The sequence below is a fragment of the Ambystoma mexicanum genome, chromosome 11 (genome assembly GCF_040938575.1).
Source record: "Ambystoma mexicanum isolate Mex_15411 chromosome 11, UKY_AmexF1_1, whole genome shotgun sequence".
NCBI classification, from domain to species: domain Eukaryota; kingdom Metazoa; phylum Chordata; class Amphibia; order Caudata; family Ambystomatidae; genus Ambystoma; species Ambystoma mexicanum.
The window spans coordinates 446652750-446796928 of record NC_090934.1 but is presented as its reverse complement, the minus strand read 5'-3'; the positions used below and the strand labels follow the sequence as shown (position 1 = coordinate 446796928).

The window sequence follows — 144179 nt, the reverse complement described above, 5'->3', positions numbered from 1 at the left end:
CGTAAAGTGCGCCACATTAGGACCCATCGCGCACGAGCATTACGCCATGGCGGTAATGTAAACAGCGCCATGGCGGTAATGCCCCCAAAACGGCACCTACCGGCATCGTATGCGGCGCAAGGTGCACCACCGCCACCGCCGTACATAGCGGTGACCGTAGTTAGCGGTCACCGCAATTAGCGGTGACCGTAGATAAGCGGAACCGGAAGTAGCGTCACCGCGGCGGAACGGGAAAGAGCACGGCGGCCATCTTTAAAAACACAATCCATTGCCATCCTCCGAAACCACTGGACATCCGAGCCTGAGACCCCGCCAATACCGTCTTCAACCTTCTACCTGCAGGAAGATGCCTAAAGTTCTGAAAAAAGCCTGTGACCGCCAGCGGCAAGACCGCTTCTCCAGAGAGGAGCTTACCATTCTAGCGGAGACCCTCCAGGAGAACGCTGCCGTGGTATTCTCCAACCAACTGACAAGACCGGCCATATCCAAGAAGAAGGCCATATGGGCACTGGTAGCTCAGCGGGTCAGTGCCGTGGGAACAACACCCCGCAATGTCAAACAGTGCCGCAAGCGGTGGGACGATCTCCGGCTCAGAGTCAGGAGCATACTATCAGCCAACATGAACCTGGCAATGGCAACTGGGGGAGGATCGGAGTCCCCTATAAAATTGCAGCCATGGGAGGAAATCTGTGCCTCCACAATCGGAATGCAGAGCATTGAAGGAGTAGGAGGAATGGAGAGAGGAGCCCCGACATCGGGCGATGCAGGTAGGTGGCTCAAATCAAGGCATGCAAATCTCACCTAAGTCCATTCATGTGAAGTACAATGTTGGCCCATAGTGTGAATGCAACACATCAGCAGGAGACTGCCCACAGATACATCCGATCTGCACCCTGTACACATGCAGCACGCACACCCTAACTGCAGGCACCCACATACCTCCATGCTACTTCCACACAAAAGGGAGACAACTTTTTTCCCCTGCATGAAATGTGCCACATGTACTAACTGATGAGATGCCAGTCGCCACAATGCCCGGCCAATGTCCGCAGACCCATCAATAACACTCTCCCTCCTCTGTCCCACCACAGGCTCAAATTCCGACCTTGAGGAAGAGGACACCACAGCCTCCACACCCACCAAGAGGGCCAGGCCAACTGTGCCAACGCCACAACCCTCCACCTCTGTCGTCCCGAGGAAAACACCACAGCAGGCAAAATCCCTGCAAGGGAAACAGGACAGGGCACAGACAGCCACCCCAGCAGGCAGTACAGCAGCAGCAGCAGCAGCAGACATCACACCAATCATGCCCACAGAAGCCACAGCCTCTGCTGCAAGCAGCACAATTGGGGAGAATGCTGCCATTGCTGCCTCCTCCGATAGCGAAGCAGGGATCTTTGAGGAGAGTGATGTCAGAAGCCCCACAGGCCACCCTCATTCCCCCTACCTGTCCCTAAGCAGCCCGCATGCGGATGCCACTCAGGGTCAGCCAGAGGATGACGATTGGCCAGCCACTCCATCCCCGCTGCAGGGGCAGATCAGCCCAATGGGAATACCACTGCCATTAGCCATGGGCCAGAATTCCAACCATTCTCTGGAGGCGATTGCCACCCGGCAGCAGCAACTTTCCTCGCTGCTCGAAGAACATGTTGCTGAATGTGGGGGGTCAAGTGCAGCAATGGATAAATGTGCTGAGACTGTGAAGGCAGCTATAGAGTCGTCCACAAAGGACATCTGCGCGGAACTAGCTGCTGTGCGGCACGCCATCACTGACCTTGTGCAGACAATACGGGCCATGCGTCCAAATGAGCAGGCAGGATCCTCCTCGGTTGCCAGCTCGACACCGAGCAGCCCCATCCGCCGATCGGGGAGGAACCTCCGCAGCACAGGCAGGGGTGCCCCGGGGGCCAGTGGAGGGGGCTGCCAATAGTGGCCGGACAGTGTAGGAATCCTACTACTGACACTGCTGCACAGACCAACTCACACCTTTGTTGGGATTCCAGGGGGGGGGGAGGTGGGAGGTGGGAGGGGGTGTGTTGGGGTGTGCAGGGGGGTGGCGGGGTGGTGTGTTGGGGAGTTAAGGGGGGAGTTTGGGGGGGGGTGTGTGCAGGGGGGAGGTGGGAGGTGGGAGGGGGTGTGTTGGGGTGTGCAGGGGGGAGGTGGGAGGTGGGAGGGGGTGTGACACGACAGTTCATAGTTCAAATACACTTTTTCGTTTCAAAAAAGGAAATGTGTGGACATTTTCATTGCGTATGTGTGCTTTATTGGTGTCCAGTCCTCAGTGTGCATGCCCCAGAGTCACACAGTGCCCCAAGTGCAGTCTCCATGCGATGAACACCAGCCGTGTGTGCTAGAAGCAGTGGTTGATGATACTTTGGCGCATGGCACGCCCCTCCTGTGCATCGCCTCCTCCATGTGGTGGCGCCCCTTCTGCACCCTCCTCATCCTCATCCTCATCGTCAGGTGGTTGCAGTTCTGCGTCAGGGGGCAGGGGCACATTCCGTCTGACGCACATATTGTGCAGCATGACACATGCCATGACGATCTTTGCCACCTTCTCATGGCCATACAGGAGTGCCCCACCAGACCTGCTGAGGCTTCGGAATCGTGCCTTCAGGAGGCCGAATGTCTGCTCTATGACCACACGAGTACGTGTATGTGCACGGTTGTAGTCCTCCTCGTGCTGGTTCTGCGGGTTCCGGACTGGCGTGAGGAGCCACCTCTTCAGGGGGTAGGCTGCATCACCTGTATGTAGGCGAGAATGTATGTGTCAGTCATGTTGTCTGATCAGGAACATGATGTCCCACCATGGCTGGCATGGAACTGTTACCTTGGCTCACTTCTACATGCACTAATTGATTCACACTATGCAACCAGTATATGCTCATTGCTGCCATGGCCTGTTTTGCATGCCATCACCCTATGTATGCAGAGGGGTTTTGTGCATTGTGAGTGGCCTTCCTCTGTATCCGTTCTCTGTGTTACTCACAGCCAGGTGGAGTATGCATCATCCCCCCCCCCCTTTCAGCCAGGTGGAGTATGCATCATCCCCCCCCCCCTTTCAGCCAGGTGGAGTATGCATCATCCCCCCCCCTTTCAGCCAGGTGGAGTATGCACTGGTACGTCATTCCCATGCCCACTTCCATGACATCGCACTCACCGAGTAGCCAGGATCTTGGGCCTGCATGTCGCTCCATGTAGCGTGGTATTGTGGAGTTCCTCAGGACCATGGAATCATGGGTTGATCCGGGGAATCGGGCACAACAATGTGTGATGATCTTGTTGGAGTCACAGACCATTTGCACGTTGACAGAGTGGAACTGTTTCCGGTTGCGGTACGGTACCTCCATGGCACGTGGAACCACCAATTCCACATGGGTGCAGTCGATGGCACCAATGCAACCGGGTATGCTGGCTAGTGCATGGAAACCCACTTTGGTGTTTGCAATCTCCTGGGCAGTCCGTGGTAATGAGATGTGGTCGTCTGTGTGCTTGAGGAGGGCATCGAGCACTTGGATGAGTGTTCGTGAGAATAATGGTTGTGAAATGCCATGCAGGTGCCCCACTGTGTGCTGGTAGGTGCCTGTGGCCAGGAAGTGGAGTACAGCCACTACCTTCAGTAGGGGGGGGATGGCGGTTGGACTTTCTATCATGCTGACGATGTCGTTGTGTGTCATGTCTACGATGGCGGTGATGGTGTCCCTGTCCAAACGGTACAGGGTGTGGATCTGCTCAGCAGTGAGGTTGTTTGGATTGGCTCTGATGCGTGGGATTGGGGGCTGCCTGCGTGGTGGCACTGGCTGTGCTGGTGGGGCTTGCTGGGCCTGCCTTGCCCTCCTTCTCCTCCTGCGTCTCCTCTGTGCTGCCTGTTGTTGTTGTTGTTGCTGTTGCTGTTGTAGTAGCACATGCATTGCTATCAGGTCCTCCAGCCCCAACATTGCTAGTCGTATTGGCATCATTGTGGAGTGTGACTGGGTGTGGGTAGGGGTGGGGTGTGCTCTTTTTATACTCCCCTGAGTCTGTATTGCCTTCACCTGTGCTGTTTCTGTGCACCTGTGGCAGCTGCATTCACTTGAATTGGCCCTTTACGGTTGGTTCGCGATGGCGTTATTTGCACCATGGCGGTAAGGTACTTAGCGGCCTCATTGATGGCGTTAGGTGCATGTCCGCTTGGGTCGGCATTTGCGTGCCTTTCCGCCATGGCGCTAAGTACGGTGTGGGCGGTCGCGTGCGCGCACCCTTAGCGCTGTTTGCGGCAGCGTTAACTACGATGCCGCTATTGGCATCGTAGTTAACGGTCACGGGTCATGATCGTACCTGGCGGAAAACGATGGCGGTAAGCATTTACCGCCATCGTTTTTCGCTTAGCGCCAGGGTCGTAATGAGGCCCATTAACTTTCTAGAAATCGATATAACATCTTTACATTTTGGTTTTGCATTTTCCTCGTTATTAGCTTGTCTTTATCTTACATTCTCATCTCTTCCAGAGTATTTAAAAAATGTAAGGCTCGCAGTTTCAACCGAATAGATAATCCACCAACAATCATTTTCCATAAGTTGTCATGTGTCAGATTTACATAGTCCTTTACCGCCGGTTTTAAGAATTGTATGCGTTCATTGCAGAGTTCAATACAGTCTACCAATAGATGGCGTAAAGTTTCTGTTTGTGTTATAGTTTTAGAAAACCGGCAACAATTTTCAGCAGGTAAAATCGTTTTCCTTTTCAGTAATACTTCTTGTGTCGGCCATAAATTGAATCTTAGTCTCATAAAATCTTTTCTATGTTGTGGAGATGGACTCTTTATCAAATATGGTTCAGCAACACTATATTTTTTATGGATAAACACTGTTCCATCAAAGTCTTTATATCGTAGACACATGGCTCTATTTCTGCACCAGTCCCACTGAAATAGTTTGGTTTTAACTGCATTTGGGTTTTAAATTAATAATTTCAGTGTGATATCGGCATAGGCCAGTGCATTTATGACCTCCTTTCGCCACCTTAGCGTAAAAGTGTCATTTAAACAAAGTATATGCTGCGCTAATACCCCTATGAGCATGTTTGATTTAGTTGCTAGAATGCATTTTCTACTTAGGGATATTAAATACCACAAGTATCGAGCAAACATTGTTGTCAGACCCTTTTCATTTCTAATTAGTGCTACTGGAACACAGTTTGGTAAATTCAAGATGCTTTTCCAAACTTTAAATTCGAATCTAGACCATAGGGTTTCATGCAAAATTGGTAAGGTTTCAGCACGATACAATAAAATAGGTGTTACTTTTTGTCCAAAGTAAGTCAAGGCTGGCAAAATGGAAAACTTCCTGTATCTTGCATGGATTATTTTGGCCTGAGAAGTCAACATACAAAGTTTGTTGAGCCATTTAAACATTTGTGCTTCATGGGTAGCTCCTGCAATTATCATCCCCAAGTAAGTATATTGTTGGACTCTTTCCAATTTTTGTTTTTGTATAGTCCATGTACAATTACTATTTTTTTGTGTATTGTTGTATACCATAACCTTTGTTTTTCCAAATTAACCAATAGTAGGTTTTTTGTTACGTAGGCAGATAAGGCATCCAACAGCTTTTGTAGTCCCACTGGTGTTTTTGACAAGAGTATCAAGGCATCGGCATATAACAGGGCTGGGATTTTCTTATTTACTAGTTTTGGGGCATCTGCTGTTATGGTGTCAAAAATCCTACGTAGGTCTGCTATAAAAAAAAAACTGAATAGGGCAGAGGCAAGGATGCATCCCTGCCCTAGTCCTCTGTATGTTTGAATAGAGTTTGTCAAGAGACCCTCTTGGCTTAGTCTTATTTGAATACTCGTCTCGGAATATAGAGCTTTTATTATAGCAATTTTATACAGCGGGCAATTTTCCTGAATTAGTTTTTGTAGCAACAGTTCCCGTGAAACTGAATTGTAAGCAGCACGGAAGTCTACAAATACAATATAGAATGGTTGTCTTATTTGTTTGTGATGGTGTATTATCGATGTTCATTTTATTAAGTTAATTGAAGTTCCAAGGGCCGCTACAAATACTGTCTGGCATGGATCTCTTTTGTCGTTGTCTATCACCCATTTATTAAAGTCTCTTAAGACAAACCTTGCAAAAATGTTTCCCGGAACATCCAAAAGGACAATTGGTCTATAGTTGGAGGGACACAACCGATTGCCCTTTTTAAAAATGGGTACTATGACAGACTTCCGCCATGTTTCCGGTATTCTACCTGTGCTTACAGCCAATGAAATGATATTAAAGAGGATTTTTGCCCATTGTTCAGCGTATTCTTTGATCATATAATTGCTTAGCACGTCTGGTCCCGGTGCTCGTGATCTACTGGATTTATTTATAAAGCTTAAGATGTCTTCTTCCGAGACGAGTAATTTTTCAAAGTTGTCTGGGTATTTTGTACTTTCTAGGTTTCCCAGACCTTTACTAGCATAAAGGTCTTGGTAGTGCTCTGATTCTAGTACACCATTGATTTGTATCGATAGTTGGGTAGATTGGCTTGCAGTATTTAGCAATGTCCAGATTTCAGAGATTTTTTTAGAGTCAATAGCAGTTAGCATCTCTTCTCCCTGATTTTGGTAGAGCCACTCTTTGTGTGTTCTAATCCAATTCTAGTACTTATTTTTTAAGGATTTAATAGCTCCAGCTCTCACTTCAGCTGGTAAAACCATTGCCATTTTTTCCTTCCACAGCTTGTTTTTACATTGTTGAATTTTATCATCAAACTTATATTTGGGAGCATAGCAATTTTGAGTGCTACTGCTTCGTGTTATTTTATCTATTTATAAACAAGAGGTATCGGATTCCTTTACAACCCCATTTTTCTTTGAGCCTAATAGGATGTCGTGATTGAATTTTTCTAGGTTGCGGGGATTCCAGCTGAAGCGAATTTTGGAATTATTGATCACCATCACTGGTGTATAGCTTTTGTCTCTATTCTTTTCTCTCAAGTATGTATTCTTCCAAGTGGCAGTGAGCATTTCGTGATCACTGTGCTTCTGATGCAAAACTTCAAAGTTAGTTATTTGACAACAAGTATTGGTGTCAACATATATATAGTTAATTGTTGACTTGCACGTTCCTCTACACCAAGGAGTCGATTCATGGAGCAAACGTGCGCCGAAAATCCCAGCGCAAGCAGGCGCAAGGTGGCGCAAGCGTGAGAAACCCAGCGCACGCGCACGCATGCGATTCAAGGAAGACGCTGCGTGTGTTTCCCGCTGTCCGTGTGCCAAATCCTGCCATGGCGCACGCGGGCACACACGGCATGTGCTACGCGAACAGCAAAAGTGCACATAGCGTGGCGCACACAACCAAAGTGGGCGGGACTGTGGGCGTAACATGCGGAATGGGGAATAACGCGTGAAAAAGAAGGCGTAACTGGGGAAGTACTGCAGGGAACTACACGGAACGCCCACACACACGCAAACAACCCGTATTCATGGATTTGAATACGGGAAACCCGCGCACGGCAAAAGATGCACACAGGCGTCAACGTGTCGGCCACACGAAGGCAGGCGGAAGCGTCCCCGCGCACAGTATAAAAGTGCGCGCAAACAACAAACACGTATATACAGCTACGATGAATGCCCCATTTGTCGCAGCACTGATCGTGGGACACCACAGGAGGAGGAGAATAGCCAGGGCATGCATTTTCGCACCACGGACAAGCCTTTTTGGGACGCCTGACAACCAGGTCTACGGCAGGTATAGGTTTCCACCCCATATCATCCTAGACCTGGACAGGGAGTGGGAAGATGACCTTACATCCCCCACCCTTTGCTCCCAAGCATTAAGCCCCTTGGAGAAGGTGCTCAATGTCCTGCATTTCTTGGCCACTGGGTCATTTCAGCGGACTACTGCCATAGTGGGGGGGGGTCTCACAGGCCACGCAGTCACGCTGCCTACACCAGGTACTGGCAATCATGACAGCGCGCCCCTCAGTCCGCAGGCACATATACATGCCCAGAACACCCGCAGAAAGGCAGGCCGTTGTCCTGGATTTTTACAGGGTGGCACACTTCCCCAAAGTGCTCGGTGCCATAGATTGCACCCATGTGGCCCTACGTCCACCTAGGGCCACTGAGCACATCTACCGAAACTGCAAGCACTGGCATTCCATCAATGTACAGGTGGTATGCGATGCAAAGGGAATCATCACCTCTGTCTATGCAAACTACCCTGGCTCCACCCATGACAGTTTCATATACAGAATGTCCGCCCTGAGCCGGGCCCTGGAAGCTGGGCAGCATGGCGACACCTGGCTCCTAGGTGAGTACAAATGCCCTTGCACATGCATGCATGTCACACACACACACACACACAAATACACAAACCCCAATAATCACAACCATTTACACCTCCCCAGGGGACAGTGCCTACCCTCTGAGCAACCACATGATGACGCCAATCCGGAACCCCACCACACCACCCCAGGTAAGATACAACGCCGCCCATATTGCAACCAGGGCCATAGTGGAGCGCACATTCGGAATGCTCAAGTCGCGTTTCCGCTCCCTTGACCGCTCTGGCGGGCAGCTACTCTATGCAACCCCAGTAGGGTGCAGGATCATTGTGGCAGCATGTGTCCTGCACAATGTTGCAACACGGCAGGGCGTACTGGTGGACATGGTGGTGCCCCCACATCCCCAACCACAGGCACAGGCGCTGCCCATGGGAGGGGACAGGGCACGTGGCGAGGAAGCCCGGACCCAGCTTGTGGCCACATTTTTCACCTAAACTCCCACCCCTGCGGAGTGCACACAGGCCTGGCACATACCAGGTGACAATCGATGATGACAAAGAGACAGTCAACTGTCACAACCCTACCACCCTGAGATAGCTGCCATGGAAGTGCCACATTGTCTGCATCCCTAGCTACTTAAACACAAGCTATCCTGTGTGACCAAAAGGCACACATATGACATATGACATGATATGGCATTTGTAACGTGCCTATACACAAGTGTTTCAAGGTGCGATGAGGCAGGGAGGGGGGAACAAGGGAAGACAGACAACAATTCTACTAGGCCAGGTGTCATTGAGATTGCGCAAGTGCAGGGGTAGGGGGAAGGGAAAAGTGGAAGGGGAAGGGGAGGGGGGAGTGCAGTACAGGGTTAGTAGACTAAAAAACAAATAAATAGGCCAGCTGGTGGCAACTGCAAAGGTAAGTGCAGACAAGTGTTGGGAAGGGGGGGCTGTAGGGATAGAGAGACAGTCCCGCAGTGCAGGGGTTGCCAGGGAGGCAGTGCAAGTGGAGAGTGGCTGGGCCAGGGACCGAGGTCGGTGAGAGTGGCCCAGTTGCAGATCCAGTGCAGTTCCAGTGAAGAATTTAGCAAGGGAGAGGGAGAGAGAAAGCAGAAGCAAAGAGGAAGGTCTTGAGGTGCTTCTGGAACCGGAGATGGTTCTCCTCAAGTTCCAGTGAGGCAGGAAGGCTGTTCCAGAGGGAGGCCCCTGCCGCGGAGAGAGATCTACCCCCAGCTAGTTGCTTTGAGAAGCGGATGACCCTGACATGCAAGGTGTGAATCACACGCACCTGCAAAACAGGCCATGACCATCACTGTTATGTCACTCAAACCCTCCCAAACCACAAAATGACATGGCAAGCAAACGCCATACGCCAACACAGTACCAATAAGGTACACATTGCCATGTCAAAAATGTACAGTGGCATCAGAAAATGATGCCTGACATGGAATCAGATGAAATGACTGACCAACAACCTCCCACCCAAAATAAGTAATTCCCAAATGCATTACAAAAGTTGTAGACGTAACATAACAATGAATGCCTGTCTACATGCACATTGTGCATTGCAAAATCAACACTGCAGCTTCTGTCCTGCAACACACTGCTCAGCGCACAGCACAGTGAACAGCTATTGTGTGTGATGCACACCCTGAGCATCACATCTAAGCGACAAACCACATCAAAAAGCAAATTAGGCATGTAGAGGATCCATAATTGGTCACAGAACATGTGCTGCAGGGACACAGTGGGCACCAGAAGGCAAACAGAGTGTACACGTGGATATCCAAGGGTACTTGTACATGTAGTGCATCATAGTGCAAGTGTGTGGGTCAGTAAGGACATGCACTCAACATATGCATGTGCAATCAAGTGACCATCAGTGTCCTCTACACATCACATGTGAACATTCACCATGTGTACACCCCAGCATGTCAAACCACAACTATCCCCCTGAAAGGTAAACACACACATGAACAGGCATTGATCAGCAGAACACAACATGTACATAGGATACCACAATTACAATGTCAGGGTTCCCATCACACTGCAGGGCAAGGCAACTATCAACAACAAAACACTCTCCCCCTCCCTCACAAATGACCATGACCCACTGAACAACTGCACCTGGGTCATGGAGCCTTCAACCCTCATTTTCACCTGGCCACAGGATCACCCTTCCCCTTCGTCACCATCTCCCACCGTGTGTGTAAAAAGGTGCCTGCACCCTCAGAGTCCACCCTCATTTGCAAAATCACAAAATCCAAGCCAGAAAAACGAACCGGAACACCCTCCAGTAGATGACTTGACGTAGCAGTACCTCACAAAGACCAAGTACTACCACAATGATGTAACAACCAAGGTAGCACAGTAAAACAATGTCACAACAGGATGTGAACCATGTGTGGTACATAACATAGAATGATGCACCATGAATGGATGTGTACTGTCACAGGTCCCGTGTACAGGCGCAGGAGTGGCACGAAACAACCACCCCCACCGTGGCCCGGGTGCCTGCAAGGTCAAACTCACACAGGCCTCTGAGACCCTGGTGGGGAAGGAGGGTCAGGGATATGCAGTCGGGACAGGTGTTGGCACACTGGATAACTGGAATGAGTGGCAGGAGAGGGGAAGAGGAATGACACATGAAAGTAGGGAATGCACGAAAATGTACTACCTGCATGAACACATACACAATCCGAACAAACTTGGACATCATTGTCATGGCCTTCTGTAGTCCAGGCTTAGGAGTGGCACAAACCAACCACCCCCTCTAGGGTTTTGGCACCTGCAAGTTTGGGGCTTACACAGGCATCCGCAACCCCAGCGGGGAAATACCAAATTGAATTACACATTCATCCATGCATTAGTGCACCCCCCAGCAAGACTATGCAGAGCAGTTTGAAAGAAAAACAAAAAGACACTTAGCTCTGGTTTTGAGTGCTGGCCTCCTGCCTGCGCACTCTCAGGTCCGGTTACAGGAGCACTTCAATGCTGCAAAGAGAGCCACAGTTAATAATCTGTCCGTGCCCATAACACAAAAACACACCACCAAACATGCCCCATAGCAACAAACTACTCTACAAACAGACAATCTGGTGTAGATGCTTCGTACCCATACGTAACATTACCCCTGTGATGGGTCATACACAGTCAATGCAGTAAGTCAGCTGCCGGTTGCTGCGTGGCAAATGGAACACCAATGTGTCACAATTCACACAACATGCAATGTTCCCTGGGTAAGCAGACAGACCCATATAGCAAGGCATGACTTCAGAACAAGTCGTGTTCCACCATGACCGAAACAAAGTAGGCTGTGCATGTTTCAAAATGTACATGGAAATGAAATGCACTGCACCCGAGTATGTCCCTTGCTGTATGTCCCTGTGAGATGCCCCTTTCCATGTCTCGGAAGGCTACATGGTTGATACAAGTGCCTCGATGGACCTTGGTGTACCGGAGGGTATGTGCCACTGCCCCTGCAGGTGCCCCAGACAACCTTATAATCAACAGCCATCAGTCCAACAACACATCGGAGCTGCATTGTGTGCTTCAACACCAATATTCGTCCAAGCTCACCCTCAGTGCTGTTACTAAGCCTGCATGTGCAACTCGCCTGGTGCAAGCTTTGCTGTGTTGTGGCCCCCCTGTGCTGCTCAACTTGCCTGGAGTTCCTTGGAACACGTCAGCAGTTCTAGGATGTAGGTCTGCAATCCCTGTGCCTCTGCTTGTGCACACATGTGCATGTGGGCACCAACAAACGTGTCCAGAATTCAGACGTCCAATGGGCCATGTCTGCTGGCAAAGGTGGTCTGGAGGCTCATCCCCCTGCATAAAGGGCATGAAACACATGATTAATGCTTTAAAGTCATCTGTGTGTGTCTCTTCAGGCATCTCATTACTGGACCATGTCAGAGACTTACATCAGAAATCACACCATCAGTCCGTCTTTCACATCCAAAGTGTGGAACACACTATCTACGGCATGAATTGCAACAAACATATGTACAGTAAAGATAAGAAACATACTACACAATGCATAGCAATGAATGTACACATTAATCATGAAACACCCCATCTAGCAAAAGCTGAACAGTGGACAATAACACCGCAATCATCCCCACTAGGGGTGTCAACACAAGTTACATAGCACCAGACATGCCACAGATATGACAGTCCAAAGCCCTTGTGTAATAGGCTGTCACACCGAACCTTCCTTGCGAGCCCATGGATAAGGGAGGCAGGAGTGGCATATGTGAGTCAAGGACCCCAAGCAGCAAACACATACACAAGACAAGCCTGAAGGGCCCAGCTGGAACAGACAGTGGATGCCTTCAAAAACCACAAAGCACCGCACTGTCACATGAAAGCACAATAGACAAGCAATTTTAAACTATGTTAACTAATTACACTAACTATGAAAAACCTACATTACCTAATTAAGCTAACTATCAAACAGAAACTTAACTAACTAAACTAAAAGAAAAATCAAAAATGGCCACATACGACGTGGGGGGGAAGCGGAGGCACCCAGGCGGGGGGAGGTACAGGATGCTGGTCAACACCCACATGCAATGATGCTGAGCCAAAAAAAAACCTCCATGGGCTGCTCAAAGCCTGCACAGCCCGACCTATGTGGGAGATAGATGGTCGTCCGAGTCTGGCTCATCCTGGAAAGGAGGACGTGGCACAGTAGCCTGGTGTCAGAGCCTTCGGTCTTCTTCTTCTGGCGCAGAGGCAGCACAAACACCTCCCTTCCCGTTACGTCTTGGGGCCTGGAGACTACACCATCGCAGGCTTCCGCGACCCTTCGGGGAAAGAGGGTTAGGGTCCGTGGATTGGATAGGCTGAGGGTTTTAGGATCACCGGAAAGAGGTAGAGGAAGGAGTTGTGGATAGGGAAGGGGGAATTAGGGTAACATGCTCCTTGGCTCCTGCTTCCTTTCAGTGGAGTTGTGACTTGTCACTCCATGCTCTTTTACCTCATCTGGTAAACTCGGGAGCCTTTGTGCTGGAGCTCCAACCAGTTTGGCCAACTGCTTCTGAAGAGCCTGTGTGATTGCCTATGTTATTCACCAACACCTACTAAACATATCCCAGGTTACTGCATGCACAATCCCCACATTACTTCATGTAGAAATAAGCATTCCCCACATTACTTCATGTGAGGGGCAATTCTGTGCTAAGCCCACTCCGTCATTAAAACTACAAGAAACTTAAACTTGGACTTAGCTTCGTTTCCTGATGATCTGCGGCGACTGCCGTCTTTCCTGTCTCAGCACCGTTCTGCGGAATCGTCTTTCTCTAAAAGCAAACAAGGACAGTCAGAACGGATGTGCGTGCTTGTTCTACCCTTAATGGGTTAATTGTTCAGAGATCGAGCGGCCCGTGTCTTTTCGTTTTCCCCTTACGGGTCTTAATAGTCTGGACCATGCAATGCCTCCCACGGTGCATGCGGTAGTTATGCAAGCACTACCCATGCAGGGTTAATAGTTTGTGCCCCAAGAGTTAGTTTCGTTTTGCACGCGACTTGGTTTTGTGGTTTTCTTGTTAGTTATTTAAGAAATCTCTTCCATGCAATTAGTCGCAGCGCGTAGAACCTTGCGCTACTTATCTTAAGTGTGACGCAGGGCCTGGGGTATGCTTTCAGGCGGGCTGGTGCTCCGCAGATGCTTGCCGACCGGAGCTCGTCGGATGCACGTCAACTCAGGTTGCCGGTCAGTATTGCGAGCAGCGCTCGTGGGGCACAGCTCGCGCATGCGCCCTCGCGTGGGCGCGGTTCTCATGTGTCCTGCCGCCGGGGCCGCTGGGAAACGTAGTCTCTTGGCTGTTCTCCACCCCTGGCCACACGACCTGCTAAAGGAGTGGAGAACACCTCTTGAGAAGCCCGTTGGGCGCTGCAAAGGCCCCCTCCTCCCTCCATAACCCAACCTAGGGGTTCTTTTCCCTGCCACCACCCCAACACTTGCCAGGGTTCTGACAGTACCTCCCCTCCCTCCGGTGGGCCCAGGTTTAGAAGGATTTCTTCGATGGAATTGGCGGAGGAGCCGAGGAGCATGAATATTAGACGCTGGTTCCCAGGACCTATCCTCAGGGCCATACCCCACCCAATCCACCAGATACCACAGTGTACCTTGCCTTACACATGAATCCAGGATAGCCTGAACCTCGAATTCGGGGTACCCTTCGATCAGGACAGGTGGGGGTTTCTTGGGCGGAATGAAAGACGGGGCTGGCTTGAGCAGAGCAACGTGAAATACTGGGTGCACTTTCATATTTGCCGGTAGATCCAGTTTTGCTGCTGCTGGTTCAATCAGGGCGGTGATTTTAAATGGGCCAATGAATCGAGGTTTGAACTTAGGCGACCCCTGTAATCGAAGGTTCCGTGTTGACAGCCAAACCCTGTCCCCAATCTGGTATGGTGGGCTGGGACGCCTTTTCTTGTCTGCGTGTAGTTGGTATGCCTGTTTGGCTTTATCCAAGTTGTCTCGTACCAGTTGCCAGATGACCTCTAGCTGTTCCTTCTTTGTCTCTGCTGCTGGTACCTCTGGGTACTCGTATTGAGGCACTGGCTGGAAGCGAGGATGATGCCCATACATACTATAGAAGGGCGAGGTTTTCGTTGATGTATGAAATGCGTTATTATACGCCAGTTCAGCCAGCCATATCACTTTTGCCCAATTGCTCTCTAATCCTTGTGTCAAACAACAAAGGTATTGCTCTAACGACTGGTTCAAGCGTTCAGTTTGGCCGTCTGTCTACGGGTGATAGCTGGTTGAAAGCCTTATTTCCATTCCCACTGATTTGCAAAAGGCCTGCCAGAACCTTGACGTGAACTGTGGTCCTCGATCCGAGATCACACTATAGGGTACACCATGTAGTCGAATTATGTGTTGTAAAAACAAGTCTGCCACTGTACTAGCCGAAGGGGTTCCTTGGCAGGGGATGAAGTGTGCCATTTTGGTGAGATAGTCCACTACAACCAAGATGGCATTGTAGCCTTGACTTTGTGGTAGCTCCACTATCAGATCCATAGACACGGTATGCCATGGAGTGGGTGGTGTTGGGAGCGGTTGTAAAACTCCCGCCGGTTTCTGATGTTCCGACTTATTTCTCAAGCAGGTTTCACATTTGGCGATGTGTTGTTGAACTTCCTGACTTAACCCTGGCCACCAGAAATGCCGGAGGAGTAATTCTATAGTCTTTTTCTTCCCTGGATGTCCAACGAAAGGTGAGTCATGGCACCATCGAATGGCCTGTTGACGAAGAGGCACTGTTGGGAGATACAATGCTGATTTAAAGAAAGGTAGTCCGTCTTTCATGGTTTTGTTTTTTGTCTCCGGCTGTCCAATGCACTAATTCCTGTGCCAACATGGCTTTTCTGATGTCTTCAAAGATAGTATCCACAGCTATGCTACCTATGACTCGACTTGGGTCCAAAATTGTCTGTGGCACAAGTTCTGATTGACTGGAATCCGGACTAGGTTCTGGATACCGTGACAGTATGTCAGCCTTCCGATTTTCTATACCCGGACGGTATGTCACCACAAAATCATATTCTGAAAATTGCATTGCCCACCGTAGCTGTCTTGGACTCAATGCTTTGGCTGATTTCAAAAATTGCAAGTTCCGGTGGTCTGTGTATATCGTGACAGTGTGTCGAGCTCCCATTAAGTAATGGCGCCATTCGTCGAAGGCTGTCTTGATAGCCAGTAGCTCCTTGTCTGCTATTGCATAGTTTTGTTCAGCTGGCAACAACATCCGGGAGTAAAAGGCAACTGGATGCAACTGACCATCTTCATCTCTTTGCGACAATATTGCCCCAACTGCATAACTGGAAGCGTCGGTTTCCACAATGTACGGCTTGGCTGGATCCGGATGTCGCAGAACTGGCGCAGTGGTAAATGCTGCCTTCAAAGCTTGGAAACCTTCCTCTGCCTTCTCGTTCCACTGGAACGGAACTCCTTTCCGTAGTAGTTGTGTCATCGGTTGCACCTTCTTAGCAAAACCATCGATAAAACGGTGATAGAAGTTAGCAAATCCTAAGACTGTTTGAATGTCTTTCACTGAACCAGGAGAGGGCCAATTTAGAATAGACTGCACCTTCTTTTCGTCCATAGTGACCCCTTGAGGAGACAGAATAAACCCCAAGAATTCTACTGTTGTTTGATGGAATTCACATTTTTCTAGTTTGGCGTACAAATGATGTTCCCGTAGTCTTTGCAGAACGGCCTTGACATGGCTCGGGTGTTCTTTTGGGTCTTGTGAGTAGATTAGTATATCGTCGATGTACACTACTGCAAATAAATCGATATAATCATGCAAAACCTCGTCTAGAAAATGTTGAAACGCTGCTGGCGCATTGCAGAGCCCGAAAGGCATTACCTGATATTCATACAGGCCAAACTTCGTGCGGAATGCTGTCTTCCACTCGTCGCCTTGTTTCACCCGTACCAGATGATATGCCCCACGGAGATCTAGCTTGGTGTAAATCGTGGATCCGCGTACCTGATCCAGTAACACTGGTATCAAAGGCAGGGGGTAACGATTTTTTATGGTTATCTTGATAATTGCCCTGTAGTCAATGCATGTTCTTAGATCCCCTGTTTTCTTTGGCACGAAAAACAGGGGTGAGGAAACCGGAGATTTGGAATGTCTAATAAACTCATTGGCCAAGTTACTTTCGATGTATTCTTTCAGATGTTTTTCTTCTGCTTCCGTAAGCGCATATATTCGACTGCAGGGCAATACTGCTCCTTCCACTAGATCGATTCGGCAGTCAAAAGGCCGGTGTGGGGGTAGGGTCTCGGCCGCGGCTTTGCTAAAGACGTCCCGATATGCTTCATACTCCATAGGCAGGTCGGTTTCAGAACTTCCTCCAACACAATGAGTTACCTCCTCTGATGCTCCACAGTTCGCGTGACAGAGAGTGGAATTAAATTCCAGTATCCCGGTACTCCAATCTATGGTTGGGTTGTGCTGCCGCAGCCAAGTCAACCCCAAAATAAACCCGAACTGGGGAGCTGCTATTACGTCAAAGCGGATTGTTTCCTGATGTGTTACTCCACAACTCAAGTGTAAAGGTAGTGTTTGTTGTGTAATTGGTCCTGAGACCAACTGCGAACCATCCACCGATTTGACTTCTTCTGGACGGGATTTATCACACAATGGAATACCCATTTTCAAGGCCACCTGGCGATCCACGAAATTCCCTGTGGCCCCCGAATCCACCATCAATGACACTGGTATCCGCTTTTTTTCCCATCGGAGGTGACCTGCTATCAAAACATGACCTGCCTGGCTATGTTGCACATTCGCTAGAATTTCGGGGGTGTCTTCAACTTTGCTCGTCCTTGCCACCCTCATGGGCGAGCGGTCTCGTTTCACGGAGGACTTCCCTTATCAGGCTTGTTTGTACATTCCCGCACAAAGTGGCCGGCCTTGCCACAATATAGACACAGTTTCTCTCTTCGCCTCTTCTCTTTCTCCTCTTTAGACAGGGGCCCACGCACAGTTCCGATCTGCATTGGTTCTTCTGTTCCTTTTTCCGATGTCTTTGGGGTCTTTTGTTGATCGAGCCTGACTAGGGGCTTGTTCTCCCACCTGCGCCGGTCTTGTCGCCGCTCATTTTGTCTTTGGTCCAATCTAAGAGCTAGATCGATCATTGTAGAACAGGTCTCTGGTTGTGGGTCAACCTGTGCTACTAGGTCTTTTAAATCTTCCCTTAGCCCCTGATAGAACAAAGCCATCCTTTTTTCTTGTGGCCAATCGGTTTCCATAGCCAGTCGATTAAAGGCCGTGACATAAGTAACCAGTTCTCTGTTGCCTTGTTTTAGTGTCAATAGTTCACGATCCTTCACTAGCGTTGCTGCCCTACGATTGAAGATTTTGCCAAATTCCTCGAGGAACAAATCCCAATCGTAGAGCAATCCGTCGTCCTTTCGGACCAAAGGGGTGGCCCATGAGGCCGCATCGCCCGTAAGGTAGGAAATCACAAATGTGGTGCGCGCTTGGGCTGTCCGAAAAACCGCTGATTTGGTTAAGAAATGCAGTTGACATTGCATTATAAACTGGTTAAAGTTTTGAGGATCTCCATGGTACCTTTCTGGGGCCGCTAGCGGTATTGGCGGTTCTGTGGACACCTGCACCTGTACTGGAATCGGGGATGACACTCTAGGTGTTGGAAGTGGCGTTGCTTGGGCTTGGCTTTGAATCGTTAAAGTATGGACCTGACCCGCCAGATTCTGGTAATCCTGCCTGGTTGCGGACAATTCGGCTTTTAATTCTTGAAGGAGTGTAACCACATCCGCCATGGTTGTACTGCCTGGGCGCCCGATTCACACGTGTGCTCGCAATTCTGTCAGAGCCTTCGGTCTTCTTCTTCTGGCGCAGAGGCAGCACAAACAGGGAAAGAGGGTTAGGGTCCGTGGATTGGATAGGCTGAGGGTTTTAGGATCACCGGAAAGAGGTAGAGGAAGGAGTTGTGGATAGGGAAGGGGGAATTAGGGTAACATGCTCCTTGGCTCCTGCTTCCTTTCAGTGGAGTTGTGACTTGTCACTCCATGCTCTTTTACCTCATCTGGTAAACTCGGGAGCCTTTGTGCTGGAGCTCCAACCAGTTTGGCCAACTGCTTCTGCAGAGCCTGTGTGATTGCCTATGTTATTCACCAACACCTACTAAACATATCCCAGGTTACTGCATGCACAATCCCCACATTACTTCATGTAGAAATAAGCATTCCCCACATTACTTCATGTGAGGGGCAATTCTGTGCTAAGCCCACTCCGTCATTAAAACTACAAGAAACTTAAACTTGGACTTAGCTTCGTTTCCTGATGATCTGCGGCGACTGCCGTCTTTCCTGTCTCAGCACCGTTCTGCGGAATCGTCTTTCTCTAAAAGCAAACAAGGACAGTCAGAACGGATGTGCGCGCTTGTTCTACCCTTAATGGGTTAATTGTTCAGAGATTGAGCGGCCCGTGTCTTTTCGTTTTCCCCTTACGGGTCTTAATAGTCTGGACCATGCAATGCCTCCCACGGTGCATGCAGTAGTTATGCAAGCACTACCCATGCAGGGTTAATAGTTTGTGCCCCAAGAGTTAGTTTCGTTTTGCACGCGACTTGGTTTCGTGGTTTTCTTGTTAGTTATTTAAGAAATCTCTTCCATGCAATTATCCGCAGCGCGTAGAACCTTGCGCTACTTATCTTAAGTGTGACGCGGGGCCTGGGGTATGCTTTCAGGCGGGCTGGTGCCCCGCAGATGCTTGCCGACCGGAGCTCGTCGGATGCACGTCAACTCAGGTTGCCGGTCAGTATTGCGAGCAGCGCTCGTGGGGCACAGCTCGCGCATGCGCCCTCGCGTGGGCGCGGTTCTCATGTGTCCTGCCGCCGGGGCCGCTGGGAAACGTAGTCTCTTGGCTGTTCTCCACCCCTGGCCACACAACCTGCTAAAGGAGTGGAGAACACCTCTTGAGAAGCCCGTTGGGCGCTGCAAAGGCCCCCTCCTCCCTCCATAACCCAACCTAGGGGTTCTTTTCTCTGCCACCACCCCAACACTTGCCAGGGTTCTGACACCTGGCCACGCCTAGCCGCAGCTTGCCCCTCGTCGGCAGCAAGTCTGCCGGACGGGTGAGCCTGGTTCTGTGTGGCGATGTGACGTAGGTCTGCTGCAGAACCTCACGTGATACACGTGCTTCCTCTTGCAAGGTAGCACGTGTAACACGGAGTTCCTCCTGCAAGGCCTGGCTGGACAACCGCTGCACCTCCCGGCAAGCCTGTAGCTCAGCCGAGATGGTACGCTCAAGCTGTGCAAACCTCTCCTCTGCCCGCTGCCTCTGGGACATCATAAGGACACCCAGAGTGGATTTGAGGGAAGCATACTCCTCCCTCAGGGCATCCATGTGCGCCTCTGCGTGAGCAGCAATTGCTTGACGCAGAGACGACATTTCAGCCTGGAGTGCCCTGTCTGAGGCTGCCATGCCCAACCTGAGCGAGCGGGCCTTGGACCGTGCCGCCTGCTGCTGGAGAAGCACCTGCCTAGCAGGGGGGAGCACAGATCGGGCCACACGCTCCATGCTCTCAGCGATGTTCTCCATTGCTGCCCCCTGCCGTTCTGAATTGGCAGTCATGTCTTGCTCCCACTCAGTATACTGCGGTTGTGCGCGGCGACCGCGTTGCTGGGCTTGACCCCTGCGAGACCCAAGGACCGGGTGTCCTAGCTGTGTTGGCACCGCCCATGGCTGCACGACTACATGCCCCCGTCGACGTGATGTCCCAGGCACATCAGTGACTGGTGTGGAGGGTGACCCTGCGTCCCGATCCACCACGGGCGGAGGAACCAAGACTGTCTGATCCCTCAGTGCAGGTGTCGCGGACAGAGGAGTGTCCACATCAGAATCACTCACCCCTGACACATGGACTTGATGCTCATCCATCTCAACATGGACGTCAGAGTCGTCATCAAGGCTGGACTCATAGGCAGCCAGAGACAAGATGGACTGTAGCACCCCACGACCCCCACTTGTGCCGGGGTGATGTAGTGATAACAACCCTGTGTCTGGCATGACACCACCATCCTGCGCCTCCATTGCGTCATCACCTGAAAAATATAGAGAAAAAAGTTCACTACACATGTCAGAAGCACACAACACACACACACACCGACAACAAACGCATCAGGCAGACATGTGACACACAACATATAACCTGGCATGCATGCTGGTTCAACTTTGAATTGCTTCTGTGATCAGACCTGTTGAAAGGTGGCAGTTTCCATGGAAGTGGGTCTATGCAGTGCTGAAAATGTGTACGCCACTCACTACCTACATGTACAAGGACTCCATCGTGTGTGTCAGGAAATGTGAAGGCAGTGCAAAGTCAAATTCAGGCATCACGTGCATTGTGCATTCAAGGTGTACCATATCTAGAAGCCAAGCACCCCTCCACCCAAGTACAAAAGCAGGGATGCCTAGCATGGTATCAAAAGGCTGACCATAGACCTGTGTATTGACAGGCAGTGTTGACTGGCATCAACAGCTTAATGTGATGCAAATGACAACACTGCAAATGATGATGGGACAGTAAGCAGGACACATGATGAAAACTCTGGAGGCCGCCCACGTGTGAAGAAGACACTACAACAATTGGACACATTCATTGGCCATTAAACAGGCTGAGGCCTGTGAGCCACACAGATTGTCAGACCCTAAACATGTGTGCAACGCAGTACTGACCCACAGTTGACATGGGAAGGCTGATGAGATGCCATGCAATGTATGTCACCCAGGAATTGTATTACAATGATCATCCAGTCAAGGACACATAGGGACATGCGTGCAATGCACATGGAGCATGAATGGGCACTCATGTCCCTGCGAGACATCTGACCTATGCACAGTACAAGTGAGATACCCTGCATCAAGTACTAAGGCTGTACCACACGGCATATGTCTGGCAGATTGTACGCTGGAAGTTAGCATCTACACAGGACGCATGAACAGGAAAGTACACATTGGCAAGATTGAAGCAGACCAGTGCAAAGGTGGAACTGGGGTGCAGAGTGGCGGAGGAGGGGCAAGGGAGCATGCCTACATGGAGTCCCCGCATGCAGGCAGAGGAGACATGCACGTCAGTCATGCAATGACATTGTGCCTGGGCTGAGAGGAAGGTCACCCCACGCCACATGCAGAAGGGCCAGTGAGCTGGAACATGGACCGGAGGGGCATACTTGTAACCAGCATGTCAGTAGGGTGCAATAGTGGTGATGCGGACAGTCCCCGTATGCTCCACATGTCCACCATTCAGCAGAGCAGACATGCATCACGGAAGCATTGCATTACTTACACATCAGAACCATGTACACGTCACATATAGTGGCAATCATGCACAACACATTCCAAAAGTGAAACACACACGTCCTCAACAAACACGCATCAACACTCACTGGACTGGGCATCAAAGTCCAGCATCTCTCCCACTCCTTCGACCAATTCAGGTGGTATGAACTCCGCAACGAGTGCCTCATGCGGAGTGAGCTCTTCCTCCTCTGGTGCAGGCCCACCGCCAGTCACCAGAGTCAAGTTGTAATTAGAGGCACGCTTAGCCTTAGTGCTGCGTTTGATGTCATTCCAATGCTTTTTGCACTCTTGCGCCGTGCGCACCTCATGGCCGAATGAACTGACATGTTCCGCAACATGATTCCAGTGGGTGTCACGTTGGGCAGCCGTAGTCTGACTATTGGCACCCACTAGCATGTCACGGCTGTGGCCCCACACATAGCCCACGAGGAAGTCCAGTTCCTGCTTGCAGAAAGGCTTCTTCCTCGATGTGCAGGAGGTCGTGGCTGTGTGTGGGGTCCCAGCCTGTGCTGCAGGTGCAACCTTCCTCCTCTTGGACTGTGGGGCAGACCCTGGCTGGCTAATGCCGCCCTGACCAGTATGGCCAGTGGGTTCGGTGGGTTCAGCCAAGGGAGTGGCAGGTGGAGGGACGACCAAAGGCCTGACTTGTGTCAGTGGCACCTGGGTGCCCTCTAATGGACCCTGCGCAGCAACATCAGCTGTGGCAGGGTCATTGACCGCAACAGTCCTTTTTGGCAGACTCACAACCGGGGTGTTGTTGGGTGCATCTGCCCCTGCACTTGCCAACACCCGGCTGTTCGGGGCAGCAGATGACATAACTGCCCCAGGGACACGTGTCTTGGTCTGAGCAGTCCTGCCTGCCCCTATGGTTTCCCTCCTGGCCTGTTGGAAATCTACCAAGGGCTCCTCAAGTGCCAACGCAGCCTGCGCTGGCAGATCCTGAGCCTGGGTGGCGGTGTCCAGAGCTGCACCTGCAGCTACCACTACCTTTGGGCCCGTGGCAGTCGATGGAACAGACTGCCGGTCACACGGGCGTCAGTGCCAGATGCAGAAGCTGCATCCCCCGGAACCACAGGGGGTGGTGGCATGACTGCACCGACACATGGCACAACATTGTGCTCAAGTGGCGCACCCCTGCCTCTTCCCCCTCTGTGGCATTAGTGCGCCCCCCAGCAAGACTATGCAGAGCAGTTTGAAAGAAAAACAAAAAGACACTTAGCTCTGGTTTTGAGTGCTGGCCTCCTGCCTGCGCACTCTCAGGTCCGGTTACAGGAGCACTTCAATGCTGCAAAGAGAGCCACAGTTAATAATCTGTCCGTGCCCATAACACAAAAACACACCACCAAACATGCCCCATAGCAACAAACTACTCTACAAACAGACAATCTGGTGTAGATGCTTCGTACCCATACGTAACATTACCCCTGTGATGGGTCATACACAGTCAATGCAGTAAGTCAGCTGCCGGTTGCTGCGTGGCAAATGGAACACCAAGGTGTCACAATTCACACAACATGCAATGTTCCCTGGGTAAGCAGACAGACCCATATAGCAAGGCATGACTTCAGAACAAGTCGTGTTCCACCATGACCGAAACAAAGTAGGCAGTGCATGTTTCAAAATGTACATGGAAATGAAATGCACTGCACCCGAGTATGTCCCTTGCTGTATGTCCCTGTGAGATGCCCCTTTCCATGTCTCGGAAGGCTACATGGTTGATACAAGTGCCTCGATGGACCTTGGTGTACCGGAGGGTATGTGCCACTGCCCCTGCAGGTGCCCCAGACAACCTTATAATCAACAGCCATCAGTCCACCAACACATCTGAGCTGCATTGTGTGCTTCAACACCAATATTCGTCCAAGCTCACCCTCAGTGCTGTTACTAAGCCTGCATGTGCAACTCGCCTGGTGCAAGCTTTGCTGTGTTGTGGCCCCCCTGTGCTGCTCAACTTGCCTGGAGTTCCTTGGAACACGTCAGCAGTTCAAGGATGTAGGTCTGCAATCCCTGTGCCTCTGCTTGTGCACACATGTGCATGTGGGCACCAACAAACGTGTCCAGAATTCAGACGTCCAATGGGCCATGTCTGCTGGCAAAGGTGGTCTGGAGGCTCATCCCCCTGCATAAAGGGCATGAAACACATGATTAATGCTTTAAAGTCATCTGTGTGTGTCTCTTCAGGCATCTCATTACTGGACCATGTCAGAGACTTACATCAGAAATCACACCATCAGTCCGTCTTTCACATTCAAATTGTGGAACACACTATCTACGGCATGAATTGCAACAAACATATGTACAGTAAAGATAAGAAACATACTACACAATGCATAGCAATGAATGTACACATTAATCATGAAACACCCCATCTAGCAAAAGCTGAACAGTGGACAATAACACCGCAATCATCCCCACTAGGGGTGTCAACACAAGTTACATAGCACCAGACATGCCACAGATATGACAGTCCAAAGCCCTTGTGTAATAGGCTGTCACACCGAACCTTCCTTGCGAGCCCATGGATAAGGGAGGCAGGAGTGGCATATGTGAGTCAAGGACCCCAAGCAGCAAACACATACACAAGACAAGCCTGAAGGGCCCAGCTGGAACAGACAGTGGATGCCTTCAAAAACCACAAAGCACCGCACCGTCACATGAAAGCACAATAGACAAGCAATTTTAAACTATGTTAACTAATTACACTAACTATGAAAAACCTACATTACCTAATTAAGCTAACTATCAAACAGAAACTTAACTAACTAAACTAAAAGAAAAATCAAAAATGGCCACATACGACGTGGGGGGGAAGCGGAGGCACCCAGGCGGGGGGAGGTACAGGATGCTGGTCAACACCCACATGCAATGATGCTGAGCCAAAAAAAAACCTCCATGGGCTGCTCAAAGCCTGCACAGCCCGACCTATGTGGGAGATAGATGGTCGTCCGAGTCTGGCTCATCCTGGAAAGGAGGACGTGGCACAGTAGCCTGGTGTCAGAGCCTTCGGTCTTCTTCTTCTGGCGCAGAGGCAGCACAAACACCTCCCTTCCCGTTACGTCTTGGGGCCTGGAGACTACACCATCGCAGGCTTCCGCGACCCTTCGGGGAAAGAGGGTTAGGGTCCGTGGATTGGATAGGCTGAGGGTTTTAGGATCACCGGAAAGAGGTAGAGGAAGGAGTTGTGGATAGGGAAGGGGGAATTAGGGTAACATGCTCCTTGGCTCCTGCTTCCTTTCAGTGGAGTTGTGACTTGTCACTCCATGCTCTTTTACCTCATCTGGTAAACTCGGGAGCCTTTGTGCTGGAGCTCCAACCAGTTTGGCCAACTGCTTCTGAAGAGCCTGTGTGATTGCCTATGTTATTCACCAACACCTACTAAACATATCCCAGGTTACTGCATGCACAATCCCCACATTACTTCATGTAGAAATAAGCATTCCCCACATTACTTCATGTGAGGGGCAATTCTGTGCTAAGCCCACTCCGTCATTAAAACTACAAGAAACTTAAACTTGGACTTAGCTTCGTTTCCTGATGATCTGCGGCGACTGCCGTCTTTCCTGTCTCAGCACCGTTCTGCGGAATCGTCTTTCTCTAAAAGCAAACAAGGACAGTCAGAACGGATGTGCGTGCTTGTTCTACCCTTAATGGGTTAATTGTTCAGAGATCGAGCGGCCCGTGTCTTTTCGTTTTCCCCTTACGGGTCTTAATAGTCTGGACCATGCAATGCCTCCCACGGTGCATGCGGTAGTTATGCAAGCACTACCCATGCAGGGTTAATAGTTTGTGCCCCAAGAGTTAGTTTCGTTTTGCACGCGACTTGGTTTTGTGGTTTTCTTGTTAGTTATTTAAGAAATCTCTTCCATGCAATTATCCGCAGCGCGTAGAACCTTGCGCTACTTATCTTAAGTGTGACGCGGGGCCTGGGGTATGCTTTCAGGCGGGCTGGTGCCCCGCAGATGCTTGCCGACCGGAGCTCGTCGGATGCACGTCAACTCAGGTTGCCGGTCAGTATTGCGAGCAGCGCTCGTGGGGCACAGCTCGCGCATGCGCCCTCGCGTGGGCGTGGTTCTCATGTGTCCTGCCGCCGGGGCCGCTGGGAAACGTAGTCTCTTGGCTGTTCTCCACCCCTGGCCACACAACCTGCTAAAGGAGTGGAGAACACCTCTTGAGAAGCCCGTTGGGCGCTGCAAAGGCCCCCTCCTCCCTCCATAACCCAACCTAGGGGTTCTTTTCCCTGCCACCACCCCAACACTTGCCAGGGTTCTGACACCTGGCCACGCCTAGCCGCAGCTTGCCCCTCGTCGGCAGCAAGTCTGCCGGACGGGTGAGCCTGGTTCTGTGTGGCGATGTGACGTAGGTCTGCTGCAGAACCTCACGTGATACACGTGCTTCCTCTTGCAAGGTAGCACGTGTAACACGGAGTTCCTCCTGCAAGGCCTGGCTGGACAACCGCTGCACCTCCCGGCAAGCCTGTAGCTCAGCCGAGATGGTACGCTCAAGCTGTGCAAACCTCTCCTCTGCCCGCTGCCTCTGGGACATCATAAGGACACCCAGAGTGGATTTGAGGGAAGCATACTCCTCCCTCAGGGCATCCATGTGCGCCTCTGCGTGAGCAGCAATTGCTTGACGCAGAGACGACATTTCAGCCTGGAGTGCCCAGTCTGAGGCTGCCATGCCCAACCTGAGCGAGCGGGCCTTGGACCGTGCCGCCTGCTGCTGGAGAAGCACCTGCCTAGCAGGGGGGAGCACAGATCGGGCCACACGCTCCATGCTCTCAGTGATGTTCTCCATTGCTGCCCCCTGCCGTTCTGAATTGGCAGTCATGTCTTGCTCCCACTCAGTATACTGCGGTTGTGCGCGGCGACCGCGTTGCTGGGCTTGACCCCTGCGAGACCCAAGGACCGGGTGTCCTAGCTGTGTTGGCACCGCCCACGGCTGCACGACTACATGCCCCCGTCGACGTGATGTCCCAGGCACATCAGTGACTGGTGTGGAGGGTGACCCTGCGTCCCGATCCACCACGGGCGGAGGAACCAAGACTGTCTGATCCCTCAGTGCAGGTGTCGCGGACAGAGGAGTGTCCACATCAGAATCACTCACCCCTGACACATGGGCTTGATGCTCATCCATCTCAACATGGACGTCAGAGTCGTCATCAAGGCTGGACTCATAGGCAGCCAGAGACAAGATGGACTGTAGCACCCCACGACCCCCACTTGTGCCGGGGTGATGTAGTGGTAACAACCCTGTGTCTGGCATGACAACACCATCCTCCGCCTCCATTGCGTCATCACCTGAAAAATATAGAGAAAAAAGTTCACTACACATGTCAGAACCACACAACACACACACACACCGACAACAAACGCATCAGGCAGACATGTGACACACAACATATAACCTGGCATGCATGCTGGTTCAACTTTGAATTGCTTCTGTGATCAGACCTGTTGAAAGGTGGCAGTTTCCATGGAAGTGGGTCTATGCAGTGCTGAAAATGTGTACGCCACTCACTACCTACATGTACAAGGACTCCATCGTGTGTGTCAGGAAATGTGAAGGCAGTGCAAAGTCAAATTCAGGCATCACGTGCATTGTGCATTCAAGGTGTACCATATCTAGAAGCCAAGCACCCCTCCACCCAAGTACAAAAGCAGGGATGCCTAGCATGGTATCAAAAGGCTGACCATAGACCTGTGTATTGACAGGCAGTGTTGACTGGCATCAACAGCTTAATGTGATGCGAATGACAACACTGCAAATGATGATGGGACAGTAAGCAGGACACATGATGAAAACTCTGGAGGCCGCCCACGTGTGAAGAAGACACTACAACAGTTGGACACATTCATTGGCCATTAAACAGGCTGAGGCCTGTGAGCCACACAGATTGTCAGACCCTAAACATGTGTGCAACGCAGTACTGACCCACAGTTGACATGGGAAGGCTGATGAGATGCCATGCAATGTATGTCACCCAGGAATTGTATTACAATGATCATCCAGTCAAGAACACATAGGGACATGCGTGCAATGCACATGGAGCATGAATGGGCACTCATGTCCCTGCGGGACATCTGACCTATGCACAGTACAAGTGAGATACCCTGCATCAAGTACTAAGGCTGTACCACACGGCATATGTCTGGCAGATTGTACGCTGGAAGTTAGCATCTACACAGGACGCATGAACAGGAAAGTACACATTGGCAAGATTGAAGCAGACCAGTGCAAAGGTGGAACTGGGGTGCAGAGTGGCGGAGGAGGGGCAAGGGAGCATGCCTACATGGAGTCCCCGCATGCAGGCAGAGGAGACATGCACGTCAGTCATGCAATGACATTGTGCCTGGGCTGAGAGGAAGGTCACCCCACGCCACATGCAGAAGGGCCAGTGAGCTGGAACATGGACCGGAGGGGCATACTTGTAACCAGCATGTCAGTAGGGTGCAATAGTGGTGATGCGGACAGTCCCCGTATGCTCCACATGTCCACCATTCAGCAGAGCAGACATGCATCACGGAAGCATTGCATTACTTACACATCAGAACCATGTACACGTCACATATAGTGGCAATCATGCACAACACATTCCAAAAGTGAAACACACACGTCCTCAACAAACACGCATCAACACTCACTGGACTGGGCATCAAAGTCCAGCATCTCTCCCACTCCTTCGACCAATTCAGGTGGTATGAACTCCGCAACGAGTGCCTCATGCGGAGTGAGCTCTTCCTCCTCTGGTGCAGGCCCACCGCCAGTCACCAGAGTCAAGTTGTAATTAGAGGCACGCTTAGCCTTAGTGCTGCGTTTGATGTCATTCCAATGCTTTTTGCACTCTTGCGCCGTGCGCACCTCATGGCCGAATGAACTGACATGTTCCGCAACATGATTCCAGTGGGTGTCACGTTGGGCAGCCGTAGTCTGACTATTGGCACCCACTAGCATGTCACGGCTGTGGCCCCACACATAGCCCACGAGGAAGTCCAGTTCCTGCTTGCAGAAAGGCTTCTTCCTCGATGTGCAGGAGGTCGTGGCTGTGTGTGGGGTCCCAGCCTGTGCTGCAGGTGCAACCTTCCTCCTCTTGGACTGTGGGGCAGACCCTGGCTGGCTAATGCCGCCCTGACCAGTATGGCCAGTGCGTTCGGTGGGTTCAGCCAAGGGAGTGGCAGGTGGAGGGACGACCAAAGGCCTGACTTGTGTCAGTGGCACCTGGGTGCCCTCTAATGGACCCTGCGCAGCAACATCAGCTGTGGCAGGGTCATTGACCGCAACAGTCCTTTTTGGCAGACTCACAACCGGGGTGTTGTTGGGTGCATCTGCCCCTGCACTTGCCAACACCCGGCTGTTCGGGGCAGCAGATGACATAACTGCCCCAGGGACACGTGTCTTGGTCTGAGCAGTCCTGCCTGCCCCTATGGTTTCCCTCCTGGCCTGTTGGAAATCTACCAAGGGCTCCTCAAGTGCCAACGCAGCCTGCGCTGGCAGATCCTGAGCCTGGGTGGCGGTGTCCAGAGCTGCACCTGCAGCTACCACTACCTTTGGGCCCGTGGCAGTCGATGGAACAGACTGCCGGTCACACGGGCGTCAGTGCCAGATGCAGAAGCTGCATCCCCCGGAACCACAGGGGGTGGTGGCATGACTGCACCGACACATGGCACAACATTGTGCTCAAGTGGCGCACCCCTGCCTCTTCCCCCTCTGTGGCCGCCCTGGACAACCTGGAGTCCCCCTACTCCCTGATCACCACGGCCACGTCCCCGACCACGTCCGCCACGAGGAGTACGCCCAGCTGAGGCGCCCCTCACCTTTGGTGTCCTCCCAACCATGGCACAGATGCAGTAGTGCCGGCACAGATGGAGTAGTGCCAATGGGAGGTGTACACCACAATTGACCTGGGCAATTGGGGTGAAGGTGGTGGGAAGCAAGATGTTAACAGTCCTCCTGCACCTGCAAGGCTGTACGTGACCCCGGTGATGTAGTGACAGGTCACGCAACGCTCAGGCACCCCAAAACTTCAGTAAAACCGTGCACGCAACCCTGCAGCCTATGTGCGTGGAATCAACCTCCTGCAGTACGCAGTGGCACCCAGTAACACGAATAACGCGTACGCGTGGGACAAGCAGGCTACTCTGACATCGAAAATGGGTGTGATACCCAGGGGCACCCGCAATGGGAAAAATAGCGTGTGCGACTCACCGTCTGACTAGCGCGATGCAGAAAAACACGCGTAGCCAATACCCCCGCCAAAAGAAGAGATACGTCCTTGATAGCTGTGAAGTTGTGATGGCGCGCGAAACAACAGGAAGCAGCAACACACGTCGGTCTCCACGAAAGGCACGTACTGCAAACTGCTGCCCCTGCTCATCTTTAACCCGTGCTGAGGGAAAAGCCCGCACACGTCACGTCACTTACGCGCATGGGCCCTTTCCTCCGATTACACGCATTCCCAGGCGGACGTGCAGTTTTTCACGCGCGCTGAAACACCCATGCACGCCTGCGCGTGTCACGTCACAGAGGCGCTTTCGCTTGAAGGGCCTTCTGTCCAATGAAATTGCGTATGCGTGCAGACGCGCTTACGCGCTAAGGGCCTTTCCTCGAATTACATGCTGACGTGCAGAATTTTCACGTGCCAAATCACTCCGTATCAAGCTGGCCACGCGTAAGCACACGGAAGACCATGCTCCTGCCCAAAAGGCTGAATTACTGCCCCCCAGAGCCCCGAGCAGCATCCCACGGGCCATCTGCTGCTGCCTGCCTGCCTGCCTGCCGGCTGCCACCGTGCCCTGCCATTTGGTGCCTGCACATCAGCCATCTGCAGGGGTCCAGTTGCTGTGTCCACCCTTGCTGGAACAGAAGACTCCCGACTGGGATACCATCGCTTCACAGCCCAGCCGCAGGACCCAGTTGCCCACCCACATCTGCCTCGGGGGTCGCCATGTCAGGGCAAACACCATCCGAGACCACTGGCGACCCCCAGCCAGAGGGGCAGAGGGCCACCAGCTTCAGTCAGAAGGAAGTTGGTGTCCTGGTGGAGTATGTCCTGGGGCATTATGATGCCCTCTTCGGATCATCACGTGCTGACAAGGATGGACGGGACAGGATCTGGACGGACATCGTGACTGCCATCAACGCGGAGGGGGTGGCAGTCCGCGACTTCCAACATGTCAAGAAGCGCTGGGAGGACTTCAGGTCAAGGACCCTCAACAAGGCCCGGCGCCTCTTGAAGGCAGCGGATGCTAAGGGGTGCCGGGGCCACTTGTCGGAAGATCAGATAAGGGTCCTAGAACGCATATCCCCAGCGCTCCACGTCCAGGTCCTTGAGAGGCAGACCCATCTGGAGTCGAGCGGTAAGTGGCCAGGCATTGCTGTGTGAGACAGGGCATGTTGTAGTGTGCTGGTTGTCTGATACTTGCCTGTATGTGTGACATAGGCCATGTACGCGTGTGTGTGTGCAGGGACATCATGGTCATGCATGTGAGACCAGTAATATGTGAAGCACACGGTTGGTGTATGTGTTTAAATGCTACATGGGGAGCCCTATGCGGAATAGACACATGAGAGCATGCCAGTCTCTGTTCCTGGACATGGGTGGAGGTGAGGGATGGGTGATGATGCCATGTACATGTATGGTTTCCATGTCTGTGTGTCTGACCTGCGTGTCTGTGACTTGTGAATGCCATGGATGCATGACACATGTCTGTGTCAATGTTCAGATCCACTGATGCAGCCTAGCGATCCTTGCATCCACTGTGTCTGGGGTGTACGACTCCAGATGGATGAAAGTACGGTGAAGTGTGTGAATGTGATAGGCATGACCCATGATGCATGTGAGTTCAAAAACAACATTGTATGTTTCAAGAGTCCCTTGGACATGTTTGCTTATGTCCATAGCATGCGCCATGCCTGTTACTGCATGTGTTTTGCCTGCACTGACCCATGTGCTGTGGAGGGACATGATGGAAGTGATCTTTGACAGTGCCACTCATCTGCTATTGCTTCCTGTCTAGGGGACCATTGTACAGTACCCTGATGCTTGTGTTCTATGTCTCCCTCTACGCAGCACAAAGTGAAGAAAAGGGCGAAGACGGCGCTGTGGAGCAAAGCGGCGGGGATGCCCTCACGGCTGCAGCGGAAGGGGTGAGTGAGCCCCCACAGGGGCTTGCAATGGCGGAAGACGGTGTGGAGCCATCCAGGTTGGTGGTTTCCACAGAGGAGGAGGAGGCCGCTACTGAGGCGCACATGGGGCCTGGTGGGATCATCCCTGCTGGTGCAAGTGGTGCAGTCCAGGGGCAGGGGCAGGAGGCAGCACAGGTCGCCGTGGAGGTGCCTGTGCATGTCACTGTCCCTGACACTGTGACTGCACCACCATGCACCAGCAGGGATGCCCCATCCCAGGCCCGTCCGCAGGTAGGGGGGATGTCCATGTCATCTGACTCCCCTCCACCTGCGGACGAGGGGACCCCTGGCCGTATGGAGAAGGTCCTGATTGGTGTCGCGTTGCGCACGGGTGTCATTCGTGATGAGGTGCATGCTTCCCGGGGGGAGCACGCACGTCATCACGAAGAGCACCGTGCCAACGTGGCCCAGTTGGGAGCGGTCGTGGTCTCCTCCTCTGTGGAGGCTATGCGCCAGTCGTTCTCCATGCCGTCTTCCGGCCCAGATGCCACCAGGGCGCCCTGTGGACCTACCCCGACCAATGCAGCCAACTCGGTGGGGATCCCATCCCTGCCACAGTCGGGAGTCGGAGGTCCAGCAGAGGTGGACACACCAGCAACTGGACCCCAGCAGATGGAGGATGTGACGGCATCATCGGGCAGGGCACGTGCGTGACGGCGTCGGTGGATTCCATCAGCCTGGATGCCGTTGTGCTGGCACAGGCAGTTGCGTCGGAGGCAGCGGCAGGCTCGACGTGGGAGGCATCATGGCTCGGGGCCTTCAACATCAGGGGTGCAGACATCGGCCGGAGGGCAGGAGAACCCTGGAATGGGAGTAGCTTCCGTGTGGGAGCGGTTGGACCAGCAGATAGGTGCGGAGCAGCAGCGGGCAGAGGAGGAACGGCTCACAATGGTCTGGGCGGAGAACTCCATGCGGAGGGCGCTGAGGCGGGCTGAGTGCCTCAAGGGTCTTAGCAGGGAGTTAGAGCTCGACACTGCTTTATCCCTGCGAGACCTCGGGCCAGGGAACATCCCGCCTCCAAGCCATTGAACAGGAGTTCAATGATGCCCTGGCCCATGACAACATCCAGTGAGCCGTTGGACTAGCCCGCTGCCCTTGTAAATAGTTATGTAGTTAGTGTTAGGTTTCCTTTGCTTTTTTCTTGATTTTGGACCTTTTGGACAATGGCCAACATTTTTGTATATAGTTTTTTTATTACGTAGTATTTTTAGATAGGTTTCATTTCTTCAGTTGGGATCATGGACCCTGGATTGTTTATCTATATATAGTTGACTGTTTTTTTTTTTTGATTTACCCATGGAGCAATGGTTTTTGGTTTTGTTTTTCCCTTGGATGTACTTTTTTGAACTGTGACTTTGGACACCTTTCCTTTGGATTATGATTTGTGGTTTTTCATTATTTTACGGACATGCTGCTTTTTTGATTTTAATTCCCATTGTCGTTTGTTTATTTTTAATCCCATTTATGTTGCTTTTAATACATTTTTTTATCAAACTTCAATGTGTAGTATCATATCATTGGTTTCATGCATGTCATGATATGGGTGTTGACATTCCCTTAAACCCATTGTGTGTATGTGAGGGACATGTGTTCATTTACATACTTGCCATTGGGGTTGTATCATGTAATTGCCAATTCTGAGTGGGTGGATGCAATACTTGGGTAGGTGTTTGGCATTTGGAGGCTGCCCATAAGGGACAGGGATCTAGATTGTGATGATGTGTTGGCTGGGGGACATGTGTCAGGGCCTGCTGGCAGATGCCTCGCAATGCTGGGGGGTGGGGGTGCAGGGGGACATGAGTGGACATGAGTGGGGGCCTGCTGGCAGGTGCCTCGCAATGCTGGGGGGTGGGGGAGCAGGGGGACATTATTGGGACATGAGTGGGGGCCTGCTGGCAGGTGCCTCGCAATGCTGGGGGATGGGGGTGCAGGGGGACATGATTGGGACATGAGTGGGGGCCTGCTGGCAGGTGCCTCGCAATGCTGGGGGGTGGGGGTGCAGGGGAACATGATTGGGACATGAGTGGGGGCCTGCTGGCAGGTGCCTCGCAATGCTGGGGGTGGGGGTGCAGGGGAACATGAGTGGGACATGAGTGGGGGCCAGCTGGCAGGTGCCTCACAATGCTGGGGGGTGGGGGTGCAGGGGGACATGATTGGGACATGAGTGGGGGCCTGCTGGCAGGTGCCTCGCAATGCTGGGGGGTGGGGGTGCAGGGGAACATGATTGGGACATGAGTGGGGGCCTGCTGGCAGGTGCCTCGCAATGCTGGGGGGTGGGGGTGCAGGGGAACATGAGTGGGACATGAGTGGGGGCCTGCTGGCAGGTGCCTCACAATGCTGGGGGGTGGGGGTGCAGGGGGACATGATTGGGACATGAGTGGGGGCCTGCTGGCAGGTGCCTCGCAATGCTGGGGGGTGGAGGTGCAGGGGGACATGATTGGGAGATGAGTGGGGGCCTGCTGACAGGTGCCTCGCAATGCTGGGGGGTGGGGGTGCAGGGGGACATGAGTGGGACATGAGTGGGGGCCTGCTGGCAGGTTCCTAGCAATGCTGGGGGGTGGGGGCGCAGGGGGACATGATTGGGACATGAGTGGGGGCCTGCTGGCAGGTGCCTCGCAATGCTGGGGGGTGGGGGCGCAGAGGGACATGAGTGGGACATGAGTGGGGACCTGCTGGCAGGTGCCTCGCAATGCTGGGGGGTGGGGGCGCAGTGGGACATGAGTGGGACATGAGTGGGGGCCTGCTGGCAAGTGCCTCGCAATGCTGGGGGTGGGGTCGCAGGGGGACATGAGTGGGGACATGATTGGGACATGAGTGGGGGCCTGGTGGAGGGTGCCCCACAGTGCTGGGGGTGGGGGTGCAGGGGGACATGTGTGGGGGCCTGGTGGAGGGGGCCCCTGACTGGTGGGGGGTGGGGGTGCAGGGGGACATGTGTGGGGGCCTGGTGGAGGGTGCCCCTGACTGGTGGGGGGTAGGGGTGCAGGAAGACAAGAGTGGGGGCCTGGTGGAGGGTGCCCTGCACTGCTGGGGGGTGGGGGTGCTGGGAGACATGTGTGGGGGCCTGGTGGAGGGTGCCCCTGACTGGTGGGGGGGTGGGGGTGCAGGGAGACAGGAGTGGGGGCCTGGTGGAGGGTGCCCCTGACTGGTGGGGGGTGGGGGTGCAGGGAGACAGGAGTGGGGGCCTGGTGGAGGGTGCCCTGCACTGCTGGGGGGTGGGGGTGCTGGGAGACATGTGTGGGGGCCTGGTGGAGGGTGCCCTGCACTGCTGGGGGGTGGGGGTGCTGGGAGACATGTGTGGGGGCTTGGTGGAGGGTGCCCCTGACTGGTGGTGGGTGGGGGTGCAGGGAGACAGGAGTGGGGGCCTGGTGGAGGGTGCCCCACAGTGCTGGGGAGTGGGGGTGCTGGGAGACATGTGTGGGGGCCTGGTGGAGGGTGCCCCTGACTGGTGGGGGATGGGGGTGCAGGGAGACAGGAGTGGGGGCCTGGTGGAGGGTGCCCCACAGTGCTGGGGGGTGGGGCTGCTGGGAGACATGTGTGGGGGCCTGGTGGAGGGTGCCCTGCACTGCTGGGGGGTGGGGGTGCTGGGAGACATGTGTGGGACATGAGGGGGGGCCTGCTGGCAGGTGCCCCACAGTGCTGGGGGGTGGGGGTGCAGGTGGACATGTGTGGGGGCATGGTGGAGGGTGCCCCACATTGCTGGGGGTGCAGGGGGACATGTGTGGGGGCCTGGTGGAGGGTGCCCCTGACTGGTGGGGGGTGGGGTTGCAGGGAGACAGGAATGGGGGCCTGGTGGAGGGTGTCCTGCACTGCTGGGGGTGGGGGTGCTGGGAGACATGTGTGGGGGCCTGGTGGAGGGTGCCCCTGACTGGTGGGGGGTGGGGGTGCAGGGAGACAGGAGTGGGGGCCTGGTGGAGGGTGCCCCTGACTGGTGGGGGGTGGGGGTGCAGGGAGACAGGAGTGGGGGCCTGGTGGAGGGTGCCCTGCACTGCTGGGGGTGGGGGTGTTGGGAGACATGTGTGGGGGCCTGGTGGAGTGTGCCCTGCACTGCTGGGGGGTGGGGGTGCTGGGAGACATGTGTGGGGGCCTGGTGGAGGGTGCCCCTGACTGGTGGTGGGTGGGGGTGCAGGGAGACAGGAATGGGGGCCTGGTGGAGGGTGCCCCACAGTGCTGAGGGGTGGGGGTGCTGGGAGACATGTGTGGGGGCCTGGTGGAGGGTGCCCCTGACTGGTGGGGGGTGGGGGTGCTGGGAGACATGTGTGCGGGCCTGGTGGAGGGTGCCCCTGACTGGTGGGGGGTGGGGGTGCTGGGAGACATGTGTGGGGGCCTGGTGGAGGGTGCCCCACAGTGCTGGGGGGGTGGGGGTGCAGGGGGACATGTGTGGGGGCCTGGTGGAGGGTGCCCCTGACTGGTGGGGGCTGGGGGTGCAGGGAGACAGGAGTGGGGGCCTGGTGGAGGGTGCCCTGCACTGCTGGGTGGTGGGGGTGCTGGGAGACATGTGTGGGAGCCTGGTGGAGGGTGCCCCTGACTGGTGGGGGGTGGGGGTGCAGGGAGAAAGGAGTGGGGGCCTGGTGGAGGGTGCCCTGCACTGCTGGGGGGTGGGGGTGCTGGGAGACATGTGTGGGGGCCTGGTGGAGGGTGCCCTGCACTGCTGGGGTGTGGGGGTGCTGGGAGACATGTGTGGGACATGAGGGGGGGCCTGCTGGCAGGTGCCCCACAGTGCTGGGGGGTGGGGGTGCAGGGGGACATGTGTGGGGGCCTGGTGGAGGGTGCCCCACAGTGCTGGGGGGTGGGGGTGCAGGGGGACATGTGTGGGGGCCTGGTGGAGGGTGCCCCTGACTGGTGGGGGCTGGGGGTGCAGGGAGACAGGAGTGGGGGCCTGGTGGAGGGTGCCCTGCACTGCTGGGTGGTGGGGGTGCTGGGAGACATGTGTGGGAGCCTGGTGGAGGGTGCCCCTGACTGGTGGGGGATGGGGGTGCAGGGAGAAAGGAGTGGGGGCCTGGTGGAGGGTGCCCTGCACTGCTGGGGGGTGGGGGTGCTGGGAGACATGTGTGGGGGCCTGGTGGAGGGTGCCCTGCACTGCTGGGGTGTGGGGGTGCTGGGAGACATGTGTGGGACACAGGTTATCATGTCTGTTCTTGCGAGAGAGGGGCGCCCGCTACCTTTGTTAAACTATTTGTTAAGGAACCTAGGATTGGTAACCCTAGGTCTCCTGGGGGCAACCAGACGTGGTCTCCCTCTCACTGTGCTTAGAGAGGCATCAGCTTCACCTCACTGATGATCCCCAACAAGGGTGAAACACGTGTATGGGGTTGCTGGTGGTACTCTCGTTCAGATTGGAATTGCCATTGTATTTCGGTGCTGGACTGCCCCTGGGCAGGACAAAGACTGATATGCAAATGGATATTTCCCATCTGTGAAAGGCACAGTGAGTAAAAGCAGTGGCTGCGAACTCTCAAGTGGTTAATAACCACCGAACAGGTTATCATGTCTGTTCTTGCGAGAGAGGGGCGCCCGCTACCTTTGTTAAACTATTTGTTAAGGAACCTAGGATTGGTAACCCTAGGTCTCCTGGGGGCAACCAGACGTGGTCTCCCTCTCACTGTGCTTAGAGAGGCATCAGCTTCACCTCACTGATGATCCCCAACAAGGGTGAAACACGTGTATGGGGTTGCTGGTGGTACTCTCGTTCAGATTGGAATTGCCATTGTATTTCGGTGCTGGACTGCCCCTGGGCAGGACAAAGACTGATATGCAAATGGATATTTCCCATCTGTGAAAGGCACAGTGAGTAAAAGCAGTGGCTGCGAACTCTCAAGTGGTTAATAACCACCGAACAGGTTATCATGTCTGTTCTTGCGAGAGAGGGGCGCCCGCTACCTTTGTTAAACTATTTGTTAAGGAACCTAGGATTGGTAACCCTAGGTCTCCTGGGGGCAACCAGACGTGGTCTCCCTCTCACTGTGCTTAGAGAGGCATCAGCTTCACCTCACTGATGATCCCCAACAAGGGTGAAACACGTGTATGGGGTTGCTGGTGGTACTCTCGTTCAGATTGGAATTGCCATTGTATTTCGGTGCTGGACTGCCCCTGGGCAGGACAAAGACTGATATGCAAATGGATATTTCCCATCTGTGAAAGGCACAGTGAGTAAAAGCAGTGGCTGCGAACTCTCAAGTGGTTAATAACCACCGAACAGGTTATCATGTCTGTTCTTGCGAGAGAGGGGCGCCCGCTACCTTTGTTAAACTATTTGTTAAGGAACCTAGGATTGGTAACCCTAGGTCTCCTGGGGGCAACCAGACGTGGTCTCCCTCTCACTGTGCTTAGAGAGGCATCAGCTTCACCTCACTGATGATCCCCAACAAGGGTGAAACACGTGTATGGGGTTGCTGGTGGTACTCTCGTTCAGATTGGAATTGCCATTGTATTTCGGTGCTGGACTGCCCCTGGGCAGGACAAAGACTGATATGCAAATGGATATTTCCCATCTGTGAAAGGCACAGTGAGTAAAAGCAGTGGCTGCGAACTCTCAAGTGGTTAATAACCACCGAACAGGTTATCATGTCTGTTCTTGCGAGAGAGGGGCGCCCGCTACCTTTGTTAAACTACCTGCTGGCAGGTGCCCCACAGTGCTGGGGGTGGGGGTGCAGGGGGACATGTGTGGGGGCCTGGTGGAGGGTGCCCTGCACTGCTGGGGGGTGGGGGTGCTGGGAGACATGTGTGGGGGCCTGGTGGAGGGTGCCCCTGACTGGTGGTGGGTGGGGGTGCTGGGAGACATGTGTGGGGGCCTGGTGAAGGGTGCCCCTGACTGGTGGGGGGTGGGGGTACAGGGAGACAGGAGTGGGGGCCTGGTGGAGGGTGCCCTGCACTGCTGGGGCGTGGGGGTGCTGGGAGACATGTGTGGGGCCTGGTGGAGGGTGCCCTGCACTGCTGGGGGGTGGGGGTGCTGGGAGACATGTGTGGGGGCCTGGTGGAGGGTGCCCCTGACTGGTGGTGGGTGGGGGTGCAGGGAGACAGGAATGGGGGCCTGGTGGAGGGTGCCCCAAAGTGCTGGGGGGTTGGGATGCTGGGAGACATGTGTGGGGGCCTGGTGGAGGGTGCCCCTGACTGGTGGGGGTGCTGGGAGACATGTGTGCGGGCCTGGTGGAGGGTGCCCCTGACTGGTGGGGGGTGGGGGTGCTGGGAGACATGTGTGGGACATGAGGGGGGGCCTGCTGGCAGGTGCCCCACAGTGCTGGGTGGTGGGGGTGCAGGGGGACATGTGTGGGGGCCTGGTGGAGGGTGCCCCACAGTGCTGGGGGGTGGGGGTGCAGGGGGACTTGTGTGGGGGCCTGGTGGAGGGTGCCCCTGACTGGTGGGGGCTGGGGGTGCAGGGAGACAGGAGTGGGGGCCTGGTGGAGGGTGCCCTGCACTGCTGGGTGGTGGGGGTGTTGGGAGACATGTGTGGGGGCCTGGTGGAGGGTGCCCCTGACTGGTGGGGGGTGGGGGTGCTGGGAGACATGTGTGGGGGCCTGGTGGAGGGTGCCCCTGACTGGTGGGGGGTGGGGGTGCAGGGAGAAAGGAGTGGGGGCCTGTTGGAGGGTGCCCTGCACTGCTGGGGTGTGGGGGTGCTGGGAGACATGTGTGGGGGCCTGGTGGAGGGTGCCCTGCACTGCTGGGGTGTGGGGGTGCTGGGAGACATGTGTGGGACATGAGGGGGGGCCTGCTGGCAGGTGCCCCACAGTGCTGGGGGGTGGGGGTGCAGGGGGACATGTGTGGGGGCCTGGTGGAGGGTGCCCCTGACTGGTGGGTGGTGGGGTGCAGGGAGACATGAGTGGGGGCCTGGTGGAGGGTGCCCTGCACTGCTGGGGGGTGGGGGTGCTGGGAGACATGTGTGGGGGCCTGGTGGAGGGTGCCCCTGACTGGTGGTGGGTGGGGGTGCTGGGAGACATGTGTGGGGGCCTGGTGAAGGGTGCCCCTGACTGGTGGGGGGTGGGGGTACAGGGAGACAGGAGTGGGGGCCTGGTGGAGGGTGCCCTGCACTGCTGGGGGGTGGGGGTGCTGGGAGACATGTGTGGGGCCTGGTGGAGGGTGCCCTGCACTGCTGGGGGGTGGGGGTGCTGGGAGACATGTGTGGGGGCCTGGTGGAGGGTGCCCCTGACTAGTGGGGGGTGGGGGTGCAGGGAAACAGGAGTGGGGGTGTTAGGCGGAAACCTGTGCAGTTCCCTCTGGGACCACTGCAAAAGATTTAGGACTACAGGTGTTTGTCAGTAAACCCACTTGGTAGCAGTCTGTACCACACAGATTCACTTGGTAGCTGTGGCTGAGCAGTCAGACTTCCCTCAAGAAGAGTTAGGCAGTATGTGGAGTATACAATATAGGGCAATTTACACAGTAGAACAAGCAAACACGGAACAAGGCTTCGGTGTAAAGATATAAAGGTATTTATTTATAACAACATATCTATAGAAAATACTCTGGCACTAATACAGCAAACAACTTCAATCACAATTACTATACGAAGAAAAAGATCAATCCCCCTAACAATAGTTCGACAAGTCTAGGTTCACCGGCATCACTTATTTGCTAGTTCAAGGACTTGAGGACTTAGTGTGGGACCTGTTATAGGCCCAGTAGGTACAGCTGGTAAGGCAGACAGAGGGGCAGGGGAGACAGTGTTGTTAGCCTCTCTTTCCTCTTCAGCCTCTTCATCACTATCATCAGAATTACGATTTAGATCAACACCATCACTGTTATCTACATCTGCTGGAGAAGTTGGTTCCTCTGAACCAGTACCCAGACTTTGGTTTTCCAGCAATCTCGCTATCAGTTCTAACTTCTTGCCTCTTACAGAAAGATTCTCTTGCCTACAGAGAGCTCGTAAACTCTCAGTATTTTCACCTGACAAGGATTCTTGACTGTAAACTTCCATAGTAGACATGTTTTTGAAAGTTGCTTTTTAGTGCTAAGCTTTGTGGTTAGTTATCCTAAAGTGTCGAAAAGCACTCTAAACTGTATATGCGATACAAATCCCACCGCTGTACACCAGTGTTAGGCGGAAACCTGTGCAGTTCCCTCTGGGACCACTGCAAAAGATTTAGGACTACAGGTGTTTGGCAGGAAACCCACTTGGTAGCAGTCTATACCACACAGATTCACTTGGTAGCTGTGGCTGAGCAGTCAGTCAGACTTCCCTCAAGAAGAGTTAGGCAGTATGTGGAGTATACAATATAGGGCAATTTACACAGTAAAACAAGCAAACACGGAACAAGGCTTCGGTGTAAAGATATAAAGGTATTTATTTATAACAACACACTATAGAAAACACTCTGGCACTAATATGGCAATCAACTTCAATCACAATTACTATACGAAGAAAAAGATCAATCCCCCTAACAATAGTTTGACAAGTCTAGGTTCACCGGCATCACTTATTTGCAGACAGAGTTGTATGCTTTAACCTAGATGGCACTCTAGTATTCGTTAGGTCGGGAGAGAAAAATAAGGCAGGTTATGAAATCAACTCGGTACCAATACTTTACGGACAAATGCAAGGCAAGTAAGGCAGGGTCTACTGTAGATCACAAAGTTCAGAGGCCAGGCCCACTCGGAGAGAGGCAAGGCGATATGTCCTAAAAGTGTCTCAGTGGAAATGCGCTTCGAGTCTTTATCGCAAATTGTTATGGAAAGGTTGGACCAGTTCAGAACAGAAAGTTAAAGAACGCTTGGAGGCGACCCAATGGAAAGGCGAGGATTCAGACACCTCACTCTATCCGGCAGAAAGGGAAGCCAGGCGGACACGGTACCTTGTTTGTGGAGCGACAGCTCCGGCGGGGGCAGTTGTTCCTGGTGGTGGATGCACGTCGGGTCTTTGCCAAGAGAAGAGATGATCTCGTCGTCGAAGGAAAGTTGAAGATCGTTGCACCACCAGGGAAGAGACCAGCCGCGGAGTGCTCCGTCACAAGGCACCACCTTTTGGTTGCGGTACAGGGGTAGTGGCTATCCGGTTGCCGAGGTGCTCTGCACGGGCAATTCGACCACTGCGTCCTGGAGCGAAGAAAAAGCAAAGGTGACTGGTTGTTCCCACCAGTAAGGGGAAGAGACTCTCCGGCAGGGAGATCTCCTCTGTCGTCGGGAAGTGGAGAGTCGGTTCAGCAGGTCTCCACCAGAGGTATCGTCATTGCAGGTCGGCTCAGCTTTACCCTCGTCGGATTCTTACGTCCTGTGGCGACTTCTGAAGATCCAGTCCCAAAAGCCCTGCTTTTATGCAGAAAACCCCCATTCATTCAGCCTAGCTGTCAATCAAAACACGCTAAGTGGTGAGCGGGGAGGCTCACCACTTGGGCCAATCATACCAGAGTGCGACCGGAGTTGGCAAGGCAACTCAGTCCACAGTGCCTAAACACCCACCCACACCCCTGTGGTAACCCAGACAGAATGGCACCACTTTGGAGGGTATCTGTACAGAAGCCCGCCAAAAGTGGAACAAAGGGCTCAACCTTTGGTTTAGGAGTCACAGAGACGAACACAGACGCCATTTTAAAAACCGAGTTCTGGCAGAAAATACCATCCGATAGACTTATTTAAGATAAGTAAACCGGTGGTATGTTAGAGATTAACGGGAAAAAGGTATTAATCTCCAACAATGGGAAGAATCCCATAGGGTTATATTTGGGGTCGAATATAACAAGTAGTTTCCACTGCCACCAGCCAAAATTCGACGAGGTGGGACGGGACAGTGCCCACTCGAATAACAGACCCAGGAGTAATCGAATTACCCCTACTAGCATGTCCACAATAGGGTGGTTTGTACTAGTTCTGTTAGTAAATTACTGTCATGATCTCTGCTTCCAAAAGGTCAGGGTTTTCCCAACTCCCTTGGAAGCAGATCCATAACCCAGGTTCCGAGTGCCAACCAGTCCCAATTGGGACCTTTTGGACCCAGTCCTGGCGCCAGTGGCACCAGGCTCATAAACATGCTCAGTCCCAGCGCTGGAAGCGCCGGGCTCATAATGCTTGGGTGGACTTACCTTCAGCAGACCATGCTGCTTACTTGCCTGCCAGTTGAGCCTCTGATCCTCTTCTGTTTGGAACTACTTTTCCTGTTGGGTGGGGCTGGAGCCACTCCCTAGATTCAGAACACTGGAACTCTTCTGGAAGGCAGGAACTCTTTTCTTACCAGGAACTCTTTTCTTACTTAGGCGTGGCTGTGGAAGGAGACACCTAAGCACTACAGGAGGCTATTTAAACCACACCCGGTGGATGAATCTTGCTTTGCGTTATTCTGCAACCTCTGCAGCAGAACGCTCATCGTGTCTTCTGCATCCGGTCCTGGGCCTAAGGAAAAAGGCTTACCATCCTGAATCCAGTCTTCAGCAACACCTATAAAGACAAGAAAGAACAGGTTAGCATTCCGGCATCTGAAAGGCAAAGGCTTACCTACTCTTCGTGCGCTCCGGAGGTCTTCACACTGCATTCCGGCATCTGAAAGACAAAAGTTTACCAACTCTTCGCACGCTCCGGAGGCCTTTGGCGCTGCATCCCGCATCTGAAAGACAAAACAAGGTGCGTTTAAAGACATTGGGGAACTTTAATACTCACGTGTCATTACTCCTTTCCACATCTAATCCAGTGGGTATTCCGGCACCCTGCAGCCGCTCCAAACTCGTACCTGCAAAATAAAAAGACAGTTAGAGCGCATAGTGAAGCAGGCAACAAGCGCTTACTTACGTGCTTCCAGGCGCTTATATTCATCACACGGGCTCCATCTTCAACTCACTTCAGCCCGTCATCCGCCATCGCCGGAACCCTGCAAAACAAGAGATATCATTACTAAAGACTTTAAAGACATTTGAATGACTCGAAACTTACCGTTCATGCAGTAAACGACGGACAGCAGTCCTCTGAAGTCAAGAGGCCTGCGCTACCTATCCAGTGAAGAAACTGGTTACAGCACCCTGCCCCGAGGCAGATGGAGAGCTCGGCATTCACTTACCTAAGACATCTTACTCTACACGTCAGGCATACAGTGCACAGAGGTCCAGCCCAAAGAGCCAACCGGGTGCTACACATCACCTTTGAAGATACGGTAGTCGCCCAGTCAAGACCGGCGCCTCTGCGAGAATCAGGTGAGCGTTACAATTTAGGTCTAGTAAAGCCAATGGTGACTTTACATGCCCGGGGAGACAGTAGTCAGTCCCCGGGTATGGAGTCTATGATGGAGGTCCACTAGAACGCCCCAGTGTTACGGCACGGAGATTGCGGTGTAACACACATAGAAAAACATATGAGACCCTATGGAGTAAAAGACCCCATAGACCATAGAACACATTGACATTCAAAGGAATTACACACATTCATGTCCAAAAGTGGGAGAAAAAGAGTCTCACTCTTGGCAGGATGGAAAAAGAAACTCCAGAAATCCAGCAAAGCTGCTGGGGGACTCACTAGGTTAGGAAATTCAGCCTAAACACAGAATTCTCCCTAACAGGGGGCCTGGTGGAGGGTGCCCTGCACTGCTGGGGGGTGGGGGTGCTGGGAGACATGTGTGGGGGCCTGGTGGAGGGTGCCCTGCACTGCTGGGGTGTGGGGGTGCTGGGAGACATGTGTGGGACATGAGGGGGGGCCTGCTGGCAGGTGCCCCACAGTGCTGGGGGGTGGGGGTGCAGGGGGACATGTGTGGGGGCCTGGTGGAGGGTGCCCCTGACTGGTGGGTGGTGGGGTGCAGGGAGACATGAGTGGGGGCCTGGTGGAGGGTGCCCTGCACTGCTGGGGGGTGGGGGTGCTGGGGGACATGTGTGGGGGCCTGGTGGAGGGTGCCCCTGACTGGTGGTGGGTGGGGGTGCTGGGAGACATGTGTGGGGGCCTGGTGAAGGGTGCCCCTGACTGGTGGGGGGTGGGGGTACAGGGAGACAGGAGTGGGAGCCTGGTGGAGGGTGCCCTGCACTGCTGGGGGGTGGGGGTGCTGGTAGACATGTGTGGGGCCTGGTGGAGGGTGCCCTGCACTGCTGGGGGGTGGGGGTGCTGGGAGACATGTGTGGGGGCCTGGTGGAGGGTGCCCCTGACTAGTGGGTGGTGGGGGTGCAGGGAAACAGGAGTGGGGGTGTTAGGCGGAAACCTGTGCAGTTCCCTCTGGGACCACTGCAAAAGATTTAGGACTACAGGTGTTTGTCAGTAAACCCACTTGGTAGCAGTCTGTACCACACAGATTCACTTGGTAGCTGTGGCTGAGCAGTCAGACTTCCCTCAAGAAGAGTTAGGCAGTATGTGGAGTATACAATATAGGGCAATTTACACAGTAGAACAAGCAAACACGGAACAAGGCTTCGGTGTAAAGATATAAAGGTATTTATTTATAACAACATATCTATAGAAAATACTCTGGCACTAATACAGCAAACAACTTCAATCACAATTACTATACGAAGAAAAAGATCAATCCCCTTAACAATAGTTCGACAAGTCTAGGTTCAGCGGCATCACTTATTTGCTAGTTCAAGACTTGTGGACTTAGTGTGGGACCTGTTATAGGCCCAGTAGGTACAGCTGGTAAGGCAGACAGAGGGGCAGGGGAGACAGTGTTGTTAGCCTCTCTTTCCTCTTCAACCTCTTCATCACTATCATCAGAATTACGATTTAGATCAACACCATCACTGTTATCTACATCTGCTGGAGAAGTTGGTTCCTCTGAACCAGTACCCAGACTTTGGTTTTCCAGCAATCTCGCTATCAGTTCTAACTTCTTGCCTCTTACAGAAAGATTCTCTTGCCTACAGAGAGCTCGTAAACTCTCAGTATTTTCACCTGACAAGGATTCTTGACTGTAAACTTCCATAGTAGACATGTTTTTGAAAGTTGCTTTTTAGTGCTAAGCTTTGTGGTTAGTTATCCTAAAGTGTCGAAAAGCACTCTAAACTGTATACGCGATACAAACCCCACCGCTGTACACCAGTGTTAGGCGGAAACCTGTGCAGTTCCCTCTGGGACCACTGCAAAAGATTTAGGACTACAGGTGTTTGGCAGGAAACCCACTTGGTAGCAGTCTATACCACACAGATTCACTTGGTAGCTGTGGCTGAGCAGTCAGTCAGACTTCCCTCAAGAAGAGTTAGGCAGTATGTGGAGTATACAATATAGGGCAATTTACACAGTAAAACAAGCAAACACGGAACAAGGCTTCGGTGTAAAGATATAAAGGTATTTATTTATAACAACACATCTATAGAAAACACTCTGGCACTAATATGGCAAACAACTTCAATCACAATTACTATACGAAGAAAAAGATCAATCCCCCTAACAATAGTTCGACAAGTCTAGGTTCACCGGCATCACTTATTTGCAGACAGAGTTGTATGCTTTAACCTAGATGGCACTCTAGTATTCGTTAGGTCGGGAGAGAAAAATAAGGCAGGTTATGAAATCAACTCGGTACCAATACTTTACGGACAAATGCAAGGCAAGTAAGGCAGGGTCTACTGTAGATCACAAAGTTCAGAGGCCAGGCCCACTCGGAGAGAGGCAAGGCGATATGTCCTAAAAGTGTCTCAGTGGAAATGCGCTTCGAGTCTTTATCGCAAATTGTTATGGAAAGGTTGGACCAGTTCAGAACAGAAAGTTAAAGAACGCTTGGAGGCGACCCAATGGAAAGGCGAGGATTCAGACACCTCACTCTATCCGGCAGAAAGGGAAGCCAGGCGGACACGGTACCTTGTTTGTGGAGCGACAGCTCCGGCGGGGGCAGTTGTTCCTGGTGGTGGATGCACGTCGGGTCTTTGCCAAGAGAAGAGATGATCTCGTCGTCGAAGGAAAGTTGAAGATCGTTGCACCACCAGGGAAGAGACCAGCCGCGGAGTGCTCCGTCACAAGGCACCACCTTTTGGTTGCGGTACAGGGGTAGTGGCTATCCGGTTGCCGAGGTGCTCTGCACGGGAAATTCGACCACTGCGTCCTGGAGCGAAGAAAAAGCAAAGGTGACTGGTTGTTCCCACCAGTCAGGGGAAGAGACTCTCCGGCAGGGAGATCTCCTCTGTCGTCGGGAAGTGGAGAGTCGGTTCAGCAGGTCTCCACCAGAGGTATCGTCGTTGCAGGTCGGCTCAGCTTTACCCTCGTCGGATTCTTACGTCCTGTGGCGACTTCTGAAGATCCAGTCCCAAAAGCCCTGCTTTTATGCAGAAAACCCCCATTCATTCAGCCTAGCTGTCAATCAAAACACGCTAAGTGGTGAGCGGGGAGGCTCACCACTTGGGCCAATCACACCAGAGTGCGACCGGAGTTGGCAAGGCAACTCAGTCCACGGTGCCTAAACACCCACCCACACCCCTGTGGTAACCCAGACAGAATGGCATCACTTTGGAGGGTATCTGTACAGAAGCCCGCCAAAAGTGGAACAAAGGGCTCAACCTTTGGTTTAGGAGTCACAGAGACGAACACAGACGCCATTTTAAAAACCGAGTTCTGGCAGAAAATACCATCCGATAGACTTATTTAAGATAAGTAAACCGGTGGTATGTTAGAGATTAACGGGAAAAAGGTATTAATCTCCAACAATGGGAAGAATCCCATAGGGTTATATTTGGGGTCGAATATAACAAGTAGTTTCCACTGCCACCAGCCAAAATTCGACGAGGTGGGACGGGACAGTGCCCCCTCGAATAACAGACCCAGGAGTAATCGAATTACCCCTACTAGCATGTCCACAATAGGGTGGTTTGTACTAGTTCTGTTAGTAAATTTAGGTCTAGTAAAGCCAATGGTGACTTTACATACCCGGGGAGACAGTAGTCAGTCCCCGGGTATGGAGTCTATGATGGAGGTCCACTAGACCGCCCCAGTGTTACGGCACGGAGATTGCGGTGTAACACACATAGAAAAACATATGAGACCCTATGGAGTAAAAGACCCCATAGACCATAGAACACATTGACATTCAAAGGAATTACACACATTCATGTCCAAGAGTGGGAGAAAAAGAGTCTCACTCTTGGGAGGATGGAAAAAACAAACTCCAGAAATCCAGTAAAGCTGCTGGGGGACTCACTAGGTTAGGAAATTCAGCCTAAACAGAGAATTCTCCCTAACAGGGGGCTTGGTGGAGGGTGCCCTGCACTGCTGGGGGGTGAGGGTACTGGGAGACATGTGTGGGGGCCTGGTGGAGGGTGACCCTGACTGGTGGGGGGTGGGGGTGCAGGGAGACAGGAGTGGGGGCCTGGTGGAGGGTGCCCTGCACTGCTGGGGGGTGGGGGTGCTGGGAGACATGCATTGTTGATCAGTAGTGCAAGGTGACATGTGGCTTGGCTGGGGGGCATGCCCATGGTGGATGGGCTGCCTGCGGGACATGAGCAGAGGTGCAGGGTAGTCCCCCGTGGTGTGGGCTGCCTGCAGGGGCCGTGGAGGTTGTAGAGCGAACACCTGGGAGGACCCACATGGCCAATTCACGTGTAGTACTCCCCGGAACCCCTGAAATACACGTACCCTGCTGAAATCGCGTGTGAGACTTCCCACGCACCCCGAAATACACGTACCCAGGACATTTGTGTGTGAGACTTCCCGCGCACCCCTGAAATACACGTACCCTGCGGAATTCGCTTGTGAAACTTCCCGCACACCCCAGGAATACACGTACCCAGGACATTCCCGTGTGGAACTTCCCGCACACCACTGAAATACACGTACCCTGATGGAATTGCATGTGGAACTTCCCGCGCACCCCTGAAATACACGTACCCTGCTGAATTCGCGTGTGTAACTTCCCGCGCACCCCGAAATACACGTACACAGGACATTCGCGTGTGGAACTTCCCGCGCACCCCTGAAATACACGTACCTAGCTGAAATCGCGTGTGAAACGTCCCACGCACCCCAGTAATACACGTACCCCGCTCGCATGGGGCCAATCGCGTGTGGAACTTCCCGCGCACCCCTGAAATACATGTACCCTAATGGAATCGCGTGTGAAACTTCCCACGCACCCGTGAAATACACGTACCCTGCTGAATTCATATGTGAAACTTCCCGCGCACCCCTGAAATACACGTACCCTGATGGAATCAGGTGTGAAACTTCCCGCGCACCCCTGAAATACACCTACCCTGCTGAATTTGCGTGTGAAACTTCCTGCGCACCCCAGTAATACACGTACCCCGCTCGCACAGGGCCAATCGCGTGTGAAACTTCCCACGCACCCCAGTAATACACGTACCCAGCTGAAATCACGTGAGAAACTTCCCGCGCACCCCAGTGATACACGTACCCCGCTTGCCGTGCTGGTACACGGTTAACGCAGCCTTTTGCTCTGGATTGGGGATTTTGATGGCTTTTCCCTGCGCAAGAGGTGTTCTTGGAGGCGTAAATTGCGCTGCTGCAGGGTCGCTGCTCAGCTGTGCACCACGGCTGGTTTTGGTGGCTGGAATCCATGAATACGCTGTGCGCGGAAACTTATTTTAGCGCACACGGCTGGTGCAGGGATTTGCACGCGCACACTGTGCGCCAGCCGCGTGCGCCACTTGTGCGCTGAATTCTATGAATTACCCCCCAAGTGTTTTTAGGTGGTATATCATTTTTTAGTGACCCATTTAACATGATAAAATTGCAAGTTTTCATAATGTTTTACCATATGAGGCACACTGCGTTTTTCTTACGAGCCAAGGTGGAAAGACAATGAAGATTTAGATCACCGGTAATCAAGATTTTTGTTACATCTTTTGTCATAGAGACAGTGTTAAGTAAATCTTGTAGGTCTTTAAAGAATTTTGTTTCTGTTATGCCCAACGGATTTCTATATATGTTTATTACTGAAATTATACCGTGCTTGTGGATAATCTTTTTACCACCACTAGCATTCCTGAAGCTGGTCTACCATTTGTCTTGATTGCAGATGTGGAAAGCACTTCATAGCCACTCCAAAATGCTGCCGTAAGAAGCCAAGTTTCCTGCAACATCATTATAGTGTGGGGCAAAAGGCTTGAACAATCATTAAGTAAATGTACATAACCGCAAGTATTCCAACTTGCAATGGAATGTTGTGTTACATTCCCCTCTTCCGATAGTTATGACGGGTTTCTTTGAGATTGAGGAGCAGATCTAGATGTTTGATACATTTCATTCATTACATTTTGTGATTGTTGACGCTTATCCAATTTGTAAACATTCAACGCTTTGGCTGTATTTTGAGCCTTGTCTAGCTCCCGCTCAAATTCATCATCATGATTAACCGGGTCAATAGCCAACAGAAATCCCAATGCAAACAGTTATAATTGTGCTTGCCACTCCACATTTCTAATAACATTTGAGGTAACCCACAGTCTGACCACAGACACATTTTAATCATTCAGAAATTCAACTTGTGCTATATCACCAGAAGTGATGTCACTCAAGCTCGGTAACTCTCCAAATATAGCCATTATACTAGTTCGACACATGTCATATTGTGGGAATGGCTGAGCTCGACATTTGAGGAAGAATCTGTGATGCATGTTTGAGTTTAGCTTATGATTAGAGTCTCTTGAAGCATTTAAGTTTAATTTTAGAGGCTTTCTTCCCTTACTCATTTCAGTTGAGTCTGAGGCCATTTCTGCTCTTCCTGCATTTCTGTTTTCTTTTGATTATCATTTAATTTCACTTCTCTGTTTAATCTCTCACTGTTTGAATAAAAGTACTCATCCATTGCTCTATGAATTATTGTATGGACGTTTTTTTTCTGTCTTGTTATCTACGGTTGATAATACTTTACTATACAATGTCGGCTCACTAGGTTTCACTTCCACTTTTTTAGTCACGTTATTCAGTGACTCAGGTGCTTGTTGTGCTTTAGTGGTAAACGCAAGCTGTTTTACCACTGGTAGCAAGATTTTCTCATGTCTAGGCTCAGTGTCTTCGTTTACACTTGTTGTAACTTGTTTCCAATCAGAAGATACCTCTTTAAATTTCATAAAGTCATCAATGGATCTTTTTATTTTAGCTCTAGTGTCTTTTAGAATTTTCGTCAGAGTAAAATGTTTTATTGTCTGTTTTCTTGGTTCTGCCTTTAGGAGATGGAAGTACAGTGCTTTGACTTATATCAATTTTGGATGCCGCTTCTTCTGTTCCCTCTTCCGTGTTCACTGAGAGTGTTTGTGTTTTGTCTGGTTTCTCAAGCAAGGAAATGATGTCATTTAGGGGCGCATAGTCCTCGTTTCTAGCTGTTGTTTTTTGTCAACGCTTCTTGTCTTAGTTTTGTCAAGTGAATGTGTCGGAGTGAAGCTCGACTGTCAGCTCTATTTAAGGGTTTTCAATCGTTGGATGACATTTTTTGTGTTTGTCTTTTTTTTTCTGATTCATAGTTTTGTTTGACGTTCTTGTTTTACGATTGAATTTTTCAGAATTTGGATCGATGTTGCCAAGGTACTCATTCACATGTTTTTCAAATATGTTGTACGTAGGACCTGTTTTAGGTATAGCAATTGGTTGGGGTAGGGATTTTTCACTCAGCTCTTCCGCGTTGTCTTTTAGTTCTTCTTGTGTGGCAGGGCGTATGATGTCTTTAAAGAATGGGAGCGTCTTGGTGGGCAAAGAGTCAGATAAGATGTCATATCTGTGATCGTTGATGGGTTGACTATACTTTGTTAATCTGGAGGTGGGTTCATTTTCAAAGGTGTCTTTTCACCCTCGTTTTTGGTCTCCCATTCCTTCATCCATTTTCTAATGGCATCAATCTTTTTTTCTTGTTTCCCTATTTTTGCTTCTAATGTGTCAAATAGTTTGGACATTGGCCCTCATTACGACCCAGGCGGTAAGGGGTTTACGCCGGCGTAAACATCGCCGACCCTTACCGCCTGAGTACGAGTTCCCTTAGCGCCATGGCGGATTTAACACCTGCTTTTAGCAGGTGTTAAAATCCATGGCGCTAAGGGACCTTGTTGTTAATTACGCCATCGTAATTTACGGTGGCGTAATTAACGCCTTCCCCACTCCCATTATGCCCTATGGGGCAAAAATGGGAATGGGGAAGGGTAAATGGGGATTGGGGATTTACCGCCCCGCCAAGGTCGGAATGGGGCGGTAAGTCCGCCAACCACCATGGCGGAGTTGGCAACTTAGCGCCATGGACCATGGTGCTAATAGCACCATGGTTCTCCGCCAAGGTCGTAATGAGGGCCATAGTCAATATTGCAGTGTTCATAGCCTTCAGAGTGATATCTAATCCGGCAGCACTTTTTTCGGTTACTTGACATAGTCTCAAAATAGCAAAAGAACTACAAGGTACGACAGACTTTTGTGGCGTTGGTCGTGCAAATGATCTACATTCTTGCATTGATTCGTTACTTAGATGGTCAAACAGACTCAGCGACTGGTAAAGGCTTATTTCAGCCTCCGCCATCAGTGTTTTACTTGGAGATGTAATATCCATGATTTTGTTTTCAGATTGCGATTTATTTATAACCGAGATCTCGTTATTACTTGGGCCTGCTTCCACCTTACCATGTTCTGGTGCATTGTTGTTCATGTTATCTAGGTCTGGCATGTGTTTCTGAGGGTCTGTAACTTCTCTGACAACTGCAAGCAATTTTGTTTCGTCATTTTGAGTAGCTGAGCTCACCGTGTCTGACCCGACTGTCACGTCTTTAATTTCAGGCAAGATTTGAGTGTCAGATATTGCTATGTTCGCTACGGGCATTGCATTTACATCATCACACAGTTCAGGGAACATACCGTTACTGTAATTAGAGCTATTGGAAATCAAATTATGTGTGCATAAAGTACAAAACTCACGGATGTCCCCCAAAGCCATGCGGTATCACAATTGGGCATCCGCTGATTTTCCTCTTCATCGCGATTGTTGGGGAAGGCTTTGCAAGTGAAGGTTGTAGCGTGACTGAGGCACGTGTTATCATGATGTTCTGCGGCATTACAGTTTTTAAAGTAAAAGGTTTGCTTTTCCCCATCATCCTGCTACTTATAGCTAACAAGGAAGCAAAAACAACATGCTCCTACTTTCTTTAGCGACAGCCCAGAGCTCGTTCGAGGAGGAGGAGGAGCTTTTCAAAACACAACAGTATAAACTAGTCGAATCCGAAAGTCGCCGCGCTGCAAGCTGACCAGCTGATCAGTGTAACAGCGACTTTCTAGAGACTTGCTTGAAGCGCGCGTGCTGAAGCGCGCGTCAGCCCCTTAAATGGAATTATGGGTAAGGGGGCGTGGCTATAACTACAAAATGAAATTAAAATCAAGTATCAAGCACTATAATTATAGTAATCACTTCAAAAATGAATAATGTTCACGGTGTCCAGCAAAGTTCTTGTTGCATACCAACAGAGTAAATTCCAAACAGATTAGCGGATCCACAAGGTCACTGGCAGAGTATCCACAGCATAACAGCGACTTTCTAGCGACTTGTTAGAAGCTTGTGTGCTAAAGCGTGAGCCAGCCACTTAAATGGAATTCTGGGTAAGGGGGAGTGGCTATCACTAGAAAATGAAATTAAAATCAAGTGTTAAGCACTATAATTATAGTAATCACTTCAAAAATGAATAGTAATGTTCACAGTGTCCAGCAAAGTTCTTGTTGCATACCAACAGAGTAAATTCCAAATGGATTAGCGGATCCACAAGGTCACTGATAGAGTATCCACAGCATAACAACGACTTTCTAGCGACTTTCACATTTATGATGAAAGCTGCTATCAGAGACTGGGGAGCTTGAGACACAGCAGTTATACATTATGCTACAATGATGTTATTGTTTGGGTTTTCACAAGTTTCATACCTAGCCTTTTTTCTTTGAACATATTAAATTATAGGCTAAGTTTGAAATGTATGACTCATGAAGCAGCAAGATGTTGTGGCCTAGTGGTTAAATGCTGGGCCTCGATCTCTGGCAAACCAGGGCTCAAGGCTGTATGTTTTTTATTTTTTTATTCAACTAATTTAATTAAAAGAAAAGCCTGTGTCCAATCTGTCTGCCTGTTTGCTTAAATAAAATGTAAAAAAAAACAAAAAAGCAACGCAAGTGGGAGGTGGCAATGTGTGTTGCAGGGCAGTCCTGTGATCTTATTTAGCATGATGGCATCTAGACATGGCTGCAATGTCAGAATGGCTAGCTTGCCGAAATGGGTGCTGCGACGGAATGGGCGTGCCAAAATCGGCCCGTGCCAAAATGATGGCCCCAAAAAGGGGTGTACAGCTTGGAGAATGCTGCTTAACCAAAGTGTGTGCTTGATGGTAAATAATTTAATCTCACGGTGAAAAAAAATGTGAGTTCTCAAAAGCCTGTAATAGCTAGTGGTCTGGTAGTGTTTTAAAATGAACAGTGGGCACGGCCAATGGCAATGCCCACTGACCATGGATGAAGATTGTGCTAGTGGTCTGGAAGTGTTCAAAAGCTATGGAATAAAAAAAAAATGGAAATTCAAGGAAACATCTTTAGTTGCAGGGACCTTAAGGTGAGCAATACATTGTAACAAAACCTTAGAAATTGAAGGAAAAAAAACTTTAGTTGCAGGGACAATGTTGGCCATGCACACTGACCATGGCCGAAGTGCTTGGTTAATGCCAGTTATTGTTGTAATGTAATTAGTGATGACATCATTGTAGTTATAATCTGCGCAACAGGGGCACAACGTTAAGGTGGCTTTAGCTGAATTTCTAGGGTTTTGTTGCATTAAGTTCTCACCTTAATGTCCCTGTAACTAAAGTTTCTTCCTGGAATATAGATAGATAGATAGATAGATAGATAGATAGATAGATAGATAGATAGATAGATAGATAGATAGATAGATAGATAGATAGACAGATAGATGAGAAGGGTGGGATGCTGAATCAGTCGCCCACTGGCTATCCTGATTGTGTCTCCCTGGAGAACAGACTCTTCAGGAAGGAATAGACTTGGTGAAGGGGGAGAGTGTGCATGCCCGTTTCCCACAGGTCTGTCACAGAATTGCATTTAGAGAGGTTGGACTGGGTAACAGTGTTCTATTGGCAGCAGTGGTGTGGCTCAGGGGAGCTTGAGACACAGCTCTATAAACTCATGACTCAAAGCTCACTCTTGGGGGACTGCCATTCAGAATTGAACAGCAATGCAACTTTACTCCCTTCTCCAGACCACAGTTAGTCGGACATATCAGCCGAGCAAAGGTGTGTCACCCAGGGTAAATTCCCATTGGTACTCCATGGATTGTTGGGATATGGAGAGAGGGGCTATATCCCTCCACCTAGTTTTGCCCAGCCCTTCTATCCCAGTTCAGAAGGATCTTCACATGGGTTCAAGCAGAAGAGTGTCTATACCCGCCCCCCAAGACATTGTTCTCCTTAGTTCAGTCATGTGACAACAGTGAAGATAAGATAAGGTGAAACATTGCTTTTAGTGACTGTCTAAGTTGAAAACATTAGAAACAATCCTAGAACCGGAGTTTGTGATCCTCCTAAATCAATGGTGGCATGATAGTAATAGCACCTCTCTTTACAAAGAAAAGGTTCAGGCACACAGCTTACTATGTGCTATCACAGAAAGGGAATTAGACATCACATTTAAAGAAATAATCGTTCATAAAGACACAATGTTGGGAACCACATTGAACTGCATCAACCATCCTCACAGCAAAGCTACGTTACCAAAGTGTTCACTCACTCTGTAGATGGTGAATGGTAATAAATAATCAGTGACCTCCACAAGCATAACATATTACTTCAGTGAGGCAGGTACATATCATATACGAATACTAGTTCTAACTGGATGGTTGGTAGTGCATATTGCAAGAGCACATTTCGATCCTTACAACATTCATAAAGGTATCCAGGGTTTACATTTATTTTTTGACCTTTTTATTATTTCTTAAAGACTTGCATCCTCAATGGCAAGATCTGAGTTATTTGAATTGAAGCTGTGAATTTGCTACTGCAACATCTACGAAAGAGAATGATGCTTCTTACAACTCAAGGAAAGCAGGAAACACGCACCCCTCTTCAACAACTAATCATGCTCTCCTCCAACCAATGCATGGCGTAAGGCATATCAGTTAATGAACGGGGCATGAAGTAAAACAGATCTGATCTGTAAGGAACTTTAGGCTACAAGGATGAGGTTGAGCAATGAGTAGCAGACCTAGAGCGAAATTAGATTAACAAGAAACACAACCCTGGGGTTTGTTATATCCCTTCAATAGGTCACAATTTGGATGGATACCTTGAATTTAGGAAATATTAAAAAATTGTCTACAGTCTTGGAATTCCAGAGGGTTCGGAGGTAGGAAATATAAAAAAGACAACAACACAGCTTGCAGATTGTAGCACTTCATCTAGAAATTCCAGAATCCACTGAGGTAACCAGACAAATATTTATCTCCGGCCAGATCCAGATTCTAGGAAGCCTCCTATACTATCTCAAGTTGTTTCCTACAAAATACAATTCAAGGAAACGTGCTTCAACCTGCCACAGAGAAGAAACAAATCTATCAAGATCTAATGCCTGACATTCTTGAGAAAAAAAAGACATTTGCAATGCAAAGCTTTAACTTCAAGAGAATGGTCTTTGTAACACATGTTTTTTACTGCAGTATCATTGAAATGTGTATTAAAGAATCATATTTAAGTATGTGACCCAAAGGAGGTTCCCCACATATTGGATAGCCATTGGAGCATGAGTAGGTCAAAATCTCCTCCTAAATCTTTCAACATAGGCCACTCTGAGTGGACAGACCAATACACAAGTAAATGATCTGTAGAGAGCTGAATGCTGCTCACGTAACCAGTGACGTCTTTATGGGAGGGCGAAAGCGGCACTTGCCCCGGTCCCCCACCTTGGAGGCGGGTCCCCACTAGGGTGTCTAATCTAAAGAAGTTAGTGACCATTGTTTACAAGATTTAAGCAGAACATGTCAAGATATTGTATGGCATGTTGCTGAGGCTCTGAACCTATTACCTGTCTGTTGTAATAAATATTTTCTGCTCTGATCAATTCATCTTGTAATGCTTTCTGTGTTAACGGTCCCACTTATAGTTTGTGTGTTCACTACCACAACTCCTGTAGCAATGTCACCTTTCTATGGGAATTAGTGACCATGTGCAATAGCCAAAGTTTATATGCATACTGATAAATGTGAGTGCCACATTGGTTCAGAAGATAGCTCAGTGTGTTAAGCACTAATTGCACAGATGTATGTTCATATGCAAGATTATAATACTGAATCCCAGCAAGGCACACTCAGACTTTCCTATGTTTGAAGTTGATAAATCTGCAGGTATGTGTTCTTTGTTTTGTAGTGCAATAGGTCCTATTTTCAGCAGTGTACCTGTACCTGCTATGAAAAAAAAATATAACATCAGTATGGTGAAGGTCTAGAAATTGGTTTCTGCAGATGGAGGCTTGTAACACCTGGGCAGCCACCTCAAATAAAGACTATAAAGGGTTAGTCAGAGAAGTGATTAAGTATGCAAATTGAAGACTGTGAAGCCAAAGTGTTCATGCTTCTATCCTGGCTTCCCCAGCAGACGATACAGTGACCCTGGACAAATCAACTTATTTCACTGACATTACTGTGTTGTCTTTCTTGAAAAGGTTGGCTTCTCACATGCTGGGTGTATTGTTTAGCCCATTCATTACCTGATTTGACTTTTTATGTAGGTAATTTCAGCGGAAGGGTTCCTAGACAGAAGAGAGCTGATCAGATATTGCAGGCGTCTGGCAAGCATATGTTAAGGTCTGCTCATTTGGCACCAAAACAAGTTTGCTTTTTGTACAACTCAAAGATTTTTGTGTATGTTCATAAATAACAATTTTACAAGCCTGTGTTATGGGCCAATTTAAAGCATTAAAATACAAAAGAGAAACCCAGATGTAATCTTTTAGGTTCTCATCATACAGTATGTTGGCACCTATATACGTCCCTTGCCAGTAATGAAGCTAGAATAATTCCCATTTTGCATGATAAACTTCTATAACATTTTGTTTTTAAAATTGTTCTGTGATTTGTCTACTTTCAAAGTCAGATCTATGGAATGGGATTATTTTAGTTCATGGTATGTACTAGAGAAGCAAGTGTTAAAGTGCAAACATTGGGTGCAAATCCCTGCTTCACCTCTTAACCAATGTGTAATCAGGGGCATCTCATTTAATCTTGCATTGACTGATATGTCAACATTGGCAGTCCCTAAACCACTCACAATTGTCACCCTTCTGAGTGATATTGTTCTCAGGGTATGAGCTTCACAACAGCTTCACACATGGTTTCACTGGTCATAGTGTTGCTTCCTCTATAATAATAGTGAGCATTAATAAATTGCTAACCACACCCACTTATTTCTTTGCTCTCTTATGGCAACCCTACTTGAAAACCATGTCCCTCTTTTAATCTCAATCTGTCTAGATGTGTGCACCTTCCTGGTAGCTTCTAATCTTCATCCACTATGTATACTGTGCCAGGTTTACCTTTCTGTTTTCTTCCCGTTGTCCTCCTCTGTCCATGCTTGAGCATTGTTGCATTCTGTTAGAGAGATAATCTGAGTCATCATCTATTCTGGATTATGTGCACCTTTTACATACGATCTGTGTCCTCAATGTATACTAGGGCTGGTGTACATTCCTCTTGAGTGCTAATGATGAAGAGTGTCCTGTACCTATGCTACAATACAAGTAGCCTTGTTGTGGAATGCTGATGTTGGTCTTGAAATGCTACTAATTTATCATTCTTATTACAGCAAGAATGAAGAGGGTAAGGGGACTGAAAGGGAGTACCATTTAATTGCTGCAAGGTAACATGCCAACCTATGTGTTATGATTGCGAAGGGGGCACGACCAGATATTCTAGATGCCTTAATTCCTTTGGCTTGATGGAGGGGGCCCCAAAAGGGGTCTGTGCCGCGGGCACCAGAAGTGCTTAAGATGGCCCTGCATGTAACACATATGCAGGCACTGAGTCATTTTTATTTTTTGTTTTACAGCTTACATAATGATCCTATATTTACTTTTCACCTTCATGTCGTTAATTGAAGCTGTAAATGAAGCAGTAGTTATGCATTTCCCAGGCACGTCTAACAAATGCAAAGGTAATAACATGTTCAAACTGTTGCCATCTTATTGCAGTTTCCGGCAAATCCATATCCCATGACTGCATAAATGCCCACAGTGCTCTCTTTGCCAATGCTCTTCATGGCTCTTAGGTAATTTGCACCCAGTCTCATCCTTAAACATAGAATAGTTCTCTGCTTGCCATACTGTTCAGCATGACTATCTCACTTATACATCTACACTTGCACTCTGTATCTATGCTGTAACTGAATTTGCCCATGTGTGAACTGTATTTACCTAATGCACTCTTGTTGTAACGTCACTGTACTTGTCGAGAATTGCGCCCAGATGCCTCAGTGTTAGGTGCACTATACAAATGCCAAATAAATGCCTTTTGTTGTGGCGGAAGGGTTTGTGACTTTCTGGTTGGTCACATGCATTCACATGCTGACAAGTCTCAAGGGCTACTATTCAGTGAATGGAGAAAATGAGGACAGACTGCAGGATTGGAGCAGTTCTTATTGTAATTGATTAATTATAAGGCACTTAATACCCAGAGGTTTCTAAGTGCGGACCCGCAGATCCAACCTGTGTTGCTCCATGTCATCTTACTTACAAGGGGAGTACGTTGCCCCCGAGCAATCCTCCGGAGACCATCCTCATGTTCTTAGATGTATTTTTGTCATGCAGCTGATTATGTATCTTTGTCACTTTATTGATAAAATGAGTTGAGGTGGCAAAGCAGAAATGTTGTGCAGTTATCCATCCTAATTTGATTGAACCTTTTGAATGTATTGGTGTACCTTGTGGATACATGTATTGCCTCTCAGTTTCTGTATAATTTTATTTGGGGGCAACTTTTCCTGGGTGAAAGTTACCATGGATGTTGCTTGTGGAGTGCTTAGTCCAGGGTTAGTGCGGTGGCATGTGGGTATCTCCGGCTTGGAGTCATCCAGGGCTGTGGAAAAGGTGTTCTGCCTTAAGGCGTATCCATGCTCTTTCAACCGTGATGATGACCTTAATGTGCTCAGGTGGCATGACAGTGGGTGGGGATGCTGAACTATGTTCTAAAGAGGGCTTGCCAAAAAGTGGGAGTACTGCCCTAGTAAGTTTTTTGTTGAAGCAAATTCCATCCAGTGCTTTTTCACCTGTGTCGGTGACGTCTTTTACAAGTCGCTCGTGCTAATAAGTTGATTTTCCGGGTCCAGAAATGGCAGCAGCCATGGGTAATGCTGCTTAATTATATATTTATCATTTCATACTGGTGATATCACAACTTTTCAGTTAAATTATAATCCTCCAAATGTGACATCACTACTGCGTGTATACAACGTTGACACTTGTTTTATTAAAACTGGCCAAGCATATTCCATGTCCTTGCTGTCCAGATCACAGTTTCCTGATCACATTATAATCCGCTAGTTGTGATATCACAACTGTCCAAATATATGTTATCCCTTCATTTCTGAGACCATGACAGTCTGAACATATCACATTGGCAGACGGGAAGGTCATGGGCGATGGATGAAGCACTCTGAATACCACTAACAACTATGATCAAAAGTGCCAGGTGTGTAATCTCACGAACAGCTGTACTGTGCAAACAGAAGACGGCCCTTTAAAAAAAAAGCAAAATGTTTCTTTCCTCTGGCTTCCCAGTGCCTACTTAAAATGAGAATACACATGAGAATGTTGGTATTGTGCAGAATAATGCACTCCCATCAGCAGAATGTTAACAATATTGAAGATTGTGCTGACGTTTTCCTCTTCCAGAAAAAACTCAAACGGTGGTGTTGTATTTTAGATGGCACAAAACCTCTCAGAGATTAATACAATTGCTAAAATGAACACTTGGGGTAAACTATTCTGCATATTCTCTGTCTCCCTGTGCCTGCCATGTGTCCATCGGAATAATATTAAACATGGACTTGTAGTGGCGTACAGAATTGTGAGCTGCAGTGCTTTTTGGACTTTGAGTGATACCTGAGTGCACCTGTATCTAATCTCAAATTCAGAATTTTCATAAAAGGAATGCTCTGTGTTTGTGATCTTAGCGGAACTAATATTGCAAAAGAAAACAAAACTATTATCTTCAGTCAGGGGCTGTGGTGAATCGAATTGTTCACGTTGACAACCTGTTCCCCAACTCCTGGGGCGACCCATCCTTTAATTAATGCTGTGAGGATTCTTTCAAAGGCAATGGCTTCTGCATAAACTCGTGTAACCCATTATCCTGGCATCTGATTGGTTGATGCTCCACTTCTCAAGGTATATAAACGGCAGAGCTTTACATCCATACAGCAGGAACTTGACTGAAGAAAAATCCCTGCTGTACAGGATAGAGATAATCCAAGATCTCCCAACAACCCGAGGATGGACGGCAGAGTATGGGTCATCTTCACCCTATGGATGGTGAACTCCTGCTTTACTTTACCTGTACAGGTGAGAGTCCTACGGAGAGTATGCCTGATTCCCTTTGTGCATGACAGACACCCTGGTGTATGACACTCATAGTGTGTCTGTACAGGTGGGAACCCTAGAGGAAGCGTCTGTGTTAACAATATACCTGCCAGTCTCCTAGGTGTGTTTCAGTGTGGGTGTACATATCCAGGTGAGTGCTTTGGTTGCAGTGTTATATATTCCTACATATACACCATGCCCCCAGATGTGTTCCACTGCAAGTGTACCTTTCCAGTTGCGAGCTTCAGTGACAACATTATTTATCAAAGAGAATCAATTACTTTGCAGCAATTAACCTTGACAATCTAACTATGCGTGGAAGTAGACCATCCTAGCTGCAAGTGTTAAGTAATCATCACCATGCATGTGGCAGCGACGCCCTGATGCCTATAGTAGCACAGAAGAGAGCAGCCTTTCACTAGTCTAGTCGCAGTCTCGTACCCTAGAATACCCCACGGGCAGCCCTTCAATCAGCCAAACCCAATGAGGATTAGAGAGGATTACACCTGAAGCAATCTGTTTTTCCATGTGGTCAGACTTGATCATGGACCTCCATGGATGACTCATTGCGTACACCCCAATACTGCTGTTCCGATCCATGCTCCGACACTATTCATGCATTATTTTCACTCAGATGACATAATAAGAGTTGCTCTTATTTGGTTAGTGTGTTGCTCGCTCTCAGGAGATGTGCCTGGGCTGAAAACATCACATTTTGTTCCAATGCATCCATACCTGGTATGAAACTGCTGCTGCTGGTCCTTTCTCTCACATGATATACTTGCTAGGCTGCTGTTCCCTGCTCACATTTCTGTTCTGATAAGGTGGTTTTGTTCCTTGCTCTGCTGAGGGGTCTTCAGTTGTGTGCCAAGGTCTCCCTTGAGAAGTACATTCCACTCTGCTCCCCAGTAAACATAACTACTAACACGGTCTCACAATTAATGGCAAAGATTGCAGAAAGCAAACAGAGCCAGCCGTTTTTATGGAAACTGGAACTGATAAATACCATTGCTCCATTCAGCAGTACAAATAAAAGCCCTCTCCCACCTCACACATATCGAACAAGCATTGGCAAAGCCACTACTTTTGGCTTGTATGCAATTATTAGTAATTTACCAGGCACTGCTATTAGATGCCCAGGTACTCGCACCATTTCCACCTGATACCATCAATGGGCAGTTAATACCCCTATGACTTTGCCTGGTAATTGTGTTTCCCATGCCTACACATAATCCCATACTGTTGGCATTGCCAATGCTTGTGAATTAATGTTTACAATTGTGAAAATTACACCATATTTTATGAGAAAAATTGTGTTAATGCCAAACAATATCCAATTGGTTCTAGGGTCAAACATGAAAACACATCCAGTAAATGCCATATCACCAACAGTACACCTAAAAGTGCAACAATATGTTAATGACTGCATCTGCAAGTCCACAATAGACATCCGCTTTTCTACTGACCCCACCATATATGCAGGCATTGCATTCACACTTATACCCAAAACCTGACAATCATACAGTCAGAGCCCCCATACACACTGTCAGTAACACACATAAACATGCATGCACAGCTAAAGACTGAACCCGTGCACACACACATACACACACACACGCACACATATCATACATTAGATGCAAAGATGCACACATTCATATATGACAAAACACCCAAAAACCTACCTTTAGGTCTTTTGCCCTGCAGGGAATCATCTCTTTCTTCAAATTAGGATGTAGGCACCAGGCAGAAACCAATCTAGGCAGCACAGGCGCACCCAAGAAGGAAAAGAACATGTTGGGTGAACTTTCACAAATGATCAATGTGGCTGCTGTTTCTTAGCACGCAGAGGGCAAGCGTGCATGCTGCAATGCACCCTCGGGTGTGCATGTACGTTTTTTTCAATAAAAACGAAATATAACAATGTGATCACTTGCCTTGTGGAAACCAGTGGGAATGAACCGGGCATGGTGGAGGAGTGCGGCGGCAACCACCATCCTCCTTGCCTCTAGTTCTGCCACTTGTAAGAGGGATATAACCAATGTGTCAAATAAAATATGTTTTGGAGATTATGCAATGCATTGGAAACATTTCCTCCATCCCTCTCCATCATCCCATCACTTGCAATTAGTAGAGTGAAGCGAAGATGCGCGGGGCACCACACGACCACCCTACTTATATCTTGTAAGGAGTAATGGGGTGGCACATAAGTAAGGATTTTTTATGGGAGTTCAGGACGAGCATAATGCCGGAGGCACATAAGGTGTTCAACAAACAGGGTTAAGCTGCTCCTGTCTGGGATATTGTGAAATGGTCAGAAAGATGTAGTTGAGTGTATTAAAAATGCAAGATATTGCATCCATTTTCACATAAGTGATATGTTATGATATGATAGGTAATTTACAATGTGGTAAATACCCAGAGGTTTCTAAGCACGGTCCCGGGATCGAACCCATTTTGCTCAATGACGTCTTGCTTCTAATACAGCACATTGCCCCCTAGCTATCCTCCCAAGATTAGCTATCCTCCCGAGTGTGTTTCGATTTTAAATCAACAGCTTATCACTATTATTTGTTAATTTTACTAAAAACGGTGGTGACATTTCAGATTCTGAAAAGCAATATATCCGTAGTTGGCCCCTTTACATGTCATCTGACGAAAACAGTGGCATCTTTGTACGTGTACACCAGCTAGCAAACCCTGCTGTCAAATCACTGAGGTGGCCCAATTATTCAATTAAAACATTCTTTTTGCGTCATGACAGTGATTGTTTAAAATGCATGGGGCTATCTGTACCCCACTGCAATAGTTTTGTCCTTTAGGCAACACCTAATAGCCCATACTAAATCAAATTGTAAATGGCACATGGGATTACATTGCATGAGCCTGGTTACCAGAATCCTCCCATACCAACAAATGGTTAGCTGAGCTCTTAAATCTCAGAACAGAGGAACACCCACTACCTGAGTTAGGTAGACCATCTTTTGTTTGGGAAAGGGCACTTGACATCACCTATGGCTTATGTTCCCACCATGCGCAAGTTTCATATAACATCTCCGGCAAATAATTCATCGTTGATCTAATGAATCACCTTCCTGCCGCCTGTACAATCACATTTATCTTCTTGGAACTTAGCAACATAAATAAGGGCATTTAACACTTTCAAGATCCAATAATGATCCCACGTTTACCACAAAGGTGCCAAGCATGTTACGGGAGTGGTCGCTTTGAGGTTCAATGCGAGGTACATGCATCCAGCAAATGTTATATCTAATCTAGTGAAAGAACAACCTTCACATATTTGGCCTGTGATCTGGACATGGCAGGACCAGGGCATTTTCATTCTTGCATGTGTCACACTGTGGTTGAAGTTGTAAATTAGAATAATTCTTTCTGTTGGGTCACAAATACTGCTACATGTACGTGGCTCAACACATTTAAGATTTTATTCCACATCCCTTTATTCTAGGAAACCTTATTATGCTCTCAAAACCTTAAAATATCAGCAGTCAGGTTACACTACAGTGATGGACTACAACCGTATAGTCTGCTGTGGAGAGTGGTCTTGTCTTTAGTCTCCCCTTTAAGAGTCTAGCTGCAAAGTACAAAGAACAATGCAGAAGCCAAGTCTTATTAGGGGCACAGGGAAAAAAATAGTTCTGACTTAACTGCAGTGATATTAGCATGATACAGCGTGTTTTCATAAATACAAAGAAAAGTCAGCGTTGCATGGCATTGTAAAATGTAGTATACACATTTATAGTATAACTTGGAGGTGTAAAACATGGGCTTAATGATGACAGTTAAGGGCAGGGTATTTCGTAAGCTGAACTTGGTTTAGTAAGGAAAAAAACTCAGATTCTCTTGAACAAATGTTTGTTCTGAAAATTTTAAAACCCAAATTGCGCTGAACATGCTCATTAAAATAGGTACGTCCCACTCGCAAATGTACCACATTAGTCACAAGCAGCCCCCGCCCTCCAAGGATCTCTAAAATCATGTGCAGTGTTTCCAATTAGTAGTGCACAGCGTAGACCAAACGTAAGATTGGGGCTCCATTCCAAAACACGAGGATTCAATCAAAATGATATTGGTGGTTGTCAGTGCACTGAAATGTAGGAGTAGTCCAGCAACATAGCCAAGAGACAGTGTACAACAAACATTGACAGATTCTGTAAAAGCGGAGAGGGCTTTACACAATGAACTTTCAATATAGCCACAAATAACTGGCAAACCAGTGATTAGAAAGAAGGAAAAATGCACATTGTATTTACATTGTTGGATAAAATTCCTGTGAAGGAGATTTTCCACTACTTTTTGGGATCTCACGCACCCACTGAGACCGGATACTGCATGCTCAGTACAAGAAAGGGAGCAGCAGGAGTGCACCATTGACTGTGCCTGGCATGCAGGGAAATGCCAAAACTTTATAACTGCACCACAGAGCACATAAGTAGTGCACATTTCATAAATAAATACCTACAGTTTGCAAAAATATCACCACACAATTAACAATGTAACAACAACAGACTAAATAAGCAGTCTTACCTCTCTCCTCCAATGCTGAAACAATGGCTACCTTGTCAAGACAAACACACACTCTAGACCCAATCACGCCCTACTAACATCACTAACGTTTTGCACAACAAATCAGGTACTGCTTCCAACAGAAAACACTTGACCATCACCCACAAGCAAGTCCATAGACATGTTCCGAGTCATTATGTAACAAACTGTAGCTATAGCAACACGTTGTTTATTTTTAATACCAAATAAATAAAGGTAATTATAGCACTAGTATATATTTTTAAAATAAACAAAAAAGATAAAATAACTTTTTTAGAAACAATAACTTATAGAGGCTGCAATTTTGGAAGTTGAAATGGCTGCAAAATTATGCACACAATGGAAATGCCGGGAAAGAGAGCAAAAGCGGTTTTGGGTGCGTATGGCTGAAAAATCATATAGATTTGACTCAGAAATGGGTGCCAAATGGGTGAACACATAACCAAACAACACAAAAAGCCTATGTATCCATCATCATATGCCATCTCCATTGAAAAGCATTAGATACCCTCATTCACAGCTCCTATTTGAAGCTCTTACGTGAAAGCTCTTATTTTAATGACAATAGTTTCAGCATAAAGATAGCGCTTTTCATCGCCACCTAACAGCCAAAACTAAAAATGATGATTGGTGCATTACTGGCAGCATTTATGCTAGTTTCCCTGTCCTCACAGAACAGGTGGGGTGCAGACTACCTCGTTGTAAACTTTAATCACCAGGGGAATCTACAGAGCGAGCAGCAGCATTGCAAGAATTTGCAATCCCACATTGCCTGTCGCTGACTGTCTTTCTCTCTATTTATCTCTCCTAATTCTACTCGCTCATTCAATCAGTTTCTTGTTTTTCTCATTTCCTCAACTGACTTTAACACTAGTGTCTCCCACTACTTATTTTCTCTCATTTCTACGCTCCAGATTATTATTCTTTCTCTGTCACTCCTGATTCCAATTGTTCTCCTCTCAGTCTTTTATTTATGCATTTTTTTAGTCAATTTGTACTGTGCTCATATCGCAGCGAAACCTCAACATGCTTGGCAGGATGGCAAACTTAGCAATCATAAGGCCCATTCTAGAAGGCCTGTAGTCTTCAGCTTATATTAATATCGGCTTAGGTTGGTGGTGTCATGACAATATTGGGGAAATACATTCCAGAGATGGGGACCACACACCATACAGCCAGTGAAGCAGAGTTTAGATGATTTAAAGTGTGTGTGGTGTGAGTAGTTGAGCAAGTATTTCATTTAGGTTAGTATATGAATCTTCAAAAGGTTATAGGTGGAGATCAAGTTGGATAAGAAGTTCAGGGCATTTCCATCCAATGCTTTGTAGAGCAGAAACAGCAACTGAAAGGTGCCTCTATACAAGAACATATTTTAGGGGTTGCCAGGGGTTGCATCTGTGACCCCTGATATCTCTCTTGCTACCCCTGTGGTCTCCATTGCTACCCCTAAAAAAAATGTGTTTTTATTCTTTTTTCAATGAGGCTCCTGGACTGTGGCCAGCAGCATGTGGCTCTTTCTTTTTGGAGAGGCCACTTTTCTGATATCAATAGACGGTGAGATATCTCAATGGGTTGAGCGCTTGCTGCTGCAATGTGTGTGTGATCTGCAGGTTCGACTACCAGCAAGGTCAACTCATCCTTTCATCCTGCTGAGGTTGATAAATGAGTACCAACACAGGTTGGGTGATATTGTATTTATATTTGTTCTATATGAAGCACTTAAGCTTAAGTGCTATTTAATAACACCTCATTATCATACGGCCATGGACGTCTGCTTTCATTCACAGTAATTTGCTAATATGGACCTATATGCGCTCATATTAATGATTCATATGGTGATCCATTCTTACAGTGATATCGTAACCATTTTCTTCATAGTGTACTTGGAAACAATGCTATGTGATGTCACTTCCTGTTTTGTCAAGGGGTGAAAGGTTGTGTTCCATCATTTATAGTGATATCACTTAGGAGTGATGCCATTTCAGCTACCCCTGGCATTTTGGTGAAATGAGGTCCCTGCCTCTACAGCTCTCTGAGAAGGAGGCGGTGGAGTCATTTTAAGGTATAGTGGACATACTCCTGGTGATTGGTGCTGGATATTGTTCTGGCCAAAGACTTCTGGAGAATTGTCATTTTATGCATTAGACTGGAATCAGATCCTTCTAATATGACACTGTGGTGATCCAGTTTTGTGTTAATAAGGACTTGAGATAAGAACCAGAAATTTGTAGTGGAGAGAAATGCTTTTTTGTTGTGGAGTGGTGTAGGAGTACAGTGACCAGAACCAAGGACAGAATTAATATGAGCCTTGAATTAATGAAGGTTAGATCAAGTCTTTTGAACTTTTTGGCCTTGAATTTGGCATGGTCCCAAGATCATCATGATTTTACTGGTGGAATGAAGGATGGAGCAGGTTTCAGGTGATCCTGGTCTGAGAAATCCAGTTTGGGATTTGTTCAGGTATAGCATGTTATCATTCAGCCTGGTTTGAATTTGGTTCAGGATGGAACTCATTGCTATGGGGGCCATCACTGGAGTAAATGTGTAAACAATTCCAGCAGCTTGCAGGATGTTACCCCATGCCACAGGTAAATGTTCAAGAGCATGGGCACAAAATAGAAACTTGCAGGAGTCAAAATGTGGAAATAACGGCAGTTGTGGAATAGAGTTTGGAAAATTTTGAATAGTCTATCACAGAAGAATGACTGGAACCATTTCAGAGCAAAGGGAGACATGTGAGCAGACAATGCCAGGCAGTTGATTAGGATGTGGTGGGCCAGCATATCAAAATTAGCTGGAATGTTGAGACGAACCAGACATACACAACCATTCTAGTCGATTATATGATCTTATCAAAGAAAACATTGCATTTTCAGAACCCTGTTTTTATTGGAAAACATGTGCCATCTTTTAAACAAGAATTGGAAGTACTAACCGATTTGTCTTTTGTGTAGGCATTGGAAAGGCAAATTCCAAGCACTGCCAAAGTGGCAATAAATGGCCATTGATGGTAGCAGCTGCAAAATGGTGCAAGTAGCTGGACACATAATAACAGTGCATGGCAAATGCCTAAAATATCTACACAAGCTTTAGTGAAGGACACACATAGTGCTTATACATCAAGTGGCTGAAGGCAGACCTGGTTAAAACATGTTTATTACACTGGTAGAGCCTTTACAGCTCCAAACAAGGTATTCACTATTTTAGAAGGCTGCTTTTATAAAAACACTGACAGGTACTTGGAGCTCAATGTTTGATTGGAAGGCTTTCAAAACCGAGCTCAAAGAGATCTGAGAGATCCGAGGAGGATGTGATTCGGCTGGGAGGGGCAGGAAGTGGGTGGCAATGGCCCTAGGGATTAACATGGCTGTGGGCAGTCAATGTGTTGGTAAATAACCAAACAACACCTACAATTCCTCCTCATAAGACACTTCTCCCTAGCCATACTCTTATACAATAGTTTAGGGTTATAAGTGGCACAACACACCACCTAACAGCCAAATCTAAAAGTCATCTCATTAGATTGCATCATCACAATCTCCTCCTCAAAGTATTTCTCATTTGATTCCCAATTCGTCGATCAATTATGTCTCTTCATCCAGGGCTCTTACTCTGCTCCTATCCATCTCTCCCCACCTTCTCCCAAGTGTCAATTTGTCAACCAGTCCCTTGCATTCCTTGTTTTGCTACTTACCCTCTCTTATTCAAACTTTCCTCTCCTCTCATTTTCCATCTTTCTGTTCCTCTAGCCTCCCTTTTATGATTTTCTGTTTTTGGCCATGGTAACAATTTCTAATTCTACCTGCCTCTCACATTCATTTTCTATTCTTATACCTCTTGGCTCACATTCTCCCTCTATCCCTTTTTTTACTCGCCTTTGCAATCAGTTTGTTTATTTATTTTATTTAATAACAAACAAAATAAGTTGCCACAATGAAAGGCGACAGTTTGAAGTGTAGTCGTCAGCAAGAATATTAGGCTGTGTGGGTTCAGGGATGCATATTTCGGGGTATGAAGAAGTTGCCCCTTGAAGAGGAACAGTTTAATCTTCTTTCTTTCACTTTCCTGATGCCCTCCCGTCATCTCTTTTTCTCTCTGGCTTGCAATCCCTTCCCTGTTCTCTCTTTACTGCCTTTTGCAGTTCCTCATTTTCCCCTTGTCTTTCATTGACATACTTTCTATCACTCACATGATCACCTTCACGTCTTCACAATGACCATCCATCATCCATTCATTTCTCATATTTTAGCATCCCAGCTGCCTGTAGTCTCGCAGTCGCTTGTTCCCATATAGTTTTCTTTAGTGCTTCACTTCATGGCAAGTCAATGGGGGTCATTACGACCCGGGCGCAAAGGGATACCGGGCACCGGTAATGACACTGGTGCCGGTAATCCCTTTGTGCCCTATTCCGAGGTCTCTTTGCGGGTCCTTCCTTAACTCCTGGTTTTAGCAGGCATTAAGGACGGGACCCGCAAAGGGATACCGGGGTCAATAACAGTACCGCAATTTGCGGTACCGTTATTGCCGCCTTCCACCTTCCCATTGAGCCCTGTGGGGGCTCAAATGGGAATGGGGAATGGCATTTCAAATGGGGAGTTACCGGTCCCGCAAAGGGCGGAATATACCGGTAAGTCTCCATACCACCACGTCGGTGGCGGTACCGGTATTGGTGCTAGTCATGGCGCTAAAAGCTGCAGGGATGGAGGTTTACTAGTGTCCCTACAGCTAGGCTCAGCTGTGACAAAAGGCAAAGATGCAGAAACCCATTTTGTGTCCCATCATATTCACTGTACTTTCAGTGTGCATACTCATGAATGCTTTCACATTATGTAAAGGGCCACAGCAATAGTGTCAGCCAGGCTTAAAAATATGCCAGAGAAAATATTTGGTCAATGTGGCCGAGATTAGTTCAGTGAGTTGCCTGCGTGTATTATTAGTTTATTTTCGCATAAACATTAAAACAGATGAGAGGACCCCCTGAAATAAACTTTATAACAGCGTTTAATTAAAAAGAAAATATAATTCTTGGTCACAGATATGTATTGCCATTGTTTTTAAAAGTTGGTTGCACCATAAATTGAATATTTACAGTACATGCCTCAATGTCAAAGAGAAACAAATCTGCTTTTTCACATTTCTGTTGAAGAATGATTGGACTGTGTGCATGAAAAAATATTGTTTTTGTTTTATTGTGTTGTGACACTGGGCCTCAATACGAGTTTGACTGTGCAATACAACAAATGGCCGTAATTGCGTACTGACACTTTCTTTAGGTGGTAAGGCAATTATTGGCACCTCTACCAAACCACTGATTTCAAATTTGGAAATAAAGTGGAGGATTCCCCTCCAGTAAAATGCTGAGGTGAAATCTCCTCTTTACCTGAAAAAATCAGTGAATTTCCGGGTCATGGTAATTTGGCCCAAATCCCTATCGGAAACTATGGACTCCGAGAAAGGAGCTATACACCACCCTGCTACCCCTTGTAATTCTGTCGTATGTCCAAGGTAATGAGTGGTGATAATGCTAACAAAATTTGTATATAATTTGGTGAATGTACTGCCGAAATGTACGCCAATTAGCCCCATTGTATCTTTATGGCAAGGTAATTCCATCAAATGTCCAAGAGCTCACATCACATGAGAATTATTTTTGTCAAATGCATTGACCCATGGTTCATACCCTGTAAATGTGGGAATATATCTTGTCACATATTGACATCCAATGGCAGGAACTCACATCATATGACAATACAAGCCCTGGTATATCATCATCTAGTGCCATCAAATGCTATGTGATCTGGTCACATTCATGGCATTGTCCTCAAATGACATATTCACACGTTATATGACAAACATGCCCATATCATGCCTAATATTCACATGAAGAACTTGTTTGGCCATGATGCACTAGGGAAGATAAGATACCTAGGCTTAGGTAAGAGGTTGTGTGAAGCATTCTTCCACCAATGATGTTAGTCTTTGCCTTTGTGGTACTTACACCATAGGTTAGCAATTGCCTTTAAATGCCATGCACCGAAATCAGATGCAAATATTCAAGTCATGCGTTGTTATGAAATGCTCAGCTTCTTACATTCAAAGGCAGGTGCCACCATGAAAGAGAAGGAACTCACATTGCATATCAGGTATTGTAATTAAGCACCCAGGAAAATATATAATTTGCCACATAATGCCACTAAATGCCAGGTTTTCACTTCACATGTCAGACATCGTCATAAAGGGCCATCAAATGGGCACACAATTGCATTATGTGCCATGTACTCTCTCAAATGTCAGGTACTTGTATCATATATCAAGTATTACCATCACATACCAGGATCTCACATCATATGCCAGGTCTTAAAACAAATGCTTGGTACTTTTATTGTAAACCAGGCAATCACATTGTATGTTGGGTATTCTGATCCAGAGGAAGCATGTAGCATGACTGGCAAGTCTAGCGGGTGATGGTGAGCACAGTCACAATAGGAAAAGGGTCGTCCCAGCTGTAATCTGGCTCAGCGACAGCTCTGCTAGCCAATCAGAGGTACTGGCTTTCCAAAGTTCATCAACGTTTTGGGGAAATGTACTCGTTTTGGGGAAAAGTCCAGAGAGGCCCAGTGGGATCTTGTGAATATGTTGGTGAATGTAAGTTTTCGGTAGCCTGGCATCTACTGAATCTCCTTCACTAAACATATTACTGTATGCAATATTCGGTAGATCTTTTTACCTCTGTGCACCATAATTCTTCAATCTGCCTCAATTTGGAGCACTTTAAATGGGCTGAATGGCAGTGCATGAATACAATAAACCAAAACAATGGAATAAAGAGATAGCAGATGAATCATGTCCATGGTCAAGTTCTAAAAATAAAAGTGGGGGGACCCATTAACATACCAATTGAATGTGACATCAGAAATTAGCATATCAAAGTGCCCTCGGAAAAAAGTGGCAGACTCCTGAAAAAAGTGGGGGACTCCGTCCACATGCGTGACTTGAGCCCTGTTTCATGTGCTTCCTTTTCTCATGTGTCTGTAGCATATGATTATTGACGATATTCTTGGTGATACATCCACATTATAAACCCTGGTTCTGCATGCTGGCACAATAGAAAACAAGTAGGGTTTCCTTGAGTTCCCCAGAGAAACAAATAACAAATGTGGTGTGTAGAATACGAAGGGTCACTTTATTGGAGCTCCACTCCAGTCTATTAAATCATGAGCAAGACTTTCCATTCTACATAGTGAAATAAATAACTCCTAGCAACGATGATAGGTAAGGCACAACCATAGTTTGTTAGTTATGTAATCAATCAAATAAAATGTATATTTGGAGCGCAAAAGTGGAAGTCTGGTATTTTTCCAAGGAATTCATTCATGACATTGGGCAGCCGCAATGTCCCAAGCTCCACATGCAGCAAACAAATAGCACAATATCAGTGCAGTGACCTCTCACAAAACAGCATCAAGGTAGCTCGCAACAGCTGTTCAGACTGAACGCACTCTCAACAACCATAGTTAAGGTTTTGTTCAAGGTGATCCACTTTGATTAAGTGGTGCGGATGAGATTTGAGCTGCAGTCTAGATTTTGGGGTCCTGACTAGATCATTTTCCAGCTGTAGTTCCACAGTAATGCAGAATTATTTGTAAATGATTATCTTTTAATGGTTTGTTTTGTAGAGCTGACTTTCCCAAGTAAACCCATTGCATTAAAGATTATCTCAATAGAGCATGCTAAGCAAAAGCAGCATGATGTATTTAATTTTCTGTGTCTTCATTTATACCTTCTTAAATGGATGAATACAAGCAACAAAATAGCTAAAGAATCTCCTCTATTTTTGACTACTTTATTAGTGACAAGAATGAAAGAGTTAAACGCAAGTAACAAAAGAAAATAATGGCTAAGGTCAATGCATGCTTTATTGCGGTTAAGATCCTTTGATGTTCTATAACAAAGCAAACAACACAGTTTTAAACATGTGATTCACTTTGTGATTTGAGTTTATTGCTGACTTGGAAGATCTCACAGAAGTGGAAGCTAAGCTGGATTCTGTGAAGGTTGAAGATACAGATGCACCTGGGGGACCTGTAACCAACTAAACATTAGCAACTATTTGGTATTTATCAGGTCAGGAAGAGTTTCAGTCCTGCAGGCAGTCTTTTGTCAGACAGTCAGGCCACGGGATAAGTAGACACAAGTAGACCTGCCTCAAGCAGCCCCTAAATGGCAGCCAGCTTGCAGCAGATTTCCTAAATTCCCAATATGCCAGTCCTCCACTTCACCCAACCAGAGTTGCTGATGATCTGAAATTGTGATTTTTGTTGGGCAACAATAATGTGATTGCTTTTTGTCTTGCAGATTTATTTGGAAACTCCAGGAAAAGATGGTATGTATAGCGACATAAAGACTTCATTGGGTGTTTGGCATTATGGGCACATGTAGAGCTGTGTTCTCTGAGGCACATAACACTATACATGCCTTTTGTTTCAGATGCAAAACATAGAGACCAGGTTGACAGCTCGGATATGTTTCAGATATTCAACAACGAGAATGCAGGTATGAGCACAGCACAACAGCCACTGTGAATCAAGGTGTACTGCACCATGAGCATACTGAACTTCACAGATAATGAGTGACACCCTAATGCCTCTTCAAGACAGGATGGAAATTGACTGACCTGCATTCCTGAAACTCAGTTCTAGTCATATTATAGCTTCACTGAGATATAGCCCATATGGAAGAGGTACTTGTTTTGGGGGGCATGGGAGCAAAAGATTTTAGGGCAAGGAGGGTGCATTCACAAACAAGTGGAATGCAACACCCTCTCAGAATTTCTAGCAGGCCATGTCAGTGTAAGGCAGACTCCAATGGAGTTTCGCAATCACTGAGGTCCTCAGTGGGTGCCCTTAACCAGTCACACTACTTTGACCACAGTGTTATATAAGTTCAGTCACATAGTTCTCGAGTTTGTGTCATTCAAAATGTTTCCCCACTTGGCACATTTAATACTGAGCAAAAATAATCAGCAATTTAACTGGACCCGGTCTGCAGTTATACTTACAATGGGTTATGAAGGGAAAGGAAGAATGGTGATATGGCAGAGAAGTATCTCACTGTGAGGCTACGAGCAGCATCATGTTTGCAGTGTGTTGCATAGCTTCCAACTGGACATTCTATATGAGCATTCAAATAAGGAACGAGATTCAACGATAAGAGTGTAGAACCATGCGCTTCTTCCATAACTAAGCCATCTTCCCACCATGGAAAGATTAATCAAATACAGTTGACCAACAGTGGATAGTCATGTATTTTCACCCGTTCCATTTCTGAAAAAACAGAACCTTTCCACAATGATTTGAAGCAGATATATGTTGACCTGAACATGAATGCAACATCTAGGGCTTTTTTTCATGGCAACTTATATTTTATGCAAAATGGAGGAGATTTATTTTTATTTAGCAGCAGATTCCTGCAATTCCATTCCAAAGATAATCCATGTTTGAGAGCGGAAGGTGCTGCCAGCACTATGCACTTGTGCACTGTTTACGCAAACCACGAGAATATACACACGCATCACATCACACATTGACATTGGTAAGCAGCATCACACTTAATAAAAGACACAAGACTCAGTGCAATAATGGAGATCCACTGGTTACCGGAGTCAGTGATTAACAGCGGAGCCACTAGAGTGTGCACGCAAGTACCTCACTTGTCATATTACTGATCTAATGGCCAGGAGCTAATCCTGATGCAGGTGTCATCAAGGTATATAGGACCCAGCTGTAAATTGGCCACAACACCTGCAGACATTTCCCACCATTAAAGGTAGGACATTAAATCAAATTAATCTTGATGGTCTTCTGATATATATACACATCTGGGTGCAGCATGCCATGAACAATCATTGCCAATGAAGAGGGTATCATTTTCACACAAACAAAGTCTTACCCTTTAGATTTCTTCATATGTACACAGACAGACCTTTTAGCTTTGCCAATGTTTGCTCAATGATCAGCCTGGTCCGGAATTGAAAAGGAATGGATACTTTTACTAGCAAAGCCAGGCGTTCTTAAAATAATGCCACAAGATCTGCATAGCCCTACATTTTGCAAGACACAAAACCCAATTGCACAAGTGTTAATAACAAATTTTTAGCACAGTCAAATAACAATAGAAAACATACAATTGTTTGGGTCTTGCAAGGTAATAAAGGCCACTGTAGTGGGGAGTCTTTCTTTTAATAGTGATCAGTTTCCTGTTAGAAAGAGTAACATTGGTATTTCTAGTAGGGACTGCAAGAGTTCTTAAAACAAAAAATGGATATAGCCCTGTACGGGCCAGCCATTCTTGTACATGTTCCCCCAATATGCCTTTGTGCTCACTGGCCACAGCCATATTGCACCCCTTGACATGTTGACCCAATATGTTAGCCCACACCTCACTGTAGCTTTAAAAGTCAACTTTTTTCTATTAATCTCATGTTTGTAACTCTCTTTTTTTAAACTGTTTTCCCGTATCTGTGGTTATATTAGCAATGTTCTACAAATAACCATGAAAATGCAAAAATAGCCCAGAGTAAAAAATAACCCTGAACATGTGAAAAATAAGCCTGAATATTCGAAAACTTTCGAGCTCTGAACTTGGTCCTGAACCTCCACCAACTCCCCAATGTCACATGGCATCCTCTTTCCCCCTCCCCACCTCTAGCCTGATGCCATTTCATCTTTTTTGTCATTTTTTCAACTTCTTGTTTGCAGCTAACAGGAATATTTCAGAAATAACCCTGAATATCTGTTGTATGAAACAAAACAAAAACAATGGAGGCTTTTTCATTTCTGAAAAGACTCTCTGCCGCAGAGCACCATGGAAGATATAGCTAATATTTTGGGATACGGGAGCACCCCCTTCTCCATCAAATATTAAACAACTACTAGATGGAATAACCCCAGACTTCTCCCAGATAGCGAATGAACAATGTGTGCCCAAGTTATTTCATGTCTGGTCCAGTTCCGTCCACCAGTTTTGACTGTGTGCTGTAGCAAAATGTGGACTTTTTCTATATGGGAAAATTAACGGGGACTAGGTCGAAACAGTGTGTTATTTCCCAAAATGTTCAGTCTGGATGGGAGGGCATGGCGGGGTGGCGGGTGGGGGATTGGAGGATTGGGGTTAGTGCCAAAGCTTTTATTCGAAAGGTTTCAGCCAAATCTGTCTTGCGAGTCTAAAGTAATTAGAAATTCATTTTTTTGGTTTTCAATGTATCTCTATTCTTAACTTAAGTATAGTGTGGCATCCGCTGCACTATAATATGCAAAACTGTAGAATCACATTTTGAGGCATGCCTGAGGGAAGGCCTCGGATTGGTTTGGGCATTTTTGCTTCTTTTGGATGAAAAGGGAGTTAATAAGAGGATGGTAAACAGTGGTATGGCAAAAGATAAATCAGATACAGTTGACCAATGAAAGTAACTCAGCATTATGGAGCAAGCGCTTGACAACAAGAACTCTCTCAGATGTTCCTCCAATAGATATGATAGAGTGCTGAAGCTTTATTTAACCAAATATGTCAGCATATTTTCAAAGTGATTATATCGCATCTTTCTGACATTTGTTGTCGGCCTCAATGTGCATGGCTCTGCAAAGAAAGAGGGGGGAAAGTGAAGGTTTTTGAAATAGAAGGATAGGTAGATATCAAACATGTGGTACTGTTGGGTGCAGGTGGGAAGTTACTGTATCCTTTGTGCTGGTATGATTTCTATGGGTTTGGTGGAGACACTAGTCAATAGAGGGAAAAGCCCAAGAACTTAAGGCGAAACATTGTTGTTTGGGTGCTGATAGCTGCTGATGTGGGAGAGTGAGAAAGTTTAAAGAGTAGCGCTTCATAACTTTACAGTGTTTATGGCTAGTCCTGTGGTGCCATACATTTGGGACGGACAAGTGTGTTTTAAGTTGGAAATTAATTTTGGAGTGGAGCGGATTAGCTCAGGGGAGTACACACCCTCTTGGGATTCTGTTGGTTGTTGTCAGGTCAATGTTAGGTACCCTCCACACATTAGGTATCCTGTGCTTTCTACTGGAGTTAATAGGCAGCTTTTTTGAACATTCACAGTGGCAGCAGTTTGATTCAGTTTTGTGATGTCAGTTTCTGGGGGGTTTGTCAGGTGGGCATATTTTGGTCTCTGGTGATATCTCTATTCCAAAGGGTGCCTACTCTGGGACGACGTTGCGGTGTGTGTATAGTTTGGTGGGTTCTGGTTTTGCTATCATGAAAAAGTTAATTAAAAAGTGGGGTTTTAGCTGTATTCTGTAGGTTAACTCATTTCTGTTTTAAAACACTGTCCTTTGGACTTATGTTTTCCTTAGTACTGTATCTCCAACCTTAACAATAGGCATATTGAGTTCTTTCAAATTTGACAGGTATTTAATTCTGCCTACAAATATTTTTAAATTACCCTTTGTGAGTGCAAGGAAGGTTTATATCTTTGATAATAGTTTTGGAAAGGTAAAGTCAAAGGATCCTTCGAATCAGAGAAGGCAAACAAAGAGAGAAATACAAGCCCTGACCACACTGAATGCAGTACAAAAGTCAGACCAATAAACAGGATGATCAATTGATTGAGTAGCACTTTAAGGATCAAATTAATAGGGCGAGGACCTGTCAGGGATATGTGGTGTACCTGGTGTGGTGGTGTGCCTTCTCCAATGAAGCAAGTAATAGGGTGAGAAAGAGGTAAAGGATATAATGCCCTGTTGTATCCTGATCTAAAAGAGCTAATTGGCGCGGGCCATGGAGTCTTTTTTGTCTTTTAAAAAGTGTTTTTCAAGTCAAATTCAGTTTTGGTCAATGTAAGTTATTTCTTGCTTTTTCAAAACCCTAATCTTCAATCTAAAGTTGTCTTTGAACAATGCAACTGGCATATGTCTACAAAGAGTCTCAACATAAACCTAAGTAACAATAAGGTACAATTAGGTATGCAATCCGGAAAGGCACTAGCAAAGCCATTACTTTGACACTGAAAGTCAAGAGATTCCCACACTGTGGCATATTCTTTCTCAGAATGTAAGTAGGAAAGCCCTCTAGCAGCCACGTGGGTTTCCCTCTTAGCTTTTTTTGTATATGGAATGCCACCTGCTCTAATTTCCAGCCTGATGACCTTCATTTTTCTGGGACCCCTTGAGCCTATATGAGCATGCACACTCTGGGATGGAAGTTTCATCCCTGTAGTAGTTCGTGTTATTTTGTGATACTCTGAGTCAGGCTGGGTTCCTACGGGTAAAAGGGCATCCACGGGGAAGATCATAACAATGCAGGATGTTATTTCTTACCCTTCTGAATCTGAATCTTGATCTTCTATCAAAAAAAGGAGTAAGAAGTAAACAAACAAAAGAAACTTGATCTCTCTTATGCTCAGGTAAAGCAGATTGTTTAACAGACCCCGCAGGAAGAAAATGGGAAGAGAAAGAAAAGACATGCACAATTATCCTTTTTTTTCTCTTTCAAGTCACCTTCTTCATCCTTGTCAACCTTATCCTACAGGAAGGATTATTCCTTCAGAGATAATTATGAACAGAGAGGAACATATCTATCCATTGAAATAGGGGTGGAGGTGCTAGAGGATAGAGCAGAAAGTCTAGGTTTCCTCTTGTTGGATCCCAATTACCTTGATAAATATGCCCACATTCTCCAGTTGAACCATGCAGCAAACCATGGTTTGCCTGTGATCTCAGACATAAAAAGTAAGATCTTTCATGAGTGGAAAGAGCCAGAAATTATTCAAATGTCTTGTTTCTTGTTGAAGCTTTACCCTCAGAATACGAAAAATGACACGATTCTGCCCAGTCTCACAGGAAGATAAGTCCCCTATCTAGAACCCATGAAGTGGACAGAACCCTTAACAACATGTGTGTGGGGTTGAGTCTATCCCTTAAATGCAGCACCCATAACTGCTGCACTTCTATGCAGTCTTCAATGGATTCTAGGCTCTACACCAGGACATTAGACATGCTTTAAAATGTCTGCCTATCCTGGGGCCATTACAAATCAGGAGAAACACAGCTATAGAACTGCTCAACAGGAGGTTTTCTCCTTCCCAGGAATGGACTTTGCCTCCCTGGGCTTTTTGGAAAATGTGTTTCATATTCATGACTCGATCCTTGGACACGTCTGCCTCCCAAGAGAATGTGATAATTATTTCCTTCTGTTACACGTTCATATGAAGGGGAGCAAAATGGTGGGGTATTATATCTGTATCTTAAATCATAAGTGTATTGCAGGCCTTTCACATACTTCCCAAGGGGGTCCAAACATCAGGGATACCAGAGTGGAGGTGATTCTGGGGTTCCTTATCAGTCTCGTAGGTTCTGATTTCTTATTCTTCTGGTGGTGATGGCATTACCAAAATTGTTCGTTTACAATTGTTCGAATGAACAATTGACCGAATTTAAAGGGTCACAATTGACCTTTTCACAATTGACCGATATATATGGGGGTTTGGCGTTGGGTGGGGGTTGTGGGGGGTTTCCCCCCCACATATATGGTACAATTGACCTTCACAATTCGGTCAATTGTGAAAAGGTCAATTGTCATTCAAGCAGTTGTAAAACGAACAGTTCGTATACAACTGGTGGTGATAGAGGTTTGGCTGCTACATCCCATATCCTCCCAAATCACAGATCAGGTCGATGGTCTTGAAACCAAAAGATTCACGTGTGGATTCTGGAAATTGAAAGTAGGAGCCTGCATGAAAGGGACCGCTCAGAACAGGTTAAGGCAACCGTTCAGAACACCCAGCATCCAGCAAGCCAGAATTACCACATCGATGGATCAGAATACACATTCCTCTTCTTTACGGTAGTATTTCTAAAGTCAGGCAGTTTTTCCAAGAAGGGTTATCTAAGGGATTATCAGTGTAATCTCTCAGGGCCCAGTGGTTAGCTATTAGGTTCTTCATGGAATCCTTGGAGGGTTTATTGAAAGGGGAGGTTTCTTTTAGTCTATTATTGAAAAGCTTCCTTTTGTCAGAGCCCAGCCCCCTGTGTTGGGTGCCCCCCAGAAATCTTGCTTCAGATCTCAAGGATTAAGGATAAATCCTCCCTATTGGAGCGAATGTATTCAAGTGATTTGATGTTGTTGACTCTTAGGACTGTGTCCCTGGTGGAAGTTACCTTGGCTAGGAGGCTGTGGGAGATAGGGACCTTGTAACTTCCCCTACACTACTGACAGTTCAATTTGAGTGCCTCAGTCTGTAATATGACCCTTATTTTTTTCCAAAATCCTCACAAAATTTCATTAGTCTCAGGACATTCTTATCCCTACCTTTTACCCTGAACCATCCACTTCTGAAGAAGAGATGTGTCAAATGCACATTTCAAGCGCGGTTCTTAACTATTTGTTAAACAATTCTTTCAGGATCTCAGAAAACTTGTTTGCAACTAATCATGCAGCCAGAGCAGGAAAAAAGACCTTGACCATGTCAATACACAGGTGGATATGGTCTGCTATCTCTAATATCAGCAATGTCTTTTGACACCCCTCTTCACAAGGATTCAGGGCAAGACACTCAGGGCCATGCTGGCCTCACGGGCGATTCTCAAGGGGACCAAATCCTACATCAGACATTACAGGCTAAATATTGAGGGTGCTCCTACTTACATTCCAGGTCTGGTATAGGCACTGATTTGTTACATGAAGAAATTTGATGGGATGTTTCACTAAACATTAAACATTCCATAGTCATGTACTAATGGGAGAACTCCTTTTAAATCTCAGAAGTAGGCTTCTCGTGGGAACAGATGGATGGGTGTGCTGCTCTCTTGTGTCCAAACCTGAAAACTCAAGACAGAAAACATGATGGATATTCTTGATATAGAGGCTAGTAAACAGTGGGCCATATTCACATACATTTGCACTGGAACACATTGGGGAATACTCCTGTGTGTTGCAAATGCCTCTTACACCCTATTCACAAAGTCTACACCTGGAGGATATCTGCAGATGTCTGGAGTATCTTTGAGATACTCATGTGCAAAAGTTACACAAACAAATTTGCTCAAAGGCATCTCCAGATTTGTCCTAGTTTTAGGTTTGTGAATCAGCCATTATTTAAGTTGTACAAAACTGAAATGCTCATGGGCATTTCCTGATTTAGATAAAAACACTGTCAATACATTACCTGTGAATTTACATGAGTGTTACATATATTGGAAGTGTTTATTCTGGTGTGCTTGTAGCCTTTAGGGTCTGAAATGGGAGACACTACTAGAAATATCTTAGAGGGTCATTTACCATCACTTTAGCATTGGTTCAATCTTGTGTGCATCAGCCTTTACTAAACCTAAAAATATCTGCTTAGCCCACGCCCTTTGTCCACATACACTCTTCATCAAACATCAATCACTGCTGCTATGTTGGTTTTACATGGGTCCTTGTTAGGGAGGTTTACCTTGAATCTCCAGGTGCACTAAGCAGTGGTTCCTCTTGTGTTCACACTGCATACATTGGGGATGTTTTCATATAAATAAATAGCAGATGGAAAGACTTGAAGGAGTAAATACTTTGGCAAGTGGTGTGGAATCAGAAAGAATACATTATTACGGCTGTTACACCAAGCAAAGGACAATACACCGACACAGGCTTGTAAAGATTCCCAGAATCTTTATTACAAAACTGAACAGTATTCAACAAAGTACACAAATAGCTATTTGGCTGTCAATACATCACAGAGACCACCAGCAGGGTTCAATGTGAGCAGTGAACAGAATTTCCTAGCTGGACATCGACGCATTTATACAATTTGTAAAATGATGTCCAGCCCTCTTACAGGTTATTTATACACTGGGCTAGGGTCGTGCCATGTTCACTTTCCTAATTTACATATCTCGTGCATGCGGTTTACTTTTGAATATATTTACTAACACACTTAATTATTCTTTAATTTAACATTTACACTCTTTACATGCTGTTTTAATACAGACCAAACAAATGTTTCACATATTATATTTGGATAGCATTACTGTTCTTGTATACTTGTAGTCTAACATTGCTAATTCAAGTAATCCCCTGCTCCCGAGGCCAACAAAGGACAAGGTCTACATGACCCTAACATGTAGCCTGAAGGCAGGTTGGACATTAACTCCCCTATAGAGGTTGGAGAGGTTAAGGCAAGAACAAGGGCACACGAGATGGCCATTTTAGATTACAGGGTGACTTTGTACAAAAAACCCAAAATGGCGGTTCTAACCTAAAATGGAGGCTTGATTCAAGATGGCGGCTTACATCAATTTCTAAGGTCAAGACCTTGCCGTAGAGAGTTATTCTCGTACAATTTTAAGCAACTTGGCGTAGGCCAATATGCATACAAATCGTTATAATAGGAGGCATAATTTAATATCTGGTTTTGACAATGGCATAACACAAAAATGTAGGGACCCCCTGCAAACCAGGCTGCGTGCACTCCAACAAAACTTGACAACAAGGCACAGCCATGCCAAACTCTGGGCCAGCTTGGATCAACATGCATGCACAATGTGCATGATTATCTTGTTGCTGCCTGGGCATGCCACGCACTGTACTGTGAGAAAGAGGTATGTGTTTCATTCAAACCCTAATTCTTTCACCTAGAGTAGAAACAAGGCAGCTGTTCCTGGCTTCTCAGTCCTAACACCAAATGTACCATCCAAATATGTTAATGTAAATAATGTATTCTAAAAATAAAGTGTTGTTAAAGAATAAATTGAGATACAGAAAAGCTTGAAATGTATCAATTCCATGTGTAAATTAAGGTGCTTGATCAGTCAAGATGAGCTTTATGTGTATTGCAAGTTATATTTTATAACCAGGTAAATCCCCCAATTGGGTTCCTCCCATCATGAAATAAGCAGTAATATTATGCAAAATAATGATGCATAAGAATATGGCAGTATCCACATGTACAAGCATTCTCTTGTTGTCTTTTCCCTTTGTGCTGGTAAACAACGACCACCACAAGAGGAAAATATGTTATTGCGGCTGAACAAAATACTTACCCAAACCCCTGCACTATCATGTAAGAATTCCCTTCATGTTAAATGTGTCCTCCACGCCAGTACAACATGCAATGCTACAGTAATGAACCACTTCCGTGTTTGGCTGCACAAATGCTTTCACCCATGACCCACCCTGTAAGAACACTCATCATGGTAACTGTGCTCTTAACACCAGTAAAACCTGCAAATCCACAGTAAGAAAACATTTAATTTCTGACTGCACAACTGTGCCTACCTTCCCCTTGTAAGAACACACATCATATTGGCCTGGCCCCTTATGTGAGTAAAAAATGCCATGCTACAGAAAGAAAGTTTGAAGCCTGCCTATCCCATTTTGCTATAAATCCCCAGACCAAACCCTCATCCATCTGATTACATTTGTCAAATTTTCTTTGCCAAAAAATTACATTAAAACATGTAAGAACATGTCAATGCTCCAATGCCAATGGCCTGGATACCATCCTTGCATGCACACACTCATATCTATTAACCCATTAGCCAAGTATCAATTGGCAACTGATGACTTTTTTAATTGGAGGGCTGTAAACATTTCCCATAAATATGCCAGAGCAACCGAGCATAGCGAACCAACCAAAGGGCATTCAGGGGTTCCCAACAACAATAAATATTCATGAATAATGGGTTAAAATATTCCCGTCTACCAACAATCATGCACAGGAGCATTTCACAATATATTTACATGATACCTTTTCCCAAATATATACCAGTATAAAATTGTTTTCAATCTGGATATGCACATACATGTACTTGATGGCTGCACCAATATATATGCCAATATCTCTATATAAGAACATAATCATGTTTGCTTTGCACCTAATACCCGTATGATACTAGAAGAAAACATTTCCAAGCTGCGTCTGCTTATATATGGCAGTATCTTCACAAAAGGACACACTCCTATTTACTTTGCCAATGCAAGCGCCACCCTTCCAATCTCCCTCCCCGCCTCTCACTCACAGTCACCAAAATCTGCTTCTGTGCAGCTGGCCCACTGCAAACAAATGCACACAAACATTCACACAATATTCACTCACTAATTTACTGATAACATTTGCACACCCAACCAGCCATCAATACACTCACTCATTAATACAAACACTTCATAATACAGAACACACACTTGCATGCAGGCACACATACACATAAATGCATCATAAACATACAGTATCCACAAAATAGATGTTTTTGTGCTATCTTCTGTCCAGAATTCATCTACCTACAGGGACTCCAAGCCACTGGCTTGCTCGCTGAACCACACCAGACACAAACCAGGAAGCAGGGAGAGCATCCTGGCTCCTTCCTTACACATTGAAGCACAGGGAGCATGAGGCCTCCAACCCATGGTGCCAGAACATATCTTTCTGAATTCAGAGCGCCTGCATTCTGAATTCAGAAAGAAATTATTTCATTCTGAAGATGGATGTAGCCCTCTGCCCCCTCCCACTATTTGATTCATTACAATGAAAGAGTAATATGTCATTCTAGCTTTGTTATCCATGCATTTGTATTCAGATGCCCAAGGTCGGCTTTACAACGCCATCATAGCTTGTCAGATGTAAATGAATAAGGGGCGATCTCTCCACCATCAACGTTCACCCCTCCAGATGTACCACTTGCCATTGCTCAGATGGAGCCTGGCTATTTACAATTCAGGAACTCACTAAAAGCACACCTTTTTGGATCAGCTGCGTTTCTCAAAAGGAGCGTGAGTTTTCTCCAGCGACACACAATTTCCACAGCTGTAGCCGCTACACTCGTAAGGGCTCTTGTGCTATATATCATGTTACAAAGTTTCAATGAAAAATCAAATAAATCCCTTGACCCCAAAACATCACCGCTTTTGGACATCGACAATTATATACAGGACATTTGCCTTAGAAAATGTTTGCAGCTTTTATGAATATCATTCAAATGGTCCTTACTGTAGACATTAATTAATCCATGCTTATAAAAAGACAACATGCTTATTTTATTGGGTGTAATCATACTATGTTTAGCGGAAATTATTTGTCTTCAGTTAACCTGCCCGGCCTAGTACTTGGCACTCGAGTGGTGCAAGAAGCTACAACTTTCCAATTCGATCTGCTCATTAAATCCTATAATAGTGAACTTGTCCCTGCAGAGTCAGATGCCAGGCTCTAGATCCCTTCACTTTCCCTCTGCTCTTGTTTTAGGTGGCCAACAGCTGATACGTGAGGGGGACATTGCAGTTCTCCCTGGGCGCAGTGCAGCGAAATGTGCAGGCAACAGTTGCTTCTGGCCCAAATCCAGCAATGGAATCGTCACCATACCGTACACCATCAGTTCTGCTTACAGTAAGTTAAATTCCTCATATGTTCCTACATATGTCCTCCTGATATTTGCCCCTGCTTATTACCTACCCTGGGTTTCAAACTTCTCTCAACCAAAACTCAATGTTCACTCTCATTATCCCCAGGCACCGCAAATACAGCTACAATTGTGGATGCAATGCAGGAATATGCAACACTTACCTGCATTCGCTTTGAGCCTCGCACAGCAGAAACAAACTACCTCCAGATCCAGCCGGGGACTGGGTAAGTATATGGTCTACCTTGTAGCCACATGTCCATCAAAGCACTCTGATAAACATCAATTACTTATATCTGTTTTCTCACAAGTGTACAATCTCAATTCTAAATACCAAAACAAAATATATTTTGCTGGTGGCCACATGAGATCTATCACAATGGTGCATGGACAAGCATCAAGCCTATCAATCCTTCTAGTCTGGAGGGGATGAGTGAGGGGCAATCGGCCTCATTACGAGTCTGGCAGCAACCCTGAAGGTGCTTCTGGCGGGTTGCCATCGGACTCGCAACACTTTATTGGGGCCTGACTTAGCGGACGATCAGGAGGTCCGGCACCGGCAAATGTTAATCCCTATTCCCATGGAGTCTCATAGGTTGAGGGGAGAGGGAACCACTGGTTCCTAACAGTGCCAGTGCTCAAGTGAATACTCTGCGGACCGGTGCCCTTGTGCCTGCCAAGCTAAACGGCCCCCACCCACAGACATGTAGGGTGCATTCCAGAATGGGTGCGGTACGTTTCTACCAGCACCCTTAATTCTGGACTGCCACACTTGTAATAGGCCCAGAGACATTTAAACACCCTGAGAGTGTAGCAGAGCTGCTAAATTCTGCTGTTGTCTGACCACTTTGACGTTCTTTTTAATTACTCAGTAATTCAAACATGTAGACCAAATCAATCTGTCATTAAGGAAGAACAACCTGGAAATTGGATCAAATTCACCACATACCTACTTAGAAGAATGTTTAAACTCTAGAGCTGCTCATCAATGATTTATCTAATATTGACAGTAATTGCCAACAACTAATTGAACACTTCTCTCAATGGCATGATGTTATTTTACCTAAAAATATAAAGAAACAGACACAAAAACAAGATTATATCAGTGGAATCCCAAGGAATTTAGGAATATAACAAAAAATAAAACACCTGAACGATATCTGAAGAGATCCCAGTGATGAGAGGGCTTCCGAAACTACAAAAAGAACATACTTCAAATCAAAAGGCAATATTTTCAAACTGTTTGACTACTGTGCCGCCTCACATATATAATTTTTCAATCTTACTGATGAACTGCACAGCCCAACATCAACTACTCTGCATCAGTCTCTCTTCATTGAAATTGCTCAGTTCTTGACAGAAAAAACTCCAACTAAAAAATCCTTCCAGTACCTATAAGCTTTTATTCAAGCTTCCCTTACTGTCTCCACGAATAAGGCCATTCTAAATTGCTCACTATCTTCCCGAGTAGTCCCAAAAGCTTCCATAGTTGCTTAGATAACCACATTGTTAAATATGCTTGAGAAGGACCCCACCAACCAAACAAATGTTAGGCCTATTTCCAACCTGCCATTCTTGACTCAACTATTGGAACAAATGGCCAATCAACAGTTGCAGGGATTTGTTGAATTTTAGAAAAGGTAGATCAATTCCAAATTGACTTTCATCCCCTACATGGAACATAATATGTGGTGTTGTCCATCTTGGATAGTCCTAAGGCCAAAACAGCTAACAGTGATTTTGGGGACAGTTTCCTCTTGGACCCCTTAGTGTGGTTTCATACACTCATCCATAACATTGCAATTGCTCATATTGCATACATAGTCATCATACATACATACATCAGGCCCTAGACTGGATCAGATATTTTCTCATAGATATGCAGGAACATATTTATCTGAACCCTTTTCATTATGGGCTGCGGTCCTTGTCATCTGGGGTTCTCCAAAGTTCATTACTGTCCCTCCTGATATTTAATATTTACCTCACTATGTTGATTACAATGATTACAACCTTTGGAATGACAATGAATGATTATGCAGAGGACAAACACCTTATCTATACGCTGAAATAGCCTCACAAATATGGTTTGTTTAAAAAGGCTTGAAAACAAACCTTCCAACTACAATGTGAACATAGAAAAAAAATTCGGGCCGTGTTATGCCTTTCACAGTGCCACCCAGTAGGCATCACTAGATGTTCATCTAGATTTCAGAGCCACATGAATCTTACAAGCCTTTTGTTGCAGAAAACAGTTTTTGTCTTAAATAGATCATGGACTATTAGTTAGGGTGGCTTTGTTGTAGTTTGAAATCTAGGAGAAGTCTTGCTGCTCTGTAGTCAGACATGTGGAGCTAGTGAGTGGTTGACTTATTGAAACCCGGGTAAGGAATGTTACAATATTTCTGGGAGCAGCATAATAAATCTCACCATGTAAATATTTAGAACATATCAACAAATTAAATAATGTTCAATTTGAAATGCATATTCTGAGTGATCTAATTCATTTCTAGTATAAAGGTGAGGATCAGGTTGGAAATAACCCCATATTATTGATTCATACAGGGGTCTTGACATATAGATTCTGGCCACTGGAATGATAAGTGCATTGTGGTTAGAAATCCAAAAAGGAATATTTCAGTTTTGCTCAAGTTTGAGCATAGGTTATTATGCACCATCCGATCTTGTTGACTTTTAAGCAACTAGAGATTCATTACAAAATATTTATTCGGGAGTTTTCCTTAAGTTTAGTGTATGCATTAAAATGCCATGCTGAAAGGGTAGAAACATTGGAACACATATTTTTAGATGGAATGATGAGGGGATGACATTTCCTAGTTTAACGTGGGATAATTCATGCTCAGTGATGGAGGAGAGAAATTACAGCGTTACTCCTGTGATGCCCATGAAATATGTTAGTCTTTTAGGAGAGTGGGATGATCGTAAGCTGTAGCCATCCCTTAAATGATAAATGGTTGAGGGAGTGTTAGTGTTCAGAGATTATAAAAGATGTTCTCCCAAAAAGAGCAAAGCAGTCTCCATGTTTCTGTGTTGTCTGAAACATGTTTAGTTATCATGCAGGGAAAGTTTATCCTTGCGTAGGGCAGTAAGTTGAAAGGTAATGTTTTTTTTTAATAGTCTTGCCCAAAAAACAGAATGTTTGATTTAGAAGTGTAGCTGTTTGGGCCATCAGGGTTGAGAGTGGGTTTTCATTTTAGCAAGTGTCCGATGGTAGGTCCTATGACAATCACAGAAATTTGACATCTATCAAAGGATGTGTTGCAGATCGTGGTGATGAGGAGTGGGGGCTAGGATAAGTATATAGTTAATCAACAAAACAGCAGAACAATGTATCTGTGTTCTCCAGAAAATGTCACTGAGTTCACAATTTCAGTGATGTCTTCAAGTGAATTCTCAGTGAAGTAGGTTTGATGAATGAAGGCATTCAATCACTTGCCCCAAAGCGGAGCCCCTTCGATTGAGGTTATGGAGGTGAGCCTTCTATGCAAATCCCCCTAGGGGTTGTGGTAAGTGGGACATCACAGGGAGAGACTCTCCTATTGGGGATAAGGACTCCCTTTCCAATGATTAAGCAACCTTTTATTATCGTCAAATGCCCAATCTAGTTCTGGCAAATGAAAGACACCAAGACTCCTCTTGAATATACTATTGTAAGGTAATTACTGAAATAAGAGATCCGTTTGGTGCTGTGAAGAGTAAGATCACAGCAGTAATGAAGAATGTCTGTCTATCAACCACTGTGATGAAGAAACGACACAGAGTATTAAAGAACACAAGTCCAACACAAAGAAAGAACTATGTTGACAGGATGGGGAAGCCCCAGCATAGTGTGATACAAGTTGGAGGAGGCATAGAAATAGAGAGAGAGAGACGGGAGTTTGAAAATGGATGGCTGAGGTAAACAAGTAAGTCGTGGAGAATGCTGGTTTACATGGCCACACTGTGCACATTGAGTGTGATTGAGGATCCTGACATAGTGGAAGATAAAAACCAAAGGTTGTATTATCTGATATGTGGTGTTCCCTTCTCTCCAGATGCTGGTCTTACATCGGAAAAATTGGAGGTGCCCAGCAAATATCATTGACAGGATCTTGCATGACAATTGGCGCAATTCAGCATGAGTTGCACCATGCCCTGGGATTTTTCCACGAGCAAAACCGCAGCGACCGTGATGATTATGTGACCATCATGACACAGTATATCTCACCCGGTACAGTGAAACTCCATAGTAATTCATTGAATTGAAAAGAAAAACTGCAACATTTGTTGTGTTATATGATTTGGAAATCATTGCACATGTTTTCACCTTTAGGTTCCTTATTTTAGCAAGACCCAATGATGAAGATCAAGGTATCTCACAATCTAGTGAGATTATTATGCACCCCATGTGAAGTTTGCTGAAATAAATGCAGTTCCCAGTCGCACAAATAGGCACTATTGATTAACAGCTGTAGTAAAGTGGTAAAACCAAGTTGGCATGGATCAGTGGGAGAGTTTAGCAGCAGGGTCGGTTGTACAACATTATTTGTAGGCAGGTGCCTTTGGAGCCACAAACAAGAGTCACCAAAAGAGGAACAGATTTACCTTACAAGCAATACATCTAGACACATTGGGGAGGGGCAATAATAGTGAGTGCTAGGGATAGTTGTGCACAACCCTCTGATGAGGGCAGTGCAACCATCCAAGATAAATGTTTTCAGTAGGGAAATACAGTTAGTCCACACAGATTTCCAAAAAAATACAGTGGTATCTTAAAACATTTAAATTTTACTTGAAATTAAATACAGAATCTTTATAAGCTTAAAATAAGAACTATTAGTGACACACATTGAAATAAAAACATGTTCTCTTTTAAATGAATAATGGTCAAGTAAGACCAAAACCACTTCTAAAATTAAAAAGATAGTCCATTATCTGGTGAGAGATATGCAAATAGGCTAAGCAATCAGAAAAAAGGTGATCCTAGATAACAGTCAAATGTATTATGGTAATCACCATCAGGACCCTATGTGCCAACATTGAAATACAGCCCCAAAACTCATTGTCCTCTATGACAATGTATTACGGGTATTGTAAATGTTCATCATACATCAAATGTAGGACCTAGTGTGGAAGAAAAAGTCAAACATTTAAGAACATAACACAACAAATATTTGGACTCAGAATACATTTAATGGCACAAGCTAAAACTCCAGTTTTGCCGTAGAACTCCAGGGAACATGGGGAGAGCTGGAAAGGAAGAAATATCCAGTGGAAGGGAAGTACCTCAAAAGTGACATTGGTAGAGCTCCAGGTTAGCTCAGAGGTTCACCGTAGAATTAAATGAGAACATATCATGAGACGCCGCTATGACTTTGGGGAAAAGTATATTAAGTACCAATTCTACCTCACAGTTTCAGAGAAGACTGCAACAAATTTCAGGGGATGACAGAGGAGACCCTCTTGAAGAGCTCCAGTGCAGTTGGATAACCAACCAGTCCCAGGAAGAGGTGCTTTCCCATCAATATTTTATCCAAGAGGAGTCTATCTCAAAACGAGATTGAAGGGAATGTACAGAACAATTTAATAGAAGAACATGGATGTCCCTAAGGATAATCACCTTGAATAACCCATTACCCCAGAGCCCAGCTGTAAAATCTTGCAGTTGTGGTTCCCCCCCAAAAAATATTCAGATGGACGAAAAAAGTCAATCTTCTTTGCTAGGTGTGCTGGTTCTATGTGATTTCCTATAGATTTTTTAATCAAGGGAGAATTATACACATTTTCTTGTCTGGCATTTTGCCACAAATGTGTGCAGGGGGAGACTCTGCCCCCCAAGTCTTCACTGTAACCTTTTTTATTCCCTAACCAACCCCCATGTACCTGTGCGGTAAAATGTGTTGTAATAAATGCAATGACATAACCCTTGATGGAAAAAGCTGTGTTGGAATCTACCTATCCTGTGGTTAATAGACCCTGGCCACCCAGGGGATTAAACCCCTTACCAACAATGACCCAGATAGGAAAAAAGTAGAAACATCGGTCTTCCCAGGAGTCGGACCCCTAAAACAGAAGTGGAAGAAATGGCAGAGACGGCTCATTGAATAGGGTGGAACTAAGCCAAAAATATCTTACGTTTCTGAGAAAAAAGGAGGGCAGCCAGCTAGGAGAAAACGGTCAGTTGGAGAATGCAACAGTGGAAGCATTTCGGGTCTGTCAGAAGAATAGGAGAGGTCAGGTATTGTGTTCCGAATATCCATCATGCAACAGTAGCTTCCTACACAAAGGCAAATTACCAAGGTAGTCAAATAAAGAATATAGCAGCAAAACAGGCTAGTGGTGGTCCAGCCATGGAAGGCCTCGCCCGTCCCATAAGGATGGTCCAGGGAGAGGAAAAGAACATCCAGAGCTAAGGTACAGATATTCAAGCCAAGTCAGTATGGCCAAACTTGGCCTCAAAATTCAGCAGCATCTTTTTAGTGGCAACATCGTCCAGCAGTTAAGTATACCTGCATCCTTCCAAGAAAAATCCTGCAGAACTGATGGCAGGGTCATGCACTTCCCTAGATAAACTGACACTAGTATTGGTTTCCATAAACCAGTCATCCAATCACACACCAGGGCATATAACCAAGGTGTTGGCAGCCAACCAATTAAGTTGGCCTCAGAAACTGTCATCCTTTCTGGTCAATCACCACAAGGTGTATAGTAGGGGTTTCAGGGTGAGGGGCTGGTCTAAATGAGTCCAAGCCACTATAGAGGGTTCAGGGTTGGGCACAGATTGATCCCAAGAATGCACAATGGCCATTTTAGGCTGGTCTTATTATTTTGATTAAATAAAGAATCAGCCGCAAACATGAAATGCCTGAGAGCAGGTCTTAAGCAAATACATAGGTTACCCAATGGCTACCCAAAAGGTTCATTACAGTACTAATGCCAAAACTAAGTTACAGTTGCCAGCAGACTACTACATAAAACCCAGCAAGGGGGATATAATAATGTAAGGGCAAAATGGGCTACGTAAAAAACACCCTTCTACTAACAGCCATATGGGCTACCATATTACCATATTCTAAAAAATTGTTGCAATGGCAGCTAGACTTCAATAGAAGTCCCAATGGCCACCAAACGAGTCCAGACATCTGAAAAAGAACAGGGGAAAAAGCAAAATGTTTAGGTATCCCCAATAGGGACAGTTGAACTTCCAAACACTAAATTCTGCCCTTATAGTGAAAAGCCTAAAACGTCATGTCACCGAAGTTGGCCGATGGGCTATAGTAAAAGTGTACTCATTGGTGTGGTTAATGTACAAACTTGAATGATCATGAATCCTGTGTGCATTTCATGTTATCTTTCACCTCGTTACTGATTGATGAATACTTAGTTCAGTATTTACGATAAAAAAAACTGTCTGATTGTGATGTGGAATCCTACCCAAAAGTACCCTATATTTTATCCACACCCAAAAGGAGGAGATAATAATAATTTTGAGGCAAACTATGAAGATGCTTCAAACATATGTCTCTCCTGCAAATGCAAGTAATGTGCTTCTGCATTGATTATCTTGTGATGAAAATGGCAAGCACAGCTAGTACAGCCATGATGTGTGCAAAGATGCACATATTCTGATGCCCTCGGGCCAACCTATGTAATTTACAGCAAGGACCATGCTGACTCTTAGGTTCTATCTTTCTGTCCCTGCAAAGCAGTGATACGCACGGCTGCTCTCCTATATGCATATGCATTTCCACCCCACAAACAGGTGTGGACAATTTATTTTAAAGGGAATCGATTATGGGGTATTTCTGAAAACCTGAATAGGTGGAAACATTTCCCACTTTAGCTGCAGTAAAACCAGCATTTTGCTTGTTTTACCAACCGTTACTGCATGTGATATTCCTGAAGCGAATAGTAGTAGGCACCTAATCACCCCTTTAGTTTGCAGTGTGCATTTTCTGTCTCCTTCTCATCAACAATATGACCAGAAATTGCACGTATTCATTATCCTCTCGCCCTCACCAACAGGTATGTTGGCACAGAACATACTGATAACACTTTAACATTATGTCAAGATCCGGTCCATGTGAAATCCGAATAGATATCTACCCTGACATTTCATACTGCTCCTTTCTGCACCACACTGCAATGGCTGTTAAAGGAGAGCAGCAAGGCTCTTTGTTACTGGACATTACTGGACAGAAAATGTCTTTGGGCTGTGACATTCAAGCTACAGATGAATGAGAGAACTTAAGACAGAGGCATCTCACCAAGGTGACCAGCCATGTTTTTAGAGGCATATATGATTATTCAATGCATCCTGCAGAAATGTCACCATAATACAGAGGGGTCTTGTCTGTAAGTGACGATGTAAGCAAATGCAAATATGCTCTTAAAGTGGTGCTGGGGACTCTTCCAGTGTGCTTATTATTTTATATTTTGTATTAATTATTATGGCTTGTGCATACTGTAATGCATGTTCAGGTTCAACAGCACTCATTCAAATCAGTGAACATCATTCAATGATAAGCTTTGCCTTAGTGCTCACAGAAGAAACAGTTCATTATTTTAAATCTGAGCATAATCCTTTCTATCTATGAAGGACATTTAGAATGTTCATATTCTCTGCAATTAGCTAATACAAATGGCAGTGATTAATTGTATAAACACTTGAAACGGGCTATTTTACAAATAATGCAATGTTCATTTCGCAGGAACACTTCCAGTATGCATTAGAGCCTTAATAAGAATGTTACACATGTCTTACCGAGCAAAGCACATTATCAAAACCTAGAATAAATAAATAACTAATTTTCAGATAGAATTATTTTTTTGAGTATGTACAGTCTGCATATTCTTGTTTTTTTTCTTTTGATATAGCCCTGTAAGAAAATGAAAGCAGCAAATAGCACTGTTGGGGGTTTCCAGGTATAGTTTTATAGGAGGTGTGTCTGGATTTCATAGTTAGAATGTCTGTGCCATGTGTCGAGACATCCTTAGATAATTCTATATACAGAATGGGAATAGTAGCATGGGCAACAGGCAGGCTAGTCTCTCATGAGATGTGGGTATATGAGCATTCAAACCACAGTAGCTCTCTATTTACCATTCTATTTAAATTGAAAGGAATGCCAAACGTACACTAAAATGTAAATTTGGAAAGTTTGTTAATCAGAACACACGGTCCTGCAGAGCAACCTCCTTACCTTAAATTTCAGAAATCAAAACATCTTAATATAATACACCCTTGTATTAGGGTGTATTATATTAAGATACAGAAGATTGTGGCAGAAGCAGAGTAACATGCAGTGGCCGATTCACGTTCCTTTGACTCCCATAAACACTCTGTGTAAAACTGAAACGATAAGGATTGTGATCAGCCATCTGCCGCTGTCAGTTATGCACCTGTGGAAGGTCGGCAGTAGCATAAATAAGAATGTGGAAACCCGTGAAAAACTTGATGAGAGACCCCTGACATGCCACCACAACTAGCCAAAAATGGGCCTTTGCTTAATATGGGGGTGCTTGTTTAGTGTGAGGCCTCTGCAACAAAGGAGCAGCACGGGTGTGCATTATGTCCCTAGATATCACAAGCCTTAACTTTAGTCAATTTATGAACAATTTAAACAATCCATCATTTCAAGTTATTTCATCTAAGTGGGCTCACCACATCATGATGCACCCAGCAGCTATTGTGAGTGGTTGTACTTGATCTCTCACTTTAGAATTGAGTAGCTCTATACATTAATAAAGCTACCCATAGTGAAAATGCTTCTGGCTCCAAAGAAGATGAAGGCAGGCAATGTTTGTTTATATGAAGTAAATAGATATATATTATGTGTCAAAATGTTCAAATGTTTCAATAAATATATGTATTGACCAGGAGCAAACAGCAAGTCACTTACACAAATTGGTACTAGCATCTGCGATAGAAATACACACAAACAAAACTGATCAGGGTACAAGGAGAGTACACAGGTGTGAAATGCTCAGTTCCTTATCTTTGTAATGCAGTATTATCTTGTTTCCCTCCTTCTCAGACTTAGTTATTTGTCTTCATTTTGACAGGTGACATGGGCAATTTCATCAAAATAGACACCGATAACTTGGGCCTGGAGTACGACTACTTGTCCTTGATGCACTACCCAAGGTAAACCTTGGCTGAGAGACTGGCACTTTTCAAGTGTATTGTTCGAGGTTTTCCCCTCACAAATAGTCATGCATGTCTATTAGTCAATGTCAATTACATGATATAAGAAGCTCTGCGATCCAGAATATTATGTTATGTTAAGATTTGTTAATGTTGTGCTCAAACCTAAAGGCATACGATAACTGTAGAAAAATTATGAAGTGTTTTACATGATTAAGGAAGGGACTGCAAATGAAATGGAAAAGTTTATGAATGCGCCTACCAGTTTTGAGGCTGGATCAGGGATGGAGATGCAGCAAATAGATGACGGATTAAGGAAGGAGATGTCTCAATGAAGTGTGAATCCCAGTGTGCAATGAGAACAATGGGCCAAATTATGAATCTGGTGGTAATTCGGCAGTAAATTCAACACATTACTGCCAACCTGTTTACCATTACCACCACTTGGTTCTGTGGGTTTCCCACAGGACTAGAAGTGGTTGAAGGGTGCTGGTAATCCCCGTTTTTGGAGACCATATGACTCCATAGGGATTGTGGCACCGATTTTTGACCAGTGGAGGATTTAATTTCAGCATGATGCTGGAGGAAACTCCCCCATGTCAAGTTCAAACTTGTTGTTCGGCAGTGCAGTAATGGAATTACCACGACTTTTAATACACAATGCTGAACTTGTGACCCAATGTGTTAGGGATGAGTGCCAAGAAGCAAAGATAATCCCAGCTCCATAGTGTTATGTGGTAGGTTGAGGGTTTTCCATTGGGCATACCTAGCTGGTAAGTCGGTTGCTGTGCAATAAAATTCATATACACAGAGAGTGGAGTCTACATTTCCTTCCCTCGGTTCTTGCACCAGTCGTCGTCAGGTATTCACCACCGGTGTATGTCATGGAAAGGCTTTTTTTCATTTCTATCTTGCACTTACTGATTGCAATATGTACCAGTCACCTTGCACACTCATTATAGTCAGTGCCACCAGTGACAGCTAGGCCACATGCAAGACATGGGCGTGAAATGCACACCTGTGAATGCCTTCCATTTTTCAGTTTAATGCACAGAAGCCAAAATTACTGTATTGTTAACAGAAGGAGAAGGAAGAAGGGTCATTTTAGAAGAGAGGAATTATAAGTGACCAGTTGGTCATTGGGCCTCATTACGAGTTTGGAGGTAGCCATGCTGTTTTTAGCAGCATGGCTACCCCCAAACTCGGGTCTGGGTTCGGGTCCCGCGAAAGGGGACTTACTGGGACATTCCAACCTTGGAGGGCCTGTTAATTCCCTTTCGCGGTACCCGGTACGTCCCTGTTCCCATTGAGCCCCCATAGGGCTCAATGGGAATGGGGAGGATGCTAACAATGGGCCCGTCATTAACGGGCCCGTTGTTAGAATCCTGTACTGCAAGAGTGTCCCGCTCTGCACGTTTGGTCTGGCCAGGCGTACAGAGCGGGACCCGCAGCAGAACTCGTAATGTGGCGGCCCGGTATGAACGGTGCCGGTCCCTTACCAGCACCGTTCATACCATGGCCGCCATGGATGTAATGAGGCCCATTGCATTGTTGTTAAGTAACTTTCATCTAAGCAAAAGGACATTTCTCCATGATGCCTTGAGATACTGGAGCAACCCCTTTGTTCACATAAGGTCCCAATCCACTCACAGCTCCTTGCAGAATGTTTAAAATCCAATATCAAGGATGCAAAACTGATGGTTAATCTGTCAGTGGTTCTGAGTATTCTAGTCAGAACTGTGGTGGGATGGGCAGGCAATAATAAAGGAACAGATCAAAGTAATGATTGTCTGCAAAGCCTACTTATTTCCAGGTTAACGAAATAACTGAACATATAATATGGTATGGCACTCCAGTACAGACCTACATCACTGCAAACCATTTAATGGAAGGCTATTTTCTTATCCCCAGCATTGCTTTCAGTAACACTTCAGGGAAAGCAACCATCATCCCCAAGCCAGATCCCAATGTTCCAATTGGACAGAGATACGGACTCAGCAATCTGGATCTTGCTAAAGTCAACACCCTCTACCAGTGCGGTATGTATGTATGCATGTATGTGCGCATAAACTGTTTGTATAGAACACTCATACACCTCAAAAGAATCTTTGGCACTAGGGGAACACTGTGGATACAGCAGTTGCAAAGCAGATAGTCCGATTATGAGGCAAATAAGAAGGTTTTAAGGCATTTCCTAGATTTCAAATATTCCCTTTATGGTGCAAGTGGACAGGAAGTGTGTTCCAGTGCTGTACGGCAAATGTTTCGCCGCCTGCTCTATATTTTCTATTAAGGTGAGGTCAGCAAGTTGATGTGAGCAGAACTTTCTTTAGAGATTATGAGGAAAAATCGGATCAATTAGAAACCCAGGGCCACAACCCTCACATGCCTTGTGGTCAAAACAAATGTCCTTAAAAATGATCCATTTGTCCATTGGGAAACCATGTGAATTCCTCAGAGCTGTAGAGACATGGGCTCAAATACTCAGGCCCATCATCAACCTGGCTGCAGCATTTTGCATTAATTGTAAACACCTGATGTCGCCTTTAGGGAGTTCTCGGTAAGACATGTTACAATAGTCTAGCCTGGATATGAAGAAAGGTATCAGTGTGTTAGGATTTTTAGGATGGGGAAATGGGAAAAGAGAGTGGGGGTAATTCTAAAATATATTGAAGTCTAAAATGAATGAATGCATAAAAGCAAGGTGCAATGCTTTCAATCGTTCATTTTATTTTCCAACCTATTTTCTTGCACACAAGGGAGCTAATTTTCTATTTAAACTTAGATTGCCCTGATAGGGTAACTGACGTTTGCCCTTACGTGCTATCAGTTCCCCTCCAGATATGTTCATAAATTGCACAGCAGAGAGCAATGAGCAGTGTAAGAGGCGGCGGAAGCCTCCTTACACTTCTCTATTTGCACTCTGTAGTGCAAATAGAGTAAATGCTGCCTGCCATCCATATACACATGGCTGGTGGCATTTACAATGTTTTCTTATGGAAACCACCGGTGGTTTCCATAAGAAATCAATGGTTTCACACCAACATGATAATCTCATACTGGTGTGAAACCAAATTGATTTTGAAGACGGAGGGCAAATGGAAGGCATACATGTAATTCCCAATACGCCCCACCCTCCACCTTCAATAACTATGAGCATCACTGGAGCATGAGTGGAGGATTAAGCCAGTGTTCATTTATGCTGCAGGGGCATTGAAAATTCGCTCTAAGCCGAAGGAGGGGCATAGAGTGAAGACATCAATGCTGCCATGCTTTCCTTCTTTGTCTTGTTCTTTAAACAAATGAATTCACGTGGGTTCAGCCTTGCATCATCACTTACTAGTGGCAGGTGGATTCCATAGTAATCCTTAGTAACCACCACCTGAAAACCATAATGTGAAGTCAGCATTTACTTTTTGGAAAACAACGGGGTGTAAAGGCAATTTCACATTGTGTTACTCTTTACTTTGGCATTCTGCCCTACAAAAGCTGAAACTTGCATTTATTTTTTTCAGAATTACCCAAGAATACTACTCCACAGGAGGAGATACAAATGCATGTTTGAGTATCTGTTCTGATTTGTAGTCCATGATTCAATTTATCATCAATAGGGCCCCTAACGATTCTTTCCTCTAATGAAGGCTTGGATGGTAGTCCCAAGGAATCTGACCAGGATATCACTTTTGATAGGCTTGAATGTGAGCCTACATTTGTCCATCCAGATTCAGACTTGAGTCACATATCTAGAAAGCATGCAGCTAAGGTATCAAGCCCCCCTTTAAGTTGAAGGAGGGCTTTAAGTGTCACCAGCATACGATCAAACAGCATCTCATGGCTTCTCAGTAAACATCCCAGAGACTGTGAATAAAGATTAAATAGGAAATGGGGCAAAGAGGATCCTTGAGGAATGTCACAGTCCATAAATCTGAAAGGGGACAAGAAGGATGAACGTGTCACAACTGATTTCCGATTTATACACAGATATGCAGATATGCAGCTTGCGTTTCTGAATGCATCCCTGTCCAGGAAACAATTGCAATAAGCTCAAAATGCAGCCATTCTCATGCTGTCACCCAAGCACACTTTGATTCTCTCTTATTGCAGAATCTATTTAAATAAACAATAATGCAATCCTTTCCTGCAATGAGATATGCAAATCTTCTCCTGCTCTGATTTTAAGTCACCAGATAGATGACAACATACATCAGCATTGTCTAAAAATTACATCTAAAGAAGGTTATTTTCTGTGCACCAAAATCATAAAATGAAAAAGAAGTAAGATTTTCTCACATTCCCTTGGGCCACTATTAGTCGACCTTAAAGGGCCCATTGGGAGAGATTTACACAGGCTCTGGGAAATGTGAGCAATTTACACTACCATTTCATTTTGTGAATTTGAAGCATTTATCTCATGTGTAAATTGCACAGCTGTTGTAACTACTTTTGGGAGCAATGCTTCCTTCCTTGAATGGACAATATGGGGTTACAACATATCTCTACCTGGTCTAGTAAAACTATCCCCTCCTTTCAAAACCATTTATTTTTTTCCTGGTGAAGTAGAAGTATAAAAGGTCATGGCCGTTATCCTAATTTGTATAGGTCATTACACTGCCACACTTCTTCTTTAGCTTAAACTGTAAGACCTCCATCTGTAAGATATAGAACTTCACTTCAAAGCACGCTGGCAACTTTTTCTATTTGTGGTCCATTCCCCACTAATTCAGACTATCTTGGCGGTTCCCATATCTTTTTTCTTGGGGCCTGGAGGTTGTATCACCCCAAAGATCTTGCAGGTCAGTTGGCACTCTACCAGTTTGAACAGCATGTGCATATCTCACTTTTGTATGCGTCTTTGAAAGGGCTCGTGTAATAACTTAAATTTTACAATGTTTTTCCTTCTCAATCTTTGCTTGCAGGTGTGTGCAGTAGCCGATATTCTACCGCGACAGGCACCCTTGTGTCATCCAACTATCCGTCTGCATACCCAAACAACGCCAGCTGTGTCTATCTGATCCGAGTCCCATTTGATAAGGTAATCATTTAAGGAAATGTCAACCAATATACATCAAGCATTTCAAAGCACGGATCACAAGTTTCTTTGACAGCAATCTGAGCAGCCTAGAGGTGGGTGCTCAGTCAGCTTAATGGTCTTGTGTCTAGTACCTGTTACCATCTTAAACTCTTAAGATGGTAACAGGTACTAGACAACAATCTGAGCAGCCTAGAGGTGGGTGCTAGGGTGATAAATGTAGGCATTCTTCAGATTACATGCTGGCTAACTGGGTTACAAACTTGCTTACTTGATTACAAGCTGGCTAACTGGCGTATATAGAGTGACAAATAGTGAGTGAACATAATTTTCAACCAGCATTTCTATTTGGGTCTTCTTGGTTGATGTATCTAGGCATCAAGTCAGAGTGGAGGGAAGTACAAGGCAAGGCAATGGAAGTACTCAGTCTCCCTGGGCTCTACTTATGAACTCTTTCAAACATGGATGCAAGCAAATAAGCTTTCCCTCAACAGCTCCTAGACAGAACTCATAATGCTAGGCAATGCTACTCAGCTGAACAAGCTCGATCCAAAGTATCTCTCATTCAGAATTACAGAATTGCAGACTGCTATATCGTCACTCAGCACAAGGTCAAGACACTTGGGGGGGGATTTCTGATCAAGAGCTATCCATGAAAAGTCAGCTTAATGGTCTTGTGTCTAGTACCTGTTACCATCTTAAACTCTTGGCCCATCTAGAGTCCTTTCTTTCATCGGCTAATTGCACCATCGTTGCGAGGGCCATTATAGGAGCCACATTGGACTATTGTTTCAGTCTTCTGCTTGGAAATTCTAAACCTGACATGAACTGTTTACAGGTGATTCAAAATAATGCAGTACGTAAGGTTGCAGGTCTGCAAAGGAGAGAACATGTCTCGGCTGCCAGGAGAGCATTACATTGGCTCCCTATTCACAGTCGAGTCACCTATCGTGTTATGTGTATCACACACAACTGCATTTCTGGGCAAGCGCCCAAGTATTTGGCTAGCCGCATTTCATGCCTGGTGGCTCCTAGAGTTTTGAGACCTAATAATACTTGCCTTCTTGAAACCCCAAGATCTCATCTTACCTATGCGAAGCAAAGATCTTTTCTGCATGCTGCTCCACGGATCTGGAATACCTTTCCTTTGGATCTCAGATCATGCACTAGTCTACATCCTTTCAAACACAGGCTGAAAACCTTTTTATTTGAGTAAACCACTGGAGTGTTCCAGCCTGTTCCATCTCCCCGACTCTTTCTGATTTATGTTTTTTGTTGTTCTGTCTTCATTGGCACCCGTATGCTTCTGGGCTTTGTCTTGCACGTGGTATGAATAAATAAATAAATGGGTCTCATTATGCATTTGGGTAATACGGCTGTAAATCCACAACATTATCATCAAAATTGATTACTCCTATGGCCACCTGGTCCCTTGGAATTAAACAGAGTTACTAGAGTTGACAAGAAGCTGTAAAACCCCATTCCTGTAGTCCATTTGACCAAATTGGGATTTTTTCTGCATTTCCATCAGTGGTAATTTTACTCTGGTAATGTCACTGATTTCTTGTGGTAAAATCGTGATTTGCCTCCAGCTTTTTGGTGGAGGTACATCCTTCACTTAAACAACAGAACTTGAAGTATGGGGCTGTGGTAAAGTGGAAGTAACTTAATTACCACTGTCTTACCATCATTCTACTCAAACTGACATGCTCACAGTGAGGCCTACACTAGTGCCTGCCACTACCCTACTCCAAGCCAGTCTTCACCTTCCCAACTTGTGAGTATGTTAAGACGAGCATCAAGAAGACCAGAGGTTGTCCATTCAACTTTCACATATGAATTAATCCAAAAAACATGTGCTTGTACTTTCAGAGAGTTATCGCCCACTGCATCTTCCACTTGCTGCCTCTGTCTTGTAACCAAAATGTGAACTGCAGGACAGATTGGTTTAGCAGTATTGTGTTAAGTCAGCCACTGACACTTTGTCATTGCAGCTTTTACTATTTAGAATTGTGTCTTCTCTAATTATGCATGGGGTAGTAATTATGTCGGCACTTTTAACTAGAAAGTTGCAAACTCCCCGCTGGCCAAAATAATCCTGTATTGTGAGCAACCAGATTTGTGTAAGGATACAGAAGTAGTTTGATTCACTGTTTCCTCCTTAATGGGTATTTATGCAGACAGGCTTTGCGTGCCTCTATTCTAACAGAACTGTCAGGAGTGTCGTGACAGAATAAATACCTATGTCGCTCCATTCCGTATATCTCCTCTAATCCCTCCTGACCATTGCATCCAAATGCCTTATACAGATTGTCTTCATACAAAGCAATCAAACAGTGCATCTGATTAACAAAACACACAACCAGAAAACAGTCAATGGGCCTCATTACGACCCTGGCGGAATGGGTTAAACGGCGCCGTAAAAGGCTGTGGTGCCGTTCAACCCGTTCCGCCACATTACGAGGGCCCCTCGCGGGACACGTTAAGCACGCCTGGGAAAACAAGGCGTGCATACCGGGTCCCGCGAGGGGAAGAGGGAGCAAACAACGGGACATCTCGTAATGGCCTGTTGTTTACTCCCTATCCCATTCCCATTCAGCCCTGTTGGGGCTGAAATGGTAATGAGGATGAACCATGTCCGTGTCCTCGAGTGAGGAATTACCGGGCCATCCGAACTCGGAATGGTCCGGTAAGTCCTCATTCCGAGGACACGGATGCGGTTTTCCGGCAGCCATGCCGCCAATAGCGGCATGGCTACCGGCATACCTCGTGATGAGGCCCAATGTATTTTAAAGGCACACTCTTTACTGGGTAGTCCTGCTGCAACGGTGTTTAAGTTAAAACACAAAAACATTTCTGATCATCTTGCAGGTGTTGGCAACAAAACAAATCAGAGAAGTCACTGTCAGTCTGAACACACTTTCGTAAGTATTATCTGTGCCTGACTCATCAAAGCCTCTCCAAGATAGGGCCAAAAATTGCATTTGCTCCTCAAACCCAATCACCCATTAGGAACCAAAGATCCACAGATGAGACCCACCTGGCCACCACCTACATTTATCAGACTGTATCATGGATGAATGTCCTTCATAATAAATCCCTCAAGAATTTGAAAAAAACTACTCAAATTGTTAAGAACATAAGTACACATGCATATATTCAAACGTTTTTTGAAAAACTTCATTTTTACATAGGCGTTTTCTGAGCCCTTATAGGGGCCTGTCTTTTCCTTGCCTCAGCCCGTTGACCTCCTCCTTAAGCCTGTACACAATAACACATCTCCTTACCGTTGCAAGAGGTGACACTCCTGAGAATCTACAGTATCAATTATTCTAAATCTGGGTTCTTCTCTTGCACTTAACACTGAACTGCGTTTCCTGAGATGCTTGAGTTCTTCTTTTTCTTCCTGTTCTTTGTTAACCAGGAATGCTTTGCTCTAGAAATGTACAGCAATTGTTTAACTGCACTCCACTCCAAACTCCTTGTTCTCCATACATGTGATGGCTGATAACCTTGCATTTATTGGCAGGTCCAGTACGTAATTCATGGGGTAATTGTGTTGAAGACTTCATGTTTTGATTTATAAATATCATTGATCTTGTGATATCACTAATGTTGATGTCATTGGATTTAGAGCTCAAATGATGTCATATGATGCTGAGTGATAAGTGGGCCACAGGTGCAGTGCCTCTTTGGCTACCTGTGGCATTCTATTTAATTGACAAAACTGGTAGCCATTATTTTTTATTTGTTTGTTGGTTTGTTATCTGAACTTTAAGAATCAGTAGTAGGCGAATTATGCATGTGTGCACTTATATAGAGCAGTCTGAGAAAGAGTTTTGGAGTCAGTTTAAGTGTTGCTCGTCTCATTTGACAATTTTGTCTCTGCAGGTATATTTGAAATTTGATGCCTTTGATCTCCAGTCCTCCACAGACTGCACCTCAGACTATGTTAAAATCTATGATGGAGGCAGCGATGCATCCCCAGTCTTACTGAACAGAGCATGTGGAACTGGCAAACTCCCACCTTTTACTTCTTCTGGAAGTGTGATGTTGGTGGAGTTTAAGACTGATGGCTCCACCACAGCCAGTGGCTTCAAGGCTTCCTTCAGTACAAGTACACTTCATTCTCATTACACATCAATGCACAAAGAAATCAGCAATTGGCTTACAGTGTGATTCACCTGGCAGTTCCTGTAACCTGCTGCATCACATTAGTGTCTTCACTATATTCTTTTGAAAGCATGACATTAGACTTGTGATTGTGTGTGGATCTCTGTAGCACAAGCTCATCTATTCTATCTTCAGGTATGCCCTGTGCACCACCAGAACATTTTACCTTGGGGTATGTGATTTCTAAGTATAAGGTACGAAGGACGACTTCACATCCCTATTAAAACAAGGGCATTAAGGAGTTTGTTGGGTGTCAGTTGCATTGGAGGCCACCCCCAAAGCACTAAGTCTTTTAGCACCAGTGGAGCGGGAGTTGGCATGGCCTATCTTTAAAAAAAGATGGAGCACTGTGGGTCTGAATTTGTCATCTGAAATATTCGGTGCAGCCATGCTGCTTTCTGGAAGCCTCGTCAGCTTGGTTTGGCACGAGAATATGTGAGGGGGCTGGCACATGCAGTGACCAAAGACCAAATGACCATGGGGGAGAGGCAGGAAGCATGAAAAGCTGGGAAGAACCTGGGACACCTCAGGACAAGATGAAGCTGGCTGGAAAAGCAAAGGACCGACAGAGTATTCAGGAACCTTCTGATTTGCAGAGTCAGGCAGAAAAAGAGGATTATGCACAAATATTGGGTAACAGTGTCAATCATTTGCTCAGAATCCCCAATCCTGATTAGATGAGCCAAAGAGAATATTTGGAAAGGTTGATATTGTTTGCTTCTAATAGCTGGCATACAGCCTACATTGTGTTACTAAAAGTCATATAATGGGGTGGCTGGAGTGTGTAAATGAGTACACTTATGTGGCTCTTAGAGCAATAAACACATATGTTTATTTTTTAATAACTGATCAAATATGTTGACGGAAATCTTTGTTCTTTGAGGTCAATGAAAAAGGAGCAGAAAATGCTTTAAAAGTGAAAATGTATGGATACCATGGAAAAAAGAAATAGGACATTTTCAAAACATTCAGAGCCTTCATTTTTATTTCCATAGCAACCAGCTGCTTGTGTAGACATGTGGTATGAGGTTGAAGGCCAAACACAAAATTGCTGCAGGTACATTCTTTTCTTAAAATGTCAAAGTGAGGTTTGAAGATAGGGAGGGATAGCAGGCAGAAAGCTCAAAACGAAGGTTCACACAAGTAGGTAAAGCCTGCGAAGAAATGAGGTGTACTATTGTATGAATTAATGTCGCCATTGGCAAATAGTATGAGCAAACAGTGACCATTGATGGTGTGTAAAAAGTAACTTTTCCCATTGTATGGAAGTAGTGCAGCATGAACCAATGTTCTGGGACCCTAGCAGGTCTTTTCCTCTATCCCCCATGTGCTTCCTTCTTCGAGTTGATAAACCCTAACTAAGATATGATGCATGGCCTTGCTGAGCTACTCTGTGCCTAAGGAGAAGTGAGATGGTGGCAAGATGGCGAGGTGAGGCGACAGAGGTGGCATGTGCTAAAGGTAAGATTGTTTTCTCTCTGGCTTCGTGCCAGTGTGACGATTTCACATCAGATTCCGGTGCTGATGATGCCCATGGTGTCCTCCCTCTATTTTGAGCTCATCTGAGAAGGGGTCTGATACACAAGCCCAGTAGGTAGCAATGGTGCTCACTAACATCCCTCAAAAAGGAATAAGCTATATTGCGGTTTGCCCTTGCCCTGGCTGTGGAGGAGGCTTAATATTTTATTAACAACATTCTATATTTGCTAACTTTCTCGTGCATGGTCCAGCGCAAGGTAAGTGCAAGTATGAAGAGGAAAGTTACAACCCGGCTCACATTTCCACCAGTTACAAATAAAAGGGTAACGACAATAGAATCTGGAAAATGCACCAAATATTCTATTGCTGTGAAAAGGAGGTAGTAAAGCAGGGTGTTGCCTATCTGAGCAGTATGTATGGGATTTCCTTGTCCACCTCCAGTGAGCCTCTCAAGCCTGGCAAGTTGTTCAGCTCCAATGTAGCAGTGATTATGGACAGTATAATTGACCTATCCAAGAAGGAACCCAGACTTTATAGCGGCACAGCAAAAATACACCATGTTAGATGAAGTGTAGGATGAGGGGAATTTCAGGGAAATGTCACCTGAATGAATGAGCAACTGTGGTGGTACTGAGACCCCTGCACCATCACCATCAGTGCGGTCAATGTTTGTTGGTTACAACAGACACACACAGTCACTGCTAACCTGTTGCCGGACTCCAGGTCCCAAACTTCAGAAATAGAGCTGTTCTGACTATCTTGTTCTTTTGTTATTGTGTGAGACAGAGAGAAAGGGAGATAGAAATTAAAGGGGAAGCGATACATCCTCTCTAGCCCACCCTATGCACTGAGAGGTAATCTGCCAAAGAAGTAAATGAAAGTTGAATGGATCAACAAATCTGGAGAGTCAGAAGAAGCCACATATATAGCAGCCTTGGAGATGGGAATACAACATAATAAGGAATGGATCCCTGCAAAGATACCCTACAAATCTAGCACAGCTGGAGATATTAAGTGTGTTGAGAGTACTGGGAACTGTATTTGCAATTGTTCCTATATTTTGGCAGCATTCAAGATTGACCTTCACCATAGATATGGCTGCCTTATCTAGCAAGGTCAACTTACTGGAGAGCTCGGGGTTGGGTGCTTACCAACTATCTATAACGAAAATGGTGATTGATGTTCTAAAACCAATGTTAGACAAGGTGAAAAAGGAGCAAAGTTCTTATAATCCGATGTATGCAGACTGATGAACAAGCACACCAAGTTATAGGATGAAAATGCTAGATATCAAGGAATGTTGAATTTGTTCCATCTCCATCCTTGAGGGGTATCACCCATGCAGTAGCATCTCAGTTAAGGCACAAAAGCCAAAGTGGATGATCCAAGAGCTCAACCCTCATTTAGCACCACAGGAAATACTTCTGGCATGTCTGAGCTAGAGAAGGTGGAGTCTTGTAGGCGGGCAAAGTCAGGGGCCCAGCAGAATTTAGGAGGAGAAGATTGAGGATAAATCTCAAGAAAACAATGATACCTCCACATGGGATGGCATTGGTGGCAAAGCAGGAATCGTGGGTTTCCAGACTGCATCCACAAGCTGTTCCCCTGGTTCTTGTTTTCGTGGTGGTCCCACCATTGAGAGTACACTAGATCGGGGGAACTCTTTCATTAATATGCAATGGGATGCATTATATCAACACAATGGGCCTCATTACAAGTCTGACGGTAGCCATGCGGTTAAAACCGGCAGGTTGCTGGCACCAGGCTTGCCAGTACAGGTCTCAATGGGAATGGGGAACAAGGAAGCACTAGCATTGTTAATAACGGTGCCTGTGCTTTCATGTAGGTCATGTAGACCTGCCAGGCACAGAAACTCCGACAAGCAGACCCTTAGTGTGTCGGTCCAGTAACAACGGTGCTTGAAGGCTTACCGGCACCATTGTTACCGGACTGGCACACTTGCAATGAGGCTCAATGATGGTGGAAATTTGACAACCAAATAATCATGTTTTGATGGACAGCAGAGTTGCATTGGTTGCCAACAGGAACAAAATGTTTGAAGGAGACTGTAGTTATCACACCAGGTCATTGCCTGTCACCAAACAAATAAGAATAATTATGAATTGCACCAAAGCCCAAATGACCAATATTAAGGCCATCCCATCAGGCTTTTTTGCTGTAATTATGAGAAGAGGCCACACAAATGTCCAGCAAAGAATGGTGCAGATGGCATATGGTGATCAAACAAACTTTGATTGGACATAGGGAACAGTTGTTGGTCTCTGGTGAAACACAATTTGTTCTACAAACCCTTCATGTGATCAAAGGAATATGGCTCAAAAAGACTGTTGAGAACCATCAAATAAATATATTGGCTGATCAGTGGAACATCAGATTCTATTCAACAGTACTGTGTGTAAATAGATTGAGGAGAAAAATGATCTGGACATGGTTGATTGACTCCACTAGCATAGTGTAAGCCAAACAGCAGGCATTCTTAAGGAAGGTAGAGCAGTAACTGTATGGATTGGAAGTTGGAATATTGCAGGACTTTCCTCAATAATGATTGATGATTGATGAAGTAATATTAACCTTTGTGAGCTCATTGCATGTTGTGTTGCACCAGGAAATGTGGTCCGAAAGTGAAATAGAAAGGGCTGAGAACATAAAATGGGAAGAATGCCCGGATGTCCCTGGGTGGTGAATTTACAAGGTGGGATTGCAGTAAATTAATAACAGAACTTATTGTGTGGCATGAATAGAGGATTGGTACAGGGTGAGAGATGTGAGGGTTGTAGAGCAATCAAAATGAGACTATTATCCCTTGTTTTTTTCGTATGATCTTAGTATGGATGTAATTTGGAAGCCTGATAGCTGATTTAACTGTCCTCAGTTCCAGTTCTGGAGTAAACAATATAAGAGCATTACAATGGTCAAACTCTCACTTTGGTCATAAGTGGACCCTGTTTAACATCTCAACCGCTAACACGTGATGGGACACTAATATCACTCAGGGGTTTATTAGAAACCACACATTGCTTTTCAACCTTGATTTCTGGCCTGGTCTGAGTCTGAGTCCTCTTCTGGCGAGGGAGATCATACAAAGGAGAAGGAAACAGCGTGTGCGTGTGTGATATAATGAAGCATGTAGAAGACACAAAAAAAAAATTCTGGTGGTGGTAACGAATGAGACACAAGACACGGTAGGTATATTGGCAACAAGGTATGTAGCTGCAAAAACTTAAAAACAGGGAAAGAAATAAATGCCCTGAGAGGCATTGAATGAGGCAACCCCAGGTGCCAGATACTGCAGAGATTGTATCACAACAGCAGAGACTACAAATGGCTCAGAAGAAATGCTAGGTCCTTACTGCAATATAATGGAGACAGTATGGGTAAAGTATTTTGTCATATTGTACAGATCAACATTTCTTAGGGAAGTACAAAGTGAGAGTGCTAGTGAGGAAATGACTACCCCAGTTGAAAGAAGCATATGAACTTCAAACTTTCATAATGAGAAAGTTAAAGAAGCACTTATTAAAGCGGCAGGCGGAAAAAGCCTAGGTCCTGATTATTGACCAGTTGATGCGTATAAAATCGATTTAGGGTTTTGGCTTCCAAATCTAACAACATTATTTAATGCAATTGGCAAGGACATTATTGTTTCTAACTCCTCGAAGCAGGACATATCTGTCCCATTGGGTTAGAGGGGACCCAGGATCCTATCATACTAAACCTTTACTGGATGAGGTAGCCAAATAATTTGGAAGACTAATACTTACTTGTCTCTTAGATTAGGCACATGTGACCAGCCTCAAAATCTACATGTATTACCTGGCAAGGTGTTTCTTGGACAGGGAATCCCAATATTATTGGCATTCATTGACCTAATGTCTGCATTTGATTTGAAGTTGAAGTTGATACTAGGAGTTGACTACTAAAGTCAGGCATGGTCTTGATGCCAAGCTATTAGCACCTACCCCTTCCTTCTCGGAGAAAGGAGTATGAAAAGAATGCATTTGCGCACCACTTTTTTCCATCAATGACTTGGATCTAGAATGCACTATTGTTAGTGATTTGCACAGGTTTTCTGGTCGTCAGCGTATATTATTATTATATGCAGAAGATGCAGATGTATTACCATGTACTCTGAAAGCCGTTTACATTGTCATTAATACATGTTCATAGTTCATGGACACACATAGATCATCAGTGAACGTCACAAAATCGAAACTGATGATGATGGGGAGAAGAAAATTATTGACCCGTGCATTTGGTGTAAGAAGCAAAAATTGGAGTGGGACAATTAGTATGATTATCTATGTATTACCTTTTCAAGATCACTATCATGGGGGAACCATATTGAGAAGGCATTCACTTGCTGAATGTTACGTGTTAACAGAATAAAAACGGTGGAAACTGTAGCATATGGGGCTGGCACTTGGGGCACTCCATGTCTTCTCAATTGGAAATGTGTGAAAATAAGGTCTTCCAGAAAGTACCAGGGGTATCAAGGGGGACACCAACATTTTCATTTCAGGTAGAATTTGAATCCATGTGCCTAACAGACTATTTGAGGCTGAAACCACTTTTGATATGGGTGTCAGTCTGAAGTAATTCCCAGACTCCTTTAACACATAATATTCTGAATGATGTATGTGCAAGTGATGTGACAAAACTGATTCCATTGTTAGGTTATGTCAAAAAACAATTGACTATCTTGGGCCTGGTGGCATGGTTTGAAAATTCATCATAAATGAGTATAATTTTGAAAAGTATATTAAAAAACATTTGCCATTCATTTTGTAAAAATGGAGGAACAAGAGTAAGTGAAGCTGGGGGTGCAAACTCAAGCTATTTTGAATTACACAAGGATCTGCAAGCCGTTTTTACTCTTGTTGCACAAAGATATGGGTGTTAGCTTATAACAAAATGTAAGAAAATTCAGATGTAATATGGTACTGCAGAAAAGAGAATTATGCACGTGATGTAAACCAGAAAATGGTTCATATGGGTACAAAAATTATTCCGTGGTGGTGGAATATGTGGCATATTTCATATTATTTTATTAATTGTACAAGCTTATTTGGGAGAAGAATACACCTTCCGATTTTAAGGGGCATGATTTTTACAGGCTATTTTATTTCCAGTGATGTACAAGGAACTATTAGTATTATATCTATTAGAACTGTATCTAATTAACGCTATGAGAATAGTGCGAGAACCTTTTGATCCTTTTGGTTTGTGATACAACTTGTCTATTTTGATAATATTATTTGGCATTTTATCTTTGTTTTATTAAGTAATGAAGATGACCTTGTATTCAAATTGTTTTAAACTGTTTTAAAAACATAATATCAAGGTTTTCACAAGAGTATTGTCATATTTACTGCATGTTTCCTAATTTCATCTTTTTTGAGCATGTATTTAATTGTATTTTCAACTTGATGACTTTGCATGTTTGCATTTATTGATTCTTATTTTATGGAGTGTTTTTCAATCCAGTAAAGTTAAGTTGAATTGAATTGGCCATCATTGACTGACCATGTAGAAGATTTGGACAATAGGTGTATGTCAGCAATCACTGCAAGATACCAGAGCGATGACTAACTCACACAGCAAAGGCAGTAACTAATGATGGATAATGAACAAAAAAATGTGACAAAGCTGATTAGGTTGTTAATGAGGCGATATTAACCGAGGCGGCCTGCCAACTATTTTGGTAAAAGCCCACCGCCCGCATTAAGGGACCGACTGAAGTGGGGGTGCTTTAATGCAGGAAGAGTTGCCGTTCCCGATAGGGATGGCCCACCGCTGAGATTAATAGCGTCATTATCAACATGTAGTTTCCTACCCATGTGCTAATGGTGTTTTTTCTTTAAAAATAATAAAATGTCCATTGCTGTACGCCTCAGCGCTGTGCAGTGCTGCTGTCAGTGAAGTCAGTTTACCATATTCTGTGATGTCATCAGCATTCGCAACAAAGGTATATTTCTTTTTTTTTCTTTGATAAAAAAGACACCATTAGCATCCGTGTAGGAAGGGAAGGGGCGCTGACTGGCCTGGCAGCTCGGAACGCGGGCTTGTCCCATACAGTACAGCCTGCGATCCAAGTCTTCTGACTGGCCAGCGTAACCTCCCAGTTTGCTAATGGATAGTATTCTGGTGCTTTATGTTAATGTGACTTAATTGAAGAAGGTTTAAGAACAGACCTTTTACCGGCTGCTTAGTGACAAGCAAGCATACATACCTTTTATATCTCAACTTGGTTTTAGAGACACATTTGGCAAGGTTGTGGTCACGTTTTTGTGGTTATGTTGTTGATTTAGGTCAGAGTTGACAAAAATGCATATTTTATTTTATTATTTTAAATATTTCTCAGCACAATGTGGAGGTAGCTACCTTAGCGCACCAGGGACCATTACTTCACCGAACTATCCCAGCAACTACCCACCTGGAAGGGACTGCACCTACATCATTATGGCTCCAGTGGGATATAAGGTAAGTTCAATGTATACTATCACCAGGCACATTTGTAAAAATCACTGCTCAAAGCCAATCATGTGAGCATGGCAAGCAGCACACTCAATCAAAAGTAAATGCTACCTGGCATGCCAGCAATCTAGGCAGCATTTGTTCACTTTGCACTGAGGAGAGCAAATTTGAAGGGCAAAATGCAGCATACAGGCTTGTACGCTGTATTTTGCCCTTTACATTTGCACTCTGCAGTGGAAACCACAGAAAATGGAGCGGCTTAGACCCACTTATGTTAAAGTGCAAATTTAACAGATCCCGCTGTCATATTGCACATTTTTTCAAAATGAGCTCCTAAGTGTTCAAGTTAGAACACATGAAAGGGTTTTCTCAGAAGTCACAGCAATCTTTTGGAAAAGCTTCTTTAGATGGCCATCTTATTTTTTGTCGGTACCTCAAAGCATTGGTTTCACTCCAATGAAGAGCTCCCTTAATAGTTGAATGAGATATCTGCAGACGCTGATAATGCCCCCGGAAAATATATGTTGAGTGGGTAAAATATCTCTCAACACCAGAGGTTTTAGAGTAGAGGCAGTGGAAAGAGGCTACTTTTCGAACAATGAATGAACATAAAAAATAACCATCAAGCAAGTAGCACCCCTTTTTAATTTCAATAGGATAATAAAATATGACTATTATAGTATGTCACCCATGAGCCAATAAACGTGATAGCTTGTATTATTGGACCAACACAAATGTAAAGATGACAAATAGACTGAGGAGCTTTCAACTAAAACAAAACAACAATATCATGAATCACACACACATGCACTTTAGTTGGCAGGTCAGTGGATATTAAGGACATACATTTTGTCTCTGGCTTATTTATGCTTAAAAATGCATTGATTTTTAATGGTTTCAAGGTGGATAGCTTATGCAGAAGTAATCGTCTCTGACATGAGGAAATGTTGCATGGCAAAAGTTTGAAACATAGCAAGTGTGACTCATCTGGTTCCATGTCATTTCATCGCAGGATGTTTTTCCGCTGGGTTTTTTAACGTGATTTTTTTACGAAAAAAGCCTTTCAATTTTGTTTCAATTATTTTCGGGGAAGATCCTCTCCTAACCCCCCCCATTTTCTTTAATTTGTATTCATTCCCAAACACCCACACCCCTATATATATAATTTACTAAACAACCCTAAATAATTAGATGTTGTTTTTTCAAAAATAAATTTGTGGCAAAAAAAAACAGTGAAAAATCATCCCACGATGAAAGGACGTGAACTGACTCATCTCTTCATACTTCTAATGTCGAGATTCCATAAAGTTTGATATTAGTAACAGCTAGAATGACAGTGCTCAAAAGCTGCAGGTAAACCTCATGAAACACTACATACAAATAGACATAAAATGGATTTATGAAAAAAAGAACTAAAAGGAGATTTGAAAAGTGAGTTTCCTCATATTTTGTAGTCAAGATAATGGGCAAACAATGTAATGTTACACTTCCCAGGAAAGGGCAGCCATATGATGTAAAGCTTAGCCAAGTATCCCAATCATGACTACACATGTATTGTCTATTTGGAAGATGTATATGGCATATTGATGGAGCATTTCAGCAGCACATGGAACACAATGGCATTGATTCTCATGCAAGGTTATGTTAAACCATACAGCTACCAGGGTTCCATCTGCTTGCATAAAAAGCCACTTTTCTGACAAATGTTTCACACATTGGGGAGGCTGGGTTTCCTGCAAAAACTCCCCCCACTCCACATTCCTGTTTCCCACTGTCCTTCCATCCTCCCACACATTCCTCCATCTCTATGCAATGCATTAGAGACCCCAGCAACGCTCCTTCTACTATATTCCTTCTATACCCATCACTGATCAGCCTTTGCCCTGATTGCAGCGGTGACTGACGAAACCCCTAGAACTCCACCCCTTTGTCTTCTTTCCTGTTCCCTGTATTGAGCGACTAGTCCCTGTCCCACTCAGACCCACACCACCTCACAAAATCCATTTCCTGCTCAGGCCACACTACACATTTACATACGCAAACAGCAGATGCATTTACTTTGACAGACCCCAATTCAGCAAACTTGGTCTGTCGGGATACTGATTATGTCAAATGCAGGCTAGTCCATTGCCAGAATATGTCAGCATTATACTTGCATTTGAGGCAGCACTTCACATTTCAGCACCAAATCCTCTAAATCGATTGGTTTTGCCAAGGATTATAATATAGACTTTCCTTCTATTGTAACCCTGCAGATCTCGCTGGTGTGCAGTGATTTTCACCTTGAGAACGATGTGAACTGCATGTATGACTACTTGTCTATTTTCGATGGTCCCGATTATTATGCCAAACGAATAGGATCATACTGCGGATCCAGTCTTTTCCCCCCAGTGAGATCCACTGGCAACTCTCTTCTGCTCCAGTTCCACAGCGATGGTGGTGTCCAGTTTGCCGGATTCCAAGTGTCCTACACCTTTGGTAAGTTACATATGATAAAATCACTGACAAAACACTATTCAAACTTGAGAATTCGGAATGTACCATTTGTTTTTTGCCCACATCAAATTTGGAAATACTTGGTCAGCATAGAAACACCCAAAATGCAGTGAATGGAAAGCTTTTAATGAATCAAAACCGCTGTCAATTGATCTGAACAACATTTGGTAGCAATATTATGTCAGCAAGATTCCACATATGGACCAGACACATGCACCACTGTCTTGTGTTTTGCCACCAAGAGAAAAAGCACATTCCAATCTGTGAATCCACGTTCCTTCTACACAAGGGCACAAACAACCCACAGGCATGTTTCAGCTTGTTTACCTATCAGTGTCAGTTAGCATGAGAACTTTGGCAGCATAACCTTTGGACATACCTCCGGGGCTATGAGCACCAGTGAAGCTTGTATGGTTATGCGTTTGTTTCCTTGCATAAGGGAAACAGCCAGGCACTGTAAGCAGAAGTGAATATTTTGGTGTGGCACTAAAGGTGACTTGTATATGATTGTGTTTCCTTTCTGTAACAAAACTTTACACATATAAATAATCCAACAATCAACTTGATCCACAATATGACTAAACAAATACGATTATTCACGCAGTCTATACTATCAAAATTAATCATCACACAGTCTAAAAAACGTATAGCACAATTGCACTTAGCAACTAATATACTTTCTCAATAAAGTGAGACTGTGCAACAGATTCAAGATCAAAACCATGATCTAAAATTCTTCATTAGAAATTACACCTAGCAGCTGATATACCTGCTTAATAAAGTGAGCAAGTACTATAATAACAGTGTTGTTACTACCAACAACAACAGGGCTCATGTCAGATACAAATCTCTGCAACCAACAATCTCTAGGACAGACTTTTTATGACATTCTGAAATCAGATGTTTCCATGACTCTTCTTTGGCCTTACAGAGACGACAACCTTTGTCTTTATGCAGGAGCCCTCATCGAGGGCCCATTGCATCCAAGGCGCACATGACGTTTAGCCTAAATCTAAGGTATGTCATTCTGACCCCACGAGAAATACCCAGACACTGTATTAACTCTCTTATTTACGTAATCATAATGATAACATTTCTTGTACTCTTGTATTTTCTCACATTGCTTAGACCAATCCCACACCTTTATCAAATGTGGGTTGGCTAACACATCTTCACAAGTAGTGAATATTTTGTTCAAAGTTGTTAGACATTCTAGATACAGTTTATCCAAGCTTTCTTATGTGCCTGTTAGTCTGATATTTCTCAAATCCTCATATAGCGATTGCTTAGTGGGATTCACGATTTTGTTAAATAGTGATACTGGTTTCAATAAGGTTCGTAGAGGTCCCCAATGTATGTATGCTGAAAAGAAATATACAATTGTTGGTTTTACAATGTACCTACTCATTCATTTCCTGTTTTAATTTCCGCTAAAACCGCTCTTGGAACTTCCCATTTCTACCACCTCCCTTTAATGTTTAACCATACCACGTGATATGGAGTTTGGGTTGCAAGGGAGGTTTGCTCCATTGTGTATTTTTTCTTCAGTTTTACAACATTCACCCGTTAATAATCAATCAATTTTCATCAATCACGTTTTTTTTTGTGAATCCAAAGAGGTGCTGCACAACACTACCTAAGAAGAGATGGATTTTATTACAAATTATGTTTTTTGCATATTTGGGATTGCACCATGACCTGTGTGCAGCAGACACTAACTGAACCTGACCCTGGGGGTGGCTGTTTGCAATTTGCGGTAGCGTAATTAGCACCTTCCCCATTCCCATAGAGCCCTATGGGGCAAAAATGGGAATGGGGAAGGGCAATGGTGGAAGGGGGAATTACCGCCCCGCCAACCTTGGAATAGGGCGGTAATTCCCCTTTCCACCAAGGCAGTGCCGGTATTTTACCGGCATGAACCATGGTGCTAATAGCGCCATGGTTCACCGCCATCCGTGTAATGAGGCCCATTGTCTTTGCAGGGGAGTATACCAAGATGTACAAGAAAGTGAAATATACATTGGAGAAACCTGGCAAGAGAGTATACAAGGAGTTTTGTAAGTTGGGATAAACCTCGCAGGAGAGTATACCAGGTGATTTGAGAGTCTGGTACCTGCACCCAAATTGTAACAAGAAATTATGTTAGAGGACATGACAGGAGAGCAGACCAGTTGTTTTATGAATCAAAGAATCTGAAGGACGCTTCATGCCCTTAGGATTTTGAACTGCATTTGTAGTATTTTTGAAAAGAGAATCCCAAGGAAGATTCATGCCCTTAGGTTGTTGACCTGCATTGGATTTTGAAAGGACTTGGGGAAGGGAAGTACATTACTGTGGAGTGAGTTGCAACACCAGGAGAAGGGGGTTATCCCCCCTCTTCAGCTAAAACGAACTTGATTATTCTTTTGAACTTTTGTTTTTCTGGAGAAACACCCGGGAAGGGAGTGATTACCTGGAACAGTGAACATTGTCCATTTGGAGCCTTTGTTGGATGTACACCATTTTGTTGAACTTGATCATGTGTGCACTTTTCAAACCAAAGACAATTAATTTAGCAGCTTAGAGTTACTTTTAGACTAAGAGGGCTAGGATAGGAGTTTGGGCATAGGACATTTTTGCTTTGGACATCGTGACACAGGACATCCCCTTAGTTTTTGGTTGAGGTAGGGGAATACTTCCTAGATTAGGGACATTTTCAACCCCTTTATTATTTAAACAAAAGATTATAGCAATCATCATGAGTCCTCTGTATCTGCATCTAATTTCTGGTCCCTCACAGTACAGAGTATGAACATTGGTGTCACCATATTGAGGTTAGCATTGTCCACACTGAACAGTATATAATTGTAGTCCCCTAGTGGGCAAACAAGAGAAAGGGTAACAGAAAGGCCCTGTGTCCTACCTTTTGCTAATAGGGTTCACTGCAGTTGCTGTCTTTGGTCGGGTGGGGGCCATCAGTATGTATTTGACCAGCAGAGAATTCCACCTACGTTAAGGCTGCATTGACTTGAGGAACCAATGTGCACAGAATTAGGAGGCATTTTTGGATCCTTGAACTATAGTGAAGCCTCACGTATACGCCTATAGTATAGGTATGTTTAAAGGATATGTAAGAAATATCTTTGCTGGAGCAGTACAGTACTAGGATTTTATAGTATCAAACATCGGGGAACTAAAGCTATGTTAAACTCCAAGCTCTAATAACCATGAATTGGATTCACCCTATGCTTTCAGATGCACATTTGCCTATAGACTGGCTTGGGAACCCACAATCTTGTAGAGGCTTAATTGTGTTCACAAACAAGTAGATGTTTATATGACACCTGTGATCCTCAAACCTTCTTAATATAACCACAGACTCTATCAGTCCATATTATTTGCTGTCCACAGGTAACCAACTGTGTTCCACCAAACACATGCATACTCCTTCAGACTCTAGATTGGAGAGAGAGAAGTCCCACTTTAATGTTTCATCATCAAATAGTTCACAGAACATACATGCCTGCCTGCACCAATCCAAGCCCAATTATCTAGGAAATCCTTTTCATCAAGGGAACTGTGGTTAGATCCCATTTTGCATAGATCAAGTACTCAGTAATATACCTGAGGGATTGTCTTTGACTTTCTTGTGTTGATACACACGCCTCCCCCACCTGCATCTCCATCAAACGCCATGATGTGCCCTGTATCTGGAATCTCTTTCAGTCTGGAATGATTCTACACATGGTAAAATGAAGGTAGCTTGCACAATACATGGAGAATAGTAGCACCTTTTCTTTCTCTAAGTCCAGTTTTGGAGCCAGCCTTTCAATAGAATCTAAACGGGGTGGATGATTTGCTCATGTTAATGGACAGATGTATTTCAGTCATTTTCATGTAGTATCTGTCAAAAGCCTTTAAGACCATTGATTGTTGTGGGCCTTTGGCCCATTCCTAAAACCTGGAGTGGAGATTGGTGGTTGCATTTTTTAAAGTTCTTTTCCTTCCCAAATTTCCAAAAGAAACCTTTAAATGTGATCTGCAATGTCATGCCACTGTGACTATCCACATTAAGGTCCTGTATGGGTCGATCCTCTGTGTATGCCAAGTCACTGGATACTCTCAAGATGTGAGGAATAATTATGACAAGGGCATGAAGATTTGAGTCCGTTTCCATACCTTCAGAAGCAAAGTTACAATACTTCTTAGAAACAATCTTGTTCTCAACCCTCTCTGCCTATGAAACTAACAACCTATCTGTCTTCTTCTTTACACCACAACGTTGCTAGGGAATGAATTATGATTAGCACAAACTCTGATGATGCCTTTCACATAGCGATTGTCTCAATTACTACCAGGTTGGAATTTCTCCCTCGAGGGGAACTGAAAACATTCCCACTTGTGATTTTACAATCTTAGAATAGTTAGCAATGGCAGTGTTTTCTTGGATCTTATTTTATGAGATCTCTCAGCATCCTTTGGCAACTTTGACCATAATACACTATTACACCATTTGGGAGAGATTGGTCTCAGAGGTATGGTTTTTTGTCTGTTAATTCCTATCTCAACCATTGCCAGCAACTTATGTATACTTGATGTGATACGTCCTCCTTTGCCTGCTCTATTTTAGGGTGTCTCAATGTTCCCCAATTTGTACTTTTGCTTTTGTATTCTTTAAGTATGCCAATGACATTCAGGTTCTGAATAGACTAGATGGTAATTATGAAAATACCTTCACCTGTTTCCTCTCATGCCTATCAGCAGTGTCATGATGAATAAAGAAAAATTTCCTTAAAATCACTAATGTTAAAGCTTAATGCGCTAGTATAGGGAGAGTCTTCCAATCTTTTCGATTTTGAGTTTTCTCTTAAAGCTCAGAGTGGATCTGTCACATCTTGTCTCATCCACCTTCATGTTCTTCATTAGGTCTCTACGTGTCTTTCTCTCAACACTTTGAAAATTATGTTAAGTGTGGTTGTTGTTACCTCCTGTCAGGATTACAGGAAGACTCCAAATTATTATTTCTTGTTTAGTATTTCTACAATTTATACAATGTTCCATTGGCCTCTTAAGTGAGTCATTATCCAAACTACAGAAAAGAAATGTAATGTTTAAGTATTGTTTTCTGTTTTTTTCTCACAGTTTCATCTCCCTGATAGAGAAATCGATGCATTGTGGGCTCATGAAATGCCACTCCCTGAGAGTTTGTTTGTTCCGTAGAAAGAAGATGCCATGATGATCATTTAATCGCTAAATGCATTTGCTTTGGTTTTCTGAAGTGTTTAATGATTAGCTTTAATTATCCTGCTCTTAGCTAGGCCTAACTTGTTTTAATTGGCTCATTCTCCATGTATGTGGCACAACTACATTTCTTCTTCTTCTGAATTTGATGATGTAATGTAAACTGCCTCCCTACAATCTGTTGATTCAAACACATATTAAAGTGAATCTGATATTGCACTGGGTCTTTTCACAAATACATTTGTTCAGAATAAATTGCAGGCTGCACTTTACTAACCAAATACACTGGAAACTTGAAACACAGACAGGCATTGAGATACACAAAGAAGTGTCACAGTTTGTTAAATCTCTGGTATGGAAATATGAAGCTTTCACTTGACAGCATGGATTATTTCTTTGGCATCTTGTGCAAGTAACCTGGAAGTCCAGGAAAAAGTACCCAAGGTACAAAAAACTCTTGGTGAAAATCACCATGGGAGAACAACAACATGTATGTGAGCCAAAAGAATCCAAGGGATCAGCAAGGTACAAATGGTCCAGAGTTTTGGCAGTGAAGGCAAAAGGAAGTTTTACCAATGTTAATGTTAATGTTAAAGGTGTTTATATAGTGCACCCTCACCAACAGAGTTGGTCTCCAAGTGCTCAGGCGGATCTGTGAAGAAAAATGTGGGGGGTGGGTTAGTGGGTGAAGAGGGCGTAGAAAAGTGAGAGGTGGTGTACTGTTGTTAGCTTCAGTTTGGTTTTCACTGTGCGCTGAGCTTGGGTGTGCATATAGGATCAAATCGGGTCCTCGCGTGCTGTTGTTGCGATCTGTGTGTTAATTGTTTGTAGTTGCTGAGTGGTGAAGTCTGTGCGGTTTGCTCTGAGAGAGGCGGTTGTGTGGGTTTTTGTGTGAATTGAGTATGCAGAAATTTGAGGTTTTGGTTAGTAGGTTGTATGTCTCATAATCCCTGTAGTTTAGTATATATCAGGTTGTCATACTGGGTTGGTATATTATTTCTCTTGGTTTACTGATTGTATAGTTTCTGTGGTGATACAGTTGCTGGTTCAAGCAGATTAATTGGCTAAGTACCCCAGGTTCGGTGAGCATTGTTCCCTAGTTCAATAGTGGTATTATTTTATCCCTAACCAGCTCTTTGCTATCTGTTTACTGTCGGTGGTCCATTGGGTGGTATACACTTATCTTCCATTTCCTGACTGTTTAGTTTCAGGGTTGAGGCTGGCCTCCATTTAAGTTTTGACCTTAGTACACCCAGGGGGCGAGTATAATCCCTGCTTTGGTAGTGGAGTTATATTATCAATCCCCCACTCCTTCCTATTTATTACTATCAGTGTTCCATTGCTGCCTGTGCCTTCTAGGGATGCCAGGTGCTATTGCTGGGTCATACTCTGCTATCCCGATTGACCTGGGGTATTTCATGGTATGATTGCTGTGGTTGGTTTTAATCGATAAGTGGGAATGTTACAGATCTGTATGTCCTTATTTTATGAGTGTTGATGATTTAGTGAGTCAGGATATGGTCTTCACTCAGCCTAGTTCCTTTGTGTATGTCCTTATTGGCATTCTTTCAGGTTATGGGGTGATGAGCCATCATTTGAGGAGTTTCCTGAATTGTAGGTGTCCGTATGTTCTTTGGTAGTTCGTTCCAGGTTTTTGGGGCGAGGTGAGAAAAAGAAGATCCTCTGAGTTTCCTCTTATTATATGATTTGGGTTACAATCAATGTCGCTGCTGGATCTGAGTGGCCTTGCAGTGTGTTGTATGTTTAGTTTTCTTCTGAGGAACTCTGCACCTTGGTCCTGGATTGCTCTGTGGGTTATGCTCATTGATTTGAACTTGATCCGCTGTTTGATGGGTAGCCAGTGTAGCGTTTTCAGCGCTGGTGTGATGTGTTCTCTTCTAGGTAGTTTAAGGAGCAGTCTGGCTGCCACATTTTGTATGCGTTGCAGTTTATTTAGGAGTCGTTCAGACAGGCCTAGATATAGGCTGTTGGCATAGTCTAGTCTGGACATGATGAGGGCGATGATGACAGTAGTTTTATTGGTGAATGACACTATAAGTAGGATCCTTTTAACTCATCGCAGGAGAAAGAGAGATTTCTTGATTAGGGCATTTACTTGTGGCTCTAGAATAAGTTTGTTGTCCATCAGGACTCCAAGGTTTTTTACCGTTGATGATCGGGCTGGGGTTTCGCCAAGTTCGGTTGGGCATGGGATGTAGAGGTTGTCTTCTCCGTTTTCTGGTGTGATCATTATTTCTGTTTTGCCTGGATTGAGTTTAAGATAGTTTAAGTTCATCCAGTTGTATATTTCACGAAGGCAGTTCTCTAGTGTTGTGCTGTCTTCTCGTGAGTCTTGTATTTTGTAGATTCTTTGTGTGTCGTCAGCATAATTGTAACAGGTGAGGCCATGTCTTTCGATGATTTTAATTAGTTGTGACCGGTAGATGTTGAATAGTAGTGGCGAGAAGGATGATCTTTGTGGGACTCTGCATGATGATTCTCGTGGGCTTGATTTGTAGGGTTTCATCCATATTGTTTCTGTTCAATTTGTAAGGAAGGCTCTGACCCAAAGTAAGTCGTTGTCAGTGATTCCGAATGCTTGCAGTCTCATGATGAGGATGTCATGGTTAACTGTGTCGAATGGAAAACAATTGCACTGGGGAATACAAAATTTGATTGATGGCTCCTTTGACAACATTATATTTTGGTTGGAAAACGTACAAGTGGAATCAAAGGCCCTAATGAGTTATGTCAAAACCTCTACCACAACTTGTCTCAGAGGTGCAACAACTATGATGGGAAACTGGTAATAGCACATGACATAACATCTTAAATCTACCATAGGCCATGGTCAGGCTCTACTTTCCAGAGATGTGAGTCAGTAGAAACAGCTTAATTGATGCACAGTAAAAGGTTGTGCATCTTGTGACATAATGGAATATAAACATTCTAAGCAGCAAAATAGGAACATAGAACAATATAAATGCTCTTCCCCCCACCTACCGCTGCAGCCTCTTGAACACATTTCCTTCTGCTGCCTACATGCCCAGAGACCCGAACAGAAAAAAAGAATACCACTAAAATGTTGCCCATATGTTATATCTCTAACACATGTCTTGGGGTTTGACCAGGACCAATCATTGCCATTCTATCCTCACTTTTTGGAAGTTAATGAAAGGTTGAAAAAGGTCCTCTGTGATATAGAGGTTTCATAACACAAGAGAAAAGGAAACATTTTTACGATGAAAACAATATCTGGATGGGTTAAACAAAATGGGGGTATCCCTTGTTCTTGGAGGAGTCCAGGTCCTCAGTCCAAAATTCCAACTGCTAGTCTAAAATTCAAGATTCCCAAATTCCAACCAAGTCACTAGCATTCCTTTCAAGACCCTTCTTTTGTCATCAAGAGGTCTGGTTTGTGTAAGATGTATTGCTCCTGGAAAGGTAGTTGGCTTCCAGTGCTCCTTGGAGTAATTGTGACTGCAATGACCAAGTGTGAAATTTTCCTTCACTTGCAGGTCCTTGCCCGTGATAAATTGTTAAGGCATTCAACCTGCCATGGTTTGTTGTATGGGTAGTATTGTTTCCCGCTACCTAACAGCATGTGCTAGGATCTTCAGTTAGTGCTGATGGCCTGCACCTTACAACCCTAATGTGTCCCCACCATATCACTTTTTAACTGTTTTGTGGTTATTTTAACCAGACTGTGCCCTTAAATTGCTCAGCACCCTTAATGGTTCTATCTGTTTGGCTCCTGCCATCTTCAGTTGCCAGGTCTTCAATAAGCTCCCTTTATTTGTCTGAATTTTCCCTGTGAGCATCGTATCACAGTAGTCTTACTGAGCTGACACCTTCTAGTTCATGGCTCTTCACCGAGGTGACACCCTAGGTCCTTGGGCAGTGGTCCATACAAGTCTTGTGAAGTCCTCCCTCCCATTCTAACACCACTATTCTCCCAACCTTTTTTTGTCCGCCTCTTCTGAATATCACTTCCACTCATCCAAACTTTTCTCTCTCTACTGTTTGTTTTTGCCCCTTCCTCAGTAGCATACTTTCCCTTCACCACGTCTCTCCAGCTCTTCTGTCTCTTTAACATAAGCTCCCCTTGATTTTGTGCACTTTTCATCAGAAAGCGACTTGAAACAAAATGCCTTGTATGGGTAATATTGTGATTGGGACAATAAAGCCTATGATTGTCTGTCCTGTTTCTTCCTGATGTCCATGTACCTGATTTCCCCTGGGCATTTTTGCCCACCTGCTCCACTTGTATGTAAACACTCTCCCTCCACAAATACAGGAAAGGAGATGTTTCTGATGTTTAAGGCCACTTTCCCACTATTTAGCATCATGGAAAAAAGTCATGGTCATAGCTACTTCCAGCAGAAAAAAACATACATATACCACTAGGTACCCACCTCTAACACACCGAGAGGTGGCTACTTGTCAGAAATGTACCTCACAGTAGGAATTTCATAGGATTATATCTCCCACCATAGACAAAGAAATGTGTTTAGCATACTTTAATTTTTATATCAAACAACATGGTAAAACAACATAAAAAACCTATTTCCAGCGTTCGTTATTTGTAGAAATACAAATGGGCGGAAGAAGCAGACACCAAAACATTTGCAATGTACAATTATGTTAGTAATGGTGTGTTTTGATCGCATTTTCAATTATACAACAACATGGTATAATAGCGTCAACATTTGAATATGTTTCTAGGGAGAAGGACAACACTGTTGCAGTTTAAAGCTCGTCAGTAAAGTCCAACGCCCCGTCTTCAGGACGCGATAGGTTAAAGAAACACGTTACACTGGCAACATGGCGCCTATGTGTCAGTGTAGTGACCTAAAAAGATAAATAAAAATTGTTTTACTCAAACATGATAAAAATGGTGATGGTGGTGTTTGTGTGCATACAAAACAAGTAGCCAGGTTGCTAATCTTAAAAGTGATTTCTTTTGGTGTGATGGGCAAAGCGATTGTTTTTTTCTGCTGTATCTCTCCTCACATACCACAGCCCCCTTAAAAAATTGAGGAAACCCTTGTGCTCACAACACTTGCTTATCCCACAGCTACTTCCAGACAGGTTGATCCAGTAGGAAAGTGTGCGTGAAACCTGCTGTGTATATGATATGGCATTTATAACACACCTATACACAAGTGTTTCAAGGCACAATATCTTCCATTGTGAATGTATGTGAGCATACTAGCTCTGCCATGGATTTTTGACAACTATCTGTATGAGAGATTGGAAATTAAATCATATGGACATTCTAAACTCCTCCACTAGTCTTATTCGAGGCACCATTCCCTGAACAGGAGGAAACAGGACAGTGAAGATTAATTTAAATATGTTCCAGAGATGGGCTCAACTTCCTGGCCCTGAAATGTGCTTAACCAGTGCTAAAGATTGTTCACATCTGCTGCTAGTGAGACAGGTGCAGGGAAACTCAGTACTACTAATGCTTCACTGAAAAGGCAGTTCCTTCTATTTCTATGGTGAATTTGGCCTTATGGTACAGCACTTTGGTCCGATGTACTCCTCTGATCTGTACCTGCCTCTTAGGGGTAACTGTTGTGGAAACTTCAAATTAGCCCTGACAGTAGGTTGGTGAGTTGCTGAAGCTAATAATGCCCCAGTCCCCATCCATCCGACTTGGCAACATACATCAGGTCATCCATGTCCAGTACAACATATCACCTCCAGGTCCTTGTATTCCTCTTCCACCTCCTGGGGTATCTATGGTGGTGATCACCTTTGGTTCGGTCAGGTGTCATGTGTGTTGAAGCTATAGGTTCTTCCTGGTGAAGATACAGACAAGCAGAAGCAATGTGGTTAGCCTTCTTACAAGAATAACATGTGAAGAGCATGACTAATGACAATGGGAAGGGTTCTAGATGTCTTTATTCTCTGGCCTCTTTGCATGGGAGGGTTCAACTGTGTTCAGGAGTTCTTTTTAGTTGGGTTACCTGCCAGAGTTGAGCTACCTCACATCTTCCCTCTCTACAGAAAGCTTTATTTGAAGGTGGAGATACCACTAGATTGTGTGGAAGATAAGCTCTTTGATGCCCACAGGTGGTCTCAATGACATCCTCAAGGGATCGGTTATACAGTTGTCTGACTACTTAATGTAGGTAAAGAGGCTTGAAATTAGTGATTTGTTCAAGGGTCCAGGTGATTTTTATCTCTGCCAATGTTTTACTCCACAACAATGTAATAATAACATGTTCAACCCTATATGAGACGTGGCAATGGACTTCGTTAGCTGATAAAGTAACTTCCCTGAGTTTTCCCTATGCAATTCACAGTTGTGGCCCACCATTAAAGTATTCATAGATAATGTAATCATATGATCTTGTTCTCTCAGGGTTTAGGCCCTGCTAGGTGACTATTAACTCCACTTCCCAAGTGAGCTAAGGAGTCATGTATTTTTCCCATCTGTCCCAAGCCCATCATGGAGTCTCAGCTACTAATTTAGAGTTCATAAATAAGGACTAAGGGTGTTTTTTTGCTGAATCAGTGATAGGAGGCTTCGCATTCACGCACAGCAATACATTGGCCTAAGAATCAGCTTGGAAAGAACTGCTTTACTTCGATCCTTGACGGAAACACTGCAAATGCAATTAATTTGAGTGAAGCCATTCACGTTCCACATAGCAACTGAGGGTCAGCCCAAAATAGCTGGGAAAGCGACGCTTTAATTCGATCTTTGACGGCAACGCTGCAAACGCAGCATATTCACTGCATAAATTCGAGTGAAGCCATTCACGTTACACATAGCAACTGAGGGTCGGCCCAAAATAGGACATGGTCAAGACACAATATTTAATATAACAAGCCAATAATATGTCATTAAGCCCAGGAATTGATCAAGCCGAAATTGCGCACTTGGACAAAGGCTGGATACAGTGATGTTGTATGTGGATAGTTGATCAATAACAAATGTGTTAATCTGGAATAGGGATTGCATCATTCAAATTTTGAAATAGTGATAATCAAATGTCCTGATGAAGACACAAGGGGTTGAAACATGTGGTGGTTTTTCTGTGGCTTTTCTATGTACAGAACTTCCGGATCTGATAATTTTGTGTTAACTTTGTGGCTTATTAATGTGCTATATTGGCCAAAACACATTTCATGACTTTTCTGTGTATGAAATTTCCGGATCTGACAAGTTTTGTGTTCATTTTGTGGCTTATCAATTTTCTATATTGGTGAAAACACATTTCATGCAAATCTTTGCTGCTTTGAGAAAAATGTACATATAGATTTAGTTTTATATTCTTGGCCCTGTATATATAGTGGCTCCTTTTGAGCCCTCTGTGTCTGAAACAGTATGTCCGCGTTCGAACCGAACCGGACCGAACAGACCTAGCCTTGAGAAAGACCTTCGGGTTGAAACACGTGTCGGCTGACCACATGGGAAATTAAGAATCCCACCCTCACCATGTTTTGGTGCAATTCAAGTAAATAAACAGACCTGGTGCCAAGCAGCGTTGTCCAACACGATTTTTCATCTATTCACTAAGGCAAGATATCCAGGTTATCTACAACTTTCTACCAAATAAAAGAGGTGTGGGCTACACCTCAACAACAACCTGTGATCTTGCCGCAACAACATAAACCAAGGAATCGCCATTATCAGAGCTCAGCTAGGTTGGTTCCAATCTAGAGCCCAACCCCCACCCCCCGTTCTACATATAGATTTAAATTGGCAGCACATGATTAGCTTTCTGTTTGATTTTGACAATCTGGTATCAAAGCTAATAAAAACTCTCACTGTCTCAGGTAACCTTAGTGTCAGTATCATATTTCTATTCTTACGAGGACTCTAGAGCGTGGAGGAGGAGAACAATTGTTTCAGTATTTTCAAACCAGATAGCATGGTGTGAGTTAAAACATTTGGTCTGGGTTTGTGACATTAGCTTTTTCATTTTCCAGGACCTCCTGATTTCATTCTCATGGTTACCCTGATGTCCCATACATTGTCAGGCAGGATGGCTTTATCCTTAGACTTATACTAAAATATCCACTTGGGTATTTAAGTCTTCTTTTTTCTCCCCCTTGGCTGTTGGTACCTTCTCAGTTTCGGCAAAGCTAGACGTCTTGGCTTCTATGAGCTCCCCCTCCTCACTTGGGTCTATTGTCAAATATAGATGACCAGAAGGTGGGCTGCATACTGAGGTGCCCTTGACAATATTTGAATGGACTCTCTTGTAAGTAAATGTGGCCCGGCAGTCCACTATGTCAACCCAGGATCCTGATGATAGACATGCACATCTTTAACTGAGCTAATTTTTTGGTGGTGTAGAGGCGTTCTATCAATTATCAACTTGTATCTGGCTCTGTGGGTCTCACACACAACACCATATATCCTAAACAGGAAGAAGATTCATTGACACACAGAAAAGGTTTCACAGCTTGTGAAATAATGGAAATAATTCCTCACCACAAAAGTATAGGAACACACAAAAACATAAAGGCCCCCCCACTCCACAATCTCCAAGCCAACCTGCAGGGTGGCTGCAAATTAGCACACTCAGAAAGAAAGAATACCATGCAATATTTCCAAGCTTGCTACTCAGTTTGACCTCCTATGTCCCCATGAGCTGAGTGTGACTTGGTTCAAGCCCTGGGATCTTACACTCCCTTTTAGAGATTAAGGACACTCACAACAGAAAAACTGAGCTTTATGTAATCATAATAGTATCTGGAGGGGATAAATCAAATACTGTCTGCCCTTGTATAGATGACTTATGTCCCTGAGTCCAAATGTCTAGGTACTATTCTAGAAAACCATGTTCCCAGAGTGCAAAAAAGTCATCCACTCTCTACAGGCGTCATGGTGCCCTACCACTCCTCCTTTTGCCATGGAGTGGTCTGCTGCTCATAGACCCTAAAACCAGCAGAAAAGCAGGTGTGCTTGCCACATGGATGCAGGGCTCTCAAATGCTCATAATCCGAAAGAGACGCAAAGGACATCATTTACAAAAATAACTCTTTTACTAACTCAATATCATGACTGAATCAAATGGCAGCAAAGAGAAGATTTAAACATTAGAGAACAGACACAAAATAACAGCTTAACTAATTATGAAACAGAAATGTAACTATGTATACCTTAACCCATTGGATACAATGTCTCAGTACATTGATACATGGATTTCCAAATGCAGAAAGTTAGTATGTGCCACGCCAAAATTCCAGTGAAATAATTGTCAGGTAGATTGAGCCCCTACTTGAGCACAGCACTCTCCAGGGCTGATGCTTACCAGGATATTAATGAGAGTTGCCTGAATCCTCCAGATTATGAGCCTTGCTTGAAGAATAAAAGCTTCTCCAGGCATGATGAAATAATTCCTAATGGTAACAGCTATGTGAAAAAATATATCTTTGTAGAAGGGTGGTAAAACACTGTGTTTAGACCTTCAAAATGCCATATCAACTGTAAGTAGGCTCACCTACGATCTTGTCCATACAGCCTGGCATCTGCCTCACGTTATTATGATACACTACTCTTAATCGTATAGTTACTGCTAGCGCCTCAGCAATGAATGTAAAATGTACAGCCCAAACTCAAACTTTCAAGTTTGGGACAAAGTGGGGTGCCCAGCTATAACAGAGAAAAGATGAAAAAACCCGAAATCACTCTAGTGTGAGCCACCCGCACTGAAAACCTTATATGTTTTTACTGGAGCCGGACACTGCGCTCTATCAAGGGAAACATTAAATATTAATAAAGGACTAAATGTATAAAACACAATGGTGGCCATCTTAAAATGCAGTGAGTCTTACTCAAGTAAGGAGGCATGAGTGGCAATGAGGGTGCCAGTACTTAGGGCAATGAATGTTGCTTGATGTAATAGGTTGTTGAAACGTCCCAAATCACCAACAGAATGTAAAACTGTATGCCAAAAGCCCCAATCTTCATAATGCATACAAATGCACCATACAAAGTCAGATTCCGGAACGATGTATGAAGGCTGGCTGGATATTCATATTGGCAGACTGCCATTACTCGACTACATTAAATCCTTGCTCAATAATTTTGAAATTGTATATCCAATGTTGTTCTTTGTAGGCCAGTTTCCTTGCCAAAATATCACTGTTCCTACCTCTAACTTTCTACACACAACACCATGTTAATTAATCCACTGTGTAGCCTGCTCAACATAATGTAGTGTCAGAGGGGCTGTGATAGTTCTGGTTTGGATCTTGGAACAATTCTTATCCAAAGATTGACAGCTTGATTGTTTTTTCCAATGTGGACTTTATTACAAAGGCAGACAATGGCATGGATGGCATCCTAGCTCCTGCATGTCATGAAACATTTCAAGTGTCAGTTCTTGCCTAGAGTGTCAAAAGATCAAAGTATTTTCAAAAACTTAAAAGCCACACAAGAATTGCAAGGATAATGTCCAGCAGTAGATATCTATCAAGGTCCAATGTGTTGGATCAAGCAATTACATTTCTCTTTGCTAGAGCCAATATTTGCTTATGGCATTTTACTTTTTTGAATGTGAACAAAGGTTTGGCAAGGAAACTGGACAGTTCCCTTGCCTAAACTTTGAATGCATTCAAAAAGGAAAACGCCTTAAGCTAAGATTAGGACACAGTCAAGGCCTCTTCCCATGGATCTGTGCGAAATTACTGAATGGAAAAGTCTGAGTCCCATACGTCCATTATTTTTTCTCCCTATTTGTTCGCATATATATATATTTGGGGGGAGACACGCCACAGCCCCCCCACTTTAACCCTACACATTTTTATTAATTTTACCCCCCCACATATATAGATACAAACAAATAGGGGTCAGACTTTTTGGCTTCAGACGTTTTGCCCTTGGTCATTTTGTCCTATTCCCTTCCCAATACCCTGTTCCCTCTTAACTGATGCACAAAGAATTTACAACAAAAACAGCAGCACCCATCAAGCTGCACTGGACGAGCCACTGGTTTCACATAACCAGGTAAGGAAAGAGGACTTAATCATGGCCTTATCCAAGTTCCATGATCTGATGCCCCTCAATGATGTGCAATACTTATTGAACAAGATTCAGAATTAGGTGAGATGATGTTCCATGATGGCTGCCACCTTGTGGGTGACTCTGCCACTTTAAATGTCTTCTCCGGTGAGCCCACCTTCAGCAAGCTCCAAGTGGCTTGCTGAGAAACAAATTGAAATTGATCTTGGGAGCTGGTGGGCAAAGCCGGCCCGGAGCAAAGGCCCATAGCCAAGGCCTCTTCCCAAGGCCCTTGTCCAGCCCTGTCAGGCCTCTGAAAGCCTCCTGCCTGCCAACCCACATACATGGTATGTTTTGCCTATCTAGCCCCTATTCTTATAGATTTGATCTGGTTTTCAGGGGGACACTCTCTAAAATAACCACAGAATTTGTTAGGAGGTAAGTTTCAGGAGGCTATTTTCAGGTCTTTGTGTCCTTACACATTTTTATGAAAAGCCCTAAGCTGTTTTGAGGCTCCAGCATGAGCCTTGATGGTTTCAATAACAGTGGTCATGGTGGACTAACTTAGTTGTAACACTGCCCTTTGTAAAGAGGAGGGTAAACTACTAATTAATTATTTGAGGGCTAAGGCTTCCATAATCTCTAGCAAGGTCTTTTTCACCCAACCACTGAGACGGTGCGTTCTTTAATCAAGTGCCTAGCTCTCAGGATGTTTCAATAGGGTTCAACTTGATCACTCAAACGTTCTGCCAGTAAAACGTTTCCATCTGTCATACCCGATGTAGCAACCCTTGTTTAATTTAATTAAAGGAAGTTGTTCCAATGGAGTTTAAGGTTTGATATGAGATGTGTAGTTCCCCTTGCAACAACGGAGCAAGACAGTCATTTCTTAGCTCCAATGAAATTTCTGAACGAGACTCTTGAAATTTAGGAAAACACTTTAGAGGTCTTTTCCCTCCCTATTAGGCTGCATAATTCCATGTGCAAGGATCAGCCTTTGCTGACTAACCGTAATTCTATGTATTCCCTCTTGGAATCTTGCATCTTCTTGAATTTGGTGTGCAACCAGCCGTACAAGTAGTGCCTCTATTGGATTCATTTTGTCTGATTTTATAGGAGAAAAAAAGGGCCTCCGGAACATTTTCTTTCTCTGATGATGTTAGAAATGGGAAGAGGTGTTCTGGTCTTTCTATTGAGAAGATCTCCTCCACTGACAAATATTGGTAGCTGGTTTCTCCCTGTGATACCTCTATCTTTTCTAAGCTATCTTTCATTGAGTTCACTGAACTGTCGGGAAGAGAGGAGGTTTGAGTAATCAATAAGAGGACTACAGCGGGTGGTTGTTTTAGGCTAGGTTTTATGTGAAGGGAGCCTATAGGAGGCAATTCCCTGCCGGGTGTAATTTACAAGTTTAACATCAAGTTTGGACTGATGGAATAATCATATAGTTGTAACTCATTCACTAGGGATCCTCCCTTGTAGAGGAGTTGTTGCTGGCAAATGGGGATCTTTAATGTTTCTAAAATTAAGGTTTTTATGGTAGAGAGATGGTCCCCCGGAGAAATTTGAAAACAGATTCCCCCGTCCCCTTGTAACTCTTTAACTGTTGGGATCATAGTCTTTTCTCAAGGAACATTAACAATGGCTGAACGGTCTTGATCATGGATATCTTGGAGTCCTCCACTATTTGTTAGGTGGATCAGCACCCCACTACTGACACCATATGTAAAGATGCATAAGAATGAGACTGACACACAGGTGGCATGGCTGTTGGTATTCACCTTTTTTATACCATAAACAAAACAGAAAACCTAACTTTTCCTAATGCTAAGAGGGGTTTCACTACCTCAACAAAATTACTAAGGGTTCCATCAGGTTATCCATATAAATCAAGAGTCCATTGTCCTGTGTCAAAAACCCTACATCTGTCCCTTACACTTATAAATAAACTAACAAAGTAACAGATCTTCTTGGTCCATAGAAATGGTTGCCTTTCTTCTGGACAATGGGTCACAGCTTCATTTCTTAGGTGTGATCTTTACCTGAGGGAATGACACCGGTCCTCAGGTCTCAATCCCTTTCCATTGCACAAAGAAATGTGTCAAATGGTAAAGCATTAAAGTTCTCAGTTCAAACTCAAGAGATAAAGTTCCAATTCTTAGTTGGGATCTTTAACTGAAGGAAGTACTCCCTTCCCCTGGTCTCAATCCCTTTCCAAAGCACAAAACAATGTTAAAGTTCCAGCTCAAACATCAACATTGCTTATTTCCCATAGTTATTTCTTCACTATTGTGTTCCAGGAGAATGCTTCCCATCTCCAGGTATCTTGCTCCCAGTATTTTCACAATTCCAGGGAGATGACTCCCTTCCCCTGACCTTTTCTCAGACTTATTTTGTACTTCACAATGCCAGCAGGAATTACGGCCTTCCCCTGGCCTTTTCCTCAGACTTGGTTTGCTGTTCACAATGCCAGGATAAAAGTTTCCCTTCCCCTGGTCTTTTCTCAGGCTTGGCTTACGGTTCACAATGCCAGGGGGAAGGACTCCCTTCCCCCTTGGTTTTCTCTCCTGCCAAGCATTGCCATGAGGAAGACATCTCCTTTCCTTGGGGTCCCCAACCCTGGTCTCTCTTGATTCTTGATTTGACCAACTTGGCTCCCTCTCTCATCAGGTTCTGTCATTAGGAAGATACCTAATTTCTGTGTGTGAGTCGCAGACCCTGCTTTCCCTTCCAGTTAGTTCCAATCAACTTGGCTCCCTCTCTCTTGAAGTACTGTCACAAGGAACATATCTCATTTTTATATGTGAGTCCCAGACCCTGATTTCCAAGGCCCCACTGCCACCAGTGTTTATCACTTTACCTTAGGGGCCCTCTGGACACTCTGCTAACAGTCCTTGGGTGCATGTGGTCGTTCTCCAGGCTACACAGGTTTTTTTCTGCCTGCTGGCTCTGGTCCCATGCTTCTCGCTCATGGTACCAGATTCCTGCTCCCAGTATGGCTCTATGTTTGCTCTTGGCCTCTGGGTTCTTGGTTCCCCTGAGATCGGAGGGATTTCTTATTCTCCGCATCTCCTTCGAAAACCCATGGACTGGGCAGTCCTTCTCCTTTGGCTGCTGTTGTGGCTGCAGTTCTCTGAAAAGCAGTTCCTCCAGCTTCTCTGACAGCTCTGTAAGTCCTTTGTCAGTTTCTATCCTAATCTCCAGTTCCGCCTCTGCAGAAAACTAGAATGGTGATCATTCCACCAGGTATTCTTCATGGTTCCATGCCTCTTCTTCATCTCAGTTGGTATCAGATAGGTTTTACTTGTGTCATCTGTCCTTTCCTTTTCTCAGTAGATGTCAGCCCTGTGGACCTACACACATAGATGGAGTAGTTAGGTAGCATGGAGGTTGGGTGTGAAGGATATGAGGGGTGGTAGGTGGGTATAGGGTTGAAATTCCACATTTCCCTTGGAAAATCATCCTTGTCCCTAGAGGGGAAGTCTCTCCCCATGAGATCCTCACACTGAGTACCACCCGCAGGGGCACTATCAGGAAGCAACCTCACCTCCCTGGCCTCATGTGAAGGGGCTCCCTACGAGGAGAAGTGACGATATCCAAGGATTTGTTTCTTTGAATAAGAGTCAATGCTAATTCTAAATGTGCCTATATGAAGTAGATTAGATAATGACAGTTATTAACTGTTTTCCGACTGTCATAACTATTTGAATTTTATAACTGAAAATGATTGTGACTTGTAAGACTGTAAGACTGATATTACTTGATAAGCAACCTGCTCCTGAGCCTTGGACTGGCCTTTTATTAAAAAAAAATGTCTTCTGTGGCATTTTCTCAATTACGTATGGACCATTTTAGCCACGTATGAAACATTTTTACTTTATAAACTTCAAATGATTGTAAAATGTAATAGGGTTATTACATGATATGTAACCTGTTCCTGAGCCTGGAATTAATTAGCCTACACACATTTAAAAATCTTAGTCAGTTATGTACATATTTTGGGGCGTTCAAATCAGGACTTTGATTATCTATATTTGCAATTTATATACAAATATATCTGACTGTATATTTTATTCAGATACATAACACAAAGTATCCATACCTTGAATATTATAGGAGAATATATTGATGCTCATAGCAATGACTGATTTACTATGCGCTCTTAAGTTATTACAACATCTTAACTTTAAGATGTTCTGAGTGATATGGATTTGTAATGCATTGGAGGCATGTATGGTTTCCAAATCTCCCAGCGCGCACAATTGCAGTATCCGTGTTTATTTATTACAATGAGGCAGTGATAGCACACGTTATGTATGTATGATGTCATCACTCATATACACACAAATAAAATAAGATGATGGTCACAAAGAGAACAATCGCGGCATGCGGAGAACGCTATACCCTAACAATGGTAGCACAACGTTATTGAAAGATCGGTAAGTGGAGACCAAACATGGGGAATCCTTCCCTTATTGACCATAACTATCCTTTATGGAATACTATTCTGATAAATACCCACAACATGATATTTTCAAAACACTATCATTACTGACTAATTACATTTGAGCAGCAGGACAAGTTTTTAACTCAATAGGTGAGTGTCATTATGGCATAAAATGCTACTAATATCCTAAACTAGTAACTAAGGATTAAATACTAATCTTATCTTTTATAGAGATGCATCTCATTAAATATATAGGACAACTATGTTACAAACACAGAGCAATTCTCATTTTATGGAATAATTGTATTCTCATTGCATGTTCTCTGGTTTTGTGGGGACTGCTCCTGTGTTGATGCATGTGGTTTGTTAGAGGTACCATAATATAAAATTATGATTCAATTTCAAAGCAAGTCTTTTTCAACAAAGTTATTATACAAAATACTAAAAAGTTATGATGCATTTCTTCTCTCTGTTTGTTTCTTGTGTTTTGTGCACTTTTATAATATGCTTTATAATTATGAATTCGTTATGTTATTAATCTAGTTTTTTGATATTGTAATTAACTGCCTTGAATAGTGAGCTAGTCTTGATAAAGACTGATGAGTTGAAACACGTGCTGACTAAATCTTCCAAGAGCCGAAGAGCAAAAGTTGTATAGAATGACTACTAAAGCTACATGATGCAACTATATCTTCCAATTGCAGCAGAGCAGAATTTGTATAGAATGACTGCTAAAGCTACATAATGCTCTCTAAAAGGTGTGCATAAATATTTAAGACTACAACAAGGTGTATTTATTACAGTCAATAATCAGATTTAGATCAAGCACAATCAATTCTGTTAAGGATTTATAGTTTCTTGTTTTCATAATAGGTGTGGCGCATCATCTTTCTTAACTAGACTGCTGTCTATCACTTACACCATTGACCAGGGGATCCAGAGCCCACAAACACCCTGATAGTATTCCCCAACTGTGATATTTACATTTAGTACACAAGTCAACATCATCTGAAATGACAGAATAATTAACTTGATGTTTGCCACTGCAAACAAAATATTTCTGTAGCACAGGCCATGCTTTAATTTTTGACATGCAGTTCCGTGAATTATAAGGAAAATTTGATTATTGTTGAAATGCAGTGCTGCTTTTACATTTTTCGGGCTCTACATCTTTTCTTTGGTATAATTCCATACACATTGTTGCACTGTGGTAAGATGTCATGAATTCAGAGTTCCATTTTAAACTAGGGCATTCTGTATCTCCTGTTTTCTCATTCCTTGGTTTAAATTTAGTATTTGAGTGAAATGTTTTCATGAGCCAAAATTGTCTCTCTGAGAGTTTAGTTTATTGTAAAATGTGCACCATGTGTCAGATGCTGTCTCTTAGGTGTGCAGGTTACTACCTGCGCTTCACAGTCACATCCTAATCTAAGCAATGGGACAATATTATAATAGTGAAGCAGTGAAAAAGTCATTATTCCTGCACCTCTCACATTGAATATAGCCAGTGTCCATTTGTCTTTGATTCACCCTTCACTATATCAGCCCAACAATCATGATCAACTTCTTCTAGGTCTTCTTTTCCTAGAGCTTTGACTGCCTTTGGTTTGCTAGTGCTGTGGCTTTGGCTCAGTCTTTTCTCTTGGGATATGTGTACTTGGATCCCCACCTCCTCTTTCATTGGGGTGAGGAGTGTATACCAATCTGTTTGTTCCCCATCCTTTTCTACTGCTTTCATCTGGGAGGGCAGAAGGAACAGTAGTTAAATTAACCAGAGAGAGGGTTATTAAGGCTGGTTTAATATAACATAATAATAGAGTTGCAAATAAACATATTTGCTCATATTTCATATTTTGTAGTCTAATCTCTACATAACAATCCATAAATCTAATAGGAGAAGCAATTGTAATATGATGTTTAATATTCTACAAGCATTCATACTTTTATCTAATAATTGAATTTATCATGTTAATGCAGACTTTATTCTATACTGAGGTCATCTAATCAGGGGAGGAACTGATTGCTCAATCCAATTTAAATAATTTAGTGGATGACAGGTCTTCAGATGATTTACATGGAGCCAGCATTCCTCTGTCTGTTCCTCTTTTGGTAGTTTTGCTTTGTAGCCAATGGGAGGGACCTTATCTATGATCTTGAAATAGCCCCTTCAAGATGGGAGGGATTTCTGCTCTTTATATTGGTTCTTTTGGAAATTATAAAGGTACACTTGATCACCTAGCATGCATTCCTTTTTGGTGGCCATCAGGTAATCTGAGTTCTCATGCTCAACATAGTCTTCTCCATGCTCTGCTGTGCAAAAGTATAGTGGAGCTGTTCCTGTAGCTTCATCACAATTTCCTGAGTGTTAGAGGTATTGATCAATATATGTTCCTGTGTTCAATGTAACAGATTTGAGGCAAGACCTTTTTTCTACCAGGCATGCATTCGAAAGGGACATCTTAGAAGCAGAAATCGGGACAATCACAGAGCCATAAGGACTAGTGGTAATTGTAAGACCCAACTGGGCCCAAAGTCCACAACAAAATTTCATAGAATTTCCACGATCATCTTGTTATATCCATCTTCCTGTCCCACCCACATTGATTCTGGGAGGTGGGCGATATGTAATTTTCTCTTGATGCTGTGAGTTTCCCCCATCTTAGTCATTTCCTCACTGGAAATTTACCACCTAGGTCAGGCTCAACCATTTTAGGAAAGCCAAAATGAGAAAAGATGTGGCTGATCAATAAAATAGCTGCAGTCTCTGTCTTGAAATTTGGGTTAGGGAAGCATTCAACATACTGAAGGGAAAGGAAATGAATAGTAAACAGATATTTGTTGCGACGTGCAGAACACATCTCTCACTAACGAGGGTGATCTGAAGATCAAACCATGGTAATGTGATTCCTCTCTTTTGTAGAGGAGCCTGGCGAGTTGGAATCAGGCACACACCAGACATTGTTTCAAATAGATGTTTAGGGCTTGATCCATGCATTGCCAATATGCAACCGTGTTTAGGATCTACATTGTCTTTTGGAATTCTCGATGACCAGCAGTCGCTGCATTATGTACATGACTAAGCATTGTGCTTCGAAATAAGGTAGGCACCACCCACTGATCATAACCAGATTGGGGTTCCCTAACCAGAAGCCCCTCTTGAATGTTGATCATTTTTTGAAATGTCATTGAAACTTAAAGATTTCACTTTCTTTGTAAATCTAGTGTACATAAGGGAAGGTTTTCTGTATCTAATAAGTATTTGCATAATTTTCCAATAATCGTTTTCTTTCTGTGCAGTTATTAGGTTTTAAACTGAAGCATCCTTTCTCCACTGCAGAATAGCAAGCTTTCTTTCACCTTGTGATCCTGATCAAGCTACTGCTGTTATTTGTATTTCTACAAGAAGAGGTTCCATATCAATGTGTTCTCCGTGAATTTCTCAGGTTTTGACTAATACATCAGTTACATTGTTTCCTATTTTATTTGAACTTTCCACTTTAAAGTGACCATTTATTTTCTTATACAATCGGGCCTTGTTCTTTTATGTCACTAAGTCATCTATATGTTTGATTAACTTCCCATGTTTCAGGGGTTTGTTGTTCACAAAACAAAAAGCATACCTCTGGATTTCAAGTTTACTATGTGCTCAACAATTCCATTTCGACATAAACAGCATCATTTGTGATTGGTAGATCCTGGAGTTGGTGATTTACGACACTAAAGGCAGCTTTTTACATGGCCATCAGATCTGCCACCTGACTACTCCCAGGGCCAATATTTTGACCGGCTGAGGGTTCAGGGATGACTTTCTCTCAAGCATTATTCCTTTTAATCATTGTCTTCAATATGGTAGGAAAATCCATCCACATAAACTAAGGGCATTCCCTGACAAGAGTTCTCATCATACGCCTTATGACAAAAAGCTAAATATGCATCCATATTGTTCATTGTTCAAAATGACTCTTCACCTAGGCAGTTGTCTTGGACAGTCGTGTAGATTGGTTACTCCTTGTGTCATAGGATTCTTTCTATTGTTGCCATATCTGACTTCTTCTGGAAAACCCTGCATGGAAACAATCCAGCAAGTCATTCTTGAGTAATAGATTTTCTTAGTTTTTACTTGGTCAATCTGAAAATGTTGTAGAGGCTGGTGGGCGGTCCCAACTATTACAGGTTCACCATTGATCAACGCACAGCCATTTTCAATAACTATACCACTGCCAGGAGTGATGTTTCGTATTTATTCAATTTGATCTTACCGGGTGACAATGTTTTCCTTGAGTACAGGATTGCTTTATGAACCTGCTCATGTACCTGCAATAAGACACGTGGTAGAAAATCCCATTTGATGAAAATGCTTTATTGTTGATGGAGCTTGGGAAATACTTATTTTCAGTTCTTTCAAAGCCTATTTTGGAGAGTCCCTCCAGTTCCATTTGAACCCTGCCTTCAAGATTTGGACCAGGGCTGAGTGATCTCTGTGTAATCCTCTATAAATGTACAACCTGAATTATTTTTTGGTGATTAAGAACCTCCCTTTTGATTTCACATACTAAAAAAATGTACTTTAGTTTGTGTTTTTGAACAGCCATTTTTCAACCTGCATTTCTTAGTTAGATCAGAACGGGGCACATTTCCACAAGTTTAATTTTTTGTAAGTAGATCATCTACATAGGCCAAATCCCCTTTCTGCAATGTCAGCCATGGCTTTATGTAAGAATATATTGAACTAGTTTCCACTATTATTATAACCAAATAGAGTCAGGGTCAATGCATATTAGTTCCCCCAAACTTAAATCCAAGTTTACATTAGTTTTTGCAGAACACCGAGTTGGTACACTATCCATTAATCAAGTCGAGGGCAGTATTTACTTTAGAACGCTGGATCTGCACTAACCCTCTGGTCGATAAAAGGGAGAGGCCATCATGACATATGCATCCTATGATTCAATTACATTAGATCTGCTTAGGGTATCCGTTGTCCACTGGGTTTCAATATTTATAGTACTGGCATATCAATGTTACTGTGAATTGGTGAAATAATCTTGCAGGATTCTAAGTTTTTTATTATCTCTGTAAGTGATTGCATGGATGCTAAAGGTAACCTGCATTGCCTAACACATCCTGGCAACGTATCAGGATCTACAGTTATAATAGTATAATGAAGAGAAGTGTGTCCACAATTATAGGAATCAACAGATAAATATTTCTGAAATTCCAAAAATACCTTAACATTTGCTTTTGCCATCTGTCTCATGGGCATAAGCATAAGAATGTTTATTTGGTGGCTCTTTTTGGGGTATCTTCCAATTGAGTGGAAAGGATCCTTGTTTATTGTGTCTACCTGCACAATTGATTCCTTAGTTTGGAAAGATTAGTTAGTGTTGAGATAGTTACCTGTGACTCTAAACACTATCTCATCTTCCAGCATGTCACAAAAAACCTCCCCCACTCCATATGGGCATTGGGAGTACACCATAAAATATCCCCCTTGTCAATTACAAATAGTTTCTGGTCTGCAACCATCAGTTTTGGGATAACCATCTTGCGGTATTGGACCAATGATGCGATTGGTTAAATCCATGGAAACTTGTTGGTGGATGAATAGCCATTCCAATATTGGTATTATATGATATGGCATTACGCGCCTATAGACAAGTGCTTCAAGGTGTGACAAGGCAAGGGAGGGGAAACAGAGGGAAGACAGAGACAGCGATCCTACTAGGCCAGGTGACATTTAGATTGTGCAAGTGCCGGGGAGGGGGAAAGGGGAAAAGCGTGGGGGGTAAGGGGAGGGGGAAGTGCAATACATGGGATAACAGTAAAATAAATAAAGACAAACAATAATAAATAAATAAAAAAGTGCAGACAGCTGGTGGCAAGTGCCAGGGTAAGTGCAGACATCAGGTGTCAAGTGCTAAGAGGGGCTGTAGGGATACAGAAACAGTCCCCGAATGCAACAGTTGCCAGGTCATCAGTGCGGGGGTGCAACTATCGGAGAGGGGACCTGGGCCCGAGATTAGAGGGTAGCCAGGTGACCAGTGCAGTTTCAGAGTCAGCCAGGATATCACCAGGTGAGAGGAGGAAAGAAAGCAGAAGCAAAGAGGAAGGTCTTGAGGTGCTTCCGGAACCAGAGATGGTTCTCCTCAAGTTTCAGAGAGGCAGGGAGTCTGTTCCAGAGAGAGGCCACAGCAGAAGAAAGAGATCTACCACCAACTAGCTGCTTGGAGAAGTGACTAACCCTGGTTTGATCATCCACCCCACTAAGGTGGATGAGCAAATAGCCCGAGAAGGAAGATATTTAGGAAGAGAGAGTTGAAGGTATTTAGTCCCCAAGCCCCAGAAGGCATTGTGGACAATGCAGGCGGTCTTGAACTTAATTCTCGCCGCCACTGGGAGCCAGTGCAGAGATTTCAGTCATGGATAGATTTGATCCCTGTGCTTGAGGCCAAGGACACATCTCCTGTTTTGGATAAGTTTCAGAGGGTGGAGATTAGAGACAGGCGGACTTAGAAAGGGGCTGTTGCAGTAGTGCAACCTAAAGAGAACCAGAGCTCTGAAGACAGTGAGCTTCTGGGGGAAGGAGGGCAAAGGAAGATTACCTCTCAGGAGGTGCAGCTAATAGTATGACTTCTTAGAGAAGTCAGAGATGTGTGGAGAGAAGGAAGGTTTGGAGTGAAAGATGACCCTGAGTTTTTTAGCCTCACAGGTGGGAACAGGAAGAGGGCCAAGAGAGGCCAGTCAGAGAGTGACAGGGAAGAAGAGAGCAGGTGTGCCGATGAGAAGAATCTCGGTCTTACTGGCATTAAGGCAGAGATCATTGGTGGCACACCACTCCTGGATGGGGGACAGACAGTCAGAGATGAGAGAAGGAGAAGAGGTGGCAGAAGGGAGCCTGAAAATGAGTTGCCTGTCAATCGCATAGCACTGAAAGTTGGTTCAGAGAGCGGCAATGTGGTGGGCAAGTGGTAGCAGGTATTGGTTAAACAGCCAGGGGGAGAGGTTAGATCCCTGGGGAACACCACAGGTAGAGGTAGAGATAGAGGAGAGGAAGGACCGAAGTTGGACC

At 45.1% G+C, this 144179-nt stretch overlaps 1 protein-coding gene across 1 annotated transcript; it reads left to right on the top strand.

Annotated features, from left to right (window-relative positions):
- Positions 1–61556: 61556 nt before the first annotated feature.
- LOC138504722 (embryonic protein UVS.2-like) lies at positions 61557–121941 on the top strand. Its single transcript, XM_069625259.1, has 13 exons — positions 61557–61699; positions 74639–74666; positions 74771–74836; positions 86502–86642; positions 86765–86882; positions 90711–90886; positions 96721–96802; positions 98714–98841; positions 101719–101834; positions 105723–105948; positions 113866–113984; positions 116234–116456; positions 121596–121941. The coding sequence occupies exons 1-13, from the start codon at positions 61631–61633 to the stop codon at positions 121607–121609; spliced, it is 1506 nt and encodes a 501-aa protein (XP_069481360.1). The 5' UTR covers positions 61557–61630; the 3' UTR covers positions 121610–121941.
- Positions 121942–144179: the final 22238 nt, after the last annotated feature.

What these genes read in the sequence shown, in the direction of transcription:
- LOC138504722 (XM_069625259.1), top strand. Translation starts at nt 61,631, where the DNA reads ATGGACGGCAGAGTATGGGTCATCTTCACCCTATGGATGGTGAACTCC. An exon ending in GCTTTACTTTACCTGTACAG is followed by an intron (nt 61,700 to 74,638) that starts GTGAGAGTCCTA and finishes TTTGTCTTGCAG; the next exon opens with ATTTATTTGGAAACTCCAGG. An exon ending in CAGATCCAGCCGGGGACTGG is followed by an intron (nt 86,883 to 90,710) that starts GTAAGTATATGG and finishes CCTTCTCTCCAG; the next exon opens with ATGCTGGTCTTACATCGGAA.